At 49.0% G+C, this 141,646-nt stretch overlaps 3 protein-coding genes and 1 pseudogene across 11 annotated transcripts; all 4 read left to right on the forward strand.

Moving 5' to 3' along the window:
* The first annotated feature begins 690 nt into the window (after positions 1 to 690).
* LOC132537388 (small nucleolar RNA SNORA2/SNORA34 family) lies at positions 691 to 810 on the forward strand (annotated as a pseudogene).
* Positions 811 to 15,040: 14,230 nt separating this feature from the next.
* Positions 15,041 to 77,066, forward strand: SGMS2 (sphingomyelin synthase 2). 5 transcript variants are annotated; one of them, XM_060186265.1, is made up of 6 exons: positions 15,041 to 15,409; positions 60,328 to 61,034; positions 66,992 to 67,109; positions 72,365 to 72,518; positions 74,226 to 74,392; positions 74,879 to 77,066. In XM_060186265.1, the coding sequence occupies exons 2-6, from the start codon at positions 60,556 to 60,558 to the stop codon at positions 75,080 to 75,082; spliced, it is 1,122 nt and encodes a 373-aa protein (XP_060042248.1). In that variant the 5' UTR covers positions 15,041 to 15,409; positions 60,328 to 60,555; the 3' UTR covers positions 75,083 to 77,066. The 5 variants fall into 5 exon arrangements, with proteins under 5 accessions (XP_060042248.1, XP_060042252.1, XP_016048625.1 ...); XM_060186269.1 differs by lacking the exon at positions 15,041 to 15,409 and adding an exon at positions 15,610 to 15,628; XM_016193139.2 differs by lacking the exon at positions 15,041 to 15,409 and adding an exon at positions 15,761 to 16,087.
* A 6,122-nt stretch (positions 77,067 to 83,188) lies between these two features.
* LOC107523159 (cytochrome P450 2U1) lies at positions 83,189 to 92,833 on the forward strand. 4 transcript variants are annotated; one of them, XM_060186262.1, is made up of 5 exons: positions 83,189 to 83,646; positions 86,678 to 87,310; positions 89,055 to 89,216; positions 89,532 to 89,699; positions 91,100 to 92,833. In XM_060186262.1, exons 1-5 carry the CDS (start codon positions 83,226 to 83,228, stop codon positions 91,327 to 91,329), a joined length of 1,614 nt encoding a protein of 537 aa, XP_060042245.1. In that variant the 5' UTR covers positions 83,189 to 83,225; the 3' UTR covers positions 91,330 to 92,833. The 4 variants fall into 4 exon arrangements, with proteins under 4 accessions (XP_060042245.1, XP_060042247.1, XP_060042246.1 ...); XM_060186264.1 differs by lacking the exon at positions 91,100 to 92,833 and adding an exon at positions 90,787 to 90,989; XM_060186263.1 differs by lacking the exon at positions 91,100 to 92,833 and adding an exon at positions 90,847 to 90,989.
* A 3,472-nt stretch (positions 92,834 to 96,305) lies between these two features.
* On the forward strand, positions 96,306 to 119,043 carry HADH (hydroxyacyl-CoA dehydrogenase). Of its 2 annotated transcripts, XM_060186270.1 has the most exons (8): positions 96,307 to 96,510; positions 109,202 to 109,330; positions 112,866 to 113,023; positions 114,404 to 114,530; positions 115,815 to 115,904; positions 116,567 to 116,639; positions 117,603 to 117,719; positions 118,412 to 119,043. In XM_060186270.1, the coding sequence occupies exons 1-8, from the start codon at positions 96,379 to 96,381 to the stop codon at positions 118,528 to 118,530; spliced, it is 945 nt and encodes a 314-aa protein (XP_060042253.1). In that variant the 5' UTR covers positions 96,307 to 96,378; the 3' UTR covers positions 118,531 to 119,043. The 2 variants fall into 2 exon arrangements, with proteins under 2 accessions (XP_060042254.1, XP_060042253.1); XM_060186271.1 differs by lacking the exon at positions 115,815 to 115,904 and having other exon boundaries at positions 96,306 to 96,510.
* Positions 119,044 to 141,646: the final 22,603 nt, after the last annotated feature.

The raw sequence follows: 141,646 nt of genomic DNA on the forward strand, positions 1-141,646 counted from the left end.
AAAAAACAGACATCATTCTGGTACATGTGCTTCTGGGGACTGAACTCAGGACCTCATACTTACGAGTCCAATGTTTTATCTCCTGTGTCATCCCCCAGACCACCTGCCTAGCATGTTTCCAGTTGCTTGTCAGGGTGGGTGAGGAAGCCAGAAGCCATTAGCACTGGAAGAATAAGTAATGGCCATCTGCTAGACTGCCATGTTGGCCATGAGTTGGATTGAAAGTGTGAAGCGGCCAGGGAGGTGGTACAGTGAATGAAGTGAAAGCTGTTCAAGCATGAGGTCCTGAGTTCAGTCCCTAGCATTGCATGTGCTCTAGTTCTTCCCAATTAGTAAATAATTCTTAAAACAAAGAAAGGAAGAAAGAGAGAGGTAGTAAAATAAGTATGTCAGGTTACTTCCAGATATGTTTATTTTATTCTCCCAACAGTACTGAGAATACTTTAAGAATGACAATATACCACATGTTTGTCCTCCTTATGAAACTCAGCACCGAGCAGGTACTTGACAGATGTTTATGGGAATAGATGACTAAGATGAAGGCAACTACGGAGTAGCAAGCAGTTGTTAAGTGGAGAAACAGGGTACACACAATAAAAATTAGATTAATTCTTCACATTTAGAAGGAAAAGAAAGAATAAATTAGGCCATATCAGAGGAAAAGAAGGTTAAAAGAAGGAACAAGATTCATTGGCCCTGAATTGCTGAAGCCTTTGGTTTTAAACAGGAGCCAAAAAAGTCTTTCTATGGTCTTTTATCCATTTCAAAATTTTGGAAATGTTATGCTCAACTCCTAAGGAAGAATCAACTGAATGACTGGTAATAGGGTGGTATTTATTTATAGTCAATTAACACTGGGATTCCAAAATATAGAGATTCCCTGATTTAACTTTTTCATTTGAATTATAATACTGTTAAGTCAAATTATTATTTTAAAGAAGATAGAGAAGCCAAGTTTTCCATCCAAAATAATAGATCAGTTCTACACTGTGAGCCGCCTTTGAGTGTTATCCTTCTGTATGATCATGGTCTTTTTCATTCTCTCTCCTTTTCTTTTCTCCTCCAGGGTCTTGGTGCCAGCACTATGAATCCAGTACTCCTGGCGTCTTTTTTTTTTTTTTTTTTTCATTCTATTGGATAGGATGGAGAGAAATTGAGAGAGGAGGGAAGGTAGAGAAGGAGAGAGAGAGAGAAAGAGAAACACCTGCTGACCTGCTCATGAAGCAGATCCCCTGCAGGTGGGGAGCCTGGCCTCAAACCCAGATCTTTACATGGGTCCTTGCGATTCGAAGTATGTGCATCTAACCAGGTGCATCACTGCTTGGCTCCCTTGACCAGAGTCTTCGCATGTATATATATATATATATATATATATATATATATATATATATATATATATGGAGAGAGAGAGGGAGAGAGAGGGAAAGAGAGGGAGAGAGAGAGGGAGAGAGAGAGGGAGAAAGAGAGAGAGAGAGAGAGAATTTCATTTATTTTATTTTTGAGAGAGAAAGACACAGTGAGAAACACCAGAGCACTGCTCAGCTCTGACTTATGGTGGTGTGGGGGATTGAACCTGGGACTTCAGATCCTCAGGCATGACAGTCTCTTTGCAGAACCATTATGCTATCTACCCCCGCCCAACATGTATATTTTAAACTTCTTTTAACATATAGCTGTGGAGTGATTCCTATGCCTTCAGTACCCTTTCTCAGTACCCCATTATTTTGCCTTTGAAGCATAGTATTGTTTCTGTTATGCTATGGGACTACATTTACTATCAGGCTATTAAATTGTTTGAGTTGAGAAGAATGGGGAGGGGGTCGGGCGGTGGTGCAGTGGGTTAAACACATGTGGCGCAAAGCGCAAGGACAGGCGTGGGGATCCCGGTTGGAGCCCCCAGCTCCCCACCTGCAGGGGAGTCGCTTCCCAGGCGGTGAAGCAGGTCTGCAGGTGTCTGTCTTTCTCTCCCCCTCTCTGTCTTCCCCTCCTCTCTCCATTTCTCTCTGTCCTATCCAACAATGAACAACATCAACAATGGCAATAATAATAACCACAATGAGGCTACAACAAAGGCAACAAAAGGGGGAAAAAATGGCCTCCAGGAGCAGTGGATTCATGGTGCAGGCACTGAGCCCAGCAATAACCCTGGAGGAAAAAAAAAAAAAGAGAAGAATGAGAAGGTGGAGGAAGAAAGGAAGAGAGGAGGAGAAGGGAAGAAGAAGAATTTATGAATCCCACCCCTCACCCCAAAGGGACAAGGACAGAGAAAATGATGAATGTAAGTTTAGGGGAAGTAAGGTTGGGTGACTGTCAAGAAATTTAATGCAAAACAATGGGTTTTAAAAGCACAAAAGAAAACGTTTGTTTTTAAAAATAACTATAGGCATTAATTTTCTTCTGAACTGTAAAGTATTTGATATTATATACTGAACACAGACTAAGAAGTCATCAGCATTTTAGAGGATATTGTAAAAAGCGAATATATGAGTTAGTGACAATATGAAAGTACACTGGCTTCTTTTCAGTAACAACATTCGTATAAAAGCAAGGTGCTATTTCAGGATGAATTTTTAGATTGTATACATGATCTATGCTTTAGTGGCTTACTAACTAAAAGCACACCTTGGATTAGAAGGGTTGAAGAAACAAATAAGTCAAAGATCTTCATCTGTTTGTACTTGTTCTACTCTCTCTCCCTCTCCCTCTCCCTCTCCCTCTCTCCCTCTCCTTTACCCTCTCCCTCTTGCCCTCTCGCCCTCTAGCCCTCTCCCTCTCCCCCTCTCTCTTTCCCTCTCCCTCTCTCCCCCTCCCTCCCTCCCTGGCTGCTATATTTCATTAGCAAGCCATAAAGGTGATGGATACAGGGGACACTACGTGTGTGAGATGGTGGATTGGGCACGTGCATATGGAAAGCACCACAAAGGAATTACTCCCTTCCGCGGAAAAGACCTGGATAAGCAGGCACTCAGTGGGAGTTAACAGCTGCTAAACCTGGTCTACAGCAAGTTAGCAAGTCCTGCAGTGATACCACCCTCCTTCACATTCTAAATTAGAAAAAAAAAACAAAAAACATAGGTTTGTTTCATTTATTCAAGATGTCATGTATTTTCCTGAGACAGCCACATAGGGAGAGGAGAAATAGCAGAGCTGGCATGTGGTGGTGTCAGGGATTGATCCCGGGGCCTCAGGTCTGTCAGGTGTGCAAGTCTGGTGTGCTGCCTCTGCCCTATTTCTCCAAACTCGAAATGCCTGTTACAATTTGTAACTGAAGTCCTATCCACTGCAGGAAGAGCAAGTTGGATAGAGGTAGTAGGATCCAGCTGGAATAACTGGGGGTGATGAAAGCAGAGAAGACCAGGGGAGAGGCAACCCTACAGAAGGTGAGTGTGGTCTGGAGGGAGTGGGAGTGGAGGATGCAGCATGGGGCACTAGTCTGAGAAGTCTGGGCTCCAGTTTGGAGGGTGAGATCCAGCTTCTGCAGAGCAGCCAGGGCCCAGCCTTCTGCTGAGCTAGTGGGTGGATGCGCTTCCTCTGGACTGCAGTGCAGACCAGTCAGCCCCAGAAGGATGTTGGGGGTAGGATGGCAGGTGGCAGCCCTTCCTGTGGAAGGAAGGGAAACTGTGTTTCTCTGGGGTAGCCATTCAAAAAATAAATAAATAAATAAATAAATAGTGTCAATGCCTTATGCTAAAATCTTCCAATTTTTTTCTCAACACAATAATCGTCTCCTGTGTCTTAGATGGGCAGTGGGGGAAGACAGCATAATAGCTATGCAAAGAGAGGAACTGGGTGGTGGTGCACCTGGTAGAGTGCTGATGTTAAGATGCGATGCACAAGGACCCAGGTTTGAGCTCCTGTTCTCCACCTGCAGGAGGAAAGCTTTGTGAGTGGTGAAGCAGGGCTGCAGGTGTCTCTCTGTCTCTCTCCTTCTCTTTCTTTTTTTTATTTTACTTATTTATTTTCCCTTTTATTGCCCTTTATTTTTATTGTTGTTGTAGTTATTATCGTTGTTGTTATTGATGTCATCGTTGTTAGACAGGACAGAGAGAAATGGAGAGAGGAGGGGAAGACAGAGGGGAAGAGAAAGATAGACACCTACAGAACTGCTTCACCACCTGTGAAGCGACTCCCCTGCAAGTGGGGAGCCAGGGCCTTGAACCAGGATCCTTACACCAGCCCTTGTGCTTCACGAGTGCTTAACCTGCTGCGCTACCACCCGATACCCTCTCTCTCCTCTATCACCGCTTCCCTCTCAATTTCTGGCTGTCTCTATCCAATAAATAAATAAATAATGATAATAATAATAGAAACTCAAAGAGACAGAGACTCATGCCTAAGGCTCCAAAGTCCCAGGTTCTAGTCCTTGAACCAACATAAACTAGAGCTGAGCAGTGCTCTGGTTAAAAAAGTATATAGCTGGAGGTGGTTATTCTAAGTGAAATAAGAACATGAGAAGGGGTGAGTGGTATGGGAGGTGGCACAGAGGATAAAGCACTGGACTCTCAAACATGAGGTTCTAAATTCAGTTCCCAGCAGCACATGTACCAGAGTAATGCCTGGTTCTCTCTTTCTCCTCTTGTCTTTCACATGTATAAATAAATAAAATCTTAAAAAAAAAAACTTCAAAGGTTAATAAAAAAAAATACAGAGGTTAATTAAAAAAAGAAAGAAGAGCTCTCCTCTCCTGGATCAACTAGGAATACCAAAGGAGACCACCCGGACCGAAACAAGACAGGACTAGAATGACCACAGAAACCCAGTAAATCACCCGTGAGTACAAACACGCGTGGCTGGAGACAGAGAGGAGAGAGGGGCCTAAGGAGAGATTAAGTGACTGCTAACAGTTTGACAGTTTGTCAGTGGAGACACCACCTCCAGTCTGCTCCACCAACAAGGGGACAGCTGAAGGGAGGAAAGGACTCCCCAGAGACTCACCAAGTGCAACTCTGAGTCTCCATTGCTACTACCCTCAGAATCTGGAGCAGCAACAGGGAGGGACACCAGGGTACAGAGATCTAACCGGGAAACTCAGGAGAAGACCTATACCTCGGTGGCATAGCTGGGGGGCTGTGAAAGTCTCTTTGCATAACCACTGGATTATCTCTGCCACACCCTGCTTTATCTCTTGGTCAGGAGTCAGTGATTAAGCCAAGAAGCCTATTGATAGTTTAAAAGCCCTCAGGCTACCATAGCCTACAGGGGAAAAAAAAAAAAAGGCTTTTACACCATTGAACTCCAACTCAGGGATTGAAAAAACTGTTAACTTATATAAAATGGTTAAAACAACAAGAAAAAATAATGGAGACTCGAACCAGGACAAGAGTCCAGCTAAAAGTCCTCCAGAGGGCGAAGCACAAAACAACGAGTTCAACATCCAAACATTAGCTAAGGAAATAATAACAGGAGTGAGTAAAGAATTTGAAAAAATTGTAATCAGAACTGCAGGAACAACAAATGAGAATATGGAAGAAAATTCTAATAACCTCATGGTTATTAGAGAGCTGAAAGCTGAAATTGCTGAGCTAAGAAGGCAACTAGCTGAACAAGCTAAAACAGTATCAGAGCAGGGCAACAAAATAGATGAACTCCAGAAAGCAGTAGAGGGCAGAGAGAATAGAATCAATGAGGCTGAAGACAGAATTAGCAAGATTGAGGATGAATTAGAGACAACTAAAAAAGAAGTAAGAGATCTCAAAAAGAGATTAAGAGATGCTGAAAACAACAACAGAGTCCTATGGGATGACTTCAAAAGAAACAATATACGCATTATTGGCTTACCAGAGGAAGAAAGAGAAGGGGAGGAAGAAAGCATTCTCCAGGCCATAATAGCTGAAAATTTCTCTAGTCTAGACAACACCAAAGACATAAAGATTCAAGAAGCCCAGAGGGTCCCAAACAGAATTAACCCAGACCTAAAGACACCAAGACATGTCATACTTAGATTGGAAAGGAATAAGGATAAAGAAAGGATCCTCAAGGCTGCAAGAGAAAAACAAAGAGTCACCTACAAAGGAAAACCCATAAGATTAGCAGCAGACTTCTCCATACAAACACTACAGGCCAGAAGAGAATGGCAAGATATCTATCGAGTGCTCAATGAGAAAGGCTTTCAGCCAAGAATACTATATCCTGCTAGATTGTCATTCAGACTAGATGGAAGCATCAAAATCTTCTCAGACAAGCAACAGTTGAAGGAAGCAACCATCACCAAGCCTGCCTTGAAAGAAGTTCTGAAAGGTTTCCTATAAACAACCAGACCACCACAAATAGAACATATATCAAAACACTCTAAAACTCTACAAGAATGGCGTTAAAATATCTTCAATCTTTGATATCAATAAATGTGAATGGCCTGAATTCACCTATTAAAAGACACAGAGTAGGAAGATGGATCAGAAAACACAACCCAACAATATGCTGTCTACAGGAAACTCACCTAACGCAACAAGACAAACACAGACTTAAAGTGAAAGGATGGAAAACTATCATTCAAGCCAATGGCCCACAAAAAAGGGCAGGAACAGCTATTCTCATATCTGACATGATAGACTTTAAAATAGATAAGATTAAAAAAGATAGGAATGGACACTACTTAATGCTCAGAGGATCAGTCAATCAAGAGGACTTAACAATTATTAATATCTATGCACCCAATGAGAAGCCATCTAAATACATCAAACTTCTACTGAAAGAGCTACAGCAATATATTAACAGTAACACAATCATAGTAGGGGACTTCAACACCCCACTCTCTCAACTTGACAGATCATCCAGGAAGAAAATCAGTAAAGACATAAGGGAGCTAAATGAAGAGATAAACTAGAACTATTGGACATTTTCAGAGTCATTCATCCCAAGAAACTGGAATACACATTTTACTCAAATCCACATGGATCATTCTCAAGAATAGACCATATGTTAGGCCACAAAGACAGCATCAGCCTATTCAAGAGCACTGAAATCATCCCAAGCATCTTCTCAGACCACAGTGGAATTAAACTAACACTTAACAATCAACAAAAGATTAGTAACAGTACCAAAATGTGGAAGCTCAACAGTACACTTCTTAACAACTTCTGGGTCAAAGAGGAAATCAAGGAAGAAATCAAAATGTTTCGAGAGTTCAATGAAAATGAAGACACAAGCTATCAAAATATTTGGGACACAGCTAAAGCAGTCCTAAGAGGGAAGTTCATAGCTATACAAGCACACATTAGTAAACAAGAAAAGGCACAAATAAACAACCTGATTGCACATCTTAAAGACCTAGAAGAAGAACAACAAAGGAACCCTAAAGCAACCAGAAGGACAGAAATTACTAAAGTTAGGGCAGAAATAAATAACATTGAGAATAGGAAAACCATACAAAAGATCAATGAAAGTAAATGTTGGTTCTTCGAAAGAGTAAACAAAATCGACAAACCTTTAGCCAGACTCACAAAACAAAAAAGGGAGAAGACCCAAATAAATCGGATAGTAAATGAAAGAGAAGATATCACAACAGACACCGCAGAAATTCAACATATCATGCGAGGCTTCTATGAACAACTATATGCCACCAAGTTAGAGAACCTGGAAGAAATGAAAAAAAAAAAAAAAAAGAAAAAAAAAAGAAAGAAAAAATAAAAAAAGAAAGAAGAGAAATAAGGGGCGAAAAGCAACTACCCAATGATTTTACTACCCATATGTCGAATACAGATAAAGCATACAATCTTTTTTTTTAAGTATTTATTTTATTTTTGAGAGAGCTGCAGAGAGAGACAGACACAGAGAGAAACACTAGAGCCCTGCTCAACTCTGGCTTATGGTGGTGCGGGGGTTTGAACCTGGGACTGCGGAGCCTCAGGCACGAAGAGTCTCTTTACATAACCATTATGCTATCTACCCCCTGCCCAAAGCATACAATCTTGCAAAAACAAAACAAAACAAAACAAAACAAAACAAAACAAAAACACACAGCCAACCATCTCTCAAACTTTGTGAGAACTAGGGTGATTATTAGGGCAGAGGCACAGAACTATGGTGGTTAGTATGGTAGGAAAGTATCCCTCTGTAATCTTATAATCTTTTATTTTAATGAAATATTTTATTTAGTTAGTTATTGGATAGAGAGAGACAAACTGAGAGGGGAGTTCCCCTTCCTACTACCTCTTGTCTCCTCTGCAGAGATCTCCTTCTCTCTCTCTCTCTCTCTCTCTGTGACCTTCTCTCTCCTCCCTGGTCATCATTTCTTCTCTCCCCACAGCTTCCTCACTGGATGTCAGAACTCTTTTTTTTTTTTTTTTAATTATTTTATGTTTATTTGTTTGTTTTTTCTTTTACCAGAGCACTGCTCAGCTCTGGCTTATGTTGGTGCTGGGGATTGAACCTGGGACCTTGAAGCCTTAGGCATGGGAGTATTTTCCATGACCATTATACTGTCTCCCCAGACCTGACTTCAGAACTCTTAATCTCTATCCACACAGCTGCCCCAGGCTGGGCAATGGCTCTCTCAATAAATAAAGGGCAACACCGCCACCTAAGTGCCCAGGTTAACAAAGTGGGAGTCAGCGTTGGCTCTGTGTCCAGCGAGCTCCAGGTTCTGTGCGTCACTCTTCGGCCCTTGCCTCTGGAAGGCAGCCCTGGACTGCCCTGCCTTGGAGCTGCCTGTGGCTCCCACTCCTTCCTCCAGAGCAGAGTGACTCCCAGGCATGGTCCTAAATTGTGGCATCCACCACCTTACACTTACTTTTGGAAACCCTAAACACTTCTATTTTTCACCTTTTTTATCAGTGATTTAAGCATTTTACAAAATTGTAAAAATTCATGGAGGTATTTTTTTTTTTTTTTACCAGAAAACTGCTCAGTTCTGGCTTATGGTGGTGTGGGGGCGTGGGCGGGGATTGAACCCAGGACCTTGGAGCTTGAGAATCTGTTTGCATAACATTTATGCTATCTCCCCCACTCTGTGTTTTCTTTTTTTAAGTATGTATGTATATATATATAATTTTAATTGTTTCCTCCAGGGTTATCACTGGGGTTCGGTGCCTGCACTACAAATCCACTAGTCCTGGAGGCCACCTTTTTTTTCATTGTTGTTGTTATTATTATTGTTGGATAGGACAGAAAGAAATTGAGAGAGGAGGGGAAGAGAAAGACACCTGCAGACTTGCTTCACTGCTTGTGAAGCGACCCCCTTGCAGGTGGGGAGCTAGGGGCTCAAACCACAATTCTTGCACAGGTCTTTGCATTTTGTACTGTATGCTTAACTTGGTGCGCTACCACCAGAAAATATTTATTTTTATGAGAGCTATACAGAAAGAGAGAGAGAGAGAACTGCACTATTCAGTCGTGGTTATGGTGGTGCTGGGAACAGAACCTGTCACACTGGGACTTTGCTCTACCAGATTGAGCCATATCCTCCCCAACCTGTGCAGGGGTGTATATTTTGCACCCATACATAGTGAGTGTAAGTCACCACACCTTCCAACAAAGTTCTTTGCTTTCCCCCAGTAACAACTATCGTTCTAACAAAATCCAAGAGACACTTTGGCACATATAGATATAGCTATAGATAGATAGAGATTACTTTTTAGTAAGTTCATTTTAGTCATTTCTGTTCCACATGTAACTGAAACTATCTGGTAATTGTCTTTCACCTCTTAGTTCACTTAGCATAATCACCTCCAGTTCCATACACTTTGTTCCAAATGATACAATCTCATTTTTTATTGCAGAGTAATGTTCCATTGGATTAATATGTCCCATAACTTTTTCAGTCTTTTCTATTTAGGTTGCTTCTATGTTTTGGCTATTGCGATTAATGCATCTCTGAACATAGGGGTGTACATATACCTTCAAATTTGTGTTTTCATGTCTTTTGTGCATATACCTAGGAGTGGTATTGTTGAATCATAAGTTATTTCCATTTTTATTTATTTGAGAAATCTCCATACTATTTTCCACATGGGTTGCATTCCCACTAACAATATATATAAGTTTTTTTTTCCAATCCTTCCCAACACTTGCTTGTCATCTTTTGCTAAACTTTTCTATTTAGTCTAGGGCACTTTTATTCCTGGTATAGTGATATAAAACATAGTCCAAGATCTTTCAGAGAGAAATATATACAAATATTATATTTAACCTGCTGACAAATGAAGAATTAAAGCATCAAGCTTTAGAAAGTCTAAACTCAACACATACAAACATAAAACACACCCTTTATTTTTTTTTAGCACACCATGATATGATAATTACTATTTTTTGGTGATTTTTCCTTTTTTTTTTTTTAAAAATTATCTTTATTTATTGATTGGATAGAGACAGTCAGAAATCGAGAGGAAAGGGAGGGATAGCGAGGATGAGAGACAGAGAGACACCTGCAGCACTGCTTCACCACTTGTGAAGCTTTCCCCCTGCAGGTGGGGACTGGGGGCTCGAACCCAGGTCCTTGAGCATTGTAACATGTGGGCTCAACCAGGTGCGCCACCACCTGGCCCCGATTTTTTCTTATTTTTATTTTCTTTATTGGGGGAGTAATGATTTAAAGTTGACAGTAAAATACAATAGTTTCTACATGTGTAACATTTTCCAGTTATCCGCATAACAATTCAACCCCCACTAGGTCCTCCTCTCCATCATGATCCAAGAACCCTCCCCTCTCATCCCAGAGTCTTTTACTTTGGTGCAGTACACCAAATTATTATTATTATTATTATTATTTAAACTACAGCACTACTCAGGTCTGGTTTATGGTGGTCCGGGGGATAGAACTTGGAATCTCAGAGCCTTTGACATAAAGCTCTTTTGCATAACCACTATATCTCCCACTCTACAGTATTTATCTTAAAAAGAAATTCAGAATAGGATGGGCTAGGTGGTACCGTGCATCTGGTAGAGTATATATTTTACAATGAGCAAGGAGCTGGGTTCCAGCCCCCTGGACCCCACCTGCACAGGGGAGCTTCCTAAGTGGTGAAGCAGGCCGCAGATGCCTCTTTCTCTCCCCCTCTCTGTCTACCTCTACCCTCTCGATTTCTGGCTGTCTCTATCCAATAAAGAAAGATAATAATAAAAAAATAATACTAATAATGCACCCCCCCTGCAGGGAGAAGTTTCACACACAGAGAAGCAGGGCTGTATGTGCTCCCTCTTTCTCTCCCTCTTCCCTCTCAGTTTTTCTGTCTCTATCAAAAATAAATAAATAAAAATAATGCAGGCTTCTTGTCTGTGGTGTAGACATACATTTACCCTTTGAAATCTCCTTAGAAGGAAGTAATAAACAGCTTGTTATGCATGGTGGCATGGTGAGTACTTATCCCACAAAATGGTGTGTAAATGGTGTATATATGTGTTCCCTCCACTTATATTTTTCACTTAAAAAGGACTCTTTTCTAATTCAAATTTTCTAATTCTGTGTAACTATTTTATCCTTTTACTAGTGTCTGCATAGCAAACCATAGTCACCCATAGTGACTTCAGGCTTGCTCCTTCACTCACCTGTCTCACTCACTACATGGCAAACACCGAGATGGATCTTGGGAAAATTATGTTGAGGTAACATCCTTATGCAATAAGAAAGAAAGAAAGGATGGATGAAGGGAGGGAGAAAGGAAGGAAAGAAGGAAGGAAGGAAGGAAGGATGAAAGGAGGGAAGGATGAAAGGAAGGAAGGATGAAAGGAAGGAATTCCCCAGTGCTGAGACACAAGTTTAGAAGACGCACAGCTTGATTCCTGGACAAACAACATAGATGCAAAGTGGGAATTTGATTAACAGTTGGTTGAGTGGATGGCTGAGGTCTGCCCAGAGCAGGTGTCATTGTGAGAGGGGGTAAGTAGCTACAGATTCATGTGAACTTGAGCCGTATGTTTATCTTTTTTTTTTTAACATTTTTAATATTCTTGTTTGTTTTGGATAGAGATAGAAAGAAACTCAGAAGGAAGGGGGAGGTGGAGAGGGAGAGAGAGAGAGATCCTGAAGCACTATTTCACTGCTCGTGAAGTTTTTCTCCTCCTCCCATAGGTGGGGATGGGAGGTGCTTGGTCCATAGGCACTGTGTGTGTTCTGCCAGATACACCACCACCCAGCCCCGAGCAGTAATTTTACCACAGATGAAGAAACACTTGTACAATTTGATTCACAGCATGTACTTGTGAGGAGAAAATGCACAGGGGGTCGAAGCTGTATTCTTTTCTTTTTGGAAGGTGACTGATCATGGCTTTAGTGGTCTGATACACTGTAAGAACAAACAGGTCTGGCAGCAAGGGAGAAAGCATAATGATTCTGCCAAGACTCTCATGCCTGAGGCTCAAGATCCTAGGTTCAATCCCTAGCACCCCATACACAAGAGCTGAGCAGTGATCTGGTAAAAACATGCAAGTCCATGGGGGGAATAATCTTTTTCTGTGAGAGGGCAAGTCACTATTTTTCAAAACCTTACAGAAATTGAAAAGACTGATTTGCTTTCTCCGAGGTGGACCATGAGTGGAATGAGTAAACAAAGCAGTCCGTCACAGCCCTGCTCTACCATTTGCTGGAGGCCCTCACAGTGGCTTAATAAAATGAGCTCATTATTCCTTTCACAACATCCACACTGAGGCACAATAGAAACCACAAACTCCAAACTACACATTAAACAGCCTCCCACCAGCCTGGGCTGCAGGCTTCAGAGCCTGAACAAATGCCTGCGTTTCAGCTTTTTATTGGGGGCTCAAGGGATTGGTGGACAGGGTTCAAACGCTGGGCCTCAGGCTTGCAGGATGCTTGTTCTAGGGTCTAGGTGGTGGCACACCTGGTTAAACACACATACATATGCAAAGACTGGGGTTCAAGCCCCCACTCTCCACCTGCAGGGGTGCTGCCTCAAGAGAATGAAGCAGCTCTGCAGATGTCTTTTACTCTCCTTCTCTTCCCTCTTAATTTCTGTCTCTCTTTTATTAAAGATTTTATTTATTTATTTATAAGAAAGACAGAAGGAGAGAGAAAAAAATCACTCTGGTACATGTATTGCTGGGGATTGAACCTGGGATCTCATGCTTGAAAGTCCAATGCTTTATCCAATTGGCTACCTCACAGATCACTCTTTTCAATTTCTTTGACCTTTAAAAAAAAAGAAAAGAAACAATAAATCAGGGGAAAATGGGGGAAATGGCCACCGGGAACAATTTATTTGTTGTGCTAACACCAAGTCCCAGCAATAACCCTGGTGGAAAAAAAAAATCCACAGTGCCGCTGAACTACATCTTTGGCTTTGAGTTTTCATTTCCTCCACACACATAGGCCCCAACACCCACATTACTTGTGATCTCTAGAAAACCTTACTAACAGGCATCTCTCTCCCTAAGGCCCAGACATTTGAGTCATAAAGGTGGGTGTGGGTGTGAATATTCACCCAAACTTGATGGTGACTGTATTATCTGAGCCCAGCCCCCTCTGCTGTATTCCTGTGGTGGGGCTCCTGGACTTCTGGGTAGAGCTGTAGTTGTTTGTATATAAACTGTAGATTTGTGTTCTCAATTATTTTGCGTCCCAACCAACCCAGTCCAATTGCTATTGTCTTCTGGGCAACATGCCCAGACTCTGTAAAAATGAAAAGGAATTCCTATTAAAAGGGACACAGCAGCCTGAGGGATATTGATGCCCTTTGCTGAGTGCTCGCAGAGGTCCTCCCTTAGGGTTCTGTAGCTTTACCTGAGTGCACATCCCCTGGCAAGAGGCTTTGAGCCTCTGGTTAACTCAGGGACATTGTCAGTGGGGGACAGGGCCTGTAGTGGCATCTCTTATGGCATTGTTTCTGAGTTGCCCTGCAAGCCTTCATCACCATTCATGGCCACAGACCGATGACTTAAATTTTTTTTTTTTTTTTTACTTACTGGGGACAGAAATTGAGAAAGAAGGGGAAGATGGAGAGAAGAGAGAGAAACCAGCACTGTTTGGCCTCTCATGATGCTTCCTTCCCCCCATGCAGAGGGGACAGAGAGGGTTTGCCCCCTCCCGCTCCCCCCCCTCCGTCCCCCCTCCCCGCACTCAGGCCTTGAGTCCTGTAACATGAGCACTCTCTCTGAGGCACCACCACCTGGGCCCCAAGTGACTATTCATCTGCACACTGTTTAAAAAGTTATTTATTTATTTTTGTTGTAGTTGTTGTTGTTATTGATGTCGTTGTTGGATAGGACAGAGAGAAATGGAGAGAGGAGAGGAAGACAGAGAGGGAGGGAGAAAGATGGACACCTGCTTTACCACCTGTGAAGCGACTCCCCTGCAGGTGGGGAGGCGGGGGCTCGAACCAGTATCCTTATGCAGGTCCTTGCGCTTTGCGCTACATGGGCTTAACCCGCTGCGCTACTGCCCGACTCCCTCCACTTTTTTTTTTTCAGGGTTACTTTTGCTGTTTATATGGAGTTGTCCACATGCCAGTGCAACTCTAAACATAACTCTCCTGTCCAGAAGTAGAAATGAAAATAGAACATTTCTGTCGATTCAACTCAATACGAATTTGGCCAGAGTTCCTGTGGCTCTCCGAGGCTGGGATTCCAGGTTACCCTCGAGTACTTGCAACAGCAAGCTGGTAGGTGCATGAACAGCGACTCCAAGAAATGCAGTCTCCAAGGTTTTCCATTTCTCTCTTTTTTCCTTCCTTCCTTCCTTTTTGATAGAGGCAGAGAGAAATTGAGAAGGAAGGGAGAAACAGAGAGGAGGAGAGACAGACACCTACAGACCTGCTTTCACCATTCGTGTAGCGTTCCCCCTGCACGTGGGGAGCAGGAAGTTGAACCCAGGCCCTTGAGCATGGTTAACAAGTGCGCTTAACCGGTGCACCACTGGCCAGCCCTCTCCGCGGTTTTAAAAGTAGGTACCCCCTTCTAAACAAAACAAACCTGCAGCCTTCTAAGGGAACCCACCTAGGCCACCTGCTCCCCAAATGCTACGGGGCTGGGGGCGTAGGGTTCGGCCCCCACTTGGCTCCTGTTAGGGCTCCAGATCCCTGGAGGTTAATCAATAGGCAGGGCACGTGGCAGGGACAGTCTGGGCAGGGCACCCTTCCCCCCCCCCCCCCCGCCAGGGCGAGTGACGGGGGGAAAGGGAAGGTCTGGGGGGAGGGCAGACACCCCTCGCCCCACCACGCCAGCTTTCAGCCCAGCCAGGGCTCTGGGGAGCCCCCACCTCTGCCGACCCGGCCGCACCCCGCAGGCAGGTCCTCTGTCAGGCCCACCCACGAGCGCGGCGGCGAGTGGTTCCTTCAGGAACCAAGGTGCGGGGGTGGAGATGACGCCCCGGCCCCACCCTACAAACTTTCAGGGAGTGGCGCCCCAGGAGGGGACCCGACCTCTCAGCGTCCAGAGCGCGGGTCGCGCCTTTAAAGAACGTGGTAGGGTCGCCTGGAGGCATCCACTGAAGAGTCACCGCACCGGCAGCCGGCGGGCGGCGGTGAGTCACGGCCGGGGGCTGGGGAGCCAGGGCCGGAGAGCGGGTATGGGAGCCGCTGGGGCGCTGGGAGCCCGGACCGGAGAGCGGGTATGGGAGCCGCTGGGGCGCGGGGAGCCGGGACCGGAGAGCGGGTATGGGAGCCGCTGGAGCGCGGGGACCCAGGGCCGGAGAGCGGGTATGGGAGCCGCTGGAGCGCGGGGACCCAGGGCCGGAGAGCGGGTATGGGAGCCGCTGGAGCGCGGGGATCCGGGACCAGAAAGCGGGTATGGGAGCCGCTGGAGCGCGGGGAGCCGGGGCGGGAGCGCGGGATCGGGGCGGGAGCTCGGGGCCCGGGGGCCGAGGGAGCGCTTGAACGCCGGGAGCCCGGCCGGGAGCGCACAGGGTGGGGCCGCGGGAGCGCAGAGATCCGGGGTGTCGGGGCCCGCGGGGCTCAGGGAGCCGGGTGCGGAGAGCCGGGAGCGCGCTGCAAGCGCGGCTGCCTGGAGGAGGGGCTGCGGGCTGCGGCGGGCGGGGCGCCGGGAAGGTGGGGCGCCGCGCGGGGACGTGGCCGGGGTTCCGCCCGCCAGCCGGGGCATCGTACTCCCCGCCCCGGGTGTGTGTCTTCGCGCTGGGGCGAGGATGCCGTCGAGCCTGGGGCCGGCTGGGAGCTGTCGCCTGGTCGGCTCTACCTCGTTTCGGGTAAGGGGGTCCTCGACCCGACCCAGACTCCGCCGGCCGGCCCAGGGCGGCTCCTGGAGGCGAGGGCGGGCGCCCGGGAGGCGGAGGAGGGACTGTCCTTTCCCGCGAGGAGAGGACTGGGCGCTGGCGTGTCAACACCAGGCTCTGGCTGCGCGCAGGTGCGGGGACCTGGCTCCCACCCCCACACCTCAGGTGGCCATCGGCGACACCCCGCGGCTGCAGGGGCTTCCAACAGCCCGGCTGTCTGGTACTGTTGGCCTCTGTTTCTCAGTGCTGGGTCATGTCCACACTGCGTCCCACCCGCCTCCCGGGGGCTGACCTCAAGGTCCGCTTTGGCCGCTGCGTGGACATTTCCAGGGTCCCCCGTCCGAGCGTGGTTCCGAATGCGAACTTGACTCTCCCCACACCTTGACTTTCACCCCACCCACACACACCCATCCATCCCCTGTCACATCTGTTATGGATGGCTTCTCGGGGACACATACACACAGGTGGTAAAATGGGCCTTGACTGACTGCATGCAGAGTGTCTCAGGATCCAGAGGCCAAGAGCCCCAGGGCTGTGGCCCAGAGTGGACCTCACCTGCCTACCCACTACTGGTGTTTATGATCCAGATGGCTGGGGTGTCACCACACAAGTTTTCAAGTCACCAACCAGTGGGCTGAGGTGGAGTAGCCTGTGAGATCCTTGGCAATTTCCTGGGGGTGGGGGGTGCTTTTCAGTGGGATTCCAGGAGGGGTTGCCCCCCCATGCTGGGAAACATCCCCACATGTGTAGACACAGAGCAAAGGTTGAAAGTTACAAGTCTGGAATTGGGAGGGGAAAATCCTTTTCCTTGGCTTGCTGTGAGTCTGGCTTCACTGTGGTCCCCTGGTTAAAGTGTTGTATTATTTCCCCCCCTTTTCCTTCTCTTATAGTTAATGTTTGACTTGGGTGCGGCTGTTTCATTTTTTTTCAGCACTGCTGGTTGACTTTTAAACCTGCCAGGAGCCGCAGGGCCACCTCAGGGCTGCTTCCCATTGTCACTTTCTCTTCTCCTAATGCTCAGAAATGTCCCAGGAGGTAATCTGGAAGGCTAAAACACCTTGGCCCTGTGATACTTGAATGTTTGCTTTTACCTCTTGTTTTAATTTTGTTCTCTGCTGTGCTGCCTTAGGCGTAACACAGCCCTTGGGGTCAGAGGTCATGGGAGAATGTTTGAACACTGTGATGTGCTGATTTGGGTCAATAAAAGCTAAAGGACCAGCAGTTGCCTGCCTCAAACAAAATATAGAAAAGAAAAAAAAAAGGAAACAGCCATCCATCTACTAGAATGGCAATGGAATACAAATGAGAACTATATAAGGAATGTGCTTTTTCATTATTTTTGGAGAATGATGATGATGATGATGATTTTACCAAAGCACTGCTCAGCTCTGGCTAATGGTGGTGCGGGGGACTGAACCTAGGACCCCAGAGCCTCAGGCATCAGAGTCTTTTTACATAACTATTATGCTATCTCCTCTACCCTGGATTTCATTGTTTTTCAAAAATATTATATTAGTGATTTGTAGAGATTTACTAGCTTAAAAGATAATAGGGCTCTAGTTCTACAACATACCCACCCCCAGAGGTCACTCCTCAGTGAGAACCACCATAGTTCTCACATTCTGTAGAGATAGGCAGGCAAGCCAGTCATTGGGAGAAGGTATTTGCACATCTGACAAGTGATCAATATCAAGCATCTATAAAGAAATCATACAGCTCAACAAAAGAAAACAAAAACAATAAACAGTGGACAGAAGGTCTGAAGAGATAGCTTTCTAAAAGAAGAGCTGTACATGGCCCACAGATAAGTGAAGAAATGCCCCACTTCTCTTTAAAAAAATGTAAACTAGGGTGGGGGTATAGTATAATGGTTATGCAAAGAAACTTTCATGCCTGAGGCTCTCAAGTCTCAGGTTCAATCCCCCACATTGCCATAAGCCAGAGCTGAGCAGTGCTCTGGTAAACAAACAACAAAAAGTAAACTAAAACCACAATGAGGTGGCACTTGTTCACTGTTACCTAATTCTTTCATAGGCCCTCGACCCTCCACTATTATCAAACATTCATTCCATTATGTTGCTGAGCTTTTACGGAGCAGCGACTGTATTACAGCCACTATGCTAATTGGAAACATTTATCTGCCTTTGAGAACATTCCAGAGAGAGTTCCGAGGCTTTGATTTGTGAAGAGGCAGGAAGAATCTATCAGTAATTGGAAGAGAGGGTTGAGGATATGCCAGGAAACCAGAAAGTGATTGGACAGACCAGAGGCAGAGCTATGGTGCAAAGACTGACTTGAGTTGGAGCACAGGAGTTCTTCTGAGGCTGGACAATGTTCCTCTGCCTTGATTTACCCATAAAGGGGCTGGAGAGGTAGCTCAGTGGCTAGGGAGGGCATGTACCTAGCCATGCAGTCCAGGCTTGAGCCCTGGCACCAGATGGGTCAACACTGGGCAGATGCTCCAGTGCTGGGGTTTCTCCTTCTGTGATAAGTTGTCCAGCGGCTGGTTGAGTTGAGTGTGTGTGAGGTAATGGCTCTGGGGGTGGGGGGGGGGGAGGAAAAAAACAAAACAAACACACAAACGAAAAAACTAGGCAAATTTAGTCCTTATGTTAAATATTTGTCAGTGTTTCAGAGCAAACTTGTTTTAGATGAAATCTGAAAAGATTTATCACTGAGCTGGGATCGATTTTCTTTTCTTTCTTTCTTTCTTTCTTTTTTTTTTTTGTGTGTGTGTCTGTGTATGTGTGTGTGTATGATGGCTTTGTGAGAGAATCATCTCTACCTGCATAGATCCCAATGTGTTCATTGGCTATCACAATGTGAGGAGTGTCACCAGCAGAGGCTGAGCAAAGCAGCCACTGCCCAGAAAGTCGCTCAAAGCCCCAGGTTCCTTTTCACCCTTCTGCACACAGCACACAGAAACGCAGGGAGCTGAGCACGTCTTGCATTCCACAGAATTTCTCAATGCCCTTACTCCATCCCTGTGTGGAGTGTTGTATTTTCATTTAATTTTTTGTATCTATTCATTTTAGAGACAGAAAGACATTGAGAGGGAAGGAGGAGATAGAAAGACATCTGCGGCACTGGAGAATTATTACTTGGAAACATCCCCCCTGCAGATGGGGGCTGGGGGATTGAACCCCAACCTTTGTGCACTGTAATGTGTGTGCTCAACCAGGTACTCCACTGCCCTGCCCCAAAAGAGTGCTCTCTCTTTTCTTTTTCTTTTTTTTAAATATATTTTTGTTTGTTTATTTTTTTACCAGAGCACTGCTCAGCTCTGGCTTACGATGGTGCAGGGATTAAACCTGGGACTTTGGAGCCTCAGGCATGACAGTATCTTTGCATAACTATTATGCTGTCTACCCTGTCCTATTTATTTATTTTTAATTTTTATTATCTTTATTTATGTATTTGATAGACACAGCCAGAAATTGAGAGGGAAGGGGTGATAGAGAGGGAGAGAGACATCTGCAGCCCTACTTCACTTGTGAAGCTTTCCCCTTGCAGATGGGGGACAGGGGAGTCGAACCTGGGTCCTTGCACACTGTAACATGTGCGCTTACCTGGCCCCTATTTTTAATTATTATTGGGTAGAAACAAAGAGGAATTGAGAGGGGGGGATAGAGAGGGAAAGAGACAGAGAGACACCCCCAGTCCTGCTGTACCGCTCATGCCCCTGCAGGTGGGGACTAGGGACTTGAACCTGGGTTGTTAGGCACTGTAGCCTGTGCATTTAACCAGGTGTGTCACCACCTGGACCCCCTCTTTTATTTCTTTTTAATTTTTTAATTATCTTTATTTATTGGATAGAGACAGCCAGAAATCAAGAGAGAAGGGGGTGATAGGGAGAGAGACACCTGCAACACTGCTTCATCACTCTCAAAGCTTTCCCCCCTGCAGGTGGGGACTGGGGTACAAACTTGGATCCTTGCACATTGTAACATGTTAATTCAAATAGGTGCACCACCATCTAGCCCATTTAGTTCTTTTTATAATATTTCTCTTTATTTATTTTTATTTAAGAAAGGATAAATTAACAAATCCATAGGGTAGGAGGGGTACAACTCCACACAATTCCCGCCACCCAATCTCCATATCCCACCCCCTCTCCTGATAGCTTTCCCATTCTCTATCCCTCTGGGAGCATGGACCCAGGGTCATTGTGGGTTGCAGAAGGTGGAAGGTCTGGCTTCTGTAATTGCTTCCCCGCTGAACATGGGCGTTGACTGGTCGGTCCATACTCCCAGTCTGCCTCTCTCTTTCCCTAGTAGGGTGGGTCTCTGGGGAAGCGGAGCTCCAGGACACATTGGTGGGGTCTTCAGTCCAGGGAAGCCTGGCCGGCATCCTGATGGCATCTGGAACCTGGTGACTGAAAAGAGAGTTAACATACAAAGCCAAACAAATTGTTGAGCAATCATGGACCCAAAGCTTGGAATAGTGGAGAGGAAGTGTTAGGGGGGTACTCACTGTAAACTCTAGTGTACTTCTGCTTTCAGGTATATATTTTGCAGTAGTTTATGGATACGTGTGAACATATGCTCTCTCTCACAGAAACTGGTGTATATCTAGGTTTTGGGACTTTGTTAGAAAGTGAACCACCTGGGATGGAATTAGAGAATACTATGAAAGGAAAGGTCTCACCCGAGTAATGAAGCTGAAGGGTTGTCATTCCACACGTGAAGTCTCTGGACACAGTCTGAAGTGGAGCATGTTGAGGTGGCAATCGTTGTGTTGGTTAGATTGCGATCAGCAGATGCAATATTATTTGATTTGGATTGGGAGAGGCATACAGGAAAGTGGGCCCTATCCAATGGTTCCAGGACTGGGGGAAGTAGAGGCTCTATAGTGGAGATGTGAGGTTCCTGCTGTCTTAGGGTTCCAAAAGACAATCGATAGTTAATATCATCATCACATTATTTGGTAATTGGGTTAACTTTGAAAAGTCCTTTTGTTAGGGCTTGTACAGTACCCAGTATCTTGTATATAGCTGTGCTATTGGTTGCTTCTGATCTACTTGGTCTAGGCTTTTGAGAGTCTGCATATCAAATACAAAGCCTATATATTAAAAAAGACTCAGTCTGTGTTTTAAAAACTTCAAGACATACAATTAATTTCCCCCCTCATATTAATTAACTAGTGATTTATATGACTACACTTTACTAGGAATGTACATAAACACCATTCCCACCACCAAAAGACTGTGACCCATCCCTCCCACCCACTCCCATCCCCCACCGGCCCAGGAAGCTGCATGTCTACCCCTCACCACAGGGTTTTTACTCTGGTGCCCTACTTACAATTTGGTCAGGTCCTGCTTTTAGTTTCCCTTTCAGATCTTCTTACTCAGCTTCTGTTGAAAGTGGGATCATCCCATACTCATCTTTATCTTTCTGACTTAGCTCACTTAACATAATTCCTTCTAGCTCTGTTCAAGATGGGTCAGAGAAGGTGGGTTCATTGTTCTTGATAGCTGCATAGCATTCCATTGTGTATATATACCACAGATTTCTCAGCCACTCATCTGTTGTTGGGCACCTGGGTTGCTTCCAGGTTTTAGCTATTATGAATTGTGCTGCTATGAACATAGGAGTACACACCTCTTTTTGGTTGGGTGCTATGGAGTCCTTGGGGTATGATCCCAGGAGAGGAATTACTGGATCATATGGAAGGTCCATGTCTAGCCTTGTGAGAGTTTTCCAGACTGCTCTCCACAGAGGCTGTACCAATTTACATTCCCACCAGCAATGTAAAAGGGTTCCTCTGTCCCCTTAGCCTCTCCAGCATTTGTTGCTGCTGTCCTTTTTGATGTATGCCATTCTTACAGGAGTGAGATGGTATCTTAATGGTGTCTTAATTTGCATTTCTCTGACAGTGACCTAGAGCAGTTTTTCATATGTTTGTTAGCCTTTTGGATCTCCTCTGAGGTGAATGTTTTGTTCATATAATATTTCTCTTTTTTAAATAAGATCTTATTCATTCATTAGTGAGAAAGACAGGTGAAGAGAGAGACATCATTCTGGTACATGTGCAGCTGAGGATGGAACTCAGGACCTCATGCTTGAGTCCAGTGCTTTCTCCGCTACACTATCTCCTGGATCACCATTTGTTTTATTTTAATGGGTGAGAGATACAGAGAGACAGACCCAAGCCCTGCTCAACCATGGCTTATGGTGGTGCAGGGGATTGAACCTGGTACCTCAGAGCCTCAGGTATGGACGTCTTTTGCAGAACCACTATGCTGTCTGACCTGCCTTATTTTCTGTTTCTATTCTCTTTCTCCCCTAACTCAGAGAGTGAAACCAGTTGTGAGAAATTAAGTCACTGCTGAGTCTGCATAGCCAGAAAGCTCTTCTTTCCAAACTGGGTCTATTTCCCACCCTATTTTTCCCTGTTTGCTCCAGTGTGGATGTGGCTCATGCCTGCAAGGCCTGTGTGCTGCTGCCGTGTCTTCCTGCCCCGCGGGGCATCTCTCTGTCTCTGAGCTACACACACTGCAGTAGCGCTCAGAATGGTTCTCTGTTCTGTGCTGTGGCCCAGCTCAGCCAGCCCCTGTGGCTGGACAGTGAGTTTGCTTCTAGTTCTCAGCTTTAAGCAACCCTGCTGGAAGCATCCCTCTCACTATTACCGTGTTCACAGCCATGGTTATATTGTAGTCACTTTGTGTTTTAAAGATGACATAATGCTTCTGAAAAGACTTCATTCCTGAGACTCCAGAGTCACAGGTTCAATCCCCCACACCACCATAAACCAGAGCTGAGCAGTGCTCTCTGTATCTCTGTCTCTTTCTCATTAAAATAAAGCAAAATATCCTTAAAACTAGAAATTAAATGAGTTTTATAATGTTCAATTTAGCTGTCATTCACACACACACACACACACACACACACACACACACACACACACACACCATATTCAGAACAAGAAAGCTTTCTCCTTTCTCTTTAAAATTTAAGAGCTCTAGTTTCCTCCAGTGTTTCTCTTAAGACTTTAGAAGTGATATCATATTCTCGGAGGAGCTGCGGAACAGGTCAGGAACTCATTCTACAAGGGATTTACCTTATGAAAGAGAACATGCAGGCTTTCCTGAAGAACTATTTGTGTCTATATTGTTTTCTTAATTACATAAATTTCTTTCTTGAGGGGCTATAGCAGAAGGAAGTGTTGCTGGTTTCACCCAACAGCTCCCTAAGAGATGCTGTCACCTTTAGTAGGTTTAGAACACTCTCTGCCACTTTTAAATCAACCACCTTAAAAATCAAACACATTTGTCCTTTGATCTCTTAAAAATTGTCTCATTGGCTAGATGCATTTGTGCTGGTTTAACACAAATGTCAGTTGTCATCATATGTGCGCGCGTGTGAGTGTGTGTGTGTGTGTGTGTGTGTGTGTGTGCGCGTGCTAAATGCCATTAGCTAATTGTCACGATGAGTCTGAAGCATTTTATTTAAGTATTTAAATAAATTTTGCTCTAGAGGCATACTGCTTTCTATCCAGATGCAAACTTTTCCTTTGGGTTTCTATCTCCTTTCCCAGTGCCAGCGAATGCTTTGACAAATGATATTAGCATTTGAATTGTGTTCAGCCAGCCTTTTTCTACAGACACCCAGACTGAAAAAGGAAAAAAGAGACCCAGAGCACTTCAGTTTATTGGTTTCTAACAGCGTTCTATAATTCAAAGCAGAAAGAAGCAGCTTGTACAGTTGGCGTAGACATAGGACAATCAGCTGATTGACTTTCCTGACTACAGAATCTAATTGTAAGATTGACTTACAATTTAAAATTCAGGGGATAGTGATGCACCTGGTTCAGCGCACATGTTACAATGCTCGGGTTTGAGCCCCTGGTGCCCACCTACCGTGGGAAAGCTTGGCAGGTGGTGAAGCAGGGCTGCAGGTGTCTCTGTCTCTCTCCTCAATCTCTTCCTACCTTCTCAATTTCTGGGGCTCTGTCTGTCTCTCTCTCTCTTTTTTAAGATTTTATTCATGAGAAATGATAGGGGAAAAAAGAGAGAGAGAAACAACCAGACATCACTCTGGTACATGTGCTGGGGATTGAACTTGGGACCTCACGCTTAAGAGTCCAGTGCCCTGTCCAGTGCACCACCTCCTGGACCACTCTCTCTCTCTTTTCCCCTCCAGTCGGGGCTCGGTGCCTGCACTACAAATCCACTGCTCCTGGAGGCCATTTTCCCATTTTGTTGCCCTTATTGTTTTTTTTTTTGGTTGTTATTGTGATTATTGCTGTTGTTGTTATTGGACAGGTCAGAGAGAAATTTACAGGGGGGGGAGAGAAAGAAAGATATCTGCAGACTTGCTTCACCACTTGTGAAGCAACACCCCCCCTGCAGGTGGGGAGCCAGGGGCTTGAACCGGGATCCTGATTCCAGTCCTTGTGCTTCACACCACGTACACTTAACCTGCTGCTCTACTGCCTGACCCCTGATTTCTGGCTGTCTCTGTTCAATAAAATAAAGAATAAAAAATTAAGAAAAATTAATGTTCAGCCCTATCATTTGGTACCTTGCTTGATAGTGTCACTCAAACTTTCAAATTTCACTTGTTCATATTCTTGGATTTTTATTTTAAAAGATTGACTCCTGTGGACAGAGAACTCACTCAAGAATCTGAAAAGACATACAATGGTGGCGTGGGGGGGGGGCGGGGAATGGCTCAGGTAGAGTGCAGCCTTCCATGTGCTAGGCCGTGGGTCTCACTCCTGGTACTACCTGGGAGCACTAAGGACAGCATCTAGGGAGCTCCATGGGTAATGGGTGATGGGACAGGGCTAGGCTGTCTCTTTTTGTCTTTTTCAAAAAGTATAGAATGAAAACTGAGCAGCGAGGTGACAAGCAGGTGGTATTATGAATGCTGGAGATCTTGAGCTCACTCCCCAGCACTACACACACTAAAAAAAGAGAAAAAAGAAAGAAAGAAAAAGAAAAAGCAAGTAAAGAAAAGGAAAGACAGCCATCTGTTAACTGCAGTCTGATGAAAGACTCTGAAAGGACCTTTCAGGTCAGCTCTGTGTCCCTGCCTGGTTGTGTCACTGTGAGGTGTTTGGCCATGGACAGAGATGCCAGTTGTTGAGCAGAGACAATGCCCCTCTCCCCCCATTCGCAGCACCTGCTTCCATTCTCCTGCACTGAGAAAGTGCTCCCTGGTGGGCAGGGGGACTGTGCAGTTCCAGATTGTTACTTTTCACATATAAGCAAAGGGCTCAGTCCAGTGACCTCCAGAATCGAATTCTTCTTTATGTTGGCTCCTGAAGGCAGCAGGTCTATTGAGAGGGGAGGGGGAAATAGAGAAAAAGAGACAGACAGACACTTGCAGGCCTGCTTCACAGCTCCTGTAGCTTCTTTTATGCAGGTGGGGACTGGGGGCTCAAACCCAGGTCCTTGCACATGGTAGTGTGTGCACTCAAGTAGGTGCGCCACTGCCCGGCCCCAAGAGTTTGCAAATCTTAAGGGTCATCAAAATAGCTCACCTGGGGAGGTGCCTGCATGACTCAGGTTCGAGCCCAGCCCCCACTGCACTGGGGGTAGCTTCGGTGCTGCAGCGCTCTGTGTTCTTTCTCCCTATCTCTATCTGAAAAGGCTAGAGCAGTGATGAAAATATCTCACTTGAAGATCTGGAGTCCCTGTGTTAGTTTGGGGGAAGTAGACAATATCTGTGCCTAGGATCAGCTTCCTTCTGTAAGCATGAAGTGTTTGGAAGAAACCCAGTGGTATGTAATCCCAGAAGAGCAGGTCTCCCTGTGTGTGTTCTAGAATGTTCTGGGAACCTTCCCAAGCCCAAGCCCTGTGGGTGCCCTGCCCCTGCAGAACTCTGATTACCCCCTCACACATGAAGGAGGATCTGGAAGATGGAGAGAGAGGTCCTGAGCTCCAGAAAGTAGCGAAATGCAAAGCAAGATTTCACAACAGAACATTCTCCGGGCCCCTGGATGAGGCATAGCTACCACTAGCTTCTTGAGATGGGTCACACTGGGACTCCTGGCTGTCGTGACCTGTTTAAGAGCTCTGCAGAGAGGGCTGGCAGAGGCCCTGGGCTGCCTCAGTTCTGCTGAAATCAGTGAATGCACAACACAGGTTGTTTTTCTTTTCTTTTCTTTTCGTTTTTGGTAGGGTATTAGCACTCACTATTTATTTACTTATTTATTTTATTGGGAATTAATGGTTTATAGTTGACAGTAAAATACAGTAGTTAGTATATAGGTAACATTTATCAGTTTTCCACATAATGTTCCGCCATCATGTTTCAGGACCTAAACTCTCTCCCCACTCCTGACCCCAGAGTCCCTTACTTCAGAGCAATACAGCAATACAGCAAGAAATGTTTTTATTTGTTTTGACCCTGGGTTTCACTCATGACTGACACTCTTTGCCTTATAATTTCAGACAGAGGGAGGAGGAGAGACACAGTACTGCTCTGCTGTTAACTGTGTGTTGATGCTCCCATAAGGTGCTGGAGGCTCAAACCCCCAGGTCCTTGCACAGTGAAACATGTGTTCTACTGGGTGGGCCATCTCCCAGCCCTGATTTTTTAAATGCCCCATATTTGTTTCCAGGAGAGGAAATTCAGAGCACTGCTCAGTTCTAACCACCCACCCACCCACCTCCAAGGCTTTGGGATTCCATTGCTCCACACGTGCTTTTTAAAGAATCATTTGTTGGGGTTGGGGGGAATGCAGACCTTCTCATCTGAGACTCAGGGACGCCAGATTTAGTCCACAGCAACACTACCAGTCAGAGGCCAGTAGGACTCTGGCCTCTGTCTTTAAAATAATAGATCTGGGGGCTGGGCAGTGGTGCACCTGGTTAGCACACATGTTACCATGCACAGGGACCCAGGTTCAAGTCCTGTGTCCCCACCTGTAGGAGGAAGCTTCACAAGCAAAGAAGCACTACTGTAGGTGCCTCTCTGTCTCTCTCTCTGTCTGTTTCCTCCTTCCCTCTCAGTTCTGTCTCTATCCAGTAAAATATTTTGGGGAAAAATAACTAAATCCACTGTGGAGCTATATAGCCTGTAACCTTGCAGTCTTGTAACCTGCTGTTCATTACACACACAAAAAAAAAAAAAAAAAAAAAGAAAGAAAGAAAGAAAAAGAAAAATGAGATTAAGCCTTTAGAAAAAAAAAATCTAATTTCTTAATGGGGGATTGGTGGTTTACAGTCGACAGTAAATACAATAATCTGTTACATGCGTAACATCTCCTAGTTTTCCACATAACAGTTCAACCCCCACTAGGCCCTCTGCCATCCTGTTCCAGGACCCGAACCCTCCTCCACCCACCCCAGAGTCTTTTACTGCAGTACCCCAACTCCAGTTCAAGCTCTACTTAGTGTTTTCTCTTCTGATCTTGTTTAAAAATAAAAATTAAAAATTAAAGATGATTTATTCTCGAGAGAGTACAGCACTGCACCACCCTAGCACGCGTGACTCCCAGACTCAATATCATGCAAGTCCTGTGGTCCTCCTCTGAGCTGTGAGAAGAGAGGTCTTCTTGGTTCTTGGTCACCCTCCTGGCACATAGATGCTAGGTATGGTGGCAAAAGGCCTCAGCGAGGTGTGGGTGTCAGAGTGGCATTTCTCCAGAGAGAGAGAGAGGCCTGGGAGAAGTCCTTAGGGAAGATGGGGGTGGGCTGGGGCGGGGGGGAGGATGTCCCATCAGAGCTCAAGCTTAGGGCTAAACAGGGCAACAGGTCCTGTTGCCAGCCAGCACAGCCCTGGGTCAGCTGACAGCACAGTGTCCATCTGTCTGTTGGGTGTAGCAAGGTGGAGGAGTCTGGAGGAATGACTTGGGGCAAAGAGAGACTGTCCTCCAGTACCTGCTGCCCGGGCTCCTCACTCTCCACTTGGGCCCCTGAGCTCTAGGCCTTGAAGTTCTGTCACCAGACTGGCTTCATATTCAGATTCCTGCTAAAAACAGGTTCCTTCCAGACTAAGCTGCTTCATCTCCTGAGTACCAGGCAGGTGTTTTCTCAATCCACAAGCTGAGGATTCTTCTCCAACTCTGCAGGGTCTGCCCCTGATTGGTGCCAGGCAGAGGGAATAAAGAGCCCAGGGTCCCCCAGGGCTGGCTGCTCGCAGGGGTGGAGGCTGACTTTGGAGGATGGTCCCGGCTCATTTGGTTGCTGGGTGGATGGCTTGCCTCACTCAGCCTTCAAGAAGCTTCCTTCATAGCTGACACCTTCCTGACCACCATGTCGCACCCGTACCACCCCTGCAGAATCCTCCTCTGGCCCAGCTCAGTCCGGAGGCTGAGGTCTGCTTCCATGCCTCCTAGTACTTCTTTTTTTTTTCCTTAATATTTATTTATTTTATTTATTTATTCCCTTTTGTTGCCCTTGTTTTATTGTTGTAGTTATTATTGTTGTTGTTATTGATGTCATCGTTGTTGGATAGGACAGAGAGAAATGGAGAGAGGAGGGGAAGACAGAGAGGGGGAGAGAAAGACAGACACCTGCAGACCTGCTTCCCCGCCTGTGAAGAGACTCCCCTGCGGGTGGGGAGCTGGGGGCTCGAACCGGCATCCTTATGCCGGGCAGGTCCTTGCGCTTTGCTCCACGTGTGCTTAATGCGCTGCGCTACCACCTGACTTCCAGTACTTCTCTTTTTTGAAACTTTTTATAATCTTTGGCTTCCAAGAGTGCCAAAACCTCAGAACCTGCCAATTCCCAAAGGGTTTTCTCTTTTTCTTAATTTTTTCCTAAGATACTATTCTTTTCTAATATTTTATTTAATTATTGGATACAGAGAGAAGAGAGGGGGAAATACAGAGAGAGAGATAGACATCTGTAGCATTGCTTCACCATTCAGAAGCTTCCATTCTGTAGGTAGAGAGTGGGGGCTTGAACCCAGGTCTTTGCACATTGTAAGATGTGCATTAAACCAGGTAAGCCACCGCCAAGCCTCTGAAACTTTTTTTTTTTTTTTTAAACCAGGGCATTGCTCAGCTTTGGTTTATGGTGGTGCAGGGGATTGAAGCTGGGACTTTGGAGCCTCATTCATGACAGTCTCTTTGCATAACCATTATTTTACCTACCCTCTCCCCAAAACTTTTCTTAACCCATGGCTTCCTTAAGTATTGAAACTTTAGGGCTTGGTAGTGGTAGACTGCCAACTTCCAGAGGCTTCCTTCTTTCCTTGCTTTATCTATTCCTCCCCTTCCCTTCCCTTCGCTCGCTTCCCTTCCACTCCCCTTTCCCTTCCTCTCTCTCTGTCTTTCTTTTCTTTCTATCCACCAGTTATCACTGGGGCTTAGTGCCAATACCTGCTGCTTCCAGTGGCCACTTTTACCTCCTCCCCCCACCTATATTTTATTTGATAGGACAGAGAGAACTTGAGAGGGGAAGGGGAAATAGAGAGGGAGAGAGAGACACCTGCAGACCTGCTTTGCCACTTATGAAGCTTCCTCCCTGCAGGTGGGGAGCGGAGGAGGAAGTGGCTAGAACCTGCATCTTCAAGTATGGTGATGTGTGCACCACCACCTGGCTCCCCAAAGGATTCTTTCTTAGCAAAATGCCCCTTTTCCTTTTCTCGTGTTGGCTCGTGGTGGCTGTGTGGAAGTGTTTTGCCGTGGCTCTGCTTTCTCCGTTTCATTATCCTCCTGTTGCAACACTGCAATTATGCCCGTTGCTGTGGAGATGCTGAGCGGATTGCTAATAATGGAGGATTATCCTTCAGGTGGAGAAGCAGACGCAAGAACAGGTCAGAGCCGAGCACACATTTCCCAGGAGCACAGCTCAGCGCGTGGGTCTGCGCCTGCCTTCCGTGGTGCAGAAATGCAGACTGAGGTCGGCTTAAGTTCTTAGAGAGGATCAGCTTTCTGACTTAAATTAATTTAAGCTTTGGGCCTTCATAGAGATTAGTCCCCAACCTGGATGCTTTACTATTTGTTCTTTCACTTCTTTACATAACAGAGTGGTGCCCCATAACGACAAATGTTTTGTTGATGTCATTATGTGTTTTGTTTTCTTAAAATTATTTTTTAAGAATTTTTTTTGTTGCCTCCAGGGTTATTGCTGGGGCTCAGTGCCTGCACTATGAATCCACTGCTCCTGGAGGCCATCCCTCCTATTTTGTTGCCCTTGTTGTTATTGTCATTGCTGTTGTTGCTGTTGTTGTTGGATAAGACAGAGAAATGGAGAGAGGAGGAGAAGACAAAGAGGGGGAGAGAAAGACAGACACCTGCAGACCTGGTTCACTGCTTGTGAAGTGACCCCCCTGCAGGTGGGAAGCCGGGGACTGGAACCGGGATCCTGATACCAGTCCTTGGACTTGGCACCATGTGCGCTTAACCCACTGCACCACTGCCCCGTCCCTTTTTAAGATTTTTATCCAAATTTTCACACCTAGTATTGCCTGTTCTGGCTTCTTCTCCAGGGGCCGGAGCTATTTTCAGGAGGCAGCACATTTGAAATGCCTACCCAGATCTCCCAGGCTCCCTGCCTAGCACAACTTTAAAGAGAGAGTAGGGGCCAGGCGGTGGCACACTTGGTTAAGTGCATATATAGCACCAGACAACAAGGATCTGGGTTTGAGCACCCACTCCTCACCTGCAGGGAGGATGCTTCATGAGCGATGGAGTAGGGTTGCAGTAGGTGTCTATCTTTCTCTCTGTCTCCCCTTCCCTCTCAATTTCTCTCTGTCCTGTCAAAATAAGTAAAGTAGAAAGAAAAAGGGAAAAACAGCCACGGGAATTTGTAGTGCCGACACCAATGATAATCCTGGTGGGAGGAAGAGAGAGAGAGGAGGGGCCGGGGCCAGGCGGTAGTGCAACAGGCTAAGTGCATATGGAGCAAAGCACAGGGACCACCATGGTGTTGGAAACCAAGCCCAGAATCTCACATGCCTGCTCTATCTCAGCGTCACCTCACCTCCTACCCCACCCCCATGTCCTTTTTACTCTTTTTAATTTTTTTTTCTTGCCTCTACGGTTATCACTGGGCTTGGTGCCGGCACTACAAATCTGCTACTTCTGGGGGCCACTTTCCCCATTTTTTAATATTTATTTTCCCTTTTGTTGCCTTTGTTGTTTTTCATTGTTGTTATAGTTATTGATGTCATCATTGTTAGATAGGACAGAGAGAATTGGATAGAGGAGAGAAAGACAGAGAGGGGGAGAGAAAGACAGACACTTGCAGACCTGCTTCACTGCCTGTGAAGCAACTACCCTGTTGGTGGGGAGCCGGGGCGGGGTCTCGAACCGTGATCCTTATGCTGACCCTTGCGCTTTGCGCCATGTGTGCTTAACCCGCTATGCTACCACCCAACTCCCCACTTTCCCCATTTTATAGGATAGGACAGAAATAGAGAGAAATTGAGAGAGGAGGGATGGAGATAGAGAGAAAGACAGACACCTGCAGACCTATTTCACCACTTGTGAAGCGACCCTCCCCCTGTAGGTGAGGAGCCCGGGGCTCGAACCGGGGTCCTTGCACAGGTCCTTGCACTTTGTACTATGTGTGATTAACTGGGTGCGCCAGTGCCCACTCCCACTCATTTTCCTTCTAGATAAGCTAGTTGTCTCAAGTAAGTTATCAGGGACAAGAGAAATTATGAAACAGCAACAGCCAGAAGGATGTGATTTATAAAAATCTGCCTGAGGGTTTAGTGAAAAAGACACTCTGGATGGTATTACCAGCTCCCGAATCCTGTCTTTTTCTGAGTGTCGCTCCTCGACTTTGAGTCTGACGTGCCACCTGGGAGGCCCCTGCAGGCCAGACCCCACTCACTCTGAGCACAAGGAACTCTTTCTCTCTGTTGGGATTTGCAGTATCCTTTGGTCCTTTTCAACGAGAAAAGAAGGGAACGTGGACACGAGATGGTCTGTTTTGGGGAACCACTTGCTCTCAAGGCCATTTCTCTTCATTTCAATGAGCTTTGGAGTGACACTAATAAGCACAGCTGTCAGGGCCTGCTTCTCAGGAAGCACTTGTTTGTTATAAAGCACAAGTACTACAGAGAGTCTGGGTGTTGTGTCTGGAGACGGTGGCAGGGGTGTGCAAAGGCTGTGGATGGGCCAGGGTCAGATGCTGAGGGTGTGACTGCATCTGCTAGAAGCAGAGCTCTGAAGTCCAGAGTCCACCCTGCATGTCCTGCTCTGGGTGAGCACTGAAAATGAATCACTGTGCCAGCAGGCCACCCAGGGGAGGCCCTGGGCAACATCTTCATTTAAAGTCACAGTATGTGAGGGGCTAGGCGGTGGTGCACCTGGTTAAATTCATATGTTACTATGTGCAAAGACCCAGGTTCAAATCTCCTGGTCCCCGCCTGCAGGGGAGAAACTCCATGACTGGTGAAGTAGTACTGCTACTCCGTATCTCTCTCTCTCTTAAAAATGTCCAATGACCAGATACAATAGGCTTATGGTACTTTATTTTATTTATTTATTTATTTTTGGTGAATTTACTTGTTGGATATAGACAGAAATTGAAATGGAAGAGGAAGGTAGGGAGAGACAGAAACACCCGCAAACCAGTGCACTGCTCATAAAGCTTCTCCCCTGCAGGTGAGGACAAGGGGTTTGAATCCAGGTCTGCGTGCACTGTAATGTGTGTGCTCATCCAGGTGCACCACCACCTGGTCCCTGCCTCTCCCTCTCAATTTCTGTCTGTATCCAAAAGTAAATAAAATAAATATTAAAAATTGATGTATAAAATAAAGTCACCATAGATGATGGCACACTGAGCACACATATTACCATGTGCAAGAACCTAGATTCACACCCCTGCTCCCCACCTGCATGAGCAGTGAAGCAGGTCTGCAAGGGTCTCTTTGCCCCATCTCCCTTCCCCCTCAATTTCCGTATCTCTATCCAAAATAGAATGAATACTAGAAGCAGAGGTGCTCAAACTTTAAATCAAAGCAAAGCAGCAACAACAAAATACTGCTCTTCATTCCAGTGTGGGGGGTGGTGTGCCTGCCCCAAGAAGACCCTGTCCTGAGTGGAGGTGTAGTTCTCGGGGGCAGTGGTGGTGTCAGAGAGAAAACACAAGGGCATTCTGGGCATGTGGCCCAGACCTCAGTGTCCTGTCAGCAGCCTGGAGCATGTTTGGAGTATACACCACACCGAGGTGGACTGAGTGCTGGGGTGACCGCCTGGCACTGAGGATGTGTCCAGCCATCGTCATCAGGCTCCGGGGATATGACTGGGGCTGCTGCCTTATCAGTGCCCCCAAGCCTGGCTCTGCAGCTCAGATCACGCTGTCTGGAGTCTCTTGTGTCACGGTGTCTGGAGTTCTTGTTTCTGAAAAGACATTCTTGGGTCTCTTATGTATGGACAGGTATCTGGACAATTCTGAGCAGTGCTTATCTGTCAGTCAGAAGACTTTTATCATTTTAGAGCAGTTTCTGGCTTGTGGAATTACTGAGCAGAAAGTACAGAGAGTTCTGTAGGCTTGGGCTTGGCTGGCCTATTTCTTTTCTCTCTCTCTCTCTCTCTCTCTTTTCCTTTTTTTTTTTGTTGTAATTTTTATTCATTTATTTTGTGTGAAGACAGAGAAATTGAAAGGGAAGAGGAGCCAGAAAGAGAAGGAAGGGTGGAGAGAGAGAGAGAGACCTGCAGCACTATTTCACTGCTCATGAAACATCCCCCTACAGACCAGAGGCTTGAACCCAGGTCTTTGTGTATTATAATGTGTGTGCTCAACCAGGTGTACCACTTCCTGGTCCCTCTCAGCCAGTTTCCCTGTTTAGTACGTTTATCACAAGTGAGGCACTGACTCAGCTGAAGGTCACAGATGTCCTGCACATTCTGTTCTTTTAAAGAGATTTATTTCATATCTGTGTGGCGTGATACAGCATTGTAACGTCACAGAATTGTCTCGCCACCCTGAAGCCCTTATGTTTCCCCATCCACTCCCTGGTAGCCGCTGATCTTTCCACCACTGTCCTGGTTCCATCTTTTTCCAGCATGTTACAGAATCAGAGTCAAGCCATATGTTGTCTTTCCAGATTGTCTCCTTCCCCTCAATATTATGCCTCCGAGTTTCCTCCATGTCTGTTCAGGAGATGTGTGGATTGGAACCTCAGCAGCAGCACATGGCAGTGCTATGGGACTAGTTTATTCCAGGTTTAGTTTTCTTTTTAAAAAATTTATTTATTTACTTTAATGAGACACACACACACATACACACACACGGAGACAGAGACCAAAACACTGCTTAGTTCTGGCTCATGGTGGTGCCTGGGATTGAACCAGGGACCATAGAGCCTTGGACATGAGAGCCTTTTGCAGAATGATGATGCTGTCTCCCCCAGCCCAGGTGTAGTTTTCTAAGTCAGCTGGTGGGGCATAGACCTTGCAGTGTGAGGTCCTGGGTTTGAGCTCCATCACTATTTGGGGCTACCATGATGGTTCTGGAGGACATCAGTGCATGGTGCAGCGGTACTGTGATATTCCTTTTTTCTGTCTCTCCTCTTTCCTCCTTCCCTCCTAAAATAAAGCATGAAGAAATTGTACCAAAGAGGCTGTTTAACTGTGATACAGCACAAGGCCGGAGTCCTGAGTTCACTCCCTGGCACTATATTTAAAAAAAAAAAAAAAAAAGTTTATTCTAGAAATTTTACTGATAAGTTAGTAATGCCATGGTTGTATCATATTAAGCGTGTTTCCAAAAGCACCTCAGCTCCAGAAACAAATAATAATGACTACAGAAAACTCAGACAGGGATACTGACGGGCTGTGGGTAGTATAGCTTCCTGCACCTCAGGGTTACTCTGGCCACAGAAGACCTAGAAGCTCAAGGGAATAATCCTGGTGACTCATTTACTTGGTAAGTGTCCTGCCTGTTTTGTGTCAGCCCCTAAAAGCCTGGATGGGGGGGAGAGGGGACGGGACACAGGGATCTCCCAGCAGGGCCTCTGCTGACACCTGGCCCCAGTGTCCTCACGCTTTGCTCCAGAGACCTCCCTTCATCTTGCTCAAGGTTCTGTCGCAAACTCCGTATTTCACTTCTTCCTTCCTCTTTGCCAGTTACTCCTGGTTCTTCGGTTCTATTATTTGGACCCCCAGAGGACTCTTTTGGGGAAGTTGACTTTCCTTGCACTGTGGCCTGCAAAGCAGACCCTGAAGGAGAGGGTGCTGTGCAAAGGAGAGAGGGGAGCGAGTGAGCCTGCCAGGATAGTCCTGGCTCTAAGGCTGCCTGGGAGGGGTGTGGGGAGTATGTGGGCCCTAGGCAGTGCCAGTGACAGACAGCCAGTCAGCAAAAATGAGTGAGCGGCTAAGGCGAGTATTCGCGTAAATAAGCTCAAGCCATCCGTTTTTTCAAAGACGAGTTTCTCAAAAGAGTTAGCAACCTCTTAGAAATCTTAAGAGCAAGGGCAATAGAAGATAAGGAGGGAAAGAGAGAGCAATACAAAATAAACCAGAGGAAATGGTCACAGAACTGAGTGGCTGAGAGCCTACAGATTTCCTGTCTGAAAAGCCAAGTGTTTCTGTGAGATCATGGAGGAGCCGGTCTGCCCGGCTGTGCACCTGCTCACATCCAGCTGCCGAGGGTTCCTGTGGATGTGAGTATGCCGTCTGTATTCTGAGGAGTCAGTTTGTCCTCCCTGACAAATGCCCCCTCTCTCTGGCAAGAGGTTAACTCTCTGTGCCCACTTCCTTCCCTTCTTCTTTCCTCATTCTTCCCTCCCTCCTTTTCTCTCTTCTTTAATTAATTTTTTATTATCTTTATTTATTTATTGGATAGAAATAGCAAAAAATCATGAGGAGTGGGGAGAGACAGAGAGTCACCAGCAGCCCTGTTTCACCACTCATGAAGCTTTCCCCCTGCAGGTGGAGACCAGGGGCTTGAACCTGGGTCCTTGCGCACTGTAACATGTGTGCTCAACCCGGTGCGCCACCACCTGCCCCCCCCCCATTTCTTCTTTATTTCATCGGAGAGGCCCAAGCTTCACTTCGGCATATGTGATGCCTGGGATCGAACTCCTGACCTTACACATGCAGGTCTGTCTCCTCCCTCACCTCCACCCTTTTCTTTCTGAGGTCCTGCCCAAGTAGATTGCTACGCTAATTCATACTTATTCATGTCTAGTTTCACATTTACATCTAGTTTTATTTTTAATTCCAAAGACAGGATTATATTTGAGCTGGGGCAGTCAACACAGTAAATATGTACATTTGACTGTGACTTTCTGAAGTGTGCCGTCGCGCTGTCCTTAGCCCAAGGCTCGGCCCCTGTGCTCCTTGGTGGTACAGCCACACACACGGCATCTTGTTAAAAAGAAAACCTCCCCGGGTTTTGAGGACAGTGTGTTTTTATTTGCTCACCCCACACATAGTGACCGAAATGAAAAAAAAGATGAGGTTTACTGCCGTTTTTTTTTTTTTTTTTTTAATATTTTATTGATTTCCTTTGGTTAGAGACAGAAACTGTGAAGGAAAGGAAAGACGAGAGACAGAGAGATACTAGCAGCACTGCTTCATCACTTGTGAGGCTCCCCTTCCCCCTGCAAGTGGGAAGCTGGGGCTTGAACCAGGACCCTTGAGCATTGTAACATATGCACTCTGATGGGTGCACCAATACCCAGCTTTGAGGTCTCCTGATTTTCTCCACAGCATGTGATGATGTGAAATAGACCGTGTGTTCATCACAGTGAGCTCTCCTTGTGAGTCTGTGATAAGGTAGCTGATATTTGGTGTTGGTGAGTTTCAGCCTCATCTTTTCTCTTTTTAAATCATAATAAAAACTCCTGTTTACTTCTTTTTCATTCAGCCTGAGACACACAGAGAAAGAGGGATAAAGACTTACCACAGCATCAGGCTTTCCCCTAGTGAGGGGGATGGTGTCCACATGCAAGGCAAGGCACATAGACTACTGGTGAGCTTGCTCTTAATCAACAAGTGGGCCTGTTGATTATTTCTTTTCCTTCCTTACTTTATTTGTTTGTTTCTACCAGAGCACTGCTCAGCTCTGGCTTGTGGTGTAGGGGATTGAACCTGGAATTTGGGAAGCCTAAGGAATGAATAAGTTTGTTTGCATAAGCATTATACTGTCTATCCCTCTGTGTATATTATTTCTTCAAATAAAAATTTTAAGGGTCGAGAGATAGTGGTTATGCAGAAAGACTTTCATGCCTGAAACTGTGACTTCCCAGGTCAATCCCACACCACAGTAAGCCAGACCAGTGCTCTGGTAAAAAAGAAGAACCAGAAGGAGGGGAGAGGGAAAACAGGGAGGGAAAAGAAAGAGAGAGAAAGTCAGAATGTCACTCTGACTCATGTATCCTGGGAATCGAACCCTCCTGAACCTCATGCTTACAAACCCAATGCTCTAGCCACTGCACCATGTCCTGAGCCCCACCTGTACACAGGATTTAGAAGTAGCACACACCTCTCACACCTCACATTGACATTTTGCACTACCTTGCCAGCGCTTGGGTTTGCACACACAGATTCTTTTAAAAAGAACTAGATCCTTGTGAATAGATCCTGGGTTGTTCTCATTTCCCAGTAGACAGTAAAGATGCGTTTTCATGTTGTGTTGTGTCCATCCAGCGCAGTTTAGCTAAGCAACCCCCTCTGGATAGATGCTCATTTGTCTCTAGTTTGTCATCATTATTAAACATGGCAGAGACCCACAGCTAATGTTTTGTTTTGTTTTCTTTTCTTTTGTTTTCCAGAGCCCTGCTGAGCTCTGGTTTATGGTGGTGCTGGGGATGAACCTGGGACCTCAGAGCCTCGGGCATGAACATTATTTGCATCACCACCATGTTATCTCCTCCACCCCAGAACTAACTCTTCATTCATGATTTTGGTAAAAGATAACAAATGTGTTTTGACTATAGTCCTGGAGAGCATCTGGGGGGGGGGGGCGGGTTTGCTGGATTCCTTTCCTCTGTGGACACAAGGCATGTCTCATAACGGGTGTTTCTTTGCTCATGGGGAAGGTGAGGCCCTGTCTCACTTTGGAGCCGTAGGCAGAGTCCTTTTGCGTAACCATTATGCTATTTACCCCCACCCTACTGTCTCACTTTGAATGTTGAGGTATAAGCAGGTGATTTTTTTTTTTTCTTCCTGTGGAAGGCCTGTGAGCTTGTCTTTCAATAATTATCTGGGTTGCACTGTCAAGATTTTCTGTGACCTTATGACTTTTCCTCTAAGGAGTTTAGGAGTTCAGATGTAACAATAACAACCTTGTGTTACAAAGGAAAGAACTAGGATGGCTATTGTTTCTTCTTGGGCAACCTAACAGGAACATGGCAGAAGGCAGAGGTTTGTGAGACACAGGGCTTTTTAATCTCTTGTTCAACCTTCTTCTCTGTTCTCTGGAATAATTTAAAAAAAAAAATCTGTTTCTGGATGTTTTGAATGCAGTCTGTATTAGGCAGAGGGGAGAACAGGGCGACCTTTCAAGATATTTTAAATCTAAGAGTCTGTAATTAGAAAGTGCTATTTGCCTTTTCATATGCTGCTTTGACTCTTAAAACGTGCGCCTAAATATGTGCTTCTTACTCATATTCTCCCTCTCAACATACTTGCCGTCCATTCATCCCAGCACTTTGCTTTGGAAAATCTTCAAGGCCTTGGCCTAGTGGGGTCTGTTCTGCAGCAACAAAAATAAACTGCCCCCTGCGGCCTGGGATTACTTCAGTGACTTCCTTATGTTGTTTGCAGTGAGTTCTGAACATAGCCGCCTCTGTCTGTGTTTGCTTTCGTTATTGATGGTGTTGATGATGCAGACCAAAGCTCTGTCCAACTCTGGCTGATAGTGATGTAATGATGTTGGGGATTGAACATGGGACCTTAGAGGTTCATATACAAAAAGTCTTTTTACATAACCATTATGTCATTTCCCTCACCTACTGTCTCTGCTTTTTGCTTGCTTTTTTTTTTTTTTTTAAGATTTATTTTACTCATGATATGTGAGAGTTTCACAGGAGACAGATAAGAGAGAACGCCACACTGGTATATATGGTACTGGGCATCAAACCAGGAACCTTGGGCATGCAAATCAGGAGCTCCACTGGTTTTTTATCAGACATTTTGAAAGAGAGAGAGAGAGAGTCAGTCTGGCAGGTGGTGCAGTGGATAAAGCATTGGATTCTTAACCATGAGGTCCTGAGTTCAGTCCCCTGAACATGTACCAGAGTGATGTTTGGTTCTTTCTCTCTCTTATCTTTCTCATGAATAAATAAATAAATTCTAAAATAAAGAAAGAAAGAAAGAGAGGCACAGGAGCATGACTCATCTCTGATGTGTAGTGCTGGGGCTTGAACCTGGAGCTTCATGTGTGCAAGTCTTGTGTTCTGCTGCTGAGCTAGCAGGCTGCTCTGCCCAATGCCCTGGCCTGCCCCTCTCTTACAGTGGGGGAGTTACCCTGTGAACAGGAGTCTTTGCTGTGGCCCTCCCCTCACAGAGATGGCTGCCAGAAAAGAGACAAGTGGATCTTAGTACCAAAAGCTGACTTGATTCTCACAGCAAAGACTTGGACTTGGACAGAGATGTGGAGCAGATGAAAGGGGCCCTGAGCCCTGATCTAGGCTAGAGAGGTGAGAAAAGGCTTCTCAGGCAGTGAAACTGGGCCAAGGAAGCCTGTAGATTACGCATTCTTTATATATATTTGATTTATTATTGGATAGAGACAGAGAATGAGAGGGGAAGGGGAGACAGAGAGAGAGAGAGAGAGACACTCTTGCAGCTCTGCTTCACCACTTGTGAAGCTCCCCACCTGCAGGTGTGGGGGTTACACATTCTGCTGAAGCAGGTGCACTTCTGTGCCTGTGACCTATCTGCAAGTGCCTGAACCCATTATTACTTCCTGTTGGTGGCCTTGGCAATGCCATGCCAGTATTCAAAGAAAAATGTTTGATTTTATTTTTTAATTTTTTGCTTCCAGAGTTATTTCTCATTATTTTGGTGCCTGCACTATTTTTTTCCTTCTTCCTCTTTTTTATTTAATAGGACAGAAAAACTGAGAGGCTTAGGGGAAGACAATGAGGCAGAGAGAAAGACAAACACCTGCAGCACTGCTTTACCTTTCCAGAAGCTGGGGAGCAGGGGCTAGAACCTAGGTCCTTGTATATGTCAGTGGCTTAACTCAGTGCAATACCACCCTGCCCCTGTGACATGTTGCTGTTTGATCTCAAGAAGTCTCTAAAAAATTAACATATAAGGGGCTCAGGAGTTGGCATAATGGATAAAGCATTGGACTCTCAAGCATGAGGTCCTGAGTTTGATCCCTGGCATCCCATATACCACAGTGATACTCTAGTTCTCTTCTCCCCCCCCCCCTTTTCTTTCTGTGTCTTTAATTAATAACTAAACCTTAGAAAATAACCTTCAAGACAGCACACCTGGACTAGCTGGATGAAGGAGGCTGCCAAATCCCTGGGATGCTGGCTGATTCCCAGGATGGGTGGAATATTCTAGAAGCTCAGTCATATCACGTCTTCTGTGCTCACCACAGCATATTTGAGTGAGCAAGGCTCCTCTCCCAGCCAAGGTCTGCTCTCTAATAACTAGTCTCTAGGAAGAACATTTGATCTGTTCCCAGACACAGTGAGAGGTGCCTTCACCACAGTATCTTCTGTGAGCTGGAATAGTGCCGAGCCTGATGCCAGAGAGACTTCTCCAGCAAATCCAGAGCCATTTCTCCCTCACCTCCTGTCAGAATCCTGGATGGGTTTCTGGTGCATTCATGCCAGACATTCTGGGCTCCTAACTCAGATCGTGTTACCTGCCCTGGCTCCCTCCCAGAGGATCGAGCTGGGCTCTGGGCTCCTGGATCTGGGAGGGTATCACAGAAGAACACCACAGGGCAGCATCTGAGGAGGGTCTGCACAGCTAGTGCTACAGACCCTTAGGGGCAGGGGAGAGCTGGGTGCCAAGAGCATGCCCCCAGACTACAATATAGCTCCTCCTTTGTTCTCATACATGCACATGTATGGCTGGTTCGTTTTCTCTGTCTCTGTCTCTGTCTGTCTCTCTCTCTCTAAGTACTGATCAGCTCTGCTTTATGGTGGTACAGGGGACTGAACCTGGGACCTCAGAGCCTCAGGCAGGAAAGTCATTTGCAAAACCATTATGCTATCTCCCTGTCATCCCCCCCTCCCCAGTTTGGGACATTGTGCCTCTTCCCTATTTTCTCCTTCCCAGTTGTGCTAACAGTCATTTTGTAAAGATTAAATAGTACTGTCAGTTCCCCTGCCCCTTTCTTAGTTGTCTCTGTTTTAGTCCTTTAATATATAAGGGCAGGGTTTACCAGGATATGCCTGGATGCCATGTTCATTATTCTACATGAAAATAAATGTTTTGCTTTTCTACTTTCATTTCTTTAAATATTTTGTATTTATTTTGGATAGCGACAGAAGTTGAGAAGGGAGAGAGGAAGAGGGAGAGAGAGAGAGAGAGAGTGAGTGAGTGAGTGAGTGAGTCAGAGTGTCAGAGTCCGACATACAGCACTGCTCCACCACTCCTGAAGCTTTCCCCCAGCAGGTGGGGACCTGGGGTTTGAACCCGGACCCTTGGGCATGGTAACATGTATGCTCAACCAGGTGTGCCACCACCCAGCCTCAGTTTTTTTTTTACTTTCGCATGTTTCTGTTATTCATTTCATTCCTCTGTAAAGTCATGCACACGATACTTGGACTGAAATCAATCACAAGTTGCTGTGACACACGGAAAGTGAGTCACTGCTGAACGTGAGGACAAGGTCACTCTAGGCTGAGCTGGAGGGCGTTTGGAGCGGTCAGCGTGAGTCTGCATTCTCCCACCCGCCTCCTTTCCACACGGCCACTGAGCTGAGCCTGGGCTGGGCTCAGCTGAATGAAAAGACTTTGGGTTACACAAGTCACCATGTACACACTTTGCCATGTAGCATGCACACAATTAAAAAGCTTGTAAGCTGACGCTATGTATGCCATTGATGTTGTGTTGTAAATCATTGCAACTGTGCACTGATGTAAGTGACAGTCCAGGACTCTCGGCTCTCTAAAACTCCTCTAGTTGTGTGTTTACTTTTGTGGGCGTGGGGTGGGGGGCAGGCTTTGGCAGTTTTGAGCTCTGGCATCTGTGGTACCTGGGACTTGTGCATGCATATCCTGTGCTCATCTCCCCAGCTGTTCTTTAATTGGATTTGTGCTTGCTGCTTCAGTAAATCTTTCTTTCTTTCTTTCTTTCTTTCTTTCTTTCTTTCTTTCTTTCTTTCTTTCTTTCTTTCCTTCTTCCTTCCTTCCTTCCTTCCTTCCTTCCTTCCTTCCTTCCTTCTTCCTCCCTCCCTCCCTCCCTCCCTCTCCACAGTGAATAAAGCATTAGACTCTCAAGTGAGAGGTCCTGAGTTCGATCCCCAGCAACACATATACCAGAGTGATGTCTTATTATCTCTCTCTCTCCTCCTATCTTTCAAATTAATAAATAAATAAAATCTTAAAAGAAAAGAAAAACAAACTGTTGTGTTTTCCCACCTAAGGCTTTATTGCCACCAGGGTTATCATGAGACTTGGTGCCTACATGGTGAATCCACCACTCCCAGGACCTTTTCTTTTCTTCTTCTTTTTTCTTTTTCCTTTTTGATTTGATAGGATAGAGAGAAATTGAGAGGGCAGTGGGAGATAGAGCAGGAGAGAGAATGGAGACACCTGCAGACCTGCATCACTGCTCATGAAGCTTCCCCACCCCACCCCCTACAGGTGGGGACCAGACGTTTGAGCCCAGGTCCTTGCACTTGGTAATGTGTGTTCTCAACCAGGTGCACCATTGCCTGGGCTTTTCCCCACCTAAGAAACAAATAGGAGCTCTTGGAACTTTTAGCCAGTATGGCCCTGCTCTCTTGGCTCTGTTCTGCTATGTGAAGCTACCTGGTGAGCTTTGCAAAGTGTTTCTCTGAGAGATCTCTGGAGCCTGCTGTCCCACAGTCTGGGAGCCTTGCTCCTGGGCTCTCCTGGCCTTGTCCTGGACTTTGCCGGTTTTGCTGTTTTCTTTACTGCGGTAGCTCCTAGTCCCGTGACTGTGTGGTCTTGTGGGCCTCCCAGAGTCACCCACTGAGGAGTGGTCCTAGGCCCCTGACTCAACTCTACAAGCCCTTATTTTATTTTAAAGATGTAATGATTGTGAGTGAGGGTAAAAATGAGAATGAAGGGAGAAAGAGAGCACCGCATTGCTCAGTTCTGCCACTAGGTAGTGCTGGGGATTGAACCTGGGGCCTCGGGCACACAAGCTTGGTGCTCTGATAGGCTAAGTTAGCTAGCTCCCTGAGGCTTGCAGCAAACCTCTTTTACACTATTAGTGGCAAGTGGCATATGGGGTTTGGGGAGGGCACTGGGGTCTTGGGCATGTATTATTCTGCCACTCCCATGCTGATTCCCATGTTCATTCTTTTAAAAATTTATTAGTGATTTAATACTGGTCTGTAAAATGACAAGATAACAGGGGTGCCGTTGCACACTGTTCCCACCACCAGAGTTCTGTGTCCGCATTCCCTTCATTAAAAACTGCAGTAGTTCTCCCAATGTCACAGATACGGGTTGACTGTTATTTTCTATAACTATCAATAATTATATATATTTGCTCATTTTTTTTAATGGTCTTGCCTCTTATTCCTTTCTAAGTCACAGCTACACCCATTACTACTTCTGAATGTCCTTCCCTTTTCTCCTCTTCTCTCCGGGTCCTGATGGAGTTGGAGTTTAGAGCCCTCTAGTCATCTTCCCCTAACATTTCTCCCTCTTTGGGACTATGGACCAAAGATCTTTATGGGGTGCAGAAGGTGGGAGTTCTGGCTTCTGTAATTGCTTTTCAGCTTCTCAGCTTGATCCATACCATACCCCCAGCCTGTTTCTATCTTTCCCCAGTGGGATTTAAAAAAAAAAAAAGTCTGCCTGTTGTTATAGTGCTTCCATATAGCAGGTGGCATGGTTCAGCCTGGAATGAGGCCCACTAAGTGAGTCAGTCCTCTGCTTCCTTGGGGAAAAAAAAAAAAAAAAAAAGGACTGACCCACCAAGAGGTGGGAGTTAGTGGCTGAGTGCTCTCTGGGGACAAGTGGCAGTGACTGAATGCAGGGGAGAACTGGTTCTCACGGGTGACAGGAACTCCACTCACTAGCATACTTGAGATTTCTGTGCACTCACTGGGAGAAATGACTTAGCTATTACTCAGCATCCAGTGCTCTGTGGAACCCCAGAGTATGTTGGATCCCCTAACCCCGCACCCCCCCACCCGGGTATCCTGAGAAGAACAACGGAGTCAAGGTTAGTACAGAGTCAACAGGGCGTGCCTGGCAACGCCTGCCTGCTTCCGGCTATACCTGAGTCACCCTCTCACCAAACAAGCAGGTTACTGGGCAACCAGAGTGACTCAGACCCAGCCACCTCCCACACAGCAACGTCAGGAAATGGCCCTGCTCACTGCCAAGCCAGTGACAGCAGGACAAATGCTGGCACTGAAGGCTTCTGGGGAGCAGGGGGCCCGGGGTGGGGTGGCCAGCTCAAGTGAACATCGAGTCCCTCACAGGTCAGAGGGAGTGATAGAGAGGGACACACACAGAGAAGATAGACACCTGCAGACCTATTCACCACTAGTGAAGTGTCCCCCTCCGAGGCAGGATTCTTTTTCACAGGAAGGCGGTGACACTGTGCTAACAGTGTCCTGTGCATTTCAGGAAGGTGCTGCAGAGTGTGTCATCAGGCTGTGACAATATCTGGTATACTGTCTCCTGATTTTTTTTTTCCCTACAAGTGTGCAGTAAGCATACTATATTAAAGGGCAGTAGCACAGTGAATCAAGTGCACACGGCGCAAAACGCAAGGACCGACGTGGGGATCCTGGTTTGAGCCCCCGGCTCCCCACCTGCAGAGGAGTCGCTTCACAGGTGGTGAAGCAGGTCTGCAGGTGTCTATCTTTCTCTCCTCCTCTCTGTCTTCCCCTTCTCTCTCCATTTCTCTCTCCTATCCAACAACAACAGCAATAGCAACAACAATAGCAACAACAATAAAACATGGGCAACAAAAGGGAATAAATAAATATTTTTTAAAAAATAATAAAAAAGAAAGAAAACAAGCATACTACATTACTGAGAAAAAACACTATTGTAAATAAACCACAATTCTCTGTCCTTTAAATTAAAATATATGTATTTATGTTTAATCAGAGCAATGCTCAGTTCTGACTGATGGTGGTGCCAGGTTTCAGCCTGGGAACTCAGAGCCTCAGGCATGAAAGTGTTTTGCAGAATCACTGCTATGCTCTCTCCCCAGCTCCTCCCCACCACTCAAACCTTTTAATATTTTTAAATTTTTTTTTATTTTTCTTTCCTGTGAAATGTGCAAATGGTGAGAGTTTAGTTTATTGGAATAATTTGATAGATGTTTCGTATCCTGAAAATTGTTAACATGGCATGTTTTCCAACTCAGGGTTTTCACCTTTTGTTCCGCTCCCAAAATACACCATTCCTTGGGCTATATCCGGTCAGGGAATCTACTCACCCCTCACCCCTCACCTCCCCACCCCCAATTTCAGGAACATTAATCATGATTAGGTCATTAGTTGAAACCAAAGCCTAAACTGTAAGCACTGATCCAACTAAGTTCATTTAGGAGAGGCAAGTAATAGGGGCCAGGTGATAGCACATCTAGTTAAATGCACATGTTACAGTACACAAGGACCCAGGTTCAAGACCCTGGTCCCCACCTGCAGGGGAAAAGCTTCACAAATGGTGAAGCAGGGCTGTAGGTGTCTCTCTGTCTCTTTCCCTCTCAATTTCTCTCTGTCTCTGCCCAATAATAAATAAATACATAAATAAATATAAAAAAAGAAGAAGCAAGAAGGAGTTGGTGGTAGCGCAGCGGGTTAAGCGTAAGTGGTGCAAAGCACAAGGACCGGCATAAGGATCCTGGTTCGAGCCCCCAGTTCTCCACCTGCAGGGGAGTCGCTTCACAAGTGGTGAAGCAGGTCTGCGGGGTATCTTTCTCTCCCCCTCTCTGTCTTCCCCTCTTCTCTCCATTTCTCTTTATCCTATCCAACAATGATGACAATAATAATAACTAACTACAACAATAAAAAAGGGCAACAAAAGGGAATAAATAAATATTAAAAAAAAGAAGCAAGAGCAACAAAAAGGGAAAAAATAGCCTCCAGGAGCAGTGGATTTGTAGTGCAGGCACCAAGCCCCAGCAATAACCCTGGAGGCAAAAATAAAAAAAGAAGAAGCAGCAGCAAGTAATTGGGAGTCGGGCGGTAGAGCAGCAGGTTAAGCGCACATGGCGCAAAGTGCAAGGACCGGAGTAAGGATCCAGGTTTGAGCCCCCGGCTCCCCACCTGCAGGAGAGTCGCTTCACAGGCGGTGAAGCAGGTCTGCAGGTGGCCATCTTTCTCTCCCCATCTCTGTCTTTCCCTCCTCTCTCCATTTCTCTCTGTCCTATCTCCAATAATGATGACATCAATAACAACAACAATAATAACTTCAACAACAATAAAAGCAAGGGCAACAAAAGGGAAAGAAAGAAAGAAAGAAAGAAAGAAAGAAAGAAAGAAAGAAAGAAAGAAAGAAAGAAAGAAAGAACTGATGAAAAAAAGAGAAAAAAAAAGAAACAAGTAATTTATTTGGTAGGATTTAGCAATTTAAATCCTGGGAGAAACTCAAACCAGCGCAGTGAGCTCTGTGGCCTCACACCTTTTGGAAACAATGGTGTATTCAGACGGGCTCACTGGAAGGCAGCTCTGGAGAAGAAACACACAGTCCTGTTCTCTGTAGGAGGAGCTGAAGAGAACACCGCCTGAGTGAACAGAATGCTTTCTGTTGCTTCACTTGTGGAACATTTTTTTGTGATTAGTGTAAGATAGTGAGGAATTTGAGCTTTACACACACCTTCCCGGGCTCTTCCCTTCCCTGACAGTGAGAGCCACTGTGCTTTGTGGGCAGGGCCAGGGCTCTAGAACACAGAGTTGTTAAGAACACAGGCTTTTCATGTTCCTGCCTAGCCTCTGTCTGCTACAAAGTCCGCATAGTATCACACCTAGCCAGCCGCAAGCAGAGGAGGCTAACCGATGGGGAGATAAAGACTCTAGAACATTCTGTCTTTTTTTAGCTACCAAGCACTGCTGCCCCAAATCTTTCAGGTGGCACGAAGCTCCTTCTTGAGCACTTCCCAGAAATATATTAACCAGTAGCCCGAAGTTCTTTGAACGCACATCAAAAGGCTCCACTGTGGACTTTCCATACCCACAAGGAATTTATGGGCAAGGTGTCATTTCTACAGCCAGTTCCCTATTCTGGGCATCTGCTCTCTGCCTTGCCCAGAAAAACCACATGGCTGTGCTTCAGGAGATGGTGCAGTGACTAGAGAGCAGGACTTGCAAGCCAGAAGTCCAGAGTTCAAGTCTCTAGCACCACATGTACCAGAGTGATGTTCTGCTTCTCATTCATAAATATTAAAAAAATAAAGAAAGAAACTTTGTTAAAAAAAATGTTTCTCTGGAGGTCCTGCTCTGCCTCTATACTAGAGAAGGGCTGTTAACTTTTTTTTTCTTTTTAATGAGATTTATTCAGTTGGAAAGATTTTTAAAATTGCATTTTAAAATTACATTGCTATTTTAAAATGTTTCCATGGGAATTTAATTTTTTTTATTGGGGGATTAATGGTTTACAGATTTTTTAAAAAAATATAGCTTCTTGCTTAAAGGTAATCTCACTCCTATCTCTAAACAAATGAGCAAGGTTCTCCCCCATGGCATGAGTAAACAGCAAAGTCCAAAAACATCATTGTAAAACTACTTGTACTTGTCATATATTTAAATTCTTCAATGCAAACTTTTGTGATACTGTATAAACATGAGAGGGAGAAATGGGTGTGTTTCTAGATTACCTGGAGGGCATGTGATAAAGGGGCTTTGTTAAAATAGAATTATGAAATTATTTTAAAGGAACAGTAATTTCCCCCCCACCCCCCACCCCTGTTTCTTACCATGGTCTTCCTGCAATAAGGTAATTATACTTCCAAATCTAAGAAAAGTTGTTGTGGGGGCCAGGTGGTGGCACATCTGGTTAAGAACCCATTATACTATGCAGTGACCTGAGTTCAAGCTCCTGGTCCCCACCTGCAGGTTGAAAATTTCCCGAGGGGTAAGCAGGGCTGCAGGTGTCTCTCTGTCCCTCTCTATCTCCATCTCCCTCTCTCCTCTTAATTTATCTTTGTCTCTATAAAATAAGAAATAAATAAAAATATTAGAAAGAAAGAAAATTAGTTGTGGGTGGTGGAGATGATAGCATAATGGTTATGTAAACAGATTCTAAGGCCTGAGGCTCCAAGGTCTCGGGTTCAATCCCACACATCACCGTAAAGCAGAGCTGAGCAGTGCTCTGAAAAAAGAAAGAAAGAGGGAGTCCGGCGGTAGCGCAGCAGGTTAAGCACACATGGCACCAAGCGCAAGGACCAGTGTAAGGATCCCGGTTGGAGCCCCTGGCTCCCCACTTGCAGAGGAGTCGCTTCACAGGAGGTGAAGCAGGTCTGCAGGTGTCTGTCTTTCTCTCCCCCTCTCTGTCGTCCCTTCCACTCTCCATTTCTCTCTGTCCTATCCAACAATGATGACATCAGTAACAACAATAATAACTATAACAACAATGAAAAACAACAAGGACAACAAAAGGGAAAATAAATATAAAAAAATTTAGAAAAGAAAGCAAAGGTAGTTACTACTGACCAGGAAACATATTGTTGGCTTTCATTGTGATCTGTTCACCTGCTTTACATGGCATCTCTAATATTGAGAAAATGTTGATGAAAATGGGGAGTATCAAGTTCTGCTGTTCGACCTGCCTTCTGCTTTTTTTCGCCACTGTTAGTTTCAACATCTAGCTTCAATCTCTACAGAATCTTCCATGGATTGTTTATGTTTTTTAGCAGCCTCTGACTACATTAGGCAATTTGGATGGGCTCCTAGTCCTCCACAGTAATAAATATTAAACCATGCGGGAGTCTGTTTCCAAGTCTATAAATCTCTAGGGTATACGCAGAGAGTGAGCACAGTGGAGAAGCGAGTAATTAGGGCTGCTGTTCAGTTAGGCTGTGAGAGTTAACCTTTGTGATAGAGCCCAAGGGTGTTTATCCCAACCAAGCACCTGTGGCTTTTGTTTGCCAGCTAACCTCAGAGCAGGTAGAACCAGTTCGGTCTCCCCTCCCATGCAGTATCAGCCCAGACTGGGAAAAGTGAGTGTCTGTGTTGCTGGCCTGTCAGGTAGCTAAGTGTCTAACACAGAAGTAATTCTCAAAGGCCATGGGTCAATCTGATTTCCTAACAACAGGGAACACCATGTTGGTTCTTGCTTTGCATCCCAGGGAACAGCGTGATAGATGATAAAGAGTGTCTTCCGAAGAAAATTTTTTTTTTGCCTCCAGGGTTATTGCTGGGGCTTGGTGCCTGCATTACAAATCCACTGCACCTGGAGGCTATTTTTCCCATTTTGTTGCCCTTGTTGTTGTGCTTGTTGTTATTGTTGTCATAGCTGTTGTTGTTGTTGGATAGGACAGAGAGAAATGGAGAGAGGAGGGGAAGACAGAGATGGGGAGAGAAAGACAGACACCTGCAGACCTACTTCACCGCTTGCGAAGCGACCTCCTGCAGGTGGGGAGCCGGAGGCTCGAACCGGGATCCTTATGCCTGCCCTTGCGCTTTGCGCCATATGCGCTTAACCCACTGTGCTACCGCCTGACTCCCTTGAAGGAAACTTTGAGGACTCTTCTCAGCATTGTCTAGTTTCCTAGCCCATCCTGAATTCCTCTGTTATCCGGGGTCCTATTGTTTTTGGTCTCTCTCTGTCAACCTTCGCCAGCCTGAGCTCTCTCACCTGTCATCTCTCTACCTACCTGCACTCAATTTATTCATCCCTTTCATTGCTTCACTCACTGGATGTTCAACTGTCTTCTCTGGGACTCTACCTCCTCTTCTCTCTGGGACCCCCAGAGAGACTGGAAGATACTTCCAGAAGATACTGGAATCAGGCCTCATCACCTCAGACCCACCAATAGGACATAAAAACCAGGTTTTTTTTTTTTTTTTTTTTTTTTTTAATGAGAGGGTGGAAGGAAGGGAGCAATGGGGGCGGGGGACATGTGTGGAGAGGCACCACAGTGCTCAGCTCTGGCTGTGGTGGTGCTGGGGACTGAACCTAAGACCTCAGAGCCTCAGGTGTAAAAGTCTTTTTCAGAACCATGATACTGTCTGCCCAGCTCCTAGAAGCCAGTTTTTTTTTTATGTGTATTTACTTATTTTATTATTTTATTTATAAAATGGAAACATTGGCAAGACCATAGAATAAGAGGGGTACATTCTACACATTACCTCCCTGCTCGAGCTCCATATCCAGCCCCCTCCCTTGATAGCTTTCCTATTCTTTATCCCTCTGGGAGTATGGACCCAGCCAGGATCATTGTGGGATGCAGAAGATGGAAGGTCTGGCTTCTGTAATTGCTTCCCCACTGAACATGGGCGTTGGCAGGTTGATCCAAACTCCCAGCCTGCCTCTCTCTTTCCCTAGTTGGGGAGGGATCTGGGGAGGCTGGGCTCCAAGACACATGGTGGAGTCCTCTGCCCAAGGACATCAGGTTAGCATTATGGTATCATCTGGAACCTGGTGGCTGAAAAAGAGTTAAGATATAAAGCAGAACAAATTGTGGACTAATCATGAACCTAAATGCATAATCATGAACCTAAATATTGCAGATGAAGCCTGGGGTCTCTGTTTTAGAAAAAGCTAGTAGGTCTATTTATTTTAGGAATATTCCAGAAAGCCCATGACTCTACTAGTTTTATTTCTATTTTTAAAGATTTTGTTTATTAATGAGAAAGATAGGAGGAGAGAAAGAACCAGATGCAACTCTGATACATATGCTGTCAGGGATTGAGCTCAGGGTCTCATGCTTTCGAGTCTGAGGCTTTATCTACTACTTTGCCACCTCCCTGACTGCCTAGAAGCCATTTTTGTAAAACCTCCTATGGAACATATGGCAGCTCATGTGTTAGTGGCTGTGCAGAGTACTCACCTAGCATTGCCCATGGCTTCTTGGCAACAGCCACCTTAGGGAAATGACCTCGGAGGAAAGAGGCCCTATAGTAATGTCACCTCATCCCATTGGTTGCGGTTGTCTTTCCCTGCCGGGTTGTAAGGAGGTGGCATCAAACAGTAGGTTGGAGGACCTGTTTTACTTTCTTATTCTTATTTCAGACTTAGAGACCAACTTAGACTCCTAGCTGAGTTCTCACCCTGCTGCTCAGGTGACTACAGACCTTTTATCCCTCCCTTCCTGAAATGCTCCCAGATCCACCGTTTGTTGTTTTCCAACTTTGCACAGCTACTGTTTGCTCTATGTCAATATGTAGTTGATGTGGATTGTCTACCCTGCCAGTTCAAGTGACCAGGATGTTTATAATGAGAAGGTAAACAGACTCCCCCTCATTCGACTTACTGTAAATCGGGATGAATTCTGTTAGGAAATCCATCTGTTCTTTGTCACTTCCTATTATTTTATTTTTGGAGCCTAGTTTACATAGATTCTGCTAATGGTTTCTACTGGCTGGTTCGTGGTCCTGTGTGTAGACAACATAGAAATGTGTGTTGTTGGGGAGTTGCGTGGTAGCGCAACGGGTTAAGCGCAGGTGGCGCAAAGCACAAGGACCAGTGTAAGGATCCTGGTTCGAGCCCCCGGCTCCCCACCTGCAGGGGAATCGCTTCACAGGCGGTGAAGCAGGTCTGCAGGTGTCTGTCTTTCTCTGTCTTCCCCTCCTCTCTCGATTTCTCTCTGTCCTATCCAACAATGACGACATCAATAACAACAGTAGTAACTACAACAATAAAACAATAAGGGCAACAAAAGGGAATAAATAAATAAATATTAAAAAATAAAAATAATAAAAAAGAAATGTGTGTTGTTGCAGAATCATAGCTGAAGAAGTCCTTTGTGGGTGAGAAAAGAGGGGAAAGTGAGGCAGGAATAGGGAGCCCGAGTCTGGGACTGACCTTGACTTGACTCATTACTGATCCACTAATTACAACCACCGGTGTTATTAACTATATTAGTCACAGTGATAATTGTACGAATATATTGTCATGTAGTAATTATCATCATTAATTATATTGATTAATTAAATGTTATTAATTATGGTATACATACTATAAGACTTTATTTTTCTCCCCAGAGCACAGCTCGATTCTTGCTTATGATGGTGCTGAGGATTGAATATTATATATGGATGTTGTTTGTTTTTTATAAGAGAGAAAGGTACAGAGAGAGAGAGAGACCAGAGCGCTGTTCAGCTCTGGCTTAACATGGTACTGGCGATTGAATCTGGAACTTTGGAGCCTCGGACATGAAAGTCTTTTTGCAGAACCACTGTCCTGTATATCACCAGCCAGCTAAGATTCTTTCTTAGGGCTAAATAACATTAAATATATGCCCCGTCAATTTACAGGATTGTACAGTCACGGTCACTACCTGGCTTTCGGTGGTGGTAGGCTGGAGAAATAGCTGGTGAGGAGTATGCTTTGTGATGCAGACAACCCAGGCTGAAGCCCCAGCACCTCATGGGAATGCCATAGCACTGGGGGAAGCTCCCAAGCTGTGGTGGGCCTGACACACCCCCCATATTCTCCAGTTCCCCCACCTCTGTCTATCTGAAATAAAGTTGGCTTGAGAGTGGTGAAATAATGCAATGTGCAAGACTTCAACTGGCTCCAGTACATAGGTAGTTAGGTAGGTAGACAGACAGACAGACAGACATACTTTCTAGAGCATCACCCACTGACCCCTAGCAAAAAGAACCTTCTGGCCTGTTTGCAGGCCATCCCCAGCCCCACCTGCAGCCCAGGTGGGCAGCCACTAGCTTGCCCCTTCCTCTGCTTCAAATTCACAGCACCTCCACTCTGGGAGGACCTGGTACCATAGTGAAAACTTATCAGAGTGGCCAGACCCCCCCCGTCTGGGTCTCTTTTGTTTAAATTATTTCTCAAAGATCTATGAGCAGCTTTAGCTTTAGCAAGTTCTTCAAGAACTTGCTAGTAAAAATAGCCAACACGTCTTGTGGGCGCTTCTGAAATAGAGTCCCCTGGCTCACAGGACAGACACCCTATATGTGGAAGCATATTAGTACTTAACTATTTTAGGTGGGAGATTTTTTTTTTTAATAAGCACTTTGAGCTTTAAGGCTTAATGAATACAAGCTGTGAGAAATCTTCATGGCATGAAATTTTGCCACTCACACTGGACCCCATCAACATAAAGTGATATAGCTATATAGTATCAATTTATTTTTATTTATTTTTTTTGCTACCAGGATTATTGCTGGGGGCTCCTAGTGGCTTCTATCCTTCCTTCTTTCCTCCCTTCCTCCCTCCCTCTCTTTCTTTCTCTCTTTGTTCTTTTCTTTTCATCTGACAGAGAGAAATTGAGAGGAAAGGGGAAGATAGAGAGGAAAAGAGAAAGACACCTGCAGACCCGCTTCACTAGTAGTGAAGCTTCTCCCCTGAAGGAAGGGAATGGGGGCTCAGACCTTGATCTTCACAAATGTAATGTGTGCACTTAACCACCCACCCCTTATATCATCAATTTAGTCCTATCTTTTATTAATTTTATTATTTACTTGTTTTATTAGGGAAATACTAATTTGTGTATGACCGGTATAGTCCGATCTCCCAAAGAAATTTTTACTTATTTTCAGTAAAATTCTGGTTTCTTGGTGTTTTTTGTTTCACCATTTATCAGACACAGAGACAGAGGGGGGTGGGGTAGGAAGGAATGCCACAGACCAAGCTTCCTCCAGGGCAGTAGGGGGCCGGGCTGCTATACTCAAGCAAAGCCCATGTCCTGTCCAGGGATCCATCTCTCCAGCCCTGAAAGAACACATTCTTTTGACTAATGTTTAACTTTTATCTTCAGCAGATTACACCTTTCTAAACATCAAAGCCCATACATAAACTTAGATAAGTTGCCTTGACTTTTGAACTATAGCTGCACATGCCTGACTGGTCCACATATTCATCCTACTAAGAACACGTGCCATGGCCAGGAGGTGGCACACTGGGTTAAGTGCACACACACATTGCAGTGCACAAGGACCCAGGTTCAAGCCCCTGGTCCCCACCTGCACGGGGAAAGCTTCACAAATAGTGAAGCAGGTCTGCAGGTATCTGTCTCTCTCCCTCTCTCTTTCCCCCTCCCCCCTCAATTTCTATCTCTACCCAATAAATTAATTTTTTTTAAAAGGAGGTGTGCCTCCTGGGGCTTTGTCCTTCTTGGATGATGGGGAGTGGTTCAAAACCCCAGCTCTGTGGAGACGCCTCTAGAGTTTCATGTTGACATCTTGAATGTCTTTCCCTTAACCTCTGAGACAAATGATCGGGAGCCTTCATCTCCTATTCATATTTTCATCTGTTGATATTGTGTCCTTTGGGACAAAATGGATGAGACTAGAGGTAATTGTGTTTAGTGAAATAAGAGATGAAAGGAAACTACCGGGTGGATTCACTCATAGGTGAAATCTAGAGAACTGATAACACCTGCACTTAAAAGAAAAAGCAGAAGCAAGCAAACTGTTTCTGAGACTTGTGAGAACTCTGGTTATCTTTGGGAGGTGGGAGGGTAGGAACACAGAATTCTAGTGGTGGGTGTGGTGTCGTGTGGAATTAGACACTCTCATTTTACAATCTTATAACCGACTATTAATCACAAATAAAAAATGAAGAAACAAAATGTCTCATCTGTGCGTAATCAGGGACCGCATCTTTATTAATAACATATTATTTATATATTCTTTACCCCGTCTCACAGCTTTGTGATTATTGTATCAAAGTGTAGTCTTTTACTACTTGTATGTCTTTATTGATACTATACTGTATCAATATTTAATCCTCTGTTGTTGGATATTACTTCACCTTCTCTCTTATAACAGTCATACACACAGTGTGTGTGTGTGTGTGTGTGTGTGTGTTATGCACGTCATTCCATCCTTGGGATCGACTCACAGACTAGAATCACTGGGTACAGTGCCGTTTCCCCTCACCAGTAATGTGGGTAGTCTGCTGTCTCAGGTGCAGCCTGCGTCTCCACAGGCGACCTTGGAATCATTTCATCGACTTCTAGGGAAAAAAATCCACTCATGTATACTGAAAGAAAATGACGGGACTTTACATATATGGTGGTAGCAACCCTTTATGGTACAAAAAGGGGTGACAGAAATGAAACTTAAATGATGTGCTTTCTTATAGTCTCTCCCTCTCTCTCTCTCTCTCTCTCTCTCTCACACACACACACACACACACACACACACACACAGTTTCCAAAGTTCCCTTATAGTAAAAAGAAGGGCAGTGGTAGAAACTTTTTCTTCCAGATGGCAAAGCATTTGTCACACAGTGAAAATGGCTATTTCAGCACCAACAGAATGTAACTATATGGTTATAAGTTTGTCCTTACTATTTAGTGCTTTCTTTCCTCAATATCAAGGGGGTGATGTATTGGGCCAAATACCTTTTTTACTTACTCGAGTTGATCATCTCTCTTTTGTAAAAATTCTTTATTATCTGTATTTATTTATTGGCTACAAGCAGACAGAAATTGAGAAGGAAGGGTGTGATAGAGAGAGACAGAGAGACACCTGCAAGACCACTTCACTACTTGTGAAGCTTCTTCCTCACAGGTGGGGACCGAGGGTTCGAACCAGGGTCCTTGTGCATTGTAACATCTGCACTCAGCCAGGTTTGCCACCGCCTGGCCCCAAGTTAATCATCTCTCTCTCTCTTTTTACATAAGTGGGTACTGATGATAGTCATTTACTAATTAGAGACTTTTCTTAAATAAAATCAACTAAATAAAAAAACCTTTATTCTGGAATATATCATAGCTCCAATATACACATATTGTTGTTGTTAAAATATTTTTAATATATCGGCAAAGCAGCATCAGTGTACAGAGAGTTTCAGAGTTTTGTGACTGCCTTCAAAAGAGATATTTGTCTACAGGGGTTTTAACTTTTTTTAAAAGGATTTTATTTATTTATTAATGAGAAAGATAGGAGGAGAGAGAAAGAACCAGACATCGCTCTGGTGCATGTGCTGCTGGGGATTGCACTCAGGATCTCATGCTTGAGAGTCCAACGCTTCATCCACTGTGCCACCTCCCAGACCACAACATTTTTTTCAAAAAAAATATGTATTTAATAGTGAGAAATTGAGAAGGGGATGAGGGTAGAAAGGGAGAAAAAGACACCTGCAGCACTGAGTAACTTCTCTTCAGGTTTCCCTTATATAGATGGAGACCGAGGATTTGAACCCGGGTCCTTGCACATGGTAACCTGTGTACTCAACCAGGGGCACCACTGCCTGGGCCCCTGTTGGCATTTTCTGAAATGCTAAGTTGACCTGAAGTTTTGCGGTGTCAGAGGCCCTGGCTGGAGTCTCACCTGCTTTGTGCTCCAGCGTGACAGATATGCCTAAGCAAATGCCCTAAAGGGACTGTCAGCCATGAAGAAAGAGCTCTCACAGCCTTGGTGACCTTCCCAGATCCTCACTGGGAGGCACAGTCAGTCACAGGAATGAGTCTTTTGGCAACCACCATCTTGGTGGCAGATGTGTGAGCTCCACGACTGGCACAACAACGGTACCTTGTGTATTCAATCTCCCTAATGAAACCCCAAGGCAAATATCAATCTTGCCACTAATGACCATATAAATGGGCCCCATGCTCCCGGTACACTGAGCTCTGCACAACTAATTATTTCAGTCATCTTCATATGGTCCCATGAGGTGGCTGAGTGCTTCCTCTGAAGCACAGACAAGGTAACAGACTGATTCTCCCCTCTCTCATGTGTGACGGTCTGACAGGGGTGAAGTGGTATCTCATTGCTCTCTTTATTGACATTTTTCTGACAGTCAGTTACTTGGAGCATTTTTTCCTATGTCTGTGGCCTTTTAGATCTCTGGTGAATACTTCTGAAATGGGGTCATTCTTTTTTTTTTTTTTTTTTTTTTTTGCTGAGTTTGGTGAGCTCTTTCTATATTTTGGTTATTAGCCTTTTGTCTGATGTATGGCATATAAAGATCTCATTCTGGAGTCTCTCTTTGGGTAGAGGTTTCTTTTGCTGTACAGAAGCTTTTATTTATTTATTTAATTTATTTAAATGTTAATTTTTAGTATTGGATAGAGGCAGAGACAAGTTAGAGGGGAGGGCAGATAAAGAGGGAAAGAGAGCCCCAGGTATCCCCCTAGAGGCACAAGAAAATGAGGGGACGGTACTGCTTCACCACTCATCAGGCTTTTCTTCCGTAGGTGGGGACCAGGGGCTTGAGCCTGCACTGTAATGTGTGCATTTAACCACCTGGCCTCTTCTGTATTTTTTTATTATTATTGGAGGATTTAATGGTTTACAGACAGTAGTAAAATACTCTTGGTGCATGTGTAACATTTCTCAGTTTTCCAAATAACACTCCATGCCACCTCACCCCCCAACTAGGTCATCTTTCACCATCATGCAGATGTTTTCCAACCTGATGTAGTCCCATTGGTTTATTATTGTTTTAGTCTTCCTTACACTTGGATTGTGTCATTGATGCTGCCTATAAAAGTTAGATGGAAAAGAGTTCTGCCAATATTTTTCTCTAAGTGTTTGATCGTTTCTGGTCTAACATGCCAAGTCCTTGATACATTTGGAGTTAACTTTTGTGTGTGATGAAACTTAGTGGTTTAATTATCTTCATTTATTTATTTATTGGATAGGGACAGCCAGAAATTGAGAAGGAAGGGGGCGGTAGGGAAGGAAGAGAGACAGAGAGACATCTGCCACACTGCTTCACCATTTGTAAAGCTTTCCCCTTGCAGGTGGGGACTGGGGGCTTGAACCTGGGTCCTTGCACATTGTGACATGTGCACTCATTCAAGTGTGCTGCCACCTGGCCTCCGAAACTTAGTGGTTTACATCTAGAACTGGAAAGACCACCTGTATGTGCATGGGGTGGGCCTGGGTCTCACTGCTATCAGGCTCTGAGCAGATGTGGAGTTGTGGCCCCGGTGGGAGTTTGCACACTTGGTAAGCAAGGTCTTACCTTAGCGCTTCCTGTGCCCTGCACCACCCCGCCTGCCCCAAGACACACACAGACCCACTGAGTTACTGTAGGGATTCCTCCCTTATCCCTGGTGAGCCCTGGTGTGGAAGGTTGTAACCTCTTCCTTCAGGACCCTCTTTGTTCTCCTTGGTCTCCTCACAGCATGGTGCCAGGGAATGTCTATCTGTCCTTCTTGTGGAGTGACCTTGCTCCTCTCTCCGTATGCTCCGTATGCTGAAATATCAGCTTTGACCCAGGCTCCCAAGCACCAGTTTGAGCCAGTGTCATTCCGCAGATACTTCCCTGTCTCCCCTGGCCAACCGCTCTCTGCACTGCCTTCTTGAGAAGAGCCAGGGGTACAGTGAAAGCCACCCTGAACCCAGGGATAACCTCATCCATCTCTTACAATGTGCTCTGCACACTTGGGTGGAGATAACAGAATGGGCATGCAAAGCTTGAAGCTCTGAGATCCAAGGTTCAGTCTCCGGCACCACCATAAGCTAAAGCTGAGCAAAGCTCCGGTGAAAAGGATAAAAAGAAAAAAATGTGCTACACTCGCCTCTGAATTCTGTCTCTCCAGTTAAGATTGCAAGTGGCCTGTTTGAACGTTGTTGTTGTTGTTGTTGTTGTTATTGGATAGAGACAGAGAAATTGAGAGGGGAGGAGGAGATAGAGAGACAGACAGAGACACCTGCAGCCCTGCTTCACCACTCGTGAAGCTTCCCCCCTAAAGGTGGGGAGCGCGGACTTGAACCTGGTTCCTTGCACCCTGTAATGGGAGCACTTAACCAGGTAGGCCGCTACCTGGCCCCACTATTTCTTATATTCTTTAGGGAGTGTATATTAAAGTCCCTTTAATTGTCCCCTCTTCCCTGGAGTGGGCATGACTGTTCCTTCTGTAGTTGCTGTTCACAACAGGCTACACAAATCCTGCTGTCACTGACTGGCTGTGCCCCTGTAGCTTTCTTTTCCCTTTGCTTAATACTCAACCCAGTCATCCCTTTGAGTTTGGCCCCCTCCAACCCCCGCCCCCAAAGATTCCCTGACAGGCCACCTTTTGAAAGCAAAGGATTCCTCCAAATTTGTGCCATGTCCTCAGGGTGGGGACTAATTATGAGGTTCAGAGCCCTCCTCAGGTGGCAGGCACTGCAGAGGGACAAAAATACCGCCTTGCTAAATTGAGAACAGCTGGGGCTTGTGCAGGGCGGAATAAAAGGGCCTGCCAGTGGGTGGGTGGTGAGGACGCCTGCTGCCTGGAGCCCAGAGCTGGGGCTAAGCTCGCTCCCTGCTGTCTGTCCCAGTGGGTAAGTGCCTCCCCAGCTGGCCCACTGGCCGCCTGCCTCTCTGGCTATGGCAGCTGCTATGGGATTCCTTTATTCCTTCATTGCTCGTCCTTGCCAGTTCTTTCTGTCTGTCCAGCATGAAGTAGGATACATCATCTGTCTTTCCCTGCATTCTTCTGAGGGTTGTCTGCTTTGTCCAGGGGTTGCCTCTCTGTTGGAATGGAAGAGGACAGGCTGAGGCAGGGCCACCATCAGCATCGGGGCTGTGCCTGGCTTGAATCTCTTGTGAACTCCTAGTTACAGCTGGGGAAGTAGCACCAAGGTTCGTGCAATAGACTGAGACTCAAAGGGTCAGGTTCAGTTCCCAGCACAGCCACACAACCACACGTCAGTGCTACGCACTGCTCTCCAGATTTTTTTTTTTTAAGAGGGAAAATCAAAAGTCAAACTGATGGTAGTTAGTTGTGGGAGCCGTTCAGTGCAGTTTTGAATTCCTTCTTTAAGATTCCCAGGAAAGATCCAGCCTTGGGAAGGCCTGGTATGACCTCTGGAAGGTTCTAGCTATTGTGACTTCACGGTTAGCAACAAGTCATGGTGTCTGATGAAGTGCTTGCAGTATTGGGTCTTGGCTTTTATCTGAAGAAATTGAGAAGGACTTGATGGTGAAAGATGCTACCATCTGTACCGACACCAACTCAAAAAGTACCAGGGACCCCTCAGGTGATCTGATTCTGTTTCTCAGACACACCCCCTCTTCTGACTGCGCTAGCTGTGCTCTGACAGTACAGTCAGCAAAGAGCTTTGACATTTGACCCTGGGTTCTGGTGATGGTTTGATTGTGGAGGGGCTGGCCCCAGGCTTTTCTTATCACCCCCTTTTTGTTCTCTTTTCACAGGTAGGATAGGAAGATCTTTGGGGAAGACAGACAACCACCTGCCTTCCTCTCCTGTTAGTGGGAGCTTACAGCAGACAGGTGCATGGGAGGACAGCCCAGCCATGGCCACCTGTGACCAGGTGCTAGGAGGCTCAGTGCACAGGAGCCCATGTTGATCTCGGGGACACAACCTTCTGCAGAGAGCAAAGATCCAGCAGCCCCTCTCCGGACCCCAGGGCTGGGGGAAGCATGGATATCAATATCATAGAGACGGCAAAGCTGGAGGAGCGCCTGGAGGCCCAGGCCGGAGAGCCGGCCAGCACCTACACCCGACCTGCTGTGCCCACCACAGAGGAGGAAGAGGAGGAGGAAGGCAAGAATGGCGGTGCCAGCAAGCCCAAGGGCCTGGCCAATGGACTGCGCAAGGGCGCCAAGAAGTACCCGGACTACATCCAGATCGCCATGCCCTCCGACCCCAGGAACAAGTTCCCCCTGGAGTGGTGGAAGACGGGCGTGGCCTTTGTATATGCCCTCTTCAACCTGGTGCTGACCACGGTCATGATCACGGTGGTGCACGAGCGGGTCCCCCCCAAGGAGCTCAGCCCCCCTCTCCCAGACAAGTTCTTTGATTACATCGACCGCGTCAAGTGGGCCTTTTCTGTATCAGAAATCAACGGGATCATACTGGTCGGCCTGTGGGTGACCCAGTGGCTGTTTCTCAGATACAAGTAAGTGGCTCCAAGGAGGTGGCGAGGCCGAGGGTGTTAGAGGGGTGACGGGGAAAGGTAGCTGTGTAATCCAAACGGTCTTTTGGGACTTTATCTCATTGATTCCGCCATTCACAGACATCTGATGAAAGGCTACAATCCAAAGATTTGGGAAGGGCCAGGGAGATAGCATAGTGGTTCTGCGAGACTTTCCTGCCTGAGGCTCTGAGGTCCCAAATACAGTCCCCAGCACCATCAGCCAGAGCTGAGCAGTGCTCTGGTTTCTTTCTGTGTCTTTTTCTATATCTCTCTCAATAAAGTAAAAAATTTAAGTCCCCCCTCCAAAAAAAAAAAAAAAAAGATATACTAGGCTCAAGAAGTAGTTCACCAAGTAGGGCACCTGCTTGCCCACACGTAGACCCAGGATCTGGCACTGGAGGAGGCTATGGTACTGTGACACGTCTCTCTGTGTGCCTCTACCTAAATAAAACAAGCCCAGTGAAATCACACGTGAATGAGACCCTATGACCAGAAGAAAAGGGAGGGAGGGAGGAGGGATCTGCCACATAAATCCAGTTGCAGGGACCACGTAGCGGTGCACCTGGTTGAGAGCACACATTACCAAGCTCAAGGATCCAGGTTTAAGTCCCCACTCCCCACCGGCAGGGTAGAAGCTTCAGGAGTGGTAAAGCAGGGCTGCAAGTGTCTTTCTTCCTCTCTATCTCCCCTCCCCTCTCAGTTTCTCTCTGTCCTAGCAAATAAACTAGGAAAAAAAAAAAAAAAAAGGAAAAAATGGCCACTGGGAGCTGTGGATTCGTAGTGTCAACACCAAGCCTCAATGATAACCCTGGTGACAGTAATAAATAATGCCTGAAGCTCCAAAGTCCCAGATTTAGTTCCCCTGTGCCACCATAAACCAGAGCTAAACAACATCTTTTTCTTTTCTTTTTTTTTTTTTTGACCAGAGCACTGCTCAGCTCTGGCTTATAGGGGTGCAGGGGTGCAGGGGATTAAACCTGGGACTTTGGAGCCTCAGGCATGAGAGTCTCTTTGCATAACCATTATGCTATCTGCCCCCCTTCTTTCTAAATTAAGCAAAGATGGTTTTTGATTTGCTGGTGTTGGAACCCCAGCTCTCCAGCATGCCCTTGACTGCAGAACCATCTTGCCGACCCAACCTTGATTTTTTTTGTTTGTTTGTTTTGCTTTAAGTGATTCTTAGTATCTGAGGGAGAGAGCAGAATACTGCTTCACCAGGAAGTGCTGGGGATTGAACCCGGAGCTGCTGGCATAGGAGGGCAACACTCCAGATCCGTGCCACCTTCCCAGCCCTGGATAAACATTTCTTGAGCAAGCTGGTGGGCACAGGATGGGTGAAAGGATTTTGCAACTGTGTGGGTGCTGACTGGCAGGGTGGCCCAGCTTTGCACCACAGAAAACAAAACAAATCCCCAGGATATGACAATAAACAAAACTGTGGTGAGTGAGTCTGAATTTGCAGTTTTAAAATGCAGTTCTGTCTTCAACCAGCTTGGGGCTGTGGTGTTTCTGTGATCCTGTTGAAGACACTAGAATGGGAGTTATTTCAAGCCCTCATGCTGGTGTTAATTCAGAAAGGAAGCCTTTCTCTCACTTCTCATAGTGCGCTGACTGCAGTGTGTTTGAGGCTGCCTTCTACTCAGGAGTTCTCAAACTGGATATTTCTTTTTCTCTTGCCCTCTGCTCACAGTGTTTGAAGAAACTGAATTTAGAGCTGGGTTCCTGCGGTTTTAAGGTGTTGCATTTCCTAAGTAAACTGGTCTTCTGGCTCCCCAGGGCACCACAGAGGAATGCTTAGTCCCTTGGCTTGGTTTCAGCCTCCCCCAAATTGAAACAACAGGAATCAGAAAGTGCTGCTGGGCCAGGTACTTTAGCTTTGAAGATACATAAAAATAGCCTGAACTCTGAAGCGGTTCTCTTTCTGTTTCCCTTTGAGTTGTGATTCTTTCTCCACAAATAAAATTAGGCCCCTCAACTTGACTCCCTCTTTCTTTTCATTCATCACTGAGGTACAAGTTCTCTACCCAGTGTTTAGTGATTAAATCACCAGAATGGGAGTTTGATCAAAACTCCACCTATAAACAGCAACACTGAAGGTATAATGATGCTTGTTGACACAACTGAAAAATTCAGAGTCAAATGGGATTTCATAACTAATGCCATAGAATCGTTTTAAGAAAGAGGAGGGGAGGGGAGGGAAAAGGAGAGGAAGACGGTTCCTGTTATCTCAGATCAGTTCTTTTTTTTTTTAAATTTATTTTATTTATTTTTTCCCTTTTGTTGCCCTTGTTGTTTTATTGTTGTATTTATTATTGTTGTTGTTGTTGTTGGATAGGACAGAGAGAAATGGAGAGAGGAGGGGAAGACAGAGAGGAGGAGAGAAAGATAGACACCTGCAGAACCTGCTTCACCGCCTGTGAAGCGACTCCCCTGCAGGTGGGGAGCCGGGGTTCGAACCGGGATCCTTATGCCGGTCTTTGTGCTTTGCGCCACCTGCGCTTAGCCCGCTGTACTACAGCCCGACTCCCAGATCAGTTCTTTTTAAGACTATTTCTCTACTGAGCACAGCTGAACTTGGAATTACTTGAATGATTATAATTAACTCCTAATAAACTTGCTGCTGCTTTTAAGATTTGCTCATTTATTTATTTTTTATTTTCATACATACAGTGGGGACGCCAGAACAGTGCTTCTGGTATGGAAGTCTGTGTTCTACCAGTTCTGTTTCTCATTCCTGTGATCTAACCATGTGGAGTGTAATAAAGCTTTTTTATTGGGACCTGGGGCTAAATCAAGGAGGAAAATCTTTTTCTTTCATTCTTTTGTATTTTTACTTTTATTATTTTGTTTTTTGCCTCCTGGGTTATTGCTGGTGCTCGGTGCCTGCACTAGAAATCCACTGGTCCTAGAGGCCATTTTTCCCATTTTGTTACCCTTGTTGTTGTTGTTGTTATTATTGTTGTCATTGCTGTTGTTGTTGGATAGGACAGAGAGAAATGGAGAGAGAAGGGGAAGACAGAGGGGGGGAGAGAAAGACAGACACCTGCAGACCTGCTTCACCACCTGTGAAGCGACTCCCCTACAGGTGGGGAGCCGGGGGCTCGAACCGGGCTCCTTATTCTGGTTCTTGCGCTTTGTGCCATGTGCGCTTAACCCAACTCTCTTTTTTTTTCTCAGTTAAGTCAAGATACTTGACACTCTTTTTCATCTGTCTTTTCAGAACTAGAAATGAAGAATTGGGATAACAAGCCTTGGAAAGAAATGTCTTGGGGGCCAGGTGTTAGTAGACCTGGTTAGATGCACATGTTACAGTATGCAAGGACCCGGGTTCAAGCCCCCACTTCCCACCTAAGGGGTGGGGGGCAGGGAAGGAAGCTGTGCTTCAAGTCTCTCAGTCTTACTCTCTCCTCCCCCACTTTCCCTTTCCCTCTCAATTTCTGTCTACTCAGTGAATAGAAGAATCTTACAGAAAACCAGAACTTCATATACCAGTCTGGGTGGCTTTTTATCCCTGTATTTGAGCTCCAAAAAAACTGGCATATCCTTAAAATGACTACTGGAGACAAACAGCTAAATATTTTATCTATAGATGATTTAAAAAAATTATTATCTTTATTTATTGGATAGAGACAGCCATAAATTAAGAGGAGAGTGGGAGAGATAGAGAGGGAGAGAGACAGAGAGATACCTGTAGCCCTGCTTCACCACTCACAAAGCTTCCCCCTGCAGGTGGGGACCGAGGGCTTGAACCCGAGTCCTTGTGCATTGTAACATGTGCAGTCAACCGGGTGCACCACCACCCCTACATGATTCTTTAAATTAGAAGTCCCACCAGTGACCTGAATGAGACTTTAATCTCCATCAGACCACTGTCTTGAAGGAAAATTAAAATAATCCAGACGCTGGAAATGGCCTCTTTCTCCCCCCACCCCACCCAAGCATTTGATCAGTCCTCATTTTGAGTCTGCTCTCGGTAGAAACGGGTAACATAAGTACATGGGAAGTCTTCCCTCCTTAATTCTAGGGGCCTGTGGACCCCACCCATCTCTTAGTCCCAGAGCCCAGGATGTATGGTCCCACAGAGACCCTGCCCTGAACCAAGGACACAGCACGGGGAAGATCAGAGCTACTGCTGCTTGGGACAAGGAGCTCCAAAAAAGGGCAGTGAAAAAGCCCTTATTTGACTTTTATGCCTGTTCAGCCCAAGAATGAGGACACCATTCCACTGCTCTGTGTCCTTACGAGCACACGCTAGGGGTCTCCAAAGCAGAGTTCTCTGCATGTCTCCAGCTGAGCTGATGTCCTGCCACTAAACAGAATCTCCTCCGAGCATCTCCTTTTCATTTTTACTTAGTTATTTTTTGTATAAGAGATACAGAGCGAAGATAGAGACCAATATACTGCTCAGCTCTGGCTGATGGTGGTGTTTGGGATTGAATCTGGGATTTGGTAGCCTTACACTTGGAAGGGGTGTGTGTGTGTGTGTGTGTGTGTGTGTGTGTATGTGTGTTACGATTGTTTATTTATTTAGAGACAGACACCTGCTGCGCTGCTTTACCACTTGTGAAGCTTTCCCCCCTGCAGGTAGGGGACAGGAACTTGAATTCGGGTCCTTATGCATTATAGCATATGCACTCAACCAGGTGTGCTACCGCCTGACCCCTATTTTTTATTGTTATCTTTATTTATTTATTGGATAGAGACAGCCAGAAATCGAGATGGAAGGGTTAGATAGAGAAGAAGAGAGACAGAGAGACACCTGCAGCACTGCTTCACCACTTGTGAAGCTTTCCCTTGCAGGTGGGGACCAGGGACTCGAACCTGGGTCCTTGCACATTGTAATACGTGCGCTCAACCAGGTTGCGCCACCACCCGGCCTCTATTTTTTTTCCTCAGGAATTTTAAACTTTATATAGGAAAATTGAGAACATTTACATGTTAGGTTGAGAGAGAGAGAAAGAGAGGGGAAGAGGGAGAGAGAGAGAGAGAGAGAGGGGAAGAGGGAGAGAGGGAGAGGGGGAGAGGGGGAGAAGGGGGAGAGAAACGGAGAGAGAGAGGGAGGGGGAGAGACTTTTTTTTTTTAAGGAAGGTATGTCAAGATGCTAATTCCCAGACTTCCTCTCAAAGAAGACTCCAATCCAGGCATAGGCCACACACACACACACACACACACACACACACACACACACTCTTTATTTTAATGTGAGAGAGATACAGAGAGATAAGAACCCTGCTCAGATCTACTTGATGGTGGTACTGAGGATTGAACCTGGGCCCTCAGATCCTCAGGCATCAAAGTCTTTTATAGAACCATGATGCTATTTCCCCAGCTCTGGAAATCTTTCTGCAGAACTACTGTGCTATCACCCCCACCCTACCCTCTGAACTTCTCGATGGCTATGGGCAGACCAGGTCACTCCTGGCCACACCAGCACACTCTTCAGGTGGGCCTGCTAAGCTGCTACAGGGAGCACCTATCTCAGGCCCAGTGAGCACCTGTCTCCCTGTCTGTCTAATCATGTCCCATCTCCCCAGCTCATTAGTGATTCCTCTGGGGCTGGGCCTGCTCACACCTCTGGTGTGTTCCCAGGAGAGGGTTTGTTTGAGTGCAGTGAGGGCTGGGAAGGTGGAGCAGCTTCGTTGGATTCTCTGGCCTAGAGCACCTTGCTAGAAGCCTTTTCTAGAATCCTCTTCTGGGCCAACTGCCCTGAACCTGTCCCTTGTGCAGGGCCCAGGCCCACTGAGCTGAGCGAGGACACACCAGGCTTCGTATCACTTGCAGGGCAGCAGCTCACAAATGCAGCTTGCGTCCCTGTGAAGCTGTGTCCCGTTGGGGCTGTCCTACGCCTGTCTTTCCTGCTCTGTCCTGCAGACCGTCCTCGCCACCAGCCCTGCCCACACACACCTGAGCTCACTCCTCACTCCTCCTGCTTCTCCAGGTCCATCGTGGGACGCAGGTTCTTTTTCCTCATCGGGACCTTATACCTGTACCGCTGCATCACCATGTATGTCACCACCCTGCCCGTGCCCGGGATGCACTTCCAGTGTGCGCCAAAGGTGAGTGGGTGCCTGGAGTACCCCTGGGTTCAATCTCAACATCACCACATGCCAGAGCTGAGAACTCAGAGGTGCTCTGGTCCTCTGTCAGTCTGTCTGTCTTGCGCTTAAGAGAAGGACAGCAGCCAAGGAGGATCTCACCATTCTCAGCACAGGGAAAGTCACGGGTGGCCCATGGTCAAGGCAGTGGGTGAGAAGGGATGCCATGTAAGCCAGGTTTATGGTTCTACCAGGAAAGGTCAGTTCTTCTCAGACCCTTGGGGGTCAGGTGGTGCTGGGTTAAGGGCACACTGATATCATGTTCTAGGACCCAGGTTCGAGCCTTCACTCCTACAAGGAGGAAGCTTCACAAGCAGTTCTTCTTCTTCTAGCATTTGCCCTTCTTCCGTAGCCAGTCAACAGCGTCAGGTTGAGCCTGATGTAAAGTTTCGAGACCTCCTTTGAATCTGGAGAGGCGGCAGTCGTTGACTATGTGGGTCATAGTCTGTCTGTAGCCGCAGGGGCAGTTCGGGTCGTCTCTGGCTCCCCAGCGGTGGAACATAGCGGCGCACCGAAGCAGGGCTACAAGTCTCTCTCTCTCTCTCCCTTTCCATGTTTCTCTGTCCTATCAAATAAAATAAGGAAGTAAACCTTTACAAATAAGGGGCAGGAGTAGATAGAATAGTGATTATGCAGGGGCCGGGTAGTGGCACACCTAGTTAAGTGCAAACATTACAGTCTGCAAGACCTAGTTTCAGGCCCCTGGTCACCCCACCCATGGGGGAAAGCTTCACATAGCAGTGAAGCAGGGCTATGGTGTCTCTTTGTCTCTCTGCCTCTCCCTTCCCCCTTGGTTTCTGTCTCTATCCAATAAATAATAAAAGATTTTTTTAATGGTTATGCAAACAGACTCTCATACCTGAGGTTCCAGCATTGCAGGTTGAGTCTCTTGCGTCTCCATAAGCCAGAGCCAAGCAGTGCTCTGGGAAAAAGAATAAAAATAAAATGACAACAACAGTAAGGCATGTGCTTTCTAAAGTATCCTGTGAAATCGTCTATCTCACTGGTCACTGAGCAGACAAATGCTTAGGGTGGAAGGAACAAAAACAGTACATTTCCCAGAAGTCAACAGCCTCCCTGCCGCATAATCTGGGGAGGCTGTGAGGATCTGTAATTAAAACAGTGCACACTGGGAGCAAGAACACTGGCTGAGTTATGGTGGGACTAATTGAAGGCAGGGGAACATAATGAACACTTCTAGGGGCTTCTGCGACGTGTTGCGACGTGTCCAGTGGGGAGATGACCACAGGAAAGCAGGTCCGCCCAGACTGGCGACGGGTGCGGTCTGCAGGGATGGTCATTTACAGAAGGACATGGATTAGAGGCTGTGCCCTGTGGAAGACGTGCAATTCTCAAAGCCGAGTCCTCTGTCCCTTGTCACTCCCCGACTCTCCCAGGCAGCCTGAGCACAGCTGTCTCTGTGGAAGGGCCCGGGTTCATTCCCTTAGCCTTTCATTACGGGGCCAGTGCCGTCCCCCTTGGGCCTAGCACGCTGAGGATCCCTTGGAGAAAACTGGGACCCTCACACATTCTTGTCTGTCCTCTTTACCCACCCCATCCTGGAATGCACTGCTGACAGCCCTCCCTGAGCCACTGGCCCACCCTTCGGTACGCTGTCTCGAGAAACATCTGTCCTCAAAGTAGGTCTGAAGTGTGGTCCAGTTACCAAGGCTCCCTGGATTTTTTTTTTTCTCCTCCAGAGTTACTGTTGGGCTCGGTGCCTGCACCATGAATCCACCGCTCCTGAAGGCCATTTTTCCCCCTTTTTGTTGCCCTTGTTGTAGCTTCGTTGTGGTTATTATTATTGCCATTGTTGATGTTGTTCGTTGTTGGATAGGACAGAGAGAAATGGAGAGAGGAGGGGAAGACAGAGAGGGGGAGAGAAACACAGACACCTGCAGACCTGCTTCACCACCTGTGAAGCGACTCCCCTGCAGGTGGGGAGCTGGGGGCTCGAACCGGGATCCTAATGCCGGTCCCTGCGCTTTGCATCACATGTGCTTAACCCACTGCACTACCACCCGACCCCCGACTCCCTGGATTTTTAAACGCACCAGGCCCCATGTGAGAACGCTGGACTGGAGGCTGGGAGATAGCTCTCCTGGTAAAGCTCACACACCTTGCTGTGTAGTGTCAGCACTGAGCCCCAGTGATAATCCTCATGGCAAACAGTGAATATAAATAAGTAAATAGATAGTCACACCCCAAAAGACAAGGCAGAGCAGCAGTATTTGCCCCCTTGTCTGTGTAGACCTGAGATGCACTAACCCCAGTGAAGGGACAGGTAGGAGCCTCTGCCCTGGGAAGAGGAGGCTGTTGAGCTAGAGGAGTGAGCAGCTGAGGTCGTATCCTGGGGCTCTCAAGTAGGACACCTGCCTGGGGACACTGTGGTCCGAAGCTGCAGGATCCTCCCTGCTGGACCTCACAGCCCCATGTGCTGTGTATTTGCCAGGGCCCAGGGGACGAGGCAGATCTGATAAAGCCCTCGCCTGGGGACTGTGCTCCATGGCCCAGGCACACGGAGCTCTTCCGGGTGCCCTGTGGCTCTGTCAGCAGCTCTCATCTTCCCTGGTGTGAACCACCCTGCCTTCTCCACCCTGCAGGCTTCCCTGCCCTCATACTGGTGAGCTTGGCCTCAGGGCTGCTCACTCCTGGTGACTTTTTTTAAAATTAATTTATTGAATAGAGACAATGAAATAGAGAGTGAAGGGGGAGTTAGAGAAAGAGGACCTGGGTGGTGGCGCACCTGGTTAAGCACACACATTCCAGTGTGCAAGGACCCAGGTTCAAACCCCAGTCCCCACCTGCAGGGGAAAGCTTCAAGAGCAGTGAAGTGGTGCTTCAGGTCTCTCTCTGTCTCTCTCCCTACCACCCTCCCTTCTCAATTTATCTGTCTCCATTCAATAATAAATAGTATATAATGAGAGAGAGAGAGAGAGAAATTGAGAGGGAAGGGGAAGATAGAGAGGGACAGGGGCAGAGAGACACCTGCAGCTCTAGCTCACCACTCATGAAACTTTCCACATGCTGGTGGGGACCAGGGGTTTGAACCTAGGTCCTTGTACACTGTAGTGTGTGCGCTTAACCAGGTGCGCCACCACCTGGCCCCCTCTCAATTTCTGTTTCTATCCAATAAATAAATTAAAAAAAAACTTGTAAACATTTGAGAGAGAGAGAGAGAGAGAGACACACACACATCTGCAGACCTCCTTCACTGTTCATGAAGCTTCCCCCCTGCAGGTGGGGACCGGGGCTTGAACCTGTGACCTTGTGCATGGTAATGAGTGTGCTCAATCAGGCATGCCACCACCTGGCCCCCCATTCCTGGTCACCCACAAACATACTCTCTGGGGTGTGTTGCTTGGGTTGGCCTCAAAAGCTCCTGTCCAAACTCGGGGTATCCACTCCACCTCCAATGCCCACCCAGCTTCTGTTTTCCCTTTCAGTGGGGTCCTCCAAGTGTCAGATTTCCAGGCCCACTGACTTTTTATTTGAGTAGCTCAGAGTAATGAATTCAGGACCTCAAGTAACTGCAGTACCACTGAATGCTCCTCTGGTTAGAGTTTCTATTATTATTATCATCATCATTATTATCATTATGAAAAAGGGAGAGAAAGAGAGAGAAAGAAAAGAGACTTCTCATCATTACTCCCCCAGCCATGGTGCTCCCATGTACCAGCATCAGGGTCCCGGTTTGAGCCCCTGGCTCCCCACCTGCAGGGGAGTCGCTTCACAGGTGGTAAAGCAGATCTGCAGGTGTCTGTCTTTCTCTCCTCTCTCCATTTCTCTCTGTCCTATCCAACAACAATGACAGCAAAAGGTCTTGAACCCAGGCCTTTCCACTAGAAAAGGTATGTACTCTACTGGGTGAGTGATCTCCCAGCCCCAGATCCATAAGGTTTAAAGAAAAATCTTTTCTTTTTTAAAAAATATTTTTATTTATTCATTTATTGTTAGATAGAGATAGAGAGAAATTGAGAGGGGAGGGAGACATATAGAGGGAAAGAGACAAAAAGACACCTGCAGCCCTGCTTCACCACTTGTGAAACTTTCCCCCTTGCAGGTGGGGACCAGAGGCTTGAACCTAGGTCCTTGCTCACTGTGGTGTGAGCACTTAACCAGGTGCACCACTGCCTGGCCCCTTCTTTTTTTTTTTTTTTTTAATTGCCAGTAGGGTTATTACTGGGTGTCTACCACACCTGGCAGTCTTTTTTTTTATTTTTTAAATTTTATTTGCTAGGACAGAGAAATTGAGAGAAGGGGAGATAGGGAGAGAGAGAAATAGAGAGACACCTGCAGACCTGCTTCACCGCTCATGAAGCGTGCCCCCCTGCAGTGAGGGCTCGAACCCAGATCCTCGTGCATGGTAATGTGTGTGCTCAGTCAGGTGCGCTACTGCCAGGCCCCCTCTCCGTGACTTGCTCAGTTAAAAAGAAAACCTCACCAGCAAGATGCTCACCTGGGGAGTGAGGGGGAGAGCTCCTCTGCCATGCATGCAACCCAACTTCCAGCCCAGATGCCCCTCTCCTTCAGTCTTGTTCTGTCTTGAGCCTTGAGCAGTAGGAGCAGTGAAACTCCTGCAAGGACAAAAAATAAAATAACAACACTGGGGCCAGACGGTGGCACACTGGGTTGAGTGCACATGTTACCATGTGCAAGGACCTAAGTTCAAGCCCCCGGTCTCCACCTGTAGGGGAAAAGCTTCACCAGCAATGAAGCAAGTCTGCAAATGCCCCCAACCCCATCCCTTTCCCTCTCAAGTTTTCTCTGTCCTATCCAATTAAATAAATATTGTTTTTTTAATCTTAAAAAACAAAAAACAGGGGAGCCGAGCAGTGGCGCAGCGGGTTAAGCGCGGAAAGCACACGGACCAGCATTAGGATCCTGGTTCGAGCCCCCGGCTCCCCACCTGCAGAGTAGTTGCTTCACAGGTGTCTGTCTTTCTCTCCTCCTCTCTGTCTTCCCCTCCTCTCTCCATTTCTCTCTGTCATATCCAATAACAACGACAGCAATAATAACAACAACAATGATGATAAACAACAAGGGCAACAAGAGGAAAAAATTTTAAAAATTAAAAAAAAACCCAGTAACAGTAATGATAAATAAACAACCTGCTTGAAAAGGAAAACCACACAGCCTCTTTGAGCATCACAGGGTCCAGCAGGAAGCAAGTTCCTTTCCCTTTGTAAACTGCCCTGAATTCTGTTCCCCTTCAGCTCAATGGAGACTCCCAGGCCAAAATCCAGCGGATCCTGAGGCTCATCTCAGGTGGAGGGCTGTCCATCACTGGCTCGCACATCCTGTGTGGGGACTTCCTGTTCAGCGGCCATACGGTCATGCTCACACTCACCTACCTGTTCATCAAAGAATGTGAGTCACCAGCCCTCCTGGCCACCATGTTAGTGGTTGCAGTGTCTGTGTGTGTGTGTGTGTGTGTGTGTGTGTGTGTGTGTGTGTGTGTGTGTGTGAGGGGGGGGGGGGGAGATGGCACTTGGTTGGGTGTGACTGGCACACCAAAGGCCGAGGGCTTGACTCTAGCTTTCCTCTAACACAGCATTCTTCCAAAATGCTCCCTTCCTGGATAGCGTTTCTTTTTTTAAAAATTATCTTTATTTATTTATTGGATAGAGACAACCAGGGGACCAGGGGCTTGAACCCAGGTCCTTTAGCATGGAAATGTGTGCCCTCAACCAGGTGCACCACCACCTAGCCCCAGTTTCAGTTTCTAAAACCTGACCCAAGCACATATCACCCCACTTTTGTGCCATGAGGTCAGAGAATGCACAGAGAGCCTTATCCAGACCCCACCTCCTCAGAGCTGTGCGCTTAATCAACTTCAACCAGCTTCCGTAACAGGCTGAGGCTGAGGCGATCTCATTTTCTCTCTGCCTCAGCCTCGATGGAACATGGGAGGCACAGAGCCCTACGTGAAAGAGGCAAAGCTAACAGAGTCCATTTGCTCTGGTCACTTAGTACCTTTCCTTTGTGGCTGTGGCTGTCGTGAGTGGATTTGAATGCATTCATGAGAGCAGATGACAGCCTGAGGCAAGGCCTGTTCTGTGAGCTGACACAGCTTTCCACAGTTGTGCAAATATTTTCACCAGGGACTGGGTTGTTCTGTAGAAACAAAGCAGCCCGGAGGAGTCAGCCTAGTCAGGGGCAGTGAGCACCCTGCTCGTGGAGAAAACTATCTGACCCAGTTATGGCAGCCAGGGCTGGGGTCCCCACACAGACAGGGGTGGTGTGGGTATAGGTAGGGGCTCGGTTCCTATTTGTGTCATCTTAGCTGCATGTCTTAGAGGCATGCTGAGAGCAGAGGGGATGGCATTTTGCCATATTTGTTTGAAAATGATAGTCTTTTTTTTTTTTTTTAAAGCAAAATAATTGGGTTGTCAGAAAAGTCATGACTTTTTTTTTAATATTAGGTTTCCAGAAAAGTCATGACTTTCTTTCTTTCTCTTTCTTTCTTTCTCTTTCTTTCTTTCTCTCTCTTTCTTTCTTTCTCTCTCTTTCTTTCTTTCTTTCTTTCCTTCCTTCTCTCTCTCTCTCTCTCTCTCTCTCTTTCTTTTTTCTTTCTATGTACCCCTGTTCAAGTCATGACCTATTAAAGTCAAGGTCTGGGGAGATAAGCATAATGATTAGGCAAAAAGACTCACAGGCCTGAGGCTCCAAAGTCTCAGGTTCAATCCTCAACACCACCATCAGCCAGAGCTGAGCAGTGCTCTGGTATCTCTCAGACTACTATGTTTTTCTGTACAAAAATTCATCATGACTTTTCTGGCAATGCAATAACATTGACATTAGTGTGCATGTTACAGGATTCCCGGAGTATAGTTCTGTGTGTGTCTGCCTCTGTGTGTCTGTGTGTAGGTCTTTGTGAGTTTGTTTTCTGTATCTCTGTCTGTGTGCATGTCTGTGTGTATCTATTTAATGTGTTTCTTTGTGCCTATGTGTGTCCATGTCCTCCTCCTCCTCCTGGTGGCTCCCTGGCCTGGTTCTCCCCCAGGGTGATGGGGTGGGAGGGCAGCACCCCCCCCCAGGCCACCCTAGCATCACAGCCCTCCCCTCCCCCTGCAGACTCCCCCCGGCACTTCTGGTGGTACCATCTGGTGTGTTGGCTGCTGAGTGCTGCTGGCATCATCTGCATCCTGGTGGCCCACGAGCACTACACGGTGGATGTGGTCATCGCCTACTACATCACCACACGCCTCTTCTGGTGGTACCACTCCATGGCCAACGAGAAGGTATGGGGTCCTCAGGGGGGTGGGGGGCCGGGTCCCCTCATGCATACACATGGGTTGGTTCCTTTGCCCAGGTCCCCATGTACCCACCCTGCAGCTGAGTGGCCTCCTCTGTCCATTTTCTGTCTTGTCTGAGAGAGAGATGCTGGAACACTGCCCCATCACCTGCGGAGCTGCCCTGCACCATCTTTAGTGCTCCATGTGGTGCTGGGGCTTGAACCCAAGGCCTCGTGCAAACAGTCTCATACCTGAGGATCTGAAGTCCCAGATTCAATCCCCAGCACCACCATCAGCCAGAGCTGAGCAGTGCTCTGGCAAAATCGTAATCATAATAAATAGTGGGAGGAAATGGCTGCTGGGAGTTGTGGATTCGTATAGCCACCACCAGGCCCCAACAGCAACACTGGTGGCGATAAACAATTTAATAAAGGAAACGTCAGGGTGCAGACCAGGAAAATGGTATCTCACATTTCCCCCTCCTTTGTGTAGAACCTGAAGGTCTCTTCACAGACGAATTTCTTGTCTCGAGCATGGTGGTTCCCCATCTTTTATTTCTTTGAGAAGAACGTTCAAGGCTCCATCCCTTGCTGCTTCTCCTGGCCGCTCTCCTGGCCTCCTGGCTGCTTCAAATCTTCCTGCAAAAAGTACTCCCGGGTCCAGAAGATTGGAGAAGACAATGAGAAGTCCACCTAACAGGCAGACGCAAAGGTGTTGGCTCTGACACCAGAAGTCCTCGCTGTAACCAAAGGTATAGTTTGGCTTTTTTTTTTTTTTTTTTAATGTTAGGAGAACTGACTGATAGATGAAGAAGTGGACCAAATTTTGTGTCAGTGCTTTGGAAGATGAAGGAAGTATTACCTTGGACTATTTTTTCTACTCCCTCCACCCCCCAGCAAGAGCAGCCGTCCTATGCCACCTCCTTCCTGTGTAGCCAGCTCTGGGGTGGGGGGGGTGGTCTTGAGGACAGCGGAGCTTACCCATGAGGTGCCAAAGACCCATCCCGGGACTCCCACCTGAAGCAGCAGCCCTTCTCCACTCAGCTCTCTACTTCACAAGTTCAGGTTTTTATTTTGTTTTCAGGATTTCTTTGCTCCCCTCCAAGGTCTGAAGGATTTGTTAATGTTTTCAATAAAATATCCAGATATATTAAGCCACCATGTAAATAGAAATATACACACAGAGTGGTGTGTAGCCTCAGGGCCTGATCAAGGCTGGAGGCCCCGGGGTTCAGAACTGAAGGTGCACCACGCTCCCACCCTGCCCTTGGGGCAGGACCAAGGGAAGGCCTGGGTGCCCAGCCACTGCACAAGGTGTCACTTTATTTCCTTGAATGATTTTGTAGCAAAAGAGGAGGGTGACCTAGGAAAATAAGGAAGTGCTTGGCACTTTCAGCCTCCAGCTGAAGATTTCTCCGGGAAACAGAGACCCCTGGGGGCACACCTCCATGCTGTCTGCCCCACACCCAGGCCTTGTACCAGAAGAGCAGTCTGCACCCCAGGGTAGAGGGAGAGCTGTTTCAGAACTTCCTGCCTTTCCACCCCCACCAAGGCAGCTGGTCACACGTTACTGAAACCTGTTTGTTCCTGGTGACCACCCCCTGTGGTGTTGGAAAACCAAGATGAAGTCCAGAGGCTTCATTCCTTCAGCAGAAGACAAGTTCTCTCACGGACTGGTCCTTGGGACATGCACCACAGCCAGAGCACCTCACGTTAGCCCCCAAACTATGCCAGGTGGCATTCACTCAGTGAAGGGGGACAGTCGTTTCTAAAGTTCTTTCAGGTGATGTAATAATAATATAAAAGCATTTTTTTAATCCTGTCAAATTGAAAATTGAATGTTAGGAGATTCGGTGCATTGCTTGATGCTGTTGAATCTCAGGAAATTCTTAGCTTAATTCCCTGAGACCTTCAGTCACCTCAGAAAAAGACAAGGAACCTTAAGCTATTATCGGGAGGCCAGGGGAGGGGTAGTGAAAGGAGGTACTTACTAATATATTGAGGGTGAATGTTTCCTTCTGCTTAGAATGAGAAAGAGAGAGAGAGAAAGAAAGAGAAAAATCCCTAAATTTAGTGTTACAAACTAGTCAGTCTTGATTTAATACATAGCATTGGCCTTTAGACTCTAAGCACAATCCCCGCTTGTTCTGAAGGGCTCCTATCTTTGGTGCTAACACTCTGTGTCTGCCTGCAGTCTGTTGTCTTCATGGGAGAAGAGCTGAAGGAAAGGCAGGGAAAAATAACTCTCTAATCTGATTATTTCAAGCAAGAATCAGAACCCTAAACAGCCTTGGCAGCCTGTGAAAGGCTGGATATCTTGTGGTCCCCCTCCTTCCCCCCCCCCCCCTAAATAGACCAATAAGAAACACAGTGACCACTTACCTGGTGTGTTTTGCCATAATCCACATCCTTGTTACCTATCCGCCTTTATTAAATGTTGTCAAGAAGTTTGCTTCAAATATTGGTTTGGTTTGTTTGTTTTTCACTTCCTGTTGTCTGTGAGGCAGTGTCCATCCTTGGGCCTAGGCCTCCTAACGCTGGTTTACTCCTTGAATTTTGAATCCCAATGAGCCTGCACTGCTTTCACCTTATTCCTATCACCCCTTTACTTCAAATCAAGTAAGACAAAACTAGGGTTCTGACTGTGGGACACCCTTCCAAGGGTAAACCTGGCATTTCATTCAGGTGATCTAGTTTAAAATACAAAAAACAAGTATCAGCTGGGCTGGGGTGGTTTTTGCATAGTGGCTCTGCGAAAGACTCACATGCTTGAGGCTCTGAGGTCCCAGATTCAGTCCCCTGCACCATCATAAGCCAGAGCTGAGCATGGCTCTTGTCTCTCTCCCTGTTGCTCTCTCATTAAAATAAAATCAATTATCTTTTTTAAAAAATCTTTAAAAGCATCACCTATCAAAGAGCTTTACAAACCTCCCTGACAGCTACGTGAGAAAGCCCTCATCCACTTTGCTCTGTGGCATGAGGACAAAGGCTGGGGAACTAGCAAAGTTCACCGAGAAAGTGAAACTGGTTTACATTTAGGAAAACAAACTCAGTCTGCTGCTTGGAGCTAGGAAACACTAATAGTTATGGCCATGGAAAAAGGCTTCTCGCTGGGCCCGGCACCCTTTCTAGCTAAGATCCCCATCAGCTTTGTGTTTCTAAACCATCCCTCACACCCGAGGCTTTCCCTGCAGCGAGTCCTTCTGCATGTAGTACCTGCCAGAGAATTCCTCCAGGTGAGACCACTTTTGTTTGTTTTCAGTCTCTCCCCTAGAGAATAAAGTATCTCCCTCAGTTCCACCAGAAGTTATCTGGAATTGGGTATTTAATTTCTTGGCACCTTGGGAAATAAATTTTACCTTAAAAGAAAGGTCACAGGGGAGAGTGAGTTTGAATTTCTGAATTTTAGGAGTACCTTCAATAAGATGCTATGCAGCCCGCCAGTGCCCCCTGGTGGAAATATGTTACTGACTTGCAAAACAAAGTTGACACTATTTTTTTTAATTTATTTATAAAATGGAAATATCGACAAGACCATAGAATAAGAGTGGTACAATTTCACACATTTTCCACCACCACAACTCCGTATCACATCCACTCCCTTGATAGCTTTTCTATTCTGTATCCCTCTGAGAGTACGGACCCAGGATCATTATGGGGTGCAGAAGGTGGAAGGTCTGGCTTCTGTAACTGCTTCCCCACTGAACCTGGGTGTTGGCAGGTTGAGCCATACTCCCAGCCTGTTTCTGTCTTTCCCTAGTGGGGCAGGGTTCTGGAGAGGGGGAGGTTCCAGGACACATGGGTGGGGTCATCTGCCAAGGAAGGCAGGTTTTCGTCATGGTAGCATCTGGAACCTGGTGGCTGGAAAAGAGTTAAGATATAAAGCAGAACAAATTGTTGACTAATCATGAACTTAAAGGCAAGAATATTACAGATGAAGATGTAGGTCTATTTTAGGTGTTGCCACTATTTTTTAAAGCGGTTTTTTTTTTCTGTTTTTAACAGACATTTTTGTATTATTGTTATTATTATTACTTGCCAATAATCTGAAAGCTTCATATGAAATAAATTATTTTTAGACATTTGAAACCCTTTCCAAGGGGAAAAAGTGCTAGAGCATTTATCTTTTATCCATTTGATGGAAGTAAATCTCATTGTTACAATCATTAATGTCTCCCTCTATAACTTAGCACACTATGGATATCTGAGGTGGCTGTCTTTGCTATGACTTGTTTTTGTTTTGTTTTAAGAAAAGTCCTGCAATTTCCCTTTTAACTGAAAATTCAGACCTTGTTCCTTGAATATTACTAACATTTCTTTTCAAGTTCCTTGTTTTTGTTTTGCACTGTAAAGCATAAAAAAAATTAAGCCGGTCTTAACACACTTTCCTGTGGTGTAAGGAAGTGTAAGAAGGAATTTCTGAATACAAGAGTTTACATTTCTAAATTGTGCATATTATAAGAAATATGCCCTCTGATGAAAGGTTCCTCTATTTGTGTCTGAAGGTCCCTGGTGTTTTTATATCATTGTGTTGCAATAATCTCACTTCTTTGACTTACTTGCTAAAAATATTTCACCTACTAAGAAGTGCTCTTGACTTCGATATCTGAACACTGAAAATCACATCTGAGGTACCCAAAGATATGTTTGTTTTGTTGTTGTTGTTGTTTTTTATTGATAGTCACCTGATTGGTGTGTGTGTGTGTGTGTGTTTTTAACTCATTGATTTGTTTTATGCTGTGCTCTAAATGAATCATGAAGGAGAATGGGATTGTGGGGTTATTCAAAACTGTCCTTGAAAGTAAAAGAAACTGTAGACATAAGCTAATAGAGTTGCCAACTTGGAATGCATTAATTTACCTCCTATGCATTGATTAATGCTGCAAAACATATGGTTTTGTTACAGTATATTTACAGAAGAAACAGTCTTACAAGATTCAAGGGGTAACTAACTGCATTCTTTTGAAATTTACTGTACTGTTTGAATGTGTTAAGTGCCTTGTTGTCAAGTAAAAATTTTGGTCTAGAATTCATTATCTTCCTGACATATGTTTTTCATTACGAAACACACTGTATCTGACTGGAATCGTCTTGTTCAATGCTTGTGTTTTGATCATATGTGTAAATTTCAAAGCTCGGTTCTTCTCCCCACTGTACCTCAGTCACCAGTCTGCCGCCCGGGCTTTGAATTCAGGTTTGTTTTTTAAGAGAAAATTATCTTTGTTTTCTGTGCTTATGCTGTTTATGTTTGTAAATAATAATAATGACCTTTTGGAGGACTTTAAAGAGTGCAACTATAGTTTGTAATTCAAATTGTCATTTTACATTTTAAGTGCCTAATTCTTAGTTAAAATTAATTTATGTTTCTATTCTCAAGAGAATATGTATACTTAGTCTATAATCTCTTTGGCTTTGCTTTAAAAAAAATTAAAAGCAAGAGCCTATACTTTTTATTTACCCAATAAATGACAGTGACATCAATAGCCTTTTCAAAATGAGTTTTACTCTTTCTTTCCATTTATAAAGTGTGTTTTCTTTAAGAACCCCCCCCAAAAAAAAGTTCTGTTTTAAATACTTATTAAGTTTGCCATTAAGGTTGCCAGAGCTATGTGCTGATTATTATTATTATTATTATTATTATTATTATTATTATTAACAAGAGCCTTGCTCAGGTCTGTTTTTTATAGTGGTGCAGGGGATTGAACCTGGTACTTTGGAGCCTCAGGCATGAGAGTCTCTTTGCATAACCATTTTTCTATCTACCCCTAGCTCCAGAATCACAATTTTCAATCAGGACTTTCTCCTCCTTTTTAATTTCAAACCACAGTGGTTTACAGGATGGTGTCAATGTTAGGATTCCAGGTCTGTCTCCACCCCTGCTGTCTGTTTTTACACCCCAACTGCCCCGCCCATTCGACGTGGGGCCACGCCCACCTTGGGCCTGTCTTCTCCCTCCAGCAGCAGTCCCATGTCTGCAGCTGGCTAATATCTTGGCTCCTCTCTTCCTCAGCCCAGATTCTTTACCCCTCACCTCTGGGGGGCGCACGGTCAGTCATCCACCCTGGAACCCAGTATCGTCCTGCCATTCAGATCTGGAGAAATAGCAGGGGCTGGGAGATAGCTCACCAAGTAGGGCCCACACTGCCCTGCCGAACACCACACACAAGGGAGGCTTCACAAGCAGTGAACTGGTACAGTGCTGTCTCTCCTCTTTTCCGTTTCTCTCTCTACCCCCTTCCTATTTCATCTTTTTAATATATTTATTTAGGGTTTTTTTGGGGGGGGATATTTTATTTTAATGAGAGATACAGAAAGACACAGAACAGAGCCTTGCTCAGCTCTGGCTGATGATCGGTGCTGGGGATTGAGCCTGGGCTCTCAGAATCACAGGCATGAAAGCTTTTTGTATAACCATTATGCTGTCTCCCCAGCCCTTTATTTAGTTTATAGAGAACAGAGGACTGCTGAGCTGTGGCTTATGGTGGTGCTGGGGATTGAACCCTGGGACCTGAGAGTCTCACATGTGAAAGTCTTTTTGCATGGCCAGGTGTTGGAGCATCCTGTTGACCACAAATTACCATGTGCAAAGACCCCCGGTTCGAGCCACTTCCCCACCTGCAGGGGGGATACTTCACCAAGGTGAAGCTGCTGCTGCAGGTGTCTGTCCTCCTCACCTCTCAACTTCTCTGTGTCTCTATAAAAAAATAAAAGTAAAAATAAGAAAGAAAAAAAAAAGGCTTCCGGGAGATTCATAATGCAGATAGTCTCAGCAGTAATCCTGCTAGCAATTAAATATATTTTTTTTTTCCTGCATAACCACTATGCTGTCTCCCCAGCCCTCATTCCCTGGTTGGAAGGGAGGGAAAGGTTCACTGGGAATGAGAGAGGGGAGGGGAAGGTGAAAGGGGAAGGTGGGGAGTGGGGGCTGGAACCTGGGTCCTCGTGCTTGCTAATCAGTGCACTCTACTGGGTCCATTTGGCCCCCTGGGTTAACTTTTGAATAGCTAGTTGAGTTGTGCAATCAAATGGCCAGGATTGCGTTTCTCTTTTCTTTCTCCAGCAGCATCTGGCTCAAGCCCTCCTCTGCGTCCTCACTGACCCACAGGGTGCAGGTGCCATGCCGCTGCGGCTGAGCCTTCCAGGGACTGATGCCAGCCGGACCATGGTGATTGTGCCAATAAGAGGAATTGAACACAGAGCTTGGTAACAAAGTCAAAGGCACTTAGACACTTTAGATATACTGTTACCAACAATTCTGGCTCAAGTCCACACCCAGCTCAAGGGATTACAGAGCAAAGTCATTGTGGGTGGTTTAGAAAGGTCTTTCAGGGCTGCAGAGACAACATAATGGTTCTGCAAGAGCCTTTCATGCCTAAGGCTCTGAGCTCCCAGGTTCAATTACCAATACCACCATAAAGTAGGGCTGGGCAGTGCTCTGGGATATGTGTGTGTTGTTAGAATAAAATATATATATATATATATATATATTTTTTTTTAATTATCCCCTAGGAGTTGGGGGTGACGAGGACTCTCAGGTAGCACATAGACTTTATTCTGCATGAGGACCCAGGTTCCATCCCTTATGTGGGAGCACCGCATGAAGTGAGAGTTTTACCAGCAGTGGTGCTGTGCTGTCTCTCCTCTCTGCCTTTCACTTTCTATCTGGGGGAAAAAAACAAGACAGTCCATTGGGGAGTGATGGGATCATGCAGACAAGAAGCCTCAGTGAAGCCCTAGTGGCAGAATGATAATAAGATTCAATAAAAAAAATGATTGGGTTGGGGGAGCCTTGGTGGTGGCACACCCAGTTAAGTGCACACAGTAACAGGTGCAAAGACCCAGCCCCTGGCAGATCTGTTTCTTAATGATCAACTAAGCTGATTCATATGAAACTGCCCTTTTAGTAAACACACAAAAATGCCAGTGAGAGCATTTTATGTGCTGACCTGGTAGAGGATGGGAAGGGGACACTCAGAGAAGGATTTTTGTCTTGCAAGCATGCCACGGTTCATAATAAACACCTTAACCTCAGCAGGTCACATCTGATCTCATATCCACAGTGATTATGGCACCCTCGGTGATTAGTTGATGAAGAGTATTTTTATTATTATTAAAAATCATCATTGTATATTAGGAGCTCCTTAGATCCTCTAAGCCAGAGAAGGGTTTGCAGCCAGGGCCAGGCCTGGGGGCCTTGTCCTCATCCATCCCACAGCCTGCATTTCACACCCTTCTCGCTTTCCCTCCACCCTACCCTGGGCAAACATGGACTCTGCCTTCCTGGGTCCAGGTCACAGGGGCAGCTGACACCCGCAGCATTGTTCTCTAGGCCTCACCCCTGGGCACTAGGCCCCGCCCCCAGGCATGCACTGGCCACGCCCACCTGTTCTGGCCCCGCCCCTATCTCTGGCCCGTTATCTAGCTGCTGCCACGCCCAGCTATGGGCCATGCCCCTTTCTCCTGGCCTCGCCCATGACCTGAAGCCCAAGGTCTACACCAGGAGCAGCGGGCGTCCTGGGGGCCCCGCCCCTTCCCGCTGGCTCCGTCCCATCGTAGGCTTCGCCCCCCCTCCCCCCACGGGTCCGCTCTCCTTCATTGGTCCTTCCCAGTTGGCCCCGCCCTCTTGCAGGCCCCGCCTCGGTGTCCTTCCCCCCCTACTAGCCCCGCCCATTGGTCTCGGCCCTGCCCCCCGTCTGTCCCCATTGGCCTGTCCCCGCCGGCCCCGCCCACGGGCTCCGCCCTTTGGCCCCGGGTCTGCCCCCCTGGGTCCTTTCCCGCCGGCCCCGCCTTCTCCCCCGCAGACTCCGGCCCCGCCCCCGGCCCCGACGCGGGCGGAGTACATGGCGTCCCCGGAGCCCCCGGCGGCGTCGCCCGGGCCCGCGCTGGCAGTCCCCGGCGGGGCGCTGCTGCTGCTCGCGCTGCTCGGGCCCGCGGCGCTGCTGGGCTGGCGCCGGCGCCGACTGCGCTCCTCACGGGGCCTGCCCCCGGGCCCGGCGCCCTGGCCGCTGCTCGGCAACTTCGGCCCCGCGCTGCTGCGGCGCCGCCCGAGGCCCGGGACGCGGGGGGCCGGCGGGGCCCCGCACCTGCTGCTGGCCGAGCTGGCGCGCGCCTACGGGCCCGTGTGCCGCTTCTCGCTCGGGCCGCACCTGGTGGTGGTGCTCAGCGACTTCGCCAGCGTGCGCCAGGCGCTCGGGAGGCAGGCCGGCGCCTTCAGTGACCGGCCGCGGGTGCCGCTCGTGGCGCTGCTGACGCGCCAGAAGGGTGAGCGCGGGGAAGGGACGGACAGGGGACGGGGACAGACGGGCGGCGGGGACGGGGACAGACGGGCGGCGGGGACGGGGACAGACGGGCGGCGGGGACCGGGACAGACGGGGGACGGGGACGGGGACAGACGGGCGGCGGGGACGGGGACAGACGGGCGGCGGGGACCGGGACAGACGGGGGACATCGACAGGGACAGACAGGGGACAGGGACAGGCGGGGGTCAGGGACGGGGACAGACGGGACAACTATGGGGACAGACGGGGGACAGTGACAGGGACAGGTGGGGGACAGCGACGGGGATAGATGGGCGATGGAGACAGACGGGTGATGGGTACAGACAGGACAGTGACAGGGACAGGTGGGGAACAGTGATGGGGACAGACGGGAGACAGGGACAGACAGGGAACAGGGATGGGGACAGACAGGGGACAGTGGATGGAGACAGGCGACGGGCACAGATGGAGAAGGGGACAGACAGAGATGGGGACAGACAGGGACGGGGATAGACAGGGGACAGGGACAGACGAGCGACGGAGTGGATGTGAACAGGCATGGAGACAGAGGATGAGAACAAGGGACGGACTTATGGACCGAGGGCAGGGGCGAGGATGGGTTAGGTATGGACAGAGGGCAGGGCATGAGGACGGGGACAGGAGACGAGAAAGGACAGGGGCAGACATGGGGATGGGGACAAGAGATAGACATGGGGACAGGGGAAGGAATGGGGGGGGTGTTGTTGGATAGGACAGAGAGAAATGGAGAGAGGAGGGGAAGACAGAGGGGGGGAGAGAAAGACAGACACCTGCAGACCTGCTTCACCGCCTGTGAAGCGACTCCCCTGCAGGTGGGGAGCCGGGGGCTCGAACTGGGCTCCTTAAGCCAGCCCTTGTGCTTTGCGCCACCTAGACTTAACCTGCTGCGCTACCGCCCGTCTCCCTGGTGTCTGTCTTTCTCTCCCCCTCTCTGTCTTCCCCTCCTCTCTCCATTTCTCTCTGTCCTATCCAACAATGACACAAATTGATGAAAATGGCCTCTAGGAGCAGTGGATTCACAGTGCTGGCACTTATCCCTAGTGATTACCCTGGAGGCAGAAACTGAAAATAAAGACGCACAGAGGTTGGTTACACCACCACAAATTTGGCGAAAGAGAAGAAGTCACAAAGGGCAAAACTTTACTCAAAGCTGAAGAGAGTTCAGGAGGTGCCGTTCAGTAGGTAGAGCACAGTACTTGCAGCCTGAGGCCCTAGGATCAATCCCTGGAGCTGACAGTGGGCAGGGTGGAGCTAAGTGGTGCTCTGATCTTTCTCTCAAGTAAATAAACCTTTCAGATCAGCTCCAGGGAGTGAAAAATAGGGCTGGCTGCCTGGGGGTGTCTGTCCAGGGTGATTGGTGGCTTGGGGGTGTGGAGGGCAGCCGTCTACCCCGGGAGGGGCCGTCCCTGCCGTGACTTCACTCAGGGTTGCTCTGAGGTGGGTGGAGGTGGGGCGTCTGCCTGCCCACTCGGTGTCTCCTGGCTGGACTGCCCGGAAACAGGCTGTGCTTCTGCCCTGTGTCCGCAGCAGGCAGGACAGACCCCTTCATGGCCCCCCTCACCCCTCCGCTGAGGCTGGGCCCTGGGCATAAATCCCGGGCTAAAGCTACACAGTGCAGCCAGAGGAGCTCACAGGCCAGTGATGCCACTGCACTTGCATTACAGGAGAGGTGTCTGTTTTCTATGATCCACTTTCAAAATTTCTTCTTTTTTTTTTTTTGAAGAAAAAAAAAAGATTTACAGGACCAGGTGGTGGTGCACCTGGTTGAGTGTACATGCATGTTACAAAGTGCAAGGACCTGGGTCCTAGTCCCCCTTCCCACCTCCAGGGGGAAAGCTTAGCAAGTGGTGAAGCAAGGCTTCAGGTATCTCTTTGTCTCTCTCCTTCTCTATCACTGCCTTCCCTCTCAGTTTCTGACTGTCTCTGTCCAATAAACAAATTAAAAAAAAAAAAAAAGGAAAGAAAAATGGCGCAAAGCAAGGACCTGTGTAAGGATCCCAGTTTGAGCCCCCGGATCCCCAACTGCAGGGGAGTTGCTTCACAGGCGGTGAAGCAGGTCTGCAGGTGTCTGTCTTTCTCTCCCCCTCTCTGTCTTCCCTTCCTCTCTCCATTTCTCTCTGTCCTGTCCAACAGCAACGACATCAATAACAACAACAATAATAATTACAACAATAAAATAACAAGGGCAACAAAAGGGAATAAATAAAAAATTTTTAAAAAAGAAAGACAGAAAGATTTATTTATTATGGCCAGCAGGGAGCCCAGGTTCAAGCTCAGTGTCCACTGCACTGGGGAAGCTTTAGTGTTATAGTGTCTCTCTCTCTCTCTCCCTCCCTTTTTTTAACCTCCAGGGTTATCTCTAGAGCTTGCACTACTGCTCCTGGTGTCCATTTTTCTTCCCGTTATTATTGGATAGGACAGAGAGCAATGGAGAGAGGAGGGGAAGATAGAAAGGGATCAGAGAAACATAGACACCTGCAGGCCTGCTTCACTGCTTGTGAGGTGACCCCTCCCCCCGCAGGTGAGGAACCGGGATCCTTGCACATGGGTCCTTGCACTACACACTGTGTGCTTAGTCCAGTGTGCCACTGCCTCTCCTCCCCTTCCCCACACACACACCTGGAAAAATCAGCCCGGGGCCAGTGAAGTAGGTCACGGGTAGCACACCTGGTTAAGCACCTAGCACTAAGCTTAGGGATCCTGGCTAGGGCCCCCACTCCTCACCTATATGGAGTTTGCTTCACCAGCAGTGCAGCAGGTCTGCAGGTGTCTACCTTTCTCCCCTTCTCTCTCCCCTCTCAATTTCTCTCTGTCCTGTCCAATAAAAATGGGGGGGGGAATACCTGTAAGGAACAATAGATTCATAGTACAGGCTCCGAGCCCTAGCGATGACCCTGGAGGCCAAAAAAGGGAAACAAACAAAAACAGCTGAGTAGTATTCCATCACGCGTCCAGATCCCAGCTCCCAGCACCTTGCTCTGTACCCCCCCCTGCAGGGATCGTGTTTGCCCGCTATGGCCCCGTCTGGAGGCAGCAGAGGAAGTTCTCCCACGCTGCCCTGCGCCACTTCGGGCTGGGCCAGCTGAGCCTGGAGCCCCGCATCCTGGAGGAGCTGGACCAGGTGCGGGCGGCCGTCCGGGAGCTGGGGCCCCGGCCCTTCAGCCCCTCTGGCCTGCTCAGCCGGGCAGTGTCCAACGTCATCTGCTCACTGTGCTTCGGCCGGCGCTTCGACGCCACCCACCACGAGTTCGAGGCCATGCTGGGGCTGATGGCGCGGGCGCTGGAGCTGTGTCTGGACGCCCGGGTGCAGCTGGTCAACATCTGCCCCTGGCTGTACCACCTGCCGCTCGGACCCTGCTGGGAGCTGCGGAACATCCGGGATGCCATCACCGCCTTCCTGGGCCGCATCATCCAAGACCACCGCCGGGCACTGGACCCACACAGGCCCCGCGACTTCGTGGACATGTACCTGGTACACATGGAGGAGGAGTGCCAGGAGCACGGCAGCGGCCCCAGCGAGGAGGACCTGCTATACACCGTCGGGGACCTGTTCTTTGCCGGCACCGACACCACGGCCAACTCGCTGCTCTGGTGTCTGCTCTACATGGCGCTTTACCCCCACCAGCAAGGTCGGGGCTGCGCCTGCGCTGGCTTCTCCCCTTCCTCCCTGCCCTCCCTGTCCTACCTCCCTTTCTCTCTCCTCTCTTCCCTCCCTCCATCCCTCCCTTCCTTCCTTCTTTCCTTCTTTCCCTCTTTGCCTCCCCTTCCTCCTTTTCTCCCTCTTTTTAAAATGGTTTTTCCTTCTTATTTTACAGAGTAGCTTCCTGTTTTGATTTATTTATTTATTTATTTATTACTGGATAGAGTAGAGAAATGGATGGGAGAGAGGGAAAGAGACAGAGACACCTGTTTCACCACTTGGGAAGCCTTCCCCCTGCAGGTAGGGACCAGGCGCTTGAACCTGGGTCTTGCTCACTGTAATGTGTGCACTTGGCCAGGTGCACCACCGCCGGGCCTCTTTCTCTCTTTTTATTTTATTGTTTTTTTTAGGGGGTTCATCAGTTACTGTAAGTACAGTTATTGATATATGTGTAATATTTCCCAGTTTTTGCAAAACACGCTTGCCCCCAGTCTAGGTTCTCCTCCACCATCATGCACCAGGACCTGAAAGCCCCCTTACACACACACACACACACACACACACACACACACACGTTTATGTTTGCCACCATGGTTATCTCCGGGGCTCAGTGCCTGCACTGTTTCTGGTGGCCATTTCTTTTCTTTTCTTTTTTCTTTTGTGATTAGATAGGACAGAGAGAAATTGGAGAGACACCTACAGGCCTGCTTCATCGCTTGTGAAGCTTCTCCCCTGCAAGTGGAGAGTGGGGGCTTGAACCCAGGTCCTTGCACACAATAATAATATGCACACTCTACTGGGTGTCCCACTACCCAGCAACACTCCCAGAATTTTTATGGACTGATTTTATTTTTTGTATCTGGTGAATTTTCTTTTTTAATGGATAGACACAAAGAGAAATTCAAAGGAAGGGGAAGAGAGGGAGAGGGAGAGACATCTGCAGCACTATTTCACTGCCTGTGAAGCTTCTCCCCTGCAGGTGTAGAGGCTTCAACTTGGACCCTTAAGCGTCTTAATATGTGCTCTCAACCAGGTCACTGCCTCCCTGCCTGCCCCTCCCCTAGACTGATTTTGTTTTTTGGACAAAGGGCACATGGAGTGAGAAGGAGGTGGGGAACAGGGCACCTCTCCGGCCCCACGCATGGCTAGGGAGGGAGTCAAACCCAGGGCCTGTGGCTTGCAATATTGGCACTCTCCCTGCTGAACCGCCTCTCCCACCCTTGATCCCCTCTGCCACCTGCCTTTAAAGCCACGAGGTGGAGCTGGCCAGATGGCTCCGCTGGACAGGGCACCAGCCCTGACATGAACCTGAGTTTAAGCACAGCCCTCGCCACACTGGAGAGAGCTTGAGTGCTCTGTTGTCTCTGCCTCTCTCCCCCTGTCTCTTTCTTTATATTTTTATGTATTTATTCATTATTGGATAGAGATAGGTGGGGGGAGAGACACCTGCAGCCCTGCTTCACCACTCGTGAAGCCTTCCCCCTGCAGGTGGGGACCAGGGGTTTGAACCTGGGTCCTTGCTCACTGTAGTGTGAGCACTTAACCAGGTGTGCCACCGCTTGGCCCCCCTCTTTCTCTGTCTGAGCAGGGAAGCCCCAGAGATGACAAAAAGAACAAGGGCAAGGGCCCCCTGGCTCTCCTTTGTGAGCTGGGGAGAGGACCAGGGCTGCGGGTATGGGAGGGCCATCCCCTATCAGGGCTCACCGTGGCTCATTCTCTCCCCGCCCTCACAGCCAGGGTGCATGAGGAGATCGACAGGGTGCTGGGCCCAGAGCGGGTGCCCTCGTTGACCGACAAGGCCCATATGCCCTTCACGGAGGCCACCATCATGGAGGTGCAGCGGCTCACGGCTGTGGTGCCCCTGGCCATCCCGCACATGACCTCAGAGGACACAGGTAGGTCCGGCTGCCCGGGAGGGGAGACGGCTCCAGGAACTGCTCCACTCAGCTGGCCCGGCACCTCAGGGTGGCTTTCTCCAGTGTTTGTGGGTGGTGGAACTGGCGAGGGGATGCCAGGCTCCCTGCCCCACCCTCACAGGTGTCCACATGAGGGTGGGTGATGGCGTAACTCAGTGCCAGAGTGCAGGGGTCCCTCAGTGCAAGAATGGGGGTTCTTTCAGAGCCAGAATGGGGGTCTCTCAGAGCCATGGTGGCTCCCATGAGGTGCCGTGTGCAAAACAGGCCCACTCACACTGTGTCTGTTCCATCCAGTGCTGCAGGGGTACACCATTCCGAAAGGCACCATCGTCCTGCCCAATCTGTGGGCAGTGCACAGAGACCCTGACATCTGGGAGAAGCCCAACGACTTCCATCCTGATCGATTTTTGGACGAGCAAGGACAGCTTGTCAAGAAAGAAGCCTTTATTCCTTTTGGGATAGGTCAGTCAAATTTTCATTTTATTAGCACCTGGTTAAACACACATGTGGGGGGCCTCGTGGTGGTGCAACTGGTTGAGCGCACACATTACCATGTGCAAGGACCTGGGTTCGAGTTCCCGCTCCCCACTTACAGGGGAGGAGCTTCACAAGTGTTGGAGCACGGCTGCAGGTGTCTCTCTGTCTCTCACCCTCTCTGTCTCCCCTTTCCCTTTAACATTTTCTCTGTCCTATCCAGTAAAATAGAAAGAAAATAAAAGGAGAGGGGAAAAAATGGCCAGTGTGAGAGGTGGTGTCATGTGTCAGCACTGAGCCCCAGCAAGAACCCTGCTGGAAAAATAAATAAATAAAACAAACAAACAAAAAAACATGCATACTGTTTACAGAGACCTGGGTTTGAGTCCCCAGCCCCTACCTGCAAGAGGGAAGCTTCACAAGTAGTAAGGCAAGTCTGCAGGTATCTCTCTGTCTCTTTTGCTCTCTGTCTCTCCCTCCCCTCTCAATTTCTCTGTCCTCTCCAATAGTAAAGAAAGGGGGAACAAACAGAAAGAAAAAATAGTGCCTGAAGCTGTGGATTTATCATGCAGGCACTGAGCCCCAGTGATAACCCTGGTGTGGAAAAAAAAACATATATTAGGTTCAAGAGATAGCATATGTATTTCTTTTTTAAAAAGCTTTTTTTTTTTTTTTCCCCCTTTTGTTGCCCTTGTTGTAGCTTCGTTGTGGTTATTATTATTGCCCTTGTTGACGCAATTCGTTGTTGGATAGGACAGAGAGAAATGGAGAGAGGAGGGGAAGACAGAGAAGGGGAGAGAAAGATAGACACCTGCAGACCTGCTTCACCGCCTGTGAAGCGACTCCCCTGCAGGTGGGGAGCCGGGGGCTCGAACCGGGATACTTACGCCGGTCCCTGCGCTTTGCGCCACATGCGCTTAACCCACTGCGCCACCGCCCGACCCCCTTTAAAAAGCTTTTTATTTTATTTTATTTATTTTGGATAGAGGGTAAGAGAAGTTGAGAGAGAAGGGAGAAAGACCTATGGCCCTGTTTCATGTTTCACCACTTGTGAAACTCTCCCACCCCCTTGCAGGTAGAGGTTGGGGGGCTTGAACCCAGGTCCTTCTGCACTGTAATGTCTGCAATTTGCTAGGTGCACCACCGCCCAGCCCTCAGCACATGTATTTCTGTCTTGGAGGACAGAAGGCCATCGGTTTGAGCCCCTGCCTCCTCCTCCCCTCTTGGTTTCTCTCTGTCTCTATCCAATAAGTGAATAAATAAGTAAATAAATAAATACATAAATAAATGGAAAAAAGAATGAGGGAAAGAACCAGAGTACCACTCCGGCACATGCACTGCTGGCCACCGAACCCAGGGCCTCACGACTGGGCTCCCCTCCCTCGCAGGCAAGCGGGTGTGTATGGGCGAGCAGCTGGCCAAGATGGAGCTGTTCCTGCTGTTCGTGGGCCTCCTGCAGAGCTTCCGCTTCTCCCTCCCCTGCGGCTCCCCGCAGCCGGACCTGATGGGCAAGTATGGGCTCACCTTGGCCCCGCAGCCCTTTGAGGTGGTTGCCTCAGAGAGGGGAGCCGCTCAGCAGGGTGTGAAGACAGGCCCCCCTGAGAGCACCTTGGGGTGAGGTGCACTGCCTGTGTCACCCAGCCGGCCAGGATCTGACCAGGACACGTGTGGGGCCGGGCCCCTCAGACAGGGTCCTTCTCTGGCCACCACCCTTGTCCTTTCTGAGGGAGCAGCGCAAAGAGCCACCTGTCCACTTAGGAGTGGGGTCAGAAGGACCTTCTGTGCAGAGGGACATGGGTCTGCCAGGGCCCGGACCCCACATTGCTGGATGTAGCGGGGAGCACCCTCTGGCATGCAGAGGGGTACACGAATCCTCCTCCTGGCTGTCCTGGGCTTCTCAGGGTTCTGGCCTGAACCCTCCAGAATGAGCCAAGATTTTGAATTCTCACCCCACGATTGTTCAGGGTCAGCCTGGCGCTGGGCAACCCCTGCCTGTCCTCCCCTTGGCAGGCCCCTGGGTCCCTTCCTGGAACACACTTCGTGACAGGAGAGTCACCTAAGAGACCCGCTGCCCTCCTTGAAGACAACCCCTCAGAACAGCCCCTTCAGGGGCGACTAGAAATGGGGGCACAGGGGATGTGTTCTCTGTGCCAATGGTGGGTGCTCCCGTGAGGCCCGGACAGCTTGCGCGTCTGAGCAAAACCCTCAGTCAAGAGCTGAGATCCCACCTCTCTGCCAAGCCTTTCTGGGGCTTTCTGGGGGGGTCTCTCTCCCCTCAGCCCCAGAGCAGTTTCTCCTTCTGCACTTTTCCCAGAAAGGAAACTGCCAGTAGGCCTGTTGGCTCCCTGAAGATCTTTGTTAATGAACCAAAGAAAAAGGAACATGGCAGATACTCCATGTATCCATGTAGGGGGGTGAATGAGAGGCTGTGGATCGCAGATTCGGTGACAACTGTATGCTCATGTGAAGTGAACAAGAAATGGTTCACGTCCCGGGACTTTCTTTACGTTCAGTGTGGAGCCAGTGCCTCACTGGTTGATTTCAGCAGCCCCAGGTCTCTTCATTCAGACAGACAGGCTGGTGGCTGTGGAGGAGGAGCCACCACAGAGCCAGAGCTTCTCTGGGCACTGTAGCACTTCCTGTGTGGTGCTGGGACTTGAAACTGGGCCACAGGTGGCACGGCACGTGCCCAGTCTGGTGAGATCGCGCCCTCTCTCTCTCTGGCCTTGAATTTCCCTGGGATGTCTGTGTTGAGTCCTGCAGTTCTCTTCTGGATTCAGCCCTACATTTTCGGCATTTCCTGATCAGCTTATTTGACAAAACCTCTCCTGTGAGAGGATTTTTGGGATCCTGTGGTGTCTGTGACTTTGCACTTTCTTGTCTTAACCTGAAGCACCTTCCAAGCGCCTCTTCAGGGCAGGCCTCCCTTCACGGGGCTGGTAGCACTCTTTCTGCACATGCAGACGCTGAGCCATTTCACAGCCTACAATGGGCAAGGATTGCAAATTTACTGAGACGCGATGATAATAGCACTTTGTTTTCTGAATCTGCCTCACAGGTAATGTTTGGTCCTGGGCCCTGACGTAAGTCCGCGTGTTCTTATTAAAGGTTTTGTTTTAACAGAGACTGTCACGCTGTATTTTTTTTTTTTTTTTTGGCCTTGTGTTTTAATTGCTAGACAACATTCTGTGTATCCAGATGTCAGATTGGGAAATGGAACTTCTTTGGGGAGCAGAGAAGCCATAACATGTCTTCAGCAAATACTTGCTTATTTTTGTTATGACATTGTGTATATTTTAAGGGTACAGTTTCATATATATTCTCCCCCTACCCTGATCACCACAGAGACACCGCTGTTTCCCCCAGAACCCCTGCATCCCATCTTCCTAGGCCACTTCCTTTTGGTGACCTCAGATCTACCGCCAGAGTCTGACAGTTTATTTGCCACTGTCCTCTTGTTTTGCTTCTGTATGTCTCCCACCTGACTGAGGCCACCTGACTTATTTTTTTATTTATTTATTTATTTATTTATTTATTTATTTATGTCTCCAGGGTTATTGCTGGGGCTCGGTGCCTGTACTATGAATCCACTGCTCCTGAAGGCTATTTCTTTTCCCTATTGTTCTCTTGTTGTTTATTGTTGTTGTTGTTATTGTTGTCATTGTTGTTGGATAGGACAGAGAGAAATGGAGAGAGAGGATTGGAAGGCAGAGAGGGGGAGAGAAACACAGACACCTGCAGACCTGCTTCACCACCTGTGAAGCGACTCCGCTGCAGGTGGGGAGCTGGGGGCTCGAACCGGGATCCTTGCCTTGTGCCTTGCACCATGTGCACTTAACCCATTGCGCTACCACTGGACTCCCCTGAACCAGTTTCTGTGCACTCAGTCAGATTTGCTGCTGCCCAGGCCCAAGTGCCCTACTTTATAAAGAGAAGTATATGTGCAGTGTATATTTATCTTTCTTTAAAAAAAAGTTTTTATTATCTTTATTTATTGGATAGTGGCAGCCAGAAATTGAGAGGGAAGGGGGAGATAGGGAGAGAGACAGAGAGGCACCTGCAACACTGCTTCACTGCTCACAAAGCTTTCCCCCTGCTGGTAGGGACCGGGGCCCAGAACCCAGGTTCTTGCACACTGTGTACTCAACCAGGTGTGCCACCACCTGGCCCCATTTATCTTTATAAGTTAATCTTTTTAAATTTTTTTTTATCTTTATTTACTATTGGATAGGGACAGATAAGTTGAAAGGGAAGAGGGAGACAGACATCTGCAGTCCTGCTTCACCACGTGTGAAGCTTCCCCCTGCAGGTGGGGAAGTTCTTTTTGTTTGTTGGTTTTGTTTTTTACCAGAGTACTTGTCAGCTTTGGCTTTTGGTTGTGTGGGGAAATGAACCTGGGACTTCAGATCCTCCCACGTGAAAGTTTGTTTGCATAACCATTATGCTATCTACCCTCAACTGTTTTTCTTTTTTGCTATTAGAGCTTTGCTGGGACACCCCACCTTCAATACTCCATCATTCCTGGCAGACTTTTTTTAAAAAATAGAGCGTGAGAAACAGACCAAGAGAAAGAGAACGATAGTTACCACAGCACTGCTGGTGAAGATTCCCCCTTTGCACAATGCTCTCTTATGGTGACTGGGGGCTTGAACCCAAGTCCTTGGAAACAAGGTAGTGTGCGCTCTACCAGATGAGCTATCTCCCAGCCTCCAGACTGCCTTTTTTCCTGTGTAATCGTGTGTATTTGTGTGTGTGTGTGTCTGCCTGAACACAAGCAGTCTTGTGTTTCAGGTCCCACAGGCTTTTGTTACACACTGGCACTCTATGGTTTTTAATCATTTGGATGTAAACCCTGTCCCCAGTGGGTAGTCATGCTTCCCCCTTTATCGCCAGGACTTCACTGGGGTATGAGTCCACTGCCCTATGTGGAGAATATTTGCTTGCTTATTTTTTCAGATGGAGGGTTCGAAGGAGGGAGGGGAAGTGAGAGGGAGGGGAGGTGGGAAGGAGGGAAGGCAGGAGAGAGAAGGAAGAGATTCCTTTTTATGGTGTTCTCTAGGGTTGGAGTGGGCTCTGAATCACATCTTGTAAACTGTACTCTCCCAGCCCCCCCCCCCAGCTGGTAGTGAATCTTAATAGTACTGTCCCAAGCCTAACAGAATTCACCTACATTTCTGCCACTTTTTTTTTAAAGAGTTAGATATATAATAAAATGAGATGGAAGTAAAGAAATAGGAAACATGGAATTCACTATGAGGACTATTTCCAATAGAGGGAGAGGCTACGGAGATAACATAATAGTTATTTCAAAAAGACTTTTATGCCTGAGACTCTGAGGTCCCAGGTTCAGTCTCCAGCACCACCATAAACCAGAACTAAATAAGGTTCTGGTAAAAGAAAATAAGCAACATAAATCCAATAGCAGAGTCCTTGCTACATATTTAAATCAAAGGAAATAATTCTATATCATTTGAATAGATGTCACATTTCAGTATTACTAAGGTTCAGGAAGTAGAAATCAGATGGACAGAGTATGTGTCAAGTCCCGCATTATCTGAAAAGACATCATTACAGCCCTACCCGTCCCATTTTCTGTTAATCAGTTACTTCACAGAAATTGCTCTTTGACCTTGAACCCTCCACAGTATTGGAAGGTTAATGTGAAAAAGTAACTAACTAAAGATCATTCTCCCTTTTATTTTATTTATTTTTAAACAGCTTTTTAAATTGTATTATTATTATTTTTTGATAAAACAGATAAATTGAGAAGGGAGGGGGAATTCAGGAGACATGTGCAGCACTACTTCACCACTTGTGAAGCTTTCCCTACAGGTGTCACAGGGAGGCTCAGCCATGAATGCTGCCACCCTCTCCCCCCAGCACCACCCTTTATTTTCATGAGAGGAAAGAGAGCAGGAAGCTCATGGCATTGCTCAGTTCCAGCATATGATCGTGCTAGGGTTCACGGGCCTGGGGCCTCTGGGGCCTCTGGGGCCTCAGGCATGAGCGTTGTGTATTGTCACTGTGCTCTCCGCAGCCTCCCTGCACCTCTTTGCAGTAAAGTCACCAGCCTTGTGCTTTGGGTGTGAGCAGTTTGTTTGCTTCTGTTTTAGCAGACATCCACACTACTTAAATTAAAACAACTCCTATGCCTGGTCGAAGTCCTGAGCCAAGTAGCAGAGATGCAGGATCTCCTAGCCTCTAAGGCAGAACACACTGGGAGCCCCAGGGTATCCCAGCCTCCTGAACGCCAGCTCCCAGAAGGGCGAGGCTTTGTCTCCAAGGGTGTGCAGGCCCCGCCCATGCCGGCACGCTCTGGGCCAATAGGTGGGGTGTAACCAAACCATTGCCACATCCTCTGGTGTTGGCCTGGCTAGTGGGCGGAGCGGATTTAAGCTCCGCCCAGAGCCCAACTGGGTGTGGGGGCGCCTTCAGCCCACGTGAGCTTTGAGGCCCCGCCCATGCCAGCCTCCCTGGCTGCTCTGGGCCAATAGGCAGGGCGGAACCAGTCCACTCCCATACCCTCCCTCGCTGGCATGGGCCAATGGGCGTGTCTGCTTCTGGCCACGCCCCGCATGGTGTTGGCGTCACGGCAGCACTGGGCAGCCTGTGGCGTTCTCGCAGACTCAAGTCAGCTGCCGCCTCCGCAGCCTCTGCCACCGCCGCCATGGCTTTCGTCACCCGGCAGTTCGTGCGCTCCGTGTCCTCCTCGTCCACCGCCGCCGCCACAGCCAAAAAGATCATGGTCAAGCACGTAACGGTCATTGGCGGCGGGCTGATGGGCGCGGGCATCGCCCAGGTGAGCAAGTGGGGTCAGGGGGCCTGGAACTCAGGGGAGGGGTCCTGCGGAAAATGAGGGGTCCCGCGGATAATGACAGGGGTCCCGGGGCTGAGGGCAGGGGTCCCCTGTGCACGCCCGTTGCCTGCTGGGCCGCAGAGCAGAGCGATGGTGGCGGTGCAGCTTCTTCCCAGCAGAATTTTCTTGAGGCCCCGGGACCTCTGACCCAGTGCCCTTTGACCTAGTGCCCTCCTGCCAGGGCCTCAGGGCTGGGGAGGTGCGGGGTGGGGGCCCTTATCTCCGGGCTCAGCAGCTGTGGGCGAGGGTCTCCCGCGGTGCATGGGGGGGGGGGGAAGCACAGCCTCCACCCACCCCCCCCAAAAAAACATCTGCATTTGACTCTCCAGGGCTGCGGGTTTTCTGGAAGAGTTTCAGGGTTCTCGCGTCTCTTTCCACCACCCCAGGCTCTCAAGACCCAGCGTGGGCTGTCTGTCTGTCTCCTCTGTGCGCCCCAGCATTTCTGGCAGCAGGTTCATTGGATGTGGCCGTTTTCTCCTCCGACGTGTATTTCAGGAATGCTCTATCCCTCCAGCTCCTCTAAGCCTCCCGATCTGATCATGGTTTGTGGACGTGCATTGCTGTCGTCAGTGACCCTGGCTGCTGGGTCATGGCGTCCCCATAATCCGTGTCAGTCGAGGAGGAGGAAGCCCCACCGTGGTGTCACAGGAGACCCTGAGTTTAGCCTCAGCTCACTCTATCCCCTGCTCCACCATGGGCTTCTTGGGGTTTGCTGGAGCCTGGTTGGAGGTAGGCATAAAAAGTGGGTATTTGTGGTGAAGCAGGTCTGCAGGTGCCTATCTTTCTCTCCCCCTCTCTGTCTTCCTCTCCTCTCTCTGTCCTATCCAACAACAATAACACCACCACCAACAATAATAATAACAACGATAAACAACAAGGGCAACAAAAGGGGAAAAATAGCCTCTGGTAGCAGTGAATTTGTAGTGCAGGCATCAAGCCCCAGCGATAACTCTGGAGGCAAGAAAAAAAGGGGGGGGATATTTGTTTAATAACATTTAAACAAACTTACCTTTTCATCTATTTTTTTGGTCCAGGCTCTGTGCATGTGTCATCTCACCAGTCTGGGTCACAATTTCCTCCAGACAGAGAGAGACCGAGAAACTGGTGCCCCATGGGGTATTGGCCTGGGTCATGTACATACATGGCAGGGGACACAGCCCCCCTCGTGAGCTCTCTCTCATCTTTTGTGTTAAAGAGAGAGAGAGGCCAGAGCTCTCCTCCACCATTTCACATAGTGCCAGGGATTGAACCCAGGACTTAATGCACACAGATGTGCACTCTACTGTACAACTTAGCCACCGCCCTTTCCCAGCTTGAGAACATCCCACTGAGAATTCACTGGGGCCATGATCACCAGTAACTGCAGGAAATGGGTCTAGGGAGTATTGTGGACAGAGCCCAAGACACCAGTGGAGAGGAGTAGAGAGTTAAGTAGAAAGTATCTCTTCAACTCTTGTGCAACATCAGGGTGGAAATCTGTCTGCCTGGCTGCAGGCTGCAAAAAAAGGGTGTTTGAGTGCATGGGAAGACATGGGGAAGGGCCTGAAACAAGGCTGAGACTGGCGCTTTCTCCGAGAAAGGAGGAGCAGGGAGAACACGGCCTTGACGTGAACACAGACGGTGAATCAAATCCTTAAGCACTTGACTAGGAAGTCCCCTTTCAAACTTTTTTTCTTTGAACGAATGCAGAAGGATGCAGGGAGAACTATTTATCACACAGGTTGGAAACATAATGGAACCATTACTCCCAAAGTTAGTGAAGGCTGGACGAAGTTCTAAAGAGTGGACCACCTCAGCCCCTGCAGGAGCCCCCGGCCCTGGTCCTGTGGAGGGGAGCCTGCTGCCCGGCTACCACTCTGCTGAGTGTTGCCAGCCGCTAGGCAGGTTTCGCGGTGGTTCTCAGGCTAAGCTGATGACTGGCATCTGCCCCTTGGCCTAGGCAGGATTGCCTCACTCTGCGTGCTCCCTGTCCTACAGCTTTTGGCACAGGTCATGTCTCTCGCTTGCTGAGTGCCACTGCCTAGTGCTGTGTTCTGAATATAGATCGCTCCAGAGGGGTCTGGAGGGCGAGGGGCTGCCCCTTCGCTCAGCCTGTCAGAAGCTGGCTGTGTCCCAGGGAAAGTTGCTTTGCCTCTGGTCTCTGACTCGGGGCATGGCAAGCCCTGTGCACTGGCAGCGTGTAAGAGCTCACAGCATGGGCTTAGTGGCCCTGTCCTCTTGTCCTTGTTGCCTCACACAGTTGTTATCAGTGGGGCAGCCGCTCAGGCAGACCTGCAGTGCGTGGATGGAAGAATGGTGGCTGTGGTTCTGCTTGTCAGTCATATATATATATATGTATATGTATATATATATATTCCCTTTTGTTGCCCTTGTTGTTTTATTGTTGTAGTTATTATTGTTATTGATATCATTGTTGGATAGGACAGAGAGAAATGGAGAGAGGAGGGGAAGACAGAGAGGGGGAGAGAAAGACAGACACCTGCAGACCTGCTTCACCGCCTGTGAAGCGACTCCCCTGCAGGTGGGGAGCCAGGGGCTCGAACTGGGATTCTTACGCTGGTCCTTGCGCTTTGCGCCACGTGGGCTTAACCCGTTGCGCTGCCGCCTGACTCCCGGCTTGTCAGTCTTAATCCTGGGTGCAGATGGTTTGTCCAGGGGGCTGGAGAGGCATCTCATCAACGTGCCTCACAGTAAACCCTTAGTGAAGCCTGAGAGCTCAGGCACAGACAGCAGTTCACTGGGCCTTTATCTTCCTGTTCTTGGTCTCTTTCTGAAAATTTCTGCTTTATTTCTTTTTGCTGCCAAGTAGGTCATATCACACCTCCCTCCCCTTTTTTAATTTCAGAGAGGCAGGAGCAGAGGAGAATCACTAAGCACTGCTCTGCTGCCCAGGGAGCTCCCCTTGGCTTCCATGCGGTGGGGGGCTTCAGCCTGGTCCCCCTGTGTGTTAGCGTGCTCTCCACCAGGTGGGCTGTCTTCTGGGCCCACGGGTTCCAGCTTTAACACAAGTCTCGTTTTTTTTTTTCACTCTTTTATTTTCTTATTTTTGCAGAATGGGGCTGTGCACATCGATGGTTTCACTGCTGCAAGCCTCTATTTTTCATTTAGAGAGCGAGACAGAGAGGTAGAGACACCTCAGACCCCCTTCTGGTGCTACAGCATCTCTCATGCTCTGCTGGGCTTGAACCTGGGCGGTGCTCATGGCAGGGCATGCGCCCTATCTGGTGAGCTCTCTCTCCAGCCCCTAGTCTGATTTCTTTAATTTATTGTCTTACCATGAGTTCCAGTTTGTGCTGTTTAGGGTGGGGGGGCATAAAAAACTGAGACTTTGTGGGCGCCGGACACATCTCACAGACAATTAAGCAATGTCACACGGCCCCTGTTGACTTCTGTCTGTGCACTGTGCATTCATCTCCTCCAAGAACATCTGCTTTGCCTGGCACTTCTTGTTTGCCTTAGCTTGAAAAAAAAAACAAACAAAAAAAAACCACCTTAGGCTGCAGGTTTATGTTTAAGCAAGGCTAAGTTGGTCTGTGTGTTTGCCTGTTAACCACTCGTGACTTGTTTCTGCTGACCAGTTTATCTTCAGTCGGACACCCAGGCCAGCAGAGGAGCTTGCTAGCGTGGAATAAACCTGAGTGGGGACAGGAGCCGCTGCGAGCTCAAGTGCATTTCTCCAGTTTCTAGAGCGGGCCCTTCCTCATCTTTGTCTTGCCCCTTTAGCTACCAGTACAGGGCAGCTAGGCTCCCAGGCAGTGGCACTTCAGGGGTCAAGAGCCCACCAGTGCGGTGCCCCTGCCGTTTATCACGCTCCACTCCTTGGAGTGGAGGAGAAAGTCTGCACCTTGATGGGGGCTGGACTCTTCACCCACAGCTTCTCTGCGCCCGCTCTTACTAAACAGAAAGTGCACATCTCTGCTGGGGAGAGCTCCCCAGCCTGTGACCCTGTGATGGGGAGAGGGCAGGAAAACACTGATCTCCTCTATTAATAAATCTACATGTAAAAATTCACTATAGTTGCTAATGCAGATAGATTTTTAAATGCTAAATTTAGCATTGCTCAACTAATTGGCAGATAGGATAATAGTTGATAAGATCAAAAATTATTTGGAAACCAAAGTTCAAATGAGCAGTAGTAGTAAGACAGCCAGTAGTAATAAGGTAGTAAGTCCAATAATGACAATTAAAAAGAAAACAATATAGTTCCTTCATGATTCTTTGCTTCCTTGGGTATCTTATGAAAAAAGGAATTTGACATAGGCTGGGGAGATAGCATAATGGTTATACAGGGGACTGTCATGCCTGAGGGTCCAGGGTCCCAGGTTCAATTCCCAGCACCACCTTAAGCCAGAGCTGAGCAGGGCTCTTCTCTCTCTCTCTCTCTCTCTCTCTCTCTTTTTTCTCTCTCATTACTTCTCTTTCTTTAAAACAGTAAAATATTTAAAAAGGATAAATAAATGAAAAGATAGCAGCATGCAGGTGGACGTCAGGGAGGGTGAGCACATCCATTGTAGACTGTGAGCTAAGGGGTGCTCTGCAGGGCTACTGCACCGGGTAAGGGGTGACTTTGCCCTGCCTGATGAGGACTTTGTGACACTGACAGCATCTTCCCCATCAAGCATCACCTTCCTTGTCCTGACACTGCACGGAAGAATGAGCAGGGTGGCATTGAATAGCTTCCTGATTCTCCTATCGCCACTTGCTTGCAGACTGGATGATGGCCGTGGCCTACAATTATGTCAACCATCTTATTCTTCTTATTTTATTGCCACCAGGGTTATTGTAGGGATCAGTGCCCTGCACTACGAATACAGTGCTCCCAGTGTTCATTTTTTCCCTTTGTTTTTTTTTTTTTTTTGAGAAGACAGAGAATAAGAAAAGGAAGGGAGATCGAGAGGGAAAGAGAAAGATAGACATCTGCAGACCTGTTTCACTGCTTGTGATGCTTTCCCCCTGCAGGTGGGGAGCCGGGGCTCAAACCCAGGTCCTTGTGTGTGGTAATGTTTTCACTCAACTTGCTCCAGGCCACCATTTTATTCAGAGAGACAGAGAATAGACAGGAGGAGGGAGAGACGCCACTCACCAGAACTTCCTCTGATGCTGTGATGTTCCTGCATAGTGCCAGGGCATGAACCTGGCCTGTGCACATAGCAAGGCACCTACCTTGCTGAGTGAGTAGTCTCTCCAGCCCTGATGGTGTTTATAAACTGTGTGTTCAGCAGACTTCTGGTTTTGAAAAAGGGGCTCATTTCTCCGGCTTTTTAAAAGTACCGTTTGAGATATCTAAGTCCTAAGTCCATAAGTGGGAATAGATAGCATAATGGTTATGCAGACAGACTTGCATGCCTGAGGTTCCCAAGTCCCAGATTCAATCCCCTGTACCACTATAAGCCAGAGCTGAGCAGTGCTCTGGTTAAAAAGAGAGAGAGGGAGGGAGGGAGGGAGGGAGGGAGGGAGAGAGAGAGAGAGAGAGAGAGAGATATCTAAGTCCAGAAAGAGACCACAGTGAACAAACTGGTTAAGAACAACGCCCTTGCTGTGGGGGCAGTGGTGGTGTTGGCGAGCCCGCCAGAGTGCACTTTCCCGATCGCTGACGTCAGAGAAGACTGCCTGTGTTGCTGTCAGCACAGCCAGTGTCATGATACCTGATCTCTGAGAGAAAGAGCTGACATATGGCTGTCACCTTCCTGGGTCAAGCTCTGAGAGTCCCGGGCAGCCTGGACACTGTCAGCCAGGGGAGCCCCACTTGGGGATTGGCTGGAAGCTGGAATCTGTTGTGGCAAAGTACCCCAGCATCGTGTGTGTGTGTGTGTGTGTGTGTGTGTACACCTCCAACCTTGCCCACAGCCACTTGGGTAGAAGTGACAGGACGTTCACTTGCTGGGGAAATCAGGCGGGAGTCTACTCTGCCGTCACAGCACTTCCCACCCTCTTTCCTCCCTTCTCAGCCACCCTGCCAGAATATGCCTAGTCTGTCACCAGCTCAACAGAGAGAGGAAGAGAGACTTCCATCATGTTTTCCCTACATGCTAACTGACAGAAGGCTGGTTGTTTGCACTTCATCTTACTGTAGCTTTCAAACTACAGTAGTGTGAGGTGATTATTCATGATTTGTAGTAACCTCAGATTATGTAAAACTCTCTGTGGTTTATAGCAAGGAAACCAGGCTTGGCTTCTGGAGAGTTCAGTTCTAAAAGTGTGCCACTGTCCGGCCCCTAAAGTAATATACAGCAGGCTCTCTCTTCATGTGCTCTCTGTGTAGGTGGAAGGGTCTGTCATTCTGCTCCCAGAGACCCGTGGTTCAGCAGAAGACAAAGTCCAGATGGCCTGCCTTCCCATCCTATGTAGGTGGATGTTTGGGTGCAAAGTCAGGCATTTAAATGCAGACTCTCACCTCCAAAACCTGTGGGGAGGAAAAGCAATTTTAAGAAAGACATGCTGACACACTGTGCTGCTTAGACAGTTGAAATATATAACATCTGCCAGAAATTCTGGGAGGCTACAGAGGGGAGTGGCCTTAAGCATCCCATATTGGACCCAAACACCTCCACTTGGACCAGATACCCCATTTTTTTGCCAGATCATGTCATTTTGGCCCAGAACATTCTGTGTCAGGACGAAGCATACTGTGTTGGGTCAGGGCAAACTGCTTTAGGGTCAGAGGGTCAGAGTGGCTCATTTGAGTTCATCACTGGAAACTGATCAACTTGTCTAATTTACCTCTTGCATTCTCACGTGTGGAAGTTCTGTGAATGGTGTTTGCTCTGCAGTGTGTCGGGCTTTTACAGATAGTCTGTGAGCAGTTTGTTCCTAATATCTGCACTCATGTCGGGGCTGGGACCCCAGCACATGCATCCCTGGAGGCTCACACCAGCCTTCACTGCGACTGTCTTCTTTCAATACTTGGAATCTTGTGTGTTAGATCTGTGTGTCCCAGTCCAGAAGGGTCTCAGGAGCTGGCCTTCCCCTGTTGGATTGTGGGTGATGACTTTGAGGCCTCCGAGCTACCTTGAGGGAGAAGAAACTTTGTGTGGAGGAGCCACTGGCCAGGGCCAGATCAGGCCATGACTGGCAATGTGGTAAGCTCAGGACACGGGGGACACACGTGGGGCTCTGCAGCGAAGGGGTTCAGAATGTCAAGCAGAGCTTGCTGGGCAGGTCCAAATAACACCGTGCACTCGACACTAAGTGGCATAAGGAGGGCTTCTAGAAAGGATCCTACTCAGATTGCAAAACAGATAGGAGTACCTTTGTTCAACAAAATGCTGTGTGCAGAGAGGGGTGCTTGCATCCTGGGTGGGATTTCTCTGGGGGCTTCTGAAGCTTAATTAAAAGTGCTGTCCAACAGACTGTGCTCCCCAGAACTCAGGTGCTGCTGGTGGAACTGCAGGAGAGCTGGCTTTAGGGCCCAGATGTGACCACTGCAGGCACAGTGGAGTCTCTGTAACGGAGTGAAGGATCCTATTGCTGAGGAGATGAAGTTAAGACTGCAGGAGTCTGGATGTTGGAGACAGAATGACTAGGGGGTTGTCCCTGTTGTGGAGTGCACGGCACTCCTAGAGCAGAGTTGTGGCTTCACACCCGGCCCTGACCTGCTGACTGCAGGGAGACCTCGCACAGATGGCTGAGGAAGGGCTGTGGGACAGCCCAGGAGGGCCAGCACCCCCGGGAGCACCACCCCATTGGTAGAGGGAGCCGGAACACCCAGTGTTTCTCCAAGGACCTTTGGTCATTGGGTGTTAAGCATTTTCTGATCATCTGCATTTTTTCACCCAATTGTTCAAAGGTTTCCCCGGCATCCACATTGTGGTCCACAGCACAACGGTTAGATTCCAAGAACAACATAGCACTTGCGGCCACATGCAGAGGGGACCTGGGATACCCCAGGACTATGACAAACTCTGTCTGCCCAGGACAGAGGGTGGCTTCAGATGGCCAGGGCCACGGGCAGGACAGGACAGGGACAGGACGGAGGAGAGAGGAGTTCTGCTTCACACCAAGACCTTCTGTCTGGGACCCACACACAAGCCCATGACTCTCACTCTTGAAGCAGAAGCCCCATCTCTTCCGTGGGACAAAGGTAGGCTTGGAGGCTCTTGCTGATAAAGTAAAGAGCCCCTAAATTGGGGCTAGCTTGTGGGTCCCATAGGGCTGTGGGTCAGGCATGGACCCTGTGTCTCCTAGCCTCCCACCCCAGCCCCTGCCCCCAGGGCAGCACTCCCACCCTGGCCGACTCAGGCCTGGTCCTCTTAGCACACTGCCTCAGAGCCAGGGCGCCAGCTGTTCCCGGCCAGTGTCTATGTCTTTGTCATGTGCCCGTTGCCTTCTGTGTGAGTGGCAGGGCCTGCGGCTTCCTGGGGGATAGTCCTCGTGGAGGCGGGGTGCTTCCTGACTAGGGTCTGCCTGAGTGATTGAACATGCTCACAGACACACAGAGCTCTGTGTGTGGAGGGGCTTCCTTCCAGGACAGCCTGTGGCTCCTCTAGCACACGGCCACACTTGGCACAGTCATGGCACGCCTGGCTGCAGGGCCTGAGGCAGCTATATTGCCCGAGAAAGAGAAAAGATGAATGCCGCCCAGCCCAGGTGGCGGTCTGAATCCTGAGAGACACCAGTGCATGCTTCCATCTCCCATGACTCCCCCCACCTGTGTGGTGCTCCCATGTGGTGCTGGGACCGGAACCCAGGCCTCCTGCAGGGTGGTGTGTGAACTCTACCTGCCGCAGCCAGTGCTCCCTCTCACCGGGAGTCCCTGGCCCCTGACCACATGCTGTGCTGTCTCAGTTCCCAGACCCGCAGGTGGTGGCTTTTCTGCCTCTGGTCCCCTTTTTCTCAGCGAGGTTGTGAACACTAATAGCAGAAGCTCTCTGTGCTTGCTTTCTTCTTGTCCCCTTCGGCTTGGGCACCACCTTGTGCCACCCCCAACTCTTGGAGGTGACGGGCAGGAAGGAACTGAGGAAGCCTGCCTGGCTCTGGCGGGGCATCCAGGTCAGGGGCCAACAGGACATGGTGAAGGGCCTGTCCTTACTCCAGAGGGACAGACAGAGCAGCCAGAACAGACCACAGGGGCCCCAGGGAGCCCCCTTGCTCTGTAGCTTCATCGTCCCCTCTTTGTCTGACTGCCCTGGCCCACTTTCATCCCAGCTCACCCCGGAATGAGGGTTTGTTTCAGGGTTCCTTTCCCTCAGGCCCCACTCCCCAGGCTGGAGCCACTCAGGACCTCACTCAACTGGACCCATGGCTGTGACTCACTCCCAACAGAAGCTGCAGAACCGGATAGGCAGAGAGCTAGGCAGGGGTCGATCTGGTGGTGCTCAAGCACTCTCGCTCGCACAGCAGCAAGGTGGAGCTCGAGTGTGGAGCCTGACTCCTGGGGTGTTGGTGAAGACACACCCAGGACCTGGTTCTCGGGGAAGAGGGCTCAGCATAGGTGGAAGTGCACTGGGCTGCTCTCCTGGGCCTGAGGCCACCTTGCAGGCAGTGCAGGCCAGCCAAGAGCTTTCTAGATGCAGCCTATCAGCCACTGGGTTGACCTTTCTGGATTTACTCTGCACTTTGACTTTCTTCAGTTGGAGGTTAGAGTGTGTCTCTAAGGATCTGAGGGAGAGGGGCTGGGTGGTGGCACACTTGGTTGAGTGCATGTGTTACAATGCCCACGGACCTGGGTTCGAGCCCCCAATCTCCATCTGTAAGAGGAAAGCTTTGCAAGTGGTGAAGCAGTGTTGCAGGTATCTCTCTGTCTCTCTTCCTCTCTACCTCCCCTTTCCCTCTTGATTTCTGGTCATCTCCATCCAATAAATAAATAAAAATAATTAAAAAATAAATTTAAAAAATGTTTTTAGAAAACGCATCTGAGAATCTGTAGGGAGATGCCTTGTCTGGGTCGTGGCTGGTTTGCTGAGTCTCTGCCTGCAGGCAGGCCAGGCTCGCTGCTGACCTGGCCTGGAGTCAAGAGGCTGAGCCGGCTGCCTGGGTGGGGGCAGGCCCTCTGGTGGCCCTGGGCACACCCTCTGTGGGCCTTGGGGTGCTGGCTGCTGTCTGGACCTGCACCTCTCAGCACAGCCCCAAGTGCAGCTGCCAGCCCATGGTGCCCTGACCTTTGCCTCCACTTAGGGCCTCCTTGACATGTGCCAGCTTGCCCTTTGGAAATCCTGTTTCAGGGCTGAAACATTCTTGGCCTCACTTTTTTTGTTTCTCTTCCTCTGGTTGGCAGCACTGAGTTTCAGCTGCCAGGTGTCAGCACTTGCCCACCACAACGGTGACGCTGGGCTGCCTTGTTTTCTCACTAGGGCTTCACTGGGATTCCATGCCTACAAGCTCCACTGCTCCCAACGGATAGGTTCTATTCTTCATTTCTTTCTCTCTGTCTCTGTCTCTCTCTCTCTCTCCAGATAGGGAATGAAAGAGAGAGGGAGAGAGACACAGAAGGAAAGATACCAACACGCCTCAGTGTTTTCTCTAGCATGACTCCCCCACTCCTCCCCCACCAGTGGCCATGCGCCCTGGCACTGTCTGCGGGCCTTCTCAGGCCTGAGGAGCAGTGTAGAGCACCATTCCTGTGCTCTCACTAGGACTTGGACTGAGGCCACCAGCTGCCTGAAATGTGACCCAGTGACCTATTCTTAGCCACAGGAAGTGTGCCCTGTACTGCAGTGACATGGTGACGAGCCTGTCAAGGACACTGGCTCCTCTGAGCTAGGGCAGTGGCACCCCAGGTGACCAAAAGAGCCAGTAGGAGGGTGCGTCAGGGATGGGGGGCAGGAGTCTTTCCCCCATTATGAGAGCTCCTGTCTGAGAGTGGTGTGTGGCCCTGCCGGGACTGCCAGCTCTTCTCAGCTCCTGCAGCCGCCCTGTGTGGCCTGTGCCCTGGTGCCGATAGCGGGGATACCAAACAGCATGGCCTTCGAGCTTCCCACCAGTTCTGATGCTGCCTCCTTGCTTGGTCCTTCAGAGCATCTTTTTTTTTTTTTTATTGGGGAATTAATGTTTTACATTTAACAGTAAGTACAATAGTTTGTACATGCATAACATCCCCCAGTTTCCCATATAACAATACAACCCCCCACTAGGTCCTCTGTCATCCTTCTTGGATCTGTATTCTCCCCAGCCACCCACCACAGTCTTTTACTTTGGTGCGATACGCCAATTCCATTTCAGGTTCTACTTGTGTTTTCTCTTCTGATCTTGTTTTTCACCTTCTGCCTGAGAGTGAGATCATCCCATATTCATCCTTCTGTTTCTGACTTATTTCACTCAACATGATTTTTTCAAGGTTTGTCCAAGATCGGCTGAAAACGGTGAAGGCACCATTTTTTTTTTTTTTTTACAGCTGAGTAGTATTCCATTGTGTATATAGACCACAACTTGCTCAGCCACTCATCTGTTGTTGGACACCTGGGTTGCTTCCAGGTTTTGGCTATTACAAATTGTGCTGCCAAGAACATATGTGTACACAGATCTTTTTGGATGGATGTGTTGGGTTCCTTAGGATATATCCCCAGGAGAGGAATTGCAGGATCATAGGGTAGGTCCATTTCTAGCCTTCTGAGAGTTCTCCAGACTGTTCTCCACAGAGGTTGGACCAATTTACATTCTCACCAGCAGTGCAGGAGGGTTCCTTTGACCCCACACCCTCTCCAGCATTTGCTGCTGTTACCTTTTCTGATGTATGACATTCTCACAGGAGTGAAGTGGTATCTTATTGTTGTCTTGATTTGCATTTCTCTGACAATCAGAGACTTGGAACATTTTTTCATGTGTTTCTCAGCCTTTTGGATATCTTCTGTGGTGAATATTCTGTCCATGTCCTCCCCCCATTTTTGGATGGGATTATTTGTTTTCTTGTTGAGTTTGGCAAGCTCTTTATATATGTTAGTTATTAAACTCTTGTCTGATGTATGGCATGTAAAGATCTTCTCCCATTCTGTGAGGGGTCTCTTGGTTTGGGTAGTGGTTTCTTTAGCTGTGCAGAAGCTTTTTAATTTGATGTAGTCCCATAGGTTTATACTTGCCTTAGTCTTCTTTGTAATTGGATTCGTTTCATTGAAGATGTCTTTAAAATTTATGCAGAAAAGAGTTCTGCCAATATTTTCTTCTAAGTATCTGATAGTTTGTGGTCTGACATCCAAGTCCTTGATCCACTTGGAATTTACTTTTGTATTTGGTGAAATACAGTGGTTCAGTTTCATTCTTCTGCATCACACTCCCAGATCTCAAACTGTATTATAGGGCCATTGTCATCAAAACTGCTTGGTACTGGAACATGAATAGACACACTGACCAATGGAATAGAACTGAGAGCCCAGAAGTGACCCCCCACACCTATGGACATCTAATCTTTGACAAGGGGGCTCAGACTATTCAATGGGGAAAGCAGAGTCTCTTCAACAAATGGTGTTGGAAACAATGGGTTGAAACATGCAGAAGAATGCAACTGAACCTTCAGAGCACCTGTGGTCATCTCTTCACCAGCAAGAGTAGCGCTGGGCAGGACAGCGTGTTCAGCTGCTCTGCCCAGTAGTGGGGATCAGATGGTGGTCCAGGGAATGGGAAGCATGCCACTCTATTCTCCTCCTCCTTCTTCTCTTTAAAAAACCTTTGTCTTTCTTTTCTTCTTCTTTTTTTTTCCCTCTAGGTTGCTGCAGCAACAGGCCACAGGGTTGTGCTGGTGGACCAGTCTGATGACATCCTGGCAAAATCTACAAAGGGGATCGAAGAGAGCCTGAAGAAGGTGGCCAAGAAGAAGTTTGCAGACAACCCCAAGGTGATGCTGTGTTCCCACTCTCCTCCAGACCTGGATCCCAGGGTGGAGTGCGGGGGGGGGGGGGGGGGGGCGGCGAGGCACTGACCCGTAGCCCTTGCTTGCACTTCCGGAAAGCTCTGTAACTTTCCCCAGTGTGCTGACATGAGCACTGATGATTCTGTGGTTGCTGATGGACAGATGGGAGAAAGAATGGGTGAGCACACTGCAGTGCTGGTCTCAGTCCTCCTTGCAGGTGCCCAAGTTACAGTGGCCCTGCTTGAAGGACAGAGGAGAACCCGCAAACAGCTTCCGGACATGCAGGTCAAATAGAAGGTAGCATCCCAAGTGTTGCGTTGAGAGGACTAGTTTTGGCTGTCCAGACAGAATTTCCCCTGCTTGTGACAGGCTTGCTGGAGACAAGTGGGGACACCATGCTTACTGTCCCGCTGATGAGGTTCCAGATGTCTAAGGAGCTTCCAGAAGGCTTGGAGCTGAGTTCGCTGAGTCTCCCTTGCAGACTCATAAAGTGAGCCTTCTGCTTTGTTCACCTGTCACGGTGACAGAATTCCAGCTCCTCTCGATGTCCGTGCAGCCGAGGGGAGTCCCTCTCCCAGGGTGGAGGGGGTGCAGACAGGGCGTGGCGTAACTGGTGTGAGGCCCGGCTGCCTCTGCTGTGGAAACATGGACAACATATGGCTTACATTTGAGCCACTGTAAAAAAAAAAATCGCTTCCTCTGTCTTTATGAGCAAGGCAGAGACAGAGCACCACTGATGTCAAGGGCTGAACTTGGGGTCTCACATGTGCAAAACCCGTGCTCTACTGCCAAGCCCCCGCCCCGATCCCATTTAGTGTTTTTTTCTTTTTCTTGTAGCACCAGGACCTCACACTCCCATGTTGACATTTCAGACAGACAGACAGACAGAGAGGAGAGACAGGACAGCACCACAGCCTTTTCAGATGCCACAACTCTTCCCACGTGGTGCTGGGACTTGAGCTGACGGCGCAGGTGTCTTAGCCTCCTCCCCTCCTCGCCCCCCACCACCCATTTCAGCCATTTTTAAGGGTACAGTTAAGGGGTTCTAATCACATCTAATCAGCACTGCAGCTGTCTGCCCCATCCAAACAGAAGCTCTGTATTCATTAAGCTGTGACTGCCCACGCCCAGCTCAGGCATCCTCTGGTCCACTGGTGTCTGGGTTTGCCTGGTCTGGGCACCTCCTGTAAGTGGACTCAGCACCATTTGTCCTTTCTGCCTGACTGGAGTTCACTTTTCCTGATGCCCCCAGGCCCACCCTGCGGTGGCCAGTCAGCCATGCTCCTTGCAATAACTGAAGCATCTCTCAGGTCAGTCACCCTATCTCTCAGCGCGATTGAGCTTTTTCCACTTTTATTTATTTACTTATTTATTTTTATTTATTTATTTTTACCAGAGCACTGCCCAGCTTTGGCTTATGGTGATTCAGGGGATTGTTATTTGTTTGTTTGTTTGTTTGTTTATTGCCTGCAAGGTTATCAGTGGTGCTTGGTCTGGCACTAAGAATCCACCACTATTTTATAGCCATATTTTTTTCTTCCTTTCAATTATATTTGACAGGATAAAGAGAACTTGAGAGAGGAGGAGAGATAGAGAGGGAGACACCTGCAGACCTGCGGTTATCAATCATGAAGCAACCCCCCCCAGGTGGGAAGTGGGGACTCAAACCAGGATCCTTGCACATAGTAATATGTGCTCTTAGCTAGGTGTGCCACTGCCCAACTCCCACCCTCCCCCTTTTTATCTCTTTTTTAAAATAAGGCTGGGGGGTGGGGGTAGGCGGGCGGTAGCACAGTGGGTTAAGCATACGTGGCTCAAAGTGCACCGATCAGCAGAAGGATCCCAGTTCAAGCGCCCGGCTCTCCACCTACAGGGGAGTCGCTTCATAAGTAGTGAAGCAGGTCTGCAGGTACCTCTCTTTCTCTCCCCCTCTCTGTCTTCCTCCTCTCTTTTGATTTCTCTCTGTCCCAACCAACAACAACAGCAATAACAACAATAACAATAACAACAAGGGCAACAAAAATGGGAAAAAATGGCTTCTAGGAGCAGTGGATTTGTAGTGCAGGCACCGAGACCCAGCGATAATCCTGGAGGCAAAAAAATAAGAGACAGAGAGTGAGCGCTCACAGCACCAAAGTTTTCTTCACTGTGGTGGGCACTGCTCTCAAACTGAGTCGCACACATGGCAAAGCACTGTCCACAGGTGCCTCCACCGTGTGGCTCTGAGATGGCACCGTGTGAACAGGGCTGTGCCCTCTGCTCGGTCTCTGTTCAGTGCTCTCTGGGATATACCCAGAGAATGAATGATAGAGTCTGAGGGCACACCTCTGCTTAGCTCCCTGAGGGACCCCCAGTTTTCCACACTGGCTGCCCTACTTTACATACCTGAAAGCGATGTACCAAGACCCCCCCTCCCCACATCTTGGCCAGCATCTGTTGATGCATGAGAACAGCATGACGGGAAGTGAGGTGTGGTGATGTGGACTAACCCTTTCTTAATGGGTACCCCTTAAAAGTTAGAGGGCCAGGGGCCAGGTGTAGTGCACCTGGCTGAGCACGTGTTTACCATGCGCAAAGACCTGGGTCCAAGTCCCCAGTCCCCACCTGCGGGGGCGGGGAGCTTCACCAGTGGTGAAGCAAGTCTGCAGGTGTCTCTCTCTTCCTCTCTCCTCCTTCCCTCTTGATTTCTGTCACTATCAAATACATATATATAAATTATGCTTTAAAATTTTGAAAGCCTGGGTGAAATAGCTTCCCTAGGAAGGTAGCCACTTTGTAGCAAGTGACCAAGGTTGAGTTCCAGGTCTAACTGGGGGAGTTTTGTCCTGTCCTGTCCCTCTGTCCCTAGTTCTGTCTGAAAAATCAACCCAGAGCGGTGAAGCCCCAGCATCAACAACAAGTGGAAAAGTCAAGAGCTATGGTAGAGGCAGGCTTGGCTTCTCCTCAAAGAGACCCCAGCAGTCACCACTGTGGGCAGACCATATCCTCCCCTGGTGATTAATCCTGGGGGGCAGGGGGTGTTGTGCTGCCAACAAGTGAGGGTGCAGGCAGGTAGGGCCTGAAGGGGAGTTTGCCCTGCCAACCTCTGTGACTGTCCCAGGGGACAGAGGCCCCAAACCACCCCGAGGTGTGGAGAGCATGGCCTCCTGCTGTCCCCTCATCTCCCTGGGGACACGGCAGCACCACACAGGTTCCTGATGCAGAATGGCCATCCGACGGACGAATGACTTTCCTGCCTCCACAGGCAGGACGTTCAACCCCAGCACTCATGTCAGGTGTGTTGAGCTCAGCCGGCCACGCTTCTGGAAGTTCAAGTGGCAGGTTTCACGCTGAGTCAGTGCAGGGGCCTGAAACAAAGCTCTGTACCTCAGTGACCGTCTGGCTCTGGGCCTTTCTCTGCCGGGTGTCCGCGGTGTCAGGTCCAGGGGCCGTGACTGGAGGAGGAGTGTGTCTGCAGAGGGTCTGGATGTGTGAGCAACGTAGGCACTCCATCCCTTCCCTGTCCCTGTCCCCACACCAGGCCAGCGACGAGTTTGTGCAGAAGACCCTAGGCAACTTGTCTACCAGCACGGACGCAGCAGCCGTGGTGCACAGCACCGACCTGGTGGTGGAGGCCATCGTGGAGAACTTGAAGGTGAAGAACGAGCTCTTCCAGAGGCTGGACAAGTTTGCCGCTGAGTACGTGAGGCCTGGTCACAACCCTCCCCCGCCCCTTGAGCTATTGCTCTTCCCCTGCCTAACTGCCCGGCACCTCTGCTTCCCTGCCTCCTGCTCCTGTGCGCGTCCCAAAGCCTGAGCACCCTGGCCCAGACGAGGGCACTTCTCCCACGGTCACAAGCTGGCCCCTGCCTCAGGTCCAGGCGTGCAGGCAGCAGACTGTCCTGCACGTCACTTACTGGAAGGAGACTGCTCTGGCAGCGTCTGTCCTGACCTTCATGTCCCCAACCTCACCGTATCCTCCCCTGCCTGTTTGATATCACAAAGAAAGGAATTTTGATAAATCAAGTTTCAGACCCGAGAAGCCATCCTGCCTATGAAATGGAAAAACTTCTTTCACTGGCCTGAGCCCAGGCTTTCTGAGGCAAAGAGCCCTGGAAGTCAGCCCGACTTGGCTTCTTTCTATCTCCTGCCTCCTCTCCAGCTGGGAGTGGCCTCTGCCCGAGGCCTGCAGGCTGTCTCCACAAGGGGGCGCTCCTGGAACGCCAACAGTCCATTCCATAGTTCTGCCTGTTGGGGCCTCCCAGCCGGCTTGACAGATTTGATTTTAGTCACTGGGTTTTGAAAGTGAGCAATTTCCTATCGCGTTTGTAGAAAGGCTTTACTGCCTTTCTGATACCACGTGCAGACGCACACGTGTCCTCTTGTGCAACTTTGAACTTCTCTTAATTGGTTTTCTACATTTGCATTTCAGTCCCCCCCCCCTCAGTGCTGCTTACTTGCTACCAGGGGCTTGTGAGATTCCAGGCATCACTTCACAGACTCTTGATTGTTTTTAGTGTCTGAATTGCATCCTACATTCTTTTTTTTTTTTTTTTAAACCAGAGCATGCGTTGCTCAGTTCTGACACCTAGTGGTTGGACCTGGGGCCTCTGGGGGTCTCAAGAATGAGAGCCTGTTGTTCCGTTGATGGCCCTACCTCCCCAGCCCCTGCATCCTACTTTTCTTAGTCTTTCATCACTGAAACATACATTTTATTTTTATAATCTTTTTGCCTATTATTAATAGTATGTCACAAGACTGTAAGACTGTGAAGCTGAGGTTGGTTACATGGCTGCCGCCCTTTCTCTCGTCCCGAGTGACAGCGAAGTGTTAGGAGCAGACTGGAGAATGCGTCTCCCCCACTTGGAGGAGAGGCTGGCAGAGGCTGGACAGGCCTTTGGTACAGGGAGCTGGAATTAGTTCATTTGGAGTTTCAAAATGTGGGTGAAGTTGGCCTCGTGACCACACCCCCAGGCTATGGATGCTCCTTCTCTCTCACCCACACCCCCACTCCCTGTCTCCCGAGCACCCAGCCTGTGCCGAGCAAGTGCCCTGTGCTGACGCCCTGTCTCCCCACAGACACACCATCTTTGCCAGCAACACGTCCTCCCTGCAGATCACCAGCATTGCCAACGCCACCACCAGGCAGGACCGCTTTGCCGGGCTGCACTTCTTCAACCCCGTGCCCCTGATGAAGCTCGTGGAGGTCAGTGCTCACCGGCCCTGCCAGCTCTGTCCTGCCCTCCCAAGCACCGGCCCGGTGGGCTGCCTGGTGCTGGCACATCTAGGGCCCATCCTTTGGGAGCTGAGGGCAGGGCGGATGCCGGCACCCACAGGTGGAGGGAGGCACCTTGACCCCGTCCTGCTTGCTGGGTGTTGGGCACCAGGGATGGACTTGCAGCAGACGGTCTGCACATGAGATATGGTGACTCGCATTATGGGGGGGGGGGGGCAATTTATAGGGTTCACAGAGCAGCCGGCAACGTGAACGCAGCTTTGCCCGGAGCTTAAGGAGTTATTGCTGTACCAAGCATGGGGGACCTGGGCCAGTCACCCGCAAGCCTGGGAGATTCCTTCCTATCTGCTCCTGCCCCTGCACACCTGTCCTGCCTTCCCTCTCCCCCCTGCATCCCCAAACCCCGGCCCCTGACCCCCCCCCCACTGAGCCCTCACCCCACCTGACCTTTCACTACCCATATCTTTGACCCACCCCCAACACACACCTCCCTGACACCTCCACTCTTCCCTCTTGTTTCTCTGGACTATTCTGCTTCACTAGCCCCCCAGGCCCCTCACACACAGACCGGGCAGCTCTCACCCTCACCACCCTGGGCCTGGACACATCAGAGGGACCTGATTGCACTTGTATGAACACTGCACCTAGGCCTTGTGATTTGTTGTCTCCCTCCCAGAAGTTTCTCGCCTGGCATTTCAGTTGGGGTTCACCCGAGCCTTTCCCTCATGGCACCCCATGAGGGCATGGCACGGGAACCTGACCTTGTCCTACAGCGCCCGTCCTGAAGCCATTGCTACTCACTAGGGGTGGGGCTGCCTCAGGGAGACTGGGGTCTGGGGGAGTCTCAGACCTGGTGGCAGGGCCAACCCACTTCTCTGCCAGGCCTTCAAATATTTGGCTATGACGGCTGGGTCTCTGAGCTCCCCCTGCCCACCTCCCTAGGGGCTTCCTCCTCTCAGGTGTGCTGGGCCTTTGCCCTCTGCTCCTTGAGGGGAAAACACTTGCAGGTCGTGGAGCCTGACCAGCTCACAGCCAGTTAATGGTGCCGCTGGGCTGCACACCACGTCTGTCCTTTTAGCTGACCTGTGACGCTCCCACGTGGACACACGTGACTTGACCCCACCGTCACAGGGTGCTTGCTCGTGAGGACCGGGCTGGGCCTTCTCCTATCCTCAGTTAACACAGTTGCCTGCACAATTTTCTAGGTATTGTCTGTTGACCCTCAGAAGTCATGCTTCCTCTTTGCATTGCCAGGTCATCAAAACCCCCATGACCAGCCAGAAGACGTTTGAATCTTTGGTCGATTTCACCAAAACCCTGGGAAAGCACCCTGTTTCTTGTAAGGTAAGGTGTAGGTGCTGGGAGCAGGCTGTTCTGCTCTCTCTCCCGGAGGGGGGCGGGGGGCGGCTTGCTGGTGCTCTTCCCGCCCCATCTTCCTCAAAGCAGTGGGTGTACCTCACCCCCTCCAGCAGCCAGGCTTCCTCCCCAGGATGCACAGCAAGGCATTACCTTGGTCCGGGCTGGCTCAGGCCTCAGCAGAGCAGAAACTGGGACCTTCTCTCTGGGTCCTGGCCTTGTCCTCTGATGTCCAGCTCTGGCCTGTCAGCTTGACCGGCCGTTGCTTGAGGACCCACACAGTAGTCCACACAGGGAGCTGCCTTCACTGTCAGCACAGCACATCGACCCGCACAGGAGAGCAGACTTCACTGTGTGTGTGTGCGTGGGGTTGGGGGGTTGGTGGTGGCAGGAGGTCTGGGGAACCCCGAGTTCAGACCAGGCCAGCTCTCCCTCCACTGCCTCTGCCAGGATCTGCCTGGACCTTCAGAGTCTGAGGTGGGCAGGTGGTGCCACTCTGATTGTGTTGTTGTTGTGGTATTATAACCTTAGCTTAGTCACACAGGGGATGCTCTGTGCAGATGCTCCTCTAAGCAGATGCTGCTCTAGGCAGACGCTGCTCTAGGCAGACGCTGAAGCTGTGGAGCCTGACTGCTTCTTTCCTCACACAGGACACGCCTGGCTTCATCGTGAACCGCCTGCTGGTGCCATACCTCATGGAAGCAGTCAGGCTGTATGAGCGAGGTGAGTGTGTTTCCTGGCCTGTGGCACATTGTGTCCCCATGGCCCCCTGAGGGCCCTTGAGTTGTGGCTGTTAGGGTGACCCACACAGTCCCAGCAAGAACATCTCGTGGTCACCCCAGATCTGGATGCTGGTCTTTGCTTTTCTATGATAGGCTCACTTCACATGCAAGTCATTGAGCTTGGGGAAATGAGACTGTGCCGTGCCCTCCTTATGGGGCTGCGGCCTGGTGGGTGGTGGCAAGTGACCTGCAACATTAGTGGGACCCACGGGAGCCCTCCTGTCCTCGGGGATGCTGACATGAGTCTTCTCAGATGTAGCAGAGGAGCCTCTTCCTCTGCCTCTCTCAGAATGAGAAAGTAGCCCAGAGCAGTGGAGTCACGTGTGCAGTTATACCACTTCCACCAGAGACAGACACGGAGACAGCCCTTCACGGTGGTTTAAAATGTTTCCCTAAGCACCTGTTGGTGGGCAGTATGGCTTCTCTGGGGTAGAAGCAGGTGGTGAGGGCCAGGGCCCAGGGTCAGAGGGGCCTCAGGAAGGAGCAACAGGATTGTTGGTTGTTGTTTTTTTAAAATATTTTATTTATTTCCCCTTTTGTTGCCCTTGTTGTTTTTCTTATTGTAGTTGTTATTGATGTCGTCATTAGATAGGACAGAGAGAAATGGAGGGGGGGAAGACAGAGAGGGGGAGAGAAAGACAGACACCTGCAGACCTGCTTCACCGCCTGTGAAGCAACTCCCCTGCAGGTGGGGAGCCAGGAGCTCGAACCCGGATCCTTGCGCTTTGTGCCACATGTGCTTAACCTGCTGCACTACTGCCTGAGTCCCAGCTTACAAAGTCTTGCACCTAGCCCAGCACATCCTCGGAGACACATTCTAACCCACACCTGAAGGCCTGACTCCAGGAGTGACCCTGGGAATGGCCTCACAACAGGGTAACTCGGTGTCACCTTTCGCCCTTAGGTGATGCATCCAAGGAAGACATTGACACCGCCATGAAGCTGGGGGCCGGCTACCCCATGGGCCCCTTTGAACTGATCGATTATGTGGGGCTGGACACAACAAAGTTCATCATAGAGGGTAGGAGTGGGACTGTCCCATCCTCTGTCTCGTGTTGGGTTGAGGGTCTCTCCGGACCATGGGTGCTGGGGTGCTTAAGGCAGCTGCAAGGGGTCCCAGCCGGCCTTTCTCTAAGAACTCAGGCTAGTTAGTGGAGGCCAGAAGAGGCCTCTGACTCCTGATGTGTCCTCAGCAGGGGACCGATGATGCTTTTGAACTTTTCATTTTGATCCTTCAAGGCCCCTGGGAAGGTTGATTTTTTTTTTTTTTCCAGAGCACTGCTCAATTCTTGTTTTTGGTGGCGCTGGGGACTGAACCTGGGACCTTGGAGCCTCAGGCATGAAAATCTTTTGCTAGCCACCCCCCTCCAGGAGTTTTAAATAGGGTGCAGGCGGGTCCTGTGTGTTTGCTGTCCACTTGCTAATCTTTACAAGCTGAGGGCCCAGTCGGAGCCGTCACACTGACACGGGCAGTGTCTTCTTGTGCTGTGTTACCTGTGTGGCCATCGCCAAGGGCGTATGCAGCCCTGCAGTGACTGTGAAGGCAGGGTAGAGACGGTCATTCAGATTGGATGCCTGTAGAATGTTTTCCCGGGAGAAAGATTTAGGGCTGGGGACATGCAGACTCTTCCTGGAGCCCCAAATTGTTTGAGGGTGCGAGTGCTTGAGGTTGCAGATGTGGAGGCCTCACACGTCCCTCCCTCCTCTCTGCAGGCTGGCATGAGATGGACTCCCAGAACCCCCTGTTTCAGCCCTGCCCATCCCTGGACAAATTGGTGGCCGAGAAGAAGCTAGGCAAGAAGACAGGAGAAGGCTACTACAAGTACAAGTGACAGGGCCAGTCCCTGCAGCCTCACCCCCCTGCCCAGGACAGTGGCCAGCCCAGGTCCCTCGGTGCACAGCGTGCCCTGTGCCCATCATAACCCACCTAATGATTTAACCCTTTCCAGTCCCCCTACTGTGCATTTTCTGAAAGGCCTTACACCCTCGGTGCCTTGATGGCAGTTTTTGGGAGCCTGGCTCTTTCCATTAGCCTCTCCAAGTTCCTTCACTAGTGCGGGGATGCCTTGTGCCTGGCCCTGAGAGCTGTGGCCATGAGCTTGTACCACCCTCAGGCCCTGAATCCCCACAGTGCCAGGCCTCACACACAGGGGCTCAGGGCCTTGCTGTGTCTACAGCCCAGGGACTGTGGGCCTGGTCTCAGGAACAGCCCAAATGACAACTGCCTCTTTTTTTTTTTTTCCATGAGAAATCATTGCCTATGAAAAAAATGAGCTCTAGTAGCCATTTTTTTAATGTGGAAAAATTTGAATTGAAATAAACAAATGTATAGTTTAAAATCACAATGTGTTGAGATGATTATAAAGGCTTGGTCCTTCGGGTCCTGGTCTCTGGCTGCAGTGTGTGGGGGTGGGGGACACAGGAGTGGGGCCTGTGAGACCCGCTTGCAGCTGTCAGCCTTACATTTCTCAGCTGTAAGAAGAGCAAAAACGTATCAAGGAACATCTGTTTTTTCGTTGCCAACAAAGGGGGACAGTGTAACATAAGCCATTTTTAATCACTGGCTTGAGAAAGCTTCTTCCTAATCAACGCAAGTCTGAAGCTGGAACCACATCCGACACCCCAGGGTCTGGTGGCTTCTTTCAGAGAGCTGCAGGTGTGAGCCTGGGGGCACTGGAAATACTGGGTACTGAGCAAGGTCTGGTGATGAAAACCAACACGTGAGAACCTGGAGCTGTGAGATGCAGGTTTTCCAATGGGGCTGCCCCCACCCCAACACCAACAAACAAACAAAAAAGGGTGTCCCAGACCAGTCTTTGTGGAAGAGGAAACTTTCCCTCCATCTCATGCCTGGCACAGGGCAACTCGGTCCACATCTGTCCCTGACTGACCACAGCATGAGGAAGACGATGTTTCTTCCACCTAGGCATAGGATGGCATAGGAGGCTCCCAGGCCATCTCTGTAAAATGTCCAAGCACCAAAAAGAAGCACCTGAGAGGCCGCCCTTGGTTCTGATGGTTCCCTGTTCCCTCATAGCCACTGGGCCTCTGGGCTCTGTGTCTGTCGCACACCATGCAGGGTCCCCCACGGGTTGTCCTGACAGCCAGACAGAGAGCCTAGCAGCCTACTGTCACCTGCCTGCTGGGCCTGGGGCCAGCAGCCCTTCCTGCCTGCAGCTTGGAGTCACCTTGAGCCAAGCCGGAGGTCAGGATGCCCAGCAACCCAGCAGTGCATTCACCATTTCAGAGTAAGTCCTTGTGCCACCAGCAGGGAACTCTGAACCCTCTTGAAACTGGGGAGTGGAGAGTTGTTTTCTTTATTTTTATTTATAAAAAAATAAAAAACATCAACTAAACCATAGGATAAGAGGGGTACAACTCTGTTGCTGAGGAGTTATTCTGATGCAGTCTCCGCCCCCAGGTTTTACTACACCACGGGAAACCCTAGCATTGCCCCCTTCAACCAATCCTGGCCCTACACGGCACCTCTGGTTGTCGCCCAATAAAAAGCCCCCTCACCCCCCCCCCTCTGGGCTCTCAGCTCTCCCTCTCTGAGGTCTCGCTCCCTGCTCTCCCCCCCCCCCCCGTGGTCAGCCATTGCCGGCTGGCTCCACGTGGTCCGAACCAACCCCCCCCATCCTATAATAAAGATTTGTGTACCCCTTTGCTCTGGACGTCTGCTCTCTTCTCCGCGGTGCAGCCCGACGCCAGACCACCTCAACAACACAACTCCACACAATTCCCACCACCAGAACTCTGTATCCCATCCCCTCCCCTGATAGCTTTCCTAGTCTTTAATCCTCTGGGAGCATGGACCCAGGGTCATTGTGGGATGCAGAAGGTGGAAGGTCTGGCTTCTGTAATTGCTTCCCCGCTGAACATGGGCATTGACAGGTCGATCCATACTCCCAGCCTGTCTCTTTTTCCCTAGTGGGGTGAGACTCTGGGGAAGCGGAGCTCCAGGACACATTGGGGTCGTCTGTCCAGGGAAGCCTGGTCAAAATCATGCTGGCATCTGGAGCCCTATCTAGAGAATCCCCAGTCACAAGCTTTTGCTTGTTGGAGCTCACGCCAGCAGCTGCTTGCAAGTCGCCATCTTGGCTCTGCCCGAGAATTGTTTTCTGAGAACCCCCAGGTCAGTGTTTGGGTGAGCACAGCACTGGCCCAGCCTCCAGCCCCTCTGGCAGTGGGAGGAAGGGAGAGAGGACCTGCCAGCAGCTGCCCCTGCAGGCTCAGCCCAGCTTCTCCCCTTCCTGCCTCTAGAACTTCCAGACAGCAAGCATGGAACCTCCTCCAGGCTGCAGACCACGAGATGGTTGCACCCCTGGAACAAACCCAAACCACATGATTGGGAGATTTCTTGGCAAAATACCAGAGGCTTCTGAGCAGCCCCTCACTAAGCAGGGGTGAGCTCTCCTTCAAGCTCATCGCCATATCTGATGACATCAGGGTAAGTCGATTCCTGCTGGCGGCCAGGAAGGGGGGCAGGGGGAGCTAGACATTGAGCCCAGGAATTTCACAGGCCTGTGTGTTGGCACAGGGTAACCAACAGGGTACCTCCTGGATGTGGTCAGGGAGTAGGTTTCTGACCCTGGGTGCCCGCCAGTGGTCAGATCGCCCCAGCCACGCACTGAAGATGCTTCTATTGCTTCTATCCTGTTTCTGGACCTGCAAGTCAGGCTCCACACATTTGAAAACAGCCTTTGTCTGCTCCTGCCTTGATCTTAATCCCCAACTTAGTGTTTCAACCTGAGTCACCAATTAAGTTGACCAGAAATGCCTGCTGCTGCTCAGACTGTCCTGCAAACAGGCAGTGCTGCTCAACAGATAGTCTGAAAAAGCACCCAGAGCAATGCACTGGGAGTACTGTACTTTCAAGCCGTCTGGTGGCTGTTATATATATATTTTTTTATTTTTATTTATTTATTCCCTTTTGTTGCCCTTGTTGTTTTATTGTTGTAGTTGTTATTGTTGTTGTCATCGTTGTTGGATAGGACAGAGAGAAATGGAGAGAGGAGGGGAAGACAGAGAGGAGGAGAGAAAGACAGACACCTGCTTCACCGCCTGTGAAGCGACTCCCCTGCAGGTGGGGAGCCGGGGTTCGAACCGGGATCCTTATGCCGGTCCTTGTGCTTTGCGCCACCTGCGCTTAACCCGCTGTGCTACAGCCCGACTCCCTGTTATATATTTTTTTAATTGCCTGCACAATAAACTCACCACTCCCAGTGGCCATTTGTTTTTCTTTCTTTCTTTCTTTCTTTCTTTCTTTCTTTTTCTTTTTTTTTCTTTCTTTTTTTTTTTGATAGGACAGACAGAAATTGAGAGGGATGGGGGAAAAAAGAGAGATACTTGGAAACCTGCTTCAGCATTCACAAAATTTCCCCCCTGCAGGTGGGGAGCAGGGCCTCAAACCCCAGTTCTTATTTATTTATTTATTTTTACTTTTTATTTATAAAAATTGACATTGTCAAACCCATAGGATAAGATGTGTACAACTCTATACACAATTCCCAACATCAGAACTCTGGATCCCATCCCCTCCCCTGATAGCTTTCCTATTCTTTATCCCTCTGGGAGCATGGACCCAGGGTCATTGTGGGATGCAGAAGGTGGAAGGTCTGGCTTCTGTAATTGCTTCCTTGCTGAACATGGGCACTGACAGGTCAGTCCATACTCCCAGCCTGTCTCTCTCTTTCCTTGGTGGGGAAGGAATCTGGGGAAGCGGAGCTCCAGGACACATTGGTGGGGTCATCTGTTCAGGGAAGTCTGATCAGCATTGTGCTAGCATCTGGAACCTGGTGGCTGAAAACTGAGTTAAGATATAAATGTTAAATTTTGTTGACTAATCATGAACCTAAAGGCTGGAATAGTGCAGATGAAGAGTTGGGATGGATATATATATATTATATATATATTAAATATTTTATTTATTTATTCATGAGAAGTGATAGAAGAGAGAGAAAGAACCAGACATCACTCTGGCACATGTGCTGGTGGGGATCGAACTCAGGACCTCATGCTTGAGAGTCCAAAGCCTTATTACTGCGCCACCTCCTGGACCACTTTTTTTTTTTTTTGGGGGGTATGTATTTTGTAGATAGCTAGTAGGCCTATTTTAGTTATATTCCAAAAGGCCCGTGACTATACTAGTTTTTGTTTGTCTGTTTTTCCCTGATCCTGACATATGATATGCAGGTGGATCCAAGTTATTATTTGAGAAGATGATGCCATGGCTGTAAAAAGGACCAGAAAGCTGGATCAGGGAAGAGAGTAGCTCCCAAATATGGGGAAGGTGTATGAATATTGCTGACTGTAAACCCCATCAATTTGATCTGATCTGGGGCCCATATTCAGCGTAGGAGCCTATGTGACCTCTGCATCCCTGTAGATCTGAGCTCACATTCTGTGGTCATAAGTAGGAACGTTCCAAGCTGCCCCAATATCAGGACCCATCTTCCTCAGGTGTAGCATAGAGTATGTTGTCCAGCCTCCCTTCAGAGGATGCAACATTCTCTACTGTTGTTGATCTAAGTTGAGGGCAAGGTCTTATGGGGGCCCACAAAGGGGTCTATTGTGTTGTTCCTGATAGAGATGACTGGTAACATTAGGGAGAGGGATTTGTTCAAGGTCTAGGCCCATCATGTCTGTTTGGGAATCTCAGGACTCTCCAACAAGGGCCCCAGCTGATGGGGTGGCCTGATAGTGACTAAAGTGTCATCATTAAAGTATGCCAGTCTCTTGCTCTTATTTGGCTTTTGCAATCCCTGCTTTGATGAGGTTAGCTTTGGAGTGAGTGAGGGAAGTTTAATAGGAAGTAGGTGAGGAGGGTATCTAAGTCTAAGTAGACACTATTTCGTTATGAACTTTATACTGACTCACTGCAGACTATTGTGTGCTTTTGCTTTCAGGTATATATTTTGTCCTAATTTATGGAAAATGTGAACATATACTCTGTCTCACGGGACCTGAAATGGAATTAGAGAATCCTATGAAAGGAAAGGTCTCACCCGAGTAGTGAGGCTGAAGGGTTGCATTCCATGCCTGACGTCTCTGGACACAGTCTGCAGTGAAGCATGCTGAGGTGGTACTTGTTGCCTTGATTAGGTTGGGATCAGTGGATGCAATATCATTTGGTATGGATTGAGAGAAGCATGCAGGAAAGTGAGCCATACTCTACAGGTTCCAGGACTGGGGAAATATAGGCTCTATAGAGGAAGCAGGAGATTCCTGATGTCTTAGGGTTTAAGAAGGCAATAGGTAGTTATTGCTATAATTATATTATTTGGCAATTGGGTTAACTTTGAAAAATGCCTTTGTTAGGATTTGCTGTATCATACACAACATCACCATAATTCACCATAATAATACACCAACATCTCCCAGGTCACAGAACATCTGGCTCCAGTCCATTGGCCATTGGCCCCGCCTCTATGCCCCGCCCATACAGGAAGTCTCTCCCCAGAAGACCACCATAGGGGGTTGCTTTCTAGTGACAGGCGATGTGGAGGGTGCTGCAGGTTTGGGGAGTTGCAGGTTCAGGCCATTTCCCTGTCCCGCTCACCGCCCAGGAGACTGCTCCTCAGTGCGGCTCCAAGATGGGACACCCCAGGCCGGCCCACAAAACACCCCAACTTCACCCAATGCAGTCCCCTAACCCCCGCATCCGGTCCCTGGACCTGCACCCCACACAGCACAGCACCCCACACAGCATAGCACCCCACACAGCACAGCACCCCACACAGTGCACCCCACACAGCACAGCACCCCACACAGCACAGCACCTCACACAGCATAGCACCTCACACACAGCACAGCACCTCACACAGCACAGCACCTCACACAGCACAGCACCTCACACACAGCACAGCACCTCACACAGCACAGCACCCCACACAGCACAGCACCTCACACAGCACAGCACCTCACACAGCACAGCACCCCACACAGCACAGCACCCCACACAGCACAGCACCTCACACAGCACAGCACCCCACACAGCACAGCACCTCACACAGCACAGCACCTCACACACAGCACAGCACCTCACACACAGCACAGCACCCCACACAGCACAGCACCTCACACAGCACAGCACCCCACACACAGCACAGCACCCCACACAGCACAGCACCTCACACACAGCACAGCACCCCACACAGCACAGCACCCCACACACAGCACAGCACCTCACACAGCACAGCACCCCACACAGCACAGCACCTCACATAGCACAGCACCCCACACACAGCACAGCACCTCACACACAGCACAGCACCTCACACACAGCACAGCACCCCACACAGCACAGCACCTCACACACAGCACAGCACCCCACACAGCACAGCACCCCACACAGCATAGCACCCCACACAGCATAGCACCCCACACAGCACAGCACCTTGAACCCTGGACTCTGAACCCCAACCCAGCACCGTAAACCCAACCCAGCACCCCAGTCCTTGGACCTGTACCACACAGCACCGCACCCCAGCACCATAATATCAGGACCCTGCAAACCAACTCCGCACCCCACCCTAGCAGCTGGACTCCCCACCCTGCCCCAGCGCTCACTGTGTTAGCCCTCATGTCAGGGTTAAATATGGGTACAGGCATGATCCGGGAGACAGGCACAGGTATAATCAGGAGAGATGGGTACAGGCATGATCCGGGAGACAGGCACAGGTATAATCAGGAGAGATGGGTACAGGTATGATCCGGGGAGACGGGCACAGGTATAATCGGGGGAGATGGGTACAGGCATGATCCGGGGAGACGGGCACAGGTATAATCGGGGGAGATGGGTACAGGCATGATCCGGGGAGACGGGCACAGGTATAATCGGGGGAGATGGGTACAGGCATGATCCGGGGAGACGGGCACAGGTATAATCGGGGGAGATGGGTACAGGTATGATCCAGGGAGACGGGCACAGGTATAATCGGGGGAGATGGGTACAGGTATGATCCGGGGAGACGGGCACAGGTATAATCGGGGGAGATGGGTACAGGCATGATCCGGGGAGACGGGCACAGGTATAATCGGGGGACATGGGCACAGGTATGATCGGGGGACATGGGCACAGGTATGATCGGGGGACATGGGCACAGGTATGATCGGGGGACACGGGCACAGGTATAATCGGGGGAGACCAACCCCTCTGGTAGTCAGGCACCAGAACAATAGAATGTTAACAATTTACCCGACCCTCAGATTCTGTCCATGCTGACCTTTGACCTCTGTGTCTCCTGGGTTCATGGAGCACGAGAGGGGCCAGTCCTGGCTCCTAGGACTTGGGGTGCACGTTGGCACCAGGTGGTGGGGGCTGGACCCCTTCCCGCTCACGTCTCCGTCCACTCCTGGGAGAGCTGGGCGGGTGCCCGGTTCAGCCCACTCTGCCCCTTGCTCCTGTACGGCTGTTTAGCTCGGAGCATTGGCAGATCCCCTTCCTAGCCCCCCACCCCATAGATGGAGTCATGAGCCTCCTTTTCCTTTTTTATATTTTATTGGAGAGAGACAGAGAGCTTGAGAGGGAAGGGGAAGAGAGGGAGAGAGACAGAGGCACCAGCAGCCCTGCTTCACCACTTGGAGGCTTTTCCCTGCAGGTGGGAAGTCCGGGGCTGGAACCAGGATCCTTATGCTGGTGCTTGTGCTTCTCACCCTGTGCGCTTAACCTGCTGTGCTACTGGCTACTGCCCAGCCCGTTTTCATGATGAAATGTCAGTATGGGGAGTATATTTTTTTGTCTTTGTCATGTTCGTGGGTCCACGTGTCCCCCAGTCGGTGGGGCTGAGGAGGACCCAGGAGATGGCATCTCCTGGGTGCTGTGTGCTCCTATCCCCCCACTCACCCGGGTCTGCCTTGCTTCTCATGGCTCAATTGCTTCACAGGGGAGGGAGCTTCCTGAGAGAAAGATGGAGAAGCAGGTGCAGCACTCGGGCACACACACTGGGCCCTGTGGGCCCCCCCAGCAGCGAGACCCTCCATTGCCCACCGGTGTCCCTTCAGCACTGGCCGTGTGTGCATGCTGTGGGGGTCGGGGAGCCCCAGCCCACTTACCCAAGAGCCCAGGGCCCAGCTGTTTGGAGGTTTGGGGCCTCTGGGCTGCTTACTCAACCGGAAATGTCCTCGGGCTTAGCAGAGTGACTGGCACTGGGTTGAGGGCATGTTGTGCTTAGAGCTACCATTTTGGGGGCCATGAACTTTCAGTGGAGGTGGCCAGTGAGCCAGACCCAGGGGAGCTGGAAGGACAGGCTGCCACTCAGTGTGCCCCCCACACACTCCAGGGGGCTCTGGTGCCTTCCTCTGCTGCTGACTTCTAGGGCAGGGTGGGTGATTAGTTGAGAATCCTGGCAGGAGGGGCCAGGTGGTGGCACACCGGGAACAGTGTACACATCACCACTTGTGAGGACCCAGGTTCAAGCCCCCACTCCCTACCTGCAGGGGAGGAAGTTTTTCAAGAGGTGGAGCAGGACTTGTGGGCACTACCTTTTGATAAGACAGAAATTGGGGGTTGGGGAGAGGGCCTGCACTGCTCCACCACTTGTGAAGTTTCTCCCCCTGCAGGTGGGCCCAGGGGCCTTGAACTCGGGTCCTCGTGCACGGTAGCACACACTTCACTGGCTGCACTGCTGCCCGGCCCCTAGCCTGAATCTCAGAGGAGCCTGCACCCAGGGCAGCTCTCCTCCCCCGACTCATGAGCGGCTTCCTTGTGGACAGCACTGTCCTGGGCATGGGGTGGGGGAGGGCATCTCTGGCACAGGAGGTCTTGGGCGCACAGATCCTGCGCTCTCCCGCTGAGCTCTCTCCCTAGATGAGAGATCTCTGTGGCAGGGAGATGGGGCCACAGGCAGAGCGCGGGACTGGTGTGTGAGGCCCAGAGTTTAATCTCAGCCACTGCAAGGCTGCAGGGCCACTCTGGCTCATTCTCTAATAAACCTTAAAATAAAGAGAGAGAATGATCCTTTTTGACATGTTTTTCCTTTTGTCCAGAGCCCCGGTCTGCTCTGGCTCATGGTGCATTCTGGCTCAGATGCATTCTTCAGCATGTCCACAGGGTGGCAGCAAAACACTGCCATCCTGGTTGTCTCTAAGCATTCTGTGTAATGTGGCTTTTTGCACTGTGGATTTAAACACGTGAGTGCCACAGTTACCCTCAAACTATTGTTTTGTTTTTTCCCTATGATGTGTGGAGTATCTGGTGTTTATATTAATTTATATTCAATGAACATCTTTCTTTAGGCACCCGGTAGATTCCACTGCTGTTTTGTTTGTAATTTAGAGGCGAGAGCCAGTGAGATAATGTGGACAGGAGATATCAATGCAGATGGAGAGATAGAGAAAGAGTAGTGGTCCAGGACGTGGCACAGTGGTAAAGCTTTGGACTGGCAAGCATGAGGTCCCAAGTTCGATCCCTCTCTCTCCTATTGTTCTCATAAATAAATAAAATCTTTTAAAAAAACAAAAAAAGAAAAAAGAGAGTGAGCTGCAACACTGACCCACTGTCCCTGAAAGTTGCCCATGCAGGTGGAGACCTGGGGCTTGAACCTGGGTCCAAGCACATGGCGCCTGGTGGACCACCCCCTGGTCCCGCCCCAGCTCCCACCATCAGAGCGCCCTGTCTGTGCAGCCCCACTTTGACGTGGCTGGACTGATGGCTGTGCCAATGCAGAAGGTCCCTAAGTCACTTTCCTGGAGACGGACGTGTGCATTGGAAGGGCTGCGGGTGTGGAGGACCTGGGGGGCGGGCCAACACCATCCCCTGCTCGGTGATGCGGGGCTCAGCCAATGGGCAGCCCCGAGCTCAGGCTGTGGTGGGCGGGGCCCGACGTGCATCACGTGAGGTCGTTCTAGCACGTGTGGGCATGGCCCGCAAACCCGCGCCTGCGCAGATGCAGGACTCATACTATGGCGGGGCTGCTGCCGGGTCCCCTTTTCCCATCCTCGACCTTCAGGGTGGACACAGGGCTGTGCCGTCTGCGCCGGGGGAACAGCCTTGACCGGCGAGGCGTCGCTGGCCCCGTGGCAGCCCCCCGCCCCCGGAGGCGCGGTGAGTCCTGCGGGTGCCGGCCGGGGTGGGGGGGTCACTGCCCGGGTCAAAGGTCAGGCATGGAGGGAGGGTCCAGGGCGGCGCTGCCCGGCATCCTGAGTCCGTGTCGGGGGAGGACGGTGTCGGCGGGAGCCGGGCGATGGCCGTTTCCCGCCCGCTTCGCCTCCGGCTCCCGCAGCTGCTCTGAGCGCCGAGCGCGCCGAGGGGACACGGACCCTCCGTCCCCCCCCCAGACATGGATCCCGGGACTCCTGGACGGCTGTGATGTTCTGACATTTTATTGGCGAGAGACCGAGAGATCGGGAGGGAGGACGGGGGGACGGAGCCTCCTGCAGCCCTGCGCCTCCACTCGGAAGCTTCCCCCCTGCAGGTGGAGACTGAGGGGCTTGAACCCGGGGCGTCACACACCAGCGCACCCGCCCCATGCTGCCACGTTTCATGTTTTCATCACTAAATGTCAGTATGCGGAGTGTTTTATTTTTGTCGTTGTCATGTCGGTGGGTCCGCGGGTCCCTCGGTCCGAGGAGGGAGGAGCCAGGACGTGTCCAGCTCGCACACGCCCTGCACGGCGCCCCGAGCCCCTCCAGCGGCCGCTGCTGTGCGGGGACGGGGAGCCCGGCCGGTCGCTGGAGGTTCGGGCCCCGGGCCGCCTGCTGGAGCCGAGACGCCTCGGGCTGCGCAGAGGGGGCATCGGGCCCAAGTCATGTTTTCAGAGCCGCAGTGTGGGGGCTCCGAGCCTGTGGCGGGAATGGCCGCCGAGCCAGACCGCGGGCCGGCAGCACAGGGCGCCCTCAGCTCGGCCCGGAGGCCTCGGGCACAGAGGTCCTGCGCTCTGTCCCGCCGAGCTGTCTGTCTGGCCGGAGAGAACCTGCGGCGGGGACACGGGCAGCGGGCAGAGCAGGGGACTTGCACAGGGAGGCCCAGAGTTTGGTCCCCGCCAGCGCCGAGGCTGGAGCGATCCTCTGATTCATTCTCTAATAAATCATTTTTTGCAAACAATCCTTTCTGATGTCCTTTTCCTTTTGCCCACAGCCCCCATCGGCTCTGGCTTGTCTGCGGCGCGGGTGCGCGGCCTGCTGTCCGTGCGGACGGCCGAGGGGCGCTGGCCGGGCGGGTGGCGGAGGGGGTCAGGGGCAGGGCACCGACCCCCGGCGGCAGCAGATAGACGCTGCCATGTCCCCACAGCCCCGAGCCGGCCACGGGCCGCTGACCGGATGCCGCCGTCCACCCGTCCCCTCGAGGCCCCCAGCAGCCCCCGGCCTGGAGACCCTTCAGGGGTCGGGGGTCCCCTCCTGTGTCCACTCGGTCCATCCTCACCCTGCTCTGCCCCTTCTCCCGGCCGGGGCTGCCGTAGCAGATGCACCTGCAGGAAGCTGAGAGACGTGTGCGGGTGTTGGGGGCCGTGAGCCCAGGGCCTTGGGTTCAATCAATCCTTGTTTGTCACAGCTTGAAGGAGAGTTGTCAGAGGCAGCGCGTGTGTGTGTGTGTGTGTGTGTGTGTGTGTGTGTGTGTGTGCATGCGCCTGTGTGTGTACAGCCCTGGAGACGGGCTGTTTCTCATGTCCCAGGCCCGGGGTTCAGTCCCCCCTAGTGCCCTGCACAACCCAGCGTGTGAAGCATTTTCATCTTTTCAAGCCTCAGCCCCCCCACCCCTCAGCCTGGAGGAAACTTGGGGGCGAGAGTCCAGGAGGCGGGTGAAGAGCCCGCAGAGGCGCTCCTGGATTCACCAAAGGCCTCAGAGGCCGGTGCTTTGAGCATTTTCACACGTGTTAGAGCTTGAGAGAGATGAGACCTGGTGGAGAGCTAAGTACGTTAAAATCCGCTTAAGGTGGTGGGCGGGGGGTTTAGGAACACTGCTAGCGCTCTCGCCTCTCACGCCCCAGGACCCGGGATCGGATCCCCGGGCGCCAAGTGTTTTCCCCCTGCCTCCCACAGGGGGAGGTAGGGAAGGAGGCAGGAGGTAGGGTAGGAGGTAGGCAGGGAAGGAGGCAGGGAAGGAGGCAGGGAAGGAGGGAGGCAGGGAAGGAGGCAGGGAAGGAGGCAGGGAAGGAGGTAGGGTAGGAGGTAGGTAGGGAAGGAGGTAGGAGGTAGGTAGGGTAGGAGGTAGGCAGGGAAGGAGGTAGGGTAGGAGGTAGGCAGGGAAGGAGGTAGGAGGTAGGAGGTAGGTAGGGAAGGAGGTAGGCAGGGTAGGAGGTAGGCAGGGAGGGAGGTAGGAGGTAGGTAGGGAAGGAGGTAGGAGGTAGGTAGGGTAGGAGGTAGAGCCTCCCCGATAGGCCCCCCCCAGGATCCCCTAGACACTTAGGACCCCCCCCCAGGATCCCCTAGACACTTAGGACCCCCAGATGCTTTTCACACTTGGTCAAGCTTTGCTGCCTGAAGGAGACTTGTAGGCAAAAATCCTCGTAGGGTGGGTGGGAGGGACAATAGAAACATGCTCAGCGCTCCTGCCTCTCACGTCCCAGGTCCCGGGATCGGATCCCCCCAGGAGACAAGTGTTTTTCCTGCTTGTTGGGGCCTGCAGGACACTTGTGGGCAAAAGTCTGAGGAGGGTGGGGGGAGGCCCCATAGGAACATTGAGAGAGCTTTTGCCTCTCATGTCCCAGGTCTCAGGATCGGGTCCCACACCCCCAGAAACTTTTTCACACTTGCTTGAGCCTTAGGCCCCAGCAGCCGGGAGGAGACCCCAACAGCCTCAGAGGGCGGCGGCTGGCTCAGGAGCCCTGTGGGGGCGACTTACCTCGAGTCCCGGGTCTCCAGTTCAAGCTGCTGTAGGAATGGCAGTGACAACATGAAGCAGTTTACTTTTGTCAACGTGTTTTATTTTCATTAACACTTGTTCAATAAAGACTGAGGAAAGGAGATCCCTAGAAACCTGTTGCTTAACCCACAGGAGAAACTTACAAACCATTAAACCTCTCTTTGTCTTTGTCTTTCCAGCAGGAACTGCGAGTGTCTGCAGGGCGTCCTCTGTCCCCTGCAGCTTCACTCCAGCCTCGTCTGCCATCCAGACGGCTGAGAGCGGCAGGAGGGGACGGGGGCTGAGTGACACAGCAGGAAGCAGAGAGTACATAAAAGTGAGGGAGAGCCCAGCCCTGCTGTTCCCTGAGTTCTCGGACAACAAGTCTGCCGTGAACACAGCCAGTCACTAATGATTTTAACTTTCAGCCCCAGAGCGGGAAGGACAGGCTGGAAACGGGTCCCAGAATAAAACCCGACCTGTGTCCCGGGCCCTGCGGGATGGGCACCGGCTCTCTGACCACCCGGCACGGCAGCTGGCGCCGGGGTTTTGAGTGCAGCCGAGAGACGCATCTTAGAGCTTTTCTGAGGGGGAAGATTTAAAGATTCAGGAGCATATGAGGGACCAAGAGAGCTATAGTCAAGTGTCCCAGGAACCCACAGGGTTCATCTGAGGTTTCTGGCTGCCGGGGGAAGAGTTTGAGGGCTGCTGAGACCAAGGTTGCCCCATGGAAAGCCCAGGCCACTGCAAGACTGCTGACAGGGCCCCCACCGCCACTCCCCCCAACGAACAGGGCAGCTTCACCACCTCTGCTCTGCTACTAAAGATTTCACAGATGCAGGAAACAGCACGCACTGTGATGTCCTTTGTGGAGACGCCGCTCCTCTTCCTCCACTGTCTCCCGTCTGTCCGTCCCGCGTCTCCGAGGTGTTTTCCCTCCTTCCCCTCTGGTCAGCAGGGCTTCTCCCCCAGGTGAAATCTATCCAGCGCGCTCGTCTGACGGTCTCTGCGAACCTTCATCACTCCCCGTGAGGCCCAGCTGAGAGCTGCACAGTGTCTGCAGAGTCGGGGCCGCGGGACCCCCGGTCTCTCCCGGAGTCGGGGCTGCGGGACCCCCGGTCTCTCCCGGAGTCGGGGCTGCGGGACCCCCGGTCGCACGGCCTCCGGCCCGGGGAGCAGCAGCAGCGGCTCGGGCACCGGGTGCGGAGCCCAGGTCGGGACTCACCGGGGAGGAGACGGCGGCCGTGCGGGGACCCGGGTCGGGACTCACCGGGGAGGAGACGGCGCCGTGCGGGGACCCGGGTCGGGACTCACCGGGGAGGAGATGGCGGCCGTGCGGGGACCCGGGTCGAGGGCGGCGCGGGCGGCACTACACGACCGCAAACCCACTGCCGCCTGACCCGCTTTTCCTTCTGCCGCGGGGGGAACCCCCGTGGCCGGAGCCGCGACCGGAAGTGGGCGGGCCGGCGCGGTGACGCGGGGCGGCCGGTGTCTCTCCGTCTCCTTCCCTCCCGATCCCCTTCCGCTCCCGGTTTCTCTCTCTTCTGTCCAGTTACAGGGCAGGGGGCGGCCACTGGGAGCACTGGACGTGTCCCACAGGCGCCCAGCCCCACCAGTAACACCGACGGCCAGTCAACATTTGGAGGAATCTGAGTTCAAAGAGTGGAACACTTCCATTTTTGAAAGCTAAGATGCGGGACCTTTGTAAAATAAACATTTTAGCCCTGATTTTACCTGAATGTGAGACAGCTGGGTGCTCATCGCAACCCACGCATCCCCGAGGGTCCCCTGCTCCTGATCGCCAAGGATCGCCGCCTCTCCAACGTCGCAGGGGCGGAGGGACTTGTGTCCAGGCGCCGGTGTCCCGTTGTCCCCTCCCACCCTGAGCGCCGCTCCCAGTGGCTGTCTGTCTCTCCCTCCTCCACGAAGCGCTGTCCCCGCGCCCAGCCTCTCGGTCCCCAACCACACGGGCCAGCTGGTATAAACACCTGAGCCGGCCTCCCTGACTGCATGCTCCTGGATTCTTTCTGCAGTCTTCTTTCCAGGGACACTGAGTGAACGTCCGTACTTGGGCTGCTGAGAAGACGCAGTTATGAACATGGGGGTACATATGTCCCTTTGAATCAGTGTCTTTGATTTTTTTGTTTGTTAGTTTATTAACACCAGGTTTACTAGTGGGGCTTGGTGCCTGCATGACAAATCCACCGATCCTGGAAGCCATTCTTTTCCTATTCCCCTTTTTGTTTGATAGAACATAGAAACGGTGAGAGGGAAAGAGGAGACGGAATAAAGATGCATCGTATGAACAGTAACGGGAGGGGGGCAGGTGGTGGTGCACCTGGTTGAGCACACATGGTACAATGACTAAGGACTCAGCAAAGTAGCAAGACACAAAATTCACACCCATAGATCTGTAGCATATTTATATAGAAATGGCTGATTAGAGGAAAGGAAATTGAAGCATTTAATCCCATTTGCAATCAAACCTAAAAAATTAGCAAAATACCTCACAATGAACATCACAAAAGAAGGAAGGACCTTGATAAGGAAAAATACAGAACATTGATAAAGTAAATAGAAGAGGACACACAGAAATGGAAGAACATTCCTTATTCCTGGAATGGAAGAACACACATTAAATAACAGCCATTTTACCAAAAGCCATCTACAAATTCAATTTCAATTTCCCTATCAAGATCCCAATAGCATTTTTCATGGAAGTTGAACAACTTGGAAAAAGAAAGCCTCTTCAACAAATGGTGCTGGAACAATTGGACAGCACATGTAGAGAAATAAAACTACATCATCACCTAATAGCATGCACCAAAATCAGGTCAAAATGGATGAAAGATCTAGACAATAGACCAGACACTCTAAAATGTATAGAGACTATTGGCAAAACACTGCAGGATCTTAACACCAGAGAAACATTTGGAGACTTGAGTCCTGGGCATGTGAGATGAAAACAAGAGAAAATAAATGGGACAAGATCAAATTTAGAAGCTTTATACATAAAAAAACAACTACCCAAAGTTAACTATGCAAATTAGAAACTGGGAACAAAATCTTTAAACACCGCACAGCAGACAAATGTAAAACATCTAGAAAGAACAGGTATCGATTAATAACAAGAAAAAAAATAACCCAGTCAAAAGTGCGAGAAAGAACTGAACAAACAGCTCTCCCAGTATGATACCTATAACCCACATTGTGAAGAAATGGTCCACATCACGTATTATGAGCTAAACGTCAAGAAAACCTACACTGAGGGGTGGGTAGCAGTGCACCTGGCTGAGTGCACATGTTATAATGTGCAAGGATCTGGGTTGGAGCCCCCAGCACCACCTGCAGGGGGAAGCTTCCCAAGTGGTGAAGCAATGTTGCAAGTGTCACTTTGTCTCTTTCCCTATCACCCCTTTCCTTCTCGATTTATGGCTGTTTCTACCCAAGCAATAAATATAGATAATAAAAAATTAAAAAAATAATAAATGACACTGAGATTCCACCTCACATGAAGAGCCAGAGGAAAGAGAAATAAAGTTTCACTTCCATTGACAACTCCACAAGATAAAATACCTTGGGTGAATCTCTCCAAGGAGGCGAAAGACCTTTACAGAGAAAACTCGAAGACATTGCAGAAAGAAATCGAGACTGACACGCAGAAATGGAAGAAAATGCCCTGTTCCTGGGCCGGAAGCATAAGCATTATGAAAATGTCCTTCTGGGAGTCAGGTGGTAGCACAGCAGGTTATGCACATATAACCTGCTTGCCACAAAGTGCAAGAACCTGCATAAGGATCCCGGTTCAAGCCCCCAGCTCCCCACCTGGGGAAGGTGGTCACTTCACAAGCTTTGACGCAGGTCTGCAGGTGTCTATCTTTCTCTCCCCCTCTGTCTTCCCCTCCTCTCTCCATTTCTCTCTGTCCTATCCAACAACGACGACATCAATAACAACTACAACAATACAAAAGGGCAACAAAAGGGAATAAATATTTTTAAAAATCTTGAAAAAATAAAAAGAAAATGTAAAAAATGGTTTTAAGAAGTCAAGGGACAAAAGGCAACAATCAAATGGTTTCATTCATATCTGGGATCTAGAGAACGAATGCACAGGAAATTGGAAAACAAAACAGAAATGAACAAATGTTTCTAAGACCTTGTGAGAAACAGAGTAATAATGGGGAGGGAAGTGGGGAGGTAGGGACACAGAACGTTAGTACTTTAGTGATAGGAGCGATGTGAAACTACACCCTGTAACCTTTATGGAATGCTTTCTGAACACCAAACGTTTTATTTTTAAATATTTTATTTTTATCAACACCAGAGAAAGATGGGATGCTTGGGATCAATCTTCAAACCTCAAGACTAGGGCCACTGTAGTCCCTGCCACTTTCCTTGTGTCAGCTGGCTTCCTTTTGAGCCTCCTTTTCTCATTGCAGAGTGCATCCTAGACCAAACATTTGATATATACTATCTAATTTAATTCCTCTGCCAGCTCTATGAAGTGGGTGCTGCTGCCTCTAAAACAGAGGAGGAAAATAAACAGTGGTGTAAGGACTGAAGTCTCTCGCCCAATAGTGGCTAGAAAACCCAACTTTTCATCCAAGTGTGGGCTGCTACCCTGTACTCTTACCATCTTGAAGCCCATTATTAATCCCAAACAATAAGTGAAAAGGGGAAGAAAGGGATGTTAAGGAGAGACACCTGCAGAACTGATTCTCTACTCATGAAGCTTTTCCCCAGCAGATGGGGAGCTGGGGCTCGAACCCTGGACCCTGCACAGGATGTGTGCACTCAGTCAGGTGCCTCATTGCCCAGATCCCTCTCATTTTTAACTTACTGGATAGAGAAAAAACAAGAAGGAAAAGGTACAGAGAAACAGAGGGAGAAGGAGAGGGAGAGAGAGAGGGAGAGAGGGAGACCTGCTGCACTACTTCAGGGCTTGTGAGACTTTCCCCATGTAGGTAGGGACTAAGGGTTTGAACCCAGTTCCTAGCACAGAGTTATATCTGCACCCTCCGTGGAAAAATGTGAACTTGATTACAATCACTACTTCTGAACCCATATTTGCAATGAGCCAATGTCACTCCAATATATTACTAAACCACTGATTCAATGATTTTGGAAAGGCCTGCTTCTCTTATCTCTTGGTCATGAAGAGTAGCTATTAGACCTCAATGCAATGGAAGCAGGAGTAGCCTCAATAAAAAACACAGGGGCAGAGAGACAGACAGAGAGAGAGAGAGAGAGAGAGAGAGAGAGAGAGAGATAACAACACATTTCTTGCTCAAATAAATGTCAGGGGAACTCAGACATCACCACCCAAGGCCCTAGGCACTGACCCACCTCCTGGGACACCAGAGACCTTTGTATCAACAAGGACAGCTCAGAGCTTTCCTGGGTCAACAGATGGAAGGGAATGAGCCCCCTTGAAGGATTTCTGCAGGGGTGGCTGCCACCCTGACCTGTGCACAGCTTGGAAACTTTGATGCGGTTTCTGGTTGCTGCTCCAATTACAAACACCAGCCTTGTTCTTCATTCTACCAATTCAATCCCCAGGGCCACCTGTGAGGGGCCCTGCATATGTGCCCCCCAATGCCCATTTTGTATTCTTTCTTCCTTTCCTTTATCTCTTCTAGTTGTACTTTTTAGTTTTTATCTATAGCCTTCTTATTATCTTTTCTAATTTGCTACATATTTTTCTAATTACTTTATTGAGGGATAGTGGCTTAGAGTTGACAGTAAAATATAGTAAATTTCTGTAAAGTTCTAAGTTTTCCACAGGACAGTTCACCCCCTCTAGGTCCTCCTCTGCTAGCATGTTCCAGGACTTGAACCCTGAGCCACACCCAGGAATCTTTTACTTTAGTGCAATAAAAGATTGTTTGTACTTTATGCCCCTTTATGTTTCTTCCATCGTTCACTCTTTCTTCTTATTGGCTTTTTGATTTTTCTTTCTTGACCAGAGCACTGATCATCTCTGTCTTATGGTGGTGTGGGGCACTGAACCTGGGACGTCAGTCTCAGGCATGAGAGTGACATTGCATCACAATTATGACATCTACACCCACCCCAGTGGCTATTTTGGGTGCCACTAGGGTGACTGGGGACGCTGTGTCCCAGCAATCGGAACTGATGGCGGCAGGAAGCACTTCCTCCCACCCCAACCACTTCCCATGGTTTTTCTTTTAGATTTTAAAGGACACTGAGAAATTAAATTGAAGGGTGAGGTAGAGAGATGGAGAGAAAGAGAGACCCCTGCAGACCTGCCTCACCTCTCCTTCCCCTTCAGGTGGGGAACGAACGTGGCTCCAACCCTGGTCCTGTGCATGGAAATCAGGGAACTCCAGCAGGTCCATCACAGACCAGAAGCGCAGCACAGGCGCTCCGATCACGTTTTCCTGGAATGGGGATGGAGCAGTGCAGGGAACAGAAGGGGACTGGCCCATGGCACAGACAGGGGAGCAAAAGCAGAGCTCCAGGACCCTCTGTCTCTGTGGCCGCCCCACCAGGCCAGGGAAGCTGGCACCTCGGCTAAGCAAGCCTGGTTCTCTGCACAGCGAACCCTGTCTCCTGCCTCTCTCTACCTCCTGGGAAAGAAGCTCCCAAGAACAGATCCAGTGCGCAGACACCAAACACCCTGCCCCAGGCAACAACTAGTCCAGACCAAGGCGGGAACCAGTGGGACCACAGCCCGCCCAGCTGGGGCCCTGCTGGGTTATGTTGCCACCTTGTGGACATGGAGCAGAATGCACCTTATGGGAGACTAGAACCAACCAACCCGTGTTTCTCCTAATATTCTCCTCTTTTTCTTCTCCTGCACAGAGCCAGATTTGAGAAAAACACAAAGATAAACACCACAACACTGTCAGCTCAAGCTGAAACTGATTTCATTAAGCCACAGACATGAAAATCTTTTTGTAAATATATATATTTGCCTTCAGGGTTATTGGTGGGGTTCAGTGCCTGCACCGTGAATCCACTGCTCCTGGAGGCCATTTTTCCCCCTTTTGTTGCCCTAGCTTTGTTGTGGTTATTATTGTTGTTGTTGGTGTTGTCGTTGGATAGGACAGAGAGAGGAGGGGAAGATAGAGAGGGGGAGAGAAAGACAGACACCTGCAGTCCTGTTCACCGCCTGTGAAGCGACTCCCCTGCAGGTGGAGAGTTCAAGCTGGGGGCTTGAACTGGGATCCTTCTGCTGGCCCTTGTGCTTTGTGCCACTTGCTCTTAATGGGTGTTCAAATTGTTTTTTTCCTTGAAGGGGGTTGGAGCAGTGCAGGAAACAGAAGGGAACTGACCCATGGCACAAACACGGGGGAGTAAACACAGAGCTCCGGGACCTTCTGTCTCTGTGGACACAACACCAGGCCAGGGAATCTGGCGCCTCAGTCAAACAAACACGGTGCTCTGTGCAGTGAGCCCTGTCTCCTGCCTCTCTCTACCTCCTGGGAAGGAAGCTCCCAAGAACAGATCCACTGCGCAGACCGCGAACACCCTGCCCAAAGCAACAACTAGTCCAGACCAAGGGGGGAAATAGTGAGAGCAAGGCCCATCCAGCTGGGGCCCTGCTGGGTTATGTCGCCGCCTTGTGGACACCGAGAATAATGCACCTTATGGAGAGTAGAACCAACCAAAGGGCTCCCGTACTTCTCCTAATAGTCTCCTCTTTTTCGTTTGCTGACAGAGCCAGGGAGAAAAACACACAGAAAAACACGACAGCACTGTCAGTTCAAGCTAAAGGTGGTGGTGTCATGGACTGAAACTGGGTTCTTTAAGCCACAGGCTTGAAAGTCTTATATATACAAGACTAATATATATATAATATATATATTATATATATATTATATATATATTAGTATTGAGTACAGACCGAGATAAATTGAGAAGGCACAGGGAGACAGAGAGGGCTACAGTCAGAGAGACACCTGCCTCCCTGCTCACTACTCGTGAAGCTTTCCCTCTGCTGGTGGGGACCAGGGGCTTCACCTGGATCCTTGCACACTGTAATGTGAGCGCTTAACCAGGTTTGCCACCACCTGGCCCCCCCAGGCATGAAAGTCTCTGGCAGATCTCCTAAAATAGCTCCTCAGCCCAAGGACTTTTAAATATGCAACAATTTTCAGATCTTAATTCTTACGTGTCACACCAACAGGGAGAGATAGAGAGAAATAGAGACACAGAGAGACATGGAGACATACAGAGCATTTCTTGCTCAGATAAAGGTCAGAAGAACCCAAACCATTACCATCCAAATATCCCTGTTCACTGAACCACTTCCTCGGACCCCACAGAACTTTGTATCAATTATGGGGTGACCTCAGAGCCTTCCTGCCTCAACAGATGCCAGGGAGCGAATCCCCTTGAAGGATTCCTGCTGTTGTGACCTCTTCTCTGACCCCAGACACTGTGCATAGCTTGGAAACTTTGATGCAGTTTCTGGTAGCTGGTTCAATCCCAAACACCAGCCTTGTCCTTCATTCTATCAGTTCAATCCCCAGCTCCACCTGTGAGGGCTCCTGCATATGTGCTCTCCCCCCTCCACTCTACTGCATATTCTGTTCCTTTCTTTCTTTCATTCATTCTTGTTTGTAATCCTTTATTTATTATTATCCATAGCTCTCTTATTGTCCTTTTTTGATCAAATATTTTCTAATTTCTCTAATGGGTGATTAATGATTTATAGTCTACGGAAAAATACAGAAGTCTGTATATTTCTTAGTTTTCCATGTAACAATTCAACCCCATCTAGGTCCTCCTCTGCCATCATGTTCCAGGCTCTGAACCCTCCTCCCCACCCCAGGGTCTTTTATTTTGGCACAATACACAATTGTTTGGACTTTATTCCCCATTTCTGTTCTCTCTTTCTTTCCTTTCTCTCTTTCTGTATGATTTATTTTCCCACCAGAGCACTGGTCAGCTCTGGCTCACAGTGGTGGGAAGCATTGAACCTGGGACTTCAGACCTCAGGCAGGAGAGTCCTTGCATCAGCATTCTGGTGTCGACCCTGCCGCCTTTTCTAGTTTGGATCCCACTAGGTTGAGTCTCAGGCTCTGTGAATTCTCACAGGAATCCAGGGATGCCAATGGCAATTGCCTCCTCCGATCCTCGCCTGATTTTTTTTTTTGTTCTTTGATTCGAAAATACCCTGAGAAATTGAGAGGAAGGTGTGAGAGAGATGGAGAAAAAGAGAGACCCATGCAGACCTGCGTCACCTCTCATCACTGGGCAGGTGGGGAACCAACATGGCTCCAACCCTGGTCCTTCCTGCATGGAAGTCTGGGAACTCCAGGGGCTCCTTCTGTCACAGCCCAGCAGCCCTGCACAGGTGCTCAAATCGCTTTTTTTCCTGGCAGGGGGTTGGAGCAGTGCAGGAGACGGCAGGGGACTGGCCCATGGCACAGACACAAGGGAGCAAAGGCAGAGCTCCAGGACCCTTCTGTCTCAGTGGTCACCCCACCAGGCCAGGGAACATGGCACCTCAGCCTTGGAAGCCTGGTGCTCTGCCCAGTGGGCCCTGTGTCCTGCATCTCTGTAGCTCCTGGGAAGGAAGCTCCCAAGAACAAAACCTGTCAGCAGGCTGCAAGCACCCTGCCCCGAGCAACAACACGTCCAGACCAAGGGGCAGATCAGTGGGAGCAAGGCCGCCCTGCAGGGACCCTGCTGTGTTATGTCGCCGCCTTGTGGACACGGAGCAGAATGCACCGTATGGGAGACTAGTGTCAACCAAAGGGCTCCAGTATTTCTCCCAATATTATCTTCGTTTTCTTTTCCTGACACAGATGCAGGGAGAACAGCAGACAGAGAAACACCGGAACACTGTCATCTCCAGCTAATGGTGGTGTCAGGGAGTGAAAGTGGGTTCTCGAAGCCACAGGCAAGAAAGTCTTTGGCAGAACTGCTAATATAGCGCCTAAGCACTCGGTCTTCTTACTTGAAATATTTTATTGTATTTCTGTATTTAGCTATGGAGAGAGAGAGTGTGTGTGTGTGAGAGAGAGAGAGATACAGAGAGAATGATGCTAGCTGCTTGGCTATCTCCCAGCCCAAAGACTTCTTTTAAAATATTTTTTCTTACTTTTCAAATATCTTTAGTAATGAGAGATAGCTATAAAGACATAGAGCTGATAACTACTAGGCAGTCACTCTGCCCAAGCTCTCCTTGTTTA

Source organism: Erinaceus europaeus, chromosome 2, assembly GCF_950295315.1.
Source record: "Erinaceus europaeus chromosome 2, mEriEur2.1, whole genome shotgun sequence".
Lineage (NCBI taxonomy): Eukaryota > Metazoa > Chordata > Mammalia > Eulipotyphla > Erinaceidae > Erinaceus > Erinaceus europaeus.

Excerpts from the sequence above, each read along its gene's own strand:
- SGMS2 (XM_060186265.1), top strand. The coding sequence starts at position 60,556 with ATGGATATCAATATCATAGAGACGGCAAAGCTGGAGGAGCGCCTGGAG. Across the intron at positions 67,110-72,364 it reads ACTTCCAGTGTGCGCCAAAG|CTCAATGGAGACTCCCAGGC; the intron begins GTGAGTGGGTGC and ends GTTCCCCTTCAG. Across the intron at positions 74,393-74,878 it reads ACTCCATGGCCAACGAGAAG|AACCTGAAGGTCTCTTCACA; the intron begins GTATGGGGTCCT and ends TCCTTTGTGTAG.
- LOC107523159 (XM_060186261.1), top strand. The coding sequence starts at position 83,226 with ATGGCGTCCCCGGAGCCCCCGGCGGCGTCGCCCGGGCCCGCGCTGGCA. Across the intron at positions 83,647-86,677 it reads GCTGCTGACGCGCCAGAAGG|GGATCGTGTTTGCCCGCTAT; the intron begins GTGAGCGCGGGG and ends CCCCCCCTGCAG. Across the intron at positions 89,217-89,531 it reads CATGACCTCAGAGGACACAG|TGCTGCAGGGGTACACCATT; the intron begins GTAGGTCCGGCT and ends TGTTCCATCCAG.
- HADH (XM_060186270.1), top strand. The coding sequence starts at position 96,379 with ATGGCTTTCGTCACCCGGCAGTTCGTGCGCTCCGTGTCCTCCTCGTCC. Across the intron at positions 96,511-109,201 it reads TGGGCGCGGGCATCGCCCAG|GTTGCTGCAGCAACAGGCCA; the intron begins GTGAGCAAGTGG and ends TTTTCCCTCTAG. Across the intron at positions 115,905-116,566 it reads AGCACCCTGTTTCTTGTAAG|GACACGCCTGGCTTCATCGT; the intron begins GTAAGGTGTAGG and ends TTCCTCACACAG.